The sequence below is a fragment of the Suncus etruscus genome, chromosome 9 (genome assembly GCF_024139225.1).
Source record: "Suncus etruscus isolate mSunEtr1 chromosome 9, mSunEtr1.pri.cur, whole genome shotgun sequence".
Taxonomy (NCBI): Eukaryota; Metazoa; Chordata; class Mammalia; order Eulipotyphla; family Soricidae; genus Suncus; species Suncus etruscus.
The window spans coordinates 103,953,467-104,097,645 of NC_064856.1; the positions used below are offsets into that span (position 1 = coordinate 103,953,467).

General features: G+C 39.3%; 3 protein-coding genes, 1 non-coding gene and 1 pseudogene across 4 annotated transcripts; 1 reads left to right on the plus strand and 4 right to left on the minus strand.

Moving 5' to 3' along the window:
* Nucleotides 1-2,601: 2,601 nt before the first annotated feature.
* MRPL16 (mitochondrial ribosomal protein L16) lies at nt 2,602-8,993 on the minus strand. Its single transcript, XM_049779897.1, has 4 exons — nt 8,851-8,993; nt 7,997-8,062; nt 5,469-5,617; nt 2,602-3,229 (listed from the first exon to the last, which is right to left on the minus strand). Exons 1-4 carry the CDS (start codon nt 8,903-8,905, stop codon nt 2,744-2,746), a joined length of 756 nt encoding a protein of 251 aa, XP_049635854.1. The 5' UTR covers nt 8,906-8,993; the 3' UTR covers nt 2,602-2,743.
* Nucleotides 8,994-14,574: 5,581 nt separating this feature from the next.
* On the minus strand, nt 14,575-30,282 carry CBLIF (cobalamin binding intrinsic factor). The gene is made up of 9 exons (XM_049779724.1): nt 30,204-30,282; nt 29,333-29,509; nt 27,191-27,304; nt 26,450-26,590; nt 24,648-24,829; nt 20,308-20,485; nt 18,112-18,313; nt 15,838-15,956; nt 14,575-14,636 (listed from the first exon to the last, which is right to left on the minus strand). The coding sequence occupies exons 1-9, from the start codon at nt 30,280-30,282 to the stop codon at nt 14,575-14,577; spliced, it is 1,254 nt and encodes a 417-aa protein (XP_049635681.1).
* A 3,940-nt stretch (nt 30,283-34,222) lies between these two features.
* Nucleotides 34,223-47,173, minus strand: TCN1 (transcobalamin 1). The gene is made up of 9 exons (XM_049779721.1): nt 47,095-47,173; nt 43,426-43,599; nt 42,496-42,636; nt 41,110-41,265; nt 39,602-39,783; nt 37,170-37,365; nt 35,992-36,175; nt 34,462-34,580; nt 34,223-34,284 (listed from the first exon to the last, which is right to left on the minus strand). Exons 1-9 carry the CDS (start codon nt 47,171-47,173, stop codon nt 34,223-34,225), a joined length of 1,293 nt encoding a protein of 430 aa, XP_049635678.1.
* Nucleotides 47,174-71,876: 24,703 nt separating this feature from the next.
* Nucleotides 71,877-71,983, plus strand: LOC126019648 (U6 spliceosomal RNA). Its single transcript, XR_007499279.1, has one exon. It is a non-coding gene; the product is annotated as a U6 spliceosomal RNA (small nuclear RNA).
* Nucleotides 71,984-125,473: 53,490 nt separating this feature from the next.
* LOC126017870 (40S ribosomal protein S12-like) lies at nt 125,474-125,869 on the minus strand (annotated as a pseudogene).
* Between the last annotated feature and the right edge of the window lie 18,310 nt (nt 125,870-144,179).

Consider the following 144,179-nt stretch of genomic DNA (forward strand, 5'->3'; position numbering starts at 1 on the left):
CTATCGCTCCAGCTCCATAGGTATCCTTTTGGAATGAGTTTACATCCACATCCTTCTTCAGGGTCTTACAGGACTATTAAAATGAAGCCTGATAAAAGGTACTATGCACGTTCTGCTCACTGTTGTATCCCAGAGCTTTGCACTGTGCCAAAGACAGGGACTTAATCACCATTCTTACATCGAAACTTTGATTTCTGTTTGTGGGTGAATCCTTTTGGATTTCATTACGCCATCAGGGTTTATTAGTATCAGAGCAAAGTAAAATATGCCTGAAAATAAGCTGCAAAAAACTCCACCAGTATCTTGGTATCTAAAAATATAAAAACACTTACATTCCAGCAGGTGTTGTTAATGTAGTCAGCAGTATCTCACTCTACAGAGGCTGGCTCCAAGTCTGCAGTTAGGAAACTAAAGTTTATGTTATTGGGGGAGCTCCCAGCACTCAACAGTATACTGCTTTATGCATAAGAGCAAAGATGATACGAAGAAATGAGGCCATTGCATCACTCACTTAATTGATGATAGCTGAAACTGATTTTGCTGGGCAGGAATGTGTGTACCAAACTGTCAACACATATTCAGTCTGGAGCCTTAGAGACAGGACAGCTGGTCTTGCACATGACCAACTGGGTTTGATCCCTGGCATTCCTTATGGTCTCCCGAGCCCTGTTAGGAATGATCCCTGAGCAAGAGCCAGGAGTAAACCTTAAGCACTGCTGGTGTAGTCATAAACAAACCAACAAATAAGCAAATCTCCAGTTCAAGGTTCTGCTGCCCTAATATAACTAACTCAGCAATTAGTCATAACTTGAGTACACTAAAATTACATCAAAATACCTGGCAATTCTTTTTTTTTTTGGTTTTTGGGCCACACCCGGTAATACTCAGGGGTTACTCCTGGCCATGCGCTCAGAAGTTGCTCCTGGCTTGGGGGACCATATGGGACGCCGGGGGATCTAACCATGGTCTGTCCTAGGCTAGTGCTGGCAAGGCAGACACCTTACCTCTAGCGCCACCATGCCATCCCACCTTGCAATTCTTTTATTTATTTATTTATTTATTTTGGTTTTTGGGCCACACCCGGCGGTGCTCAGGTTACTCCTGGCTGTCTGCTCAGAAATAGCTCCTGGCAGGCACAGGGACACCGGGATTCGAACCAACCACCTTTGGTCCTGGACCGGCTGCTTGCAAGGCAAACGCCGCTGTGCTATCTCTCTGGGCCCCCACCTGGCAATTCTTGATGACTACACCCAATAGTATCTGGGTTACTGCTCACTCTGCAGAAATCAATCCTGAGAGGCTAGAGCAATAGCTCAGTGGTAGGGTGTTTGCCTTGCATGCAGTTGACCCAGGATGGACCTGGGTTTGATCCCCAGTGTTCCATATGGTTCCCCAGTCAAGAGTGATTTCTGAGTACATACCCAGAAGTAACCTGAGTGTCACTAGGTGTGGCCCAACCCCCCAAAGCACTTCCAGGGGCCCAGTGATAGCATGGCAGGTAGGGTGTTTTACCTTGTACACAGCTGACCTGGGTTTGATCCCTGGTATCCCATATGGTCCCAAGCCTGTCAAGAGTGATTTCTGAGCTCAGAGCCAGGAGTAACCCATGGGTTACTCTGCTGGGTATGGACCCCTCCACACACATCGCTGGCAGGCTCAGGGACTATATGGTATACCTGGGATCAAATCTGAGTTGGCTGTGTGCAAGACAAATGGCCTACTGTTGTGCTATTGCTCTAGTCTCACAATTGATGAATTTATAGTTTTTTTATGTGAATTATTATAATTTGAAAATAAATTATTTTCTCTGCTGGCAATGTTTTAAGGGAGTGAAGTGACATTTTAGTCAGTGTGCTGTTTTCCATCTTTCAAAAGAAAATGGTTGAAATTTTTTTAACAATTTGTGTTTCCTTTAAATTGAACAGGGGGTGGAAAAGTATTGCTGACTAATTCTAAAAAAATATTTTATCTTGTTAAAGGGAATTGGGACCATGGGACCTTAAGTTGGATAGGCCCCTCATTTATCTGGCAAGGATTTTCTGTGTAGCACACTGCCACTGGAATCAGTGGGGATACAAGGACAGAGCCACTTTCCTTTAGAAAACTTCAGACATAGTAAAGGCCAGCTTCAGTGTCCATTTCTATCAGCTCTTCCTACTATAAGGCAGCTATGCTCCTTGCCATTTAGCCTAAAATCCCTCCCTTCCACAACTGAGAGCTGGTTAGCTTAGCATAATTATCGGTTTGAATCATAAATAAATATCTTCTGAATCAATTATAGTGTCATTTTTTTCCTTTTCTCCCCCAAGCCATTTTGAGTTACTATTTACCACTAGTAAAAAGTGTTTGCATGACTATTTACAACTAGACGAGTGAACATGAAGGTCATGATTATTCAGTCAGGATGGGAGATATAAACATGTAAATATGTGCCTTGGCCTGAAAGATAATCCTTTTGTCAGGAAGAACCAGAGCTCTTAGCTCTTAGAAACCGGTTGGTTAATACATTTATGCAATGAAAACTGACCATCGAGAAGTTGCATCTTGAGATACTCCAACTTTAAATGCCAAACGCTGTACAAAATAAACAAGCAATGCAGTCTTCCCAAGGTGATCTATTTGTATGCTGCTACTTGACTGTGCACACTCAGAGGTCCCCGACACTTGAAAATTAGACTGGGGGGGTGAGGGATAGAGTCCGGCTTTCTCAACAGTCTACTGCATACTTGTTTCCACATCCTCATTATACACGTTCAGGCAGGTAGAACTTGCCCCAGTATCGCCCCTTCTGGGTCAAGTCATATGGGCTCAGTACTTTGCGGATACCCAGCATGTTGGCAGTGGCTATGCGCTCAAAGGTCCAGGGGTTCTGGTTGTTCCGTTCTCGCTCTTCTTGCTGTTTTCGCATCTTCTCCAGGGTCTCCCGGCTCACGGCCTTTGCAGGGAAGGGCAACTTGTGTGCGACCTGGTTGAGTAGATTCTTCACCTCCTCGAATTCACAGCGCCCACCCATCTCGACTATGAGGCGACCAGCCTTCACGGGTGTCACGTAGTGATCAATGGCACCTTTCCCTCCTCCCATGCGCTGCCCCACCCCCTTGCGAGTGATGGGCTTGAAAGGTGCTGGCACTCGCCAGAGGGCAAACATGTTCTTGGCGTCCATACCACGGTTGATTGTCAGGCGCATCATTTCAAAATGGCCCCAATGGAGATAGCCACCGCCCAGTGCCTAAAAGTGAACAGAAAAATTTGAAAACATTCCCTATGCTTACAGACTGTAATCTCTCTCTCTCTCTCTCTCTCTCTCTCTCTCTCTCTCTCTCTCTCTCTCTCTCTCTCTCTCTCAATAGTAAAATGGCTTCAACAATGCATGTAAAGATAAAAACAGTATTTAGGGAAGAAAAAGAATGGGGGCTGGAGAGATAGCATTGAGGTAGGGCATTTGCCTTGCATTCAGAAGGATGGTGGTTTGAAATCCAGGCATCCCATATGGTCCCCTAAGCCTGCCGGAAGTGATTTCTGAGCATAGAGCCAGGAGTAACCCCTGAGCATTGCTGGGTGTGACCCAAAAGAATGGGCCCACCCACTTCAGTGGATAGATAGGCAATGACTCTTTGAGAAGGAGATACTTAAAGCTGAGGCCCAAATTGTTAAGAACTAGCTCAGGGAAAAGATGAATGTTCCAATTTAGGAGTGACATCAGAAAGACCTGGGAGAATTTAAGCAAAGCCAGGGGAACTAGAGTAAGAGGGACGGGAAATAAGTCCCACTCAACACCTGTTTGTCTAAGTACTGACATCAAGTCTTGAAGAAGCTACTCATGGAGTAAAGAAACACCTACATCCTATGTTGTTTACTTTTTAATGTAGATGTTTGTTCATTTTGAGCAGGGGTCTTCAAACTTTTTAAACGGGGTCAGTTCACTGTCCTGACTGTTGGAGGGCCAGATTATAGTCAAAACAAAAATTATGAACAAATTTCTATGCACACTGCATATATCTTATTTAGAAGTGAAGAAACAAAATGGGAATAAATACAATACATGGCCCGTGGGCCGTAGTTTGAAGACCCCTGATTTTGAGGAAAGGGAGGGGATGTTCTCCCAGCTGTACTAGGACTACCAGGGCTATCCTTAGCTATGTAGAGGAGGCCATATGGTGCCAGAGATTGAACTTTATCTCCTCAGTCCAAGGATATTTTTATGTTTAGGAGACTTGAGAGTATCTCCTGCTCCAATTATTGAATAAACTAGGCTGTATCTCTTCCTTCTGCTTTTATATTACATTCACATTGAACATCATCTAAAGACTATTAGAAAATAAAAAACACATCTCATGCCACAGAGATTGGCGCGCATCACAAAGAATGAGAACAAGCAGAAGTGGCGGGGATGTGAAGAGAAAGGAACTCTTAATCACTGCTGGTGGGAATGCCGTCTAGTCCAACCTTTATGGAAAGTGATATGGAGATTCCCCCAAAAACTGGAAATTGAGCTCCTATTCGACCCAGCTATACCACTCCTAGGGATATACCCTAGGAACACAAGAATATAATACAAAAATCCCTCCTTACACCTATATTCATTGTAGCACTATTTACAATAGCCAGACTCTGGAAACAACCAAGATGCCCTTCAACAGATGAGTGGCTAAAGAAACTGTGGTACATATACACAATGAAATATTATGCAGCTGTCAGGAGAGATGAAGTCTGAAATTTTCCTATACATGGATGTACATGGAATCTATTATGCTGAGTGAAATAAGTCAGAGGGAGAGAGATAGACACAGAATAGTCTCCCTTATCTATGGGTTTTAAGAAAAATAAAACGTTTTTGCAATAATCCTCAGAGGCAAAAAGAGGAGGGCTGGAAGGAGGGCTCATGACATGAAGCTCACCACAAAGAGTGGTGAGTGCAGTTAGAGAAATAACTACACTGAGAACTATCATAACAATGTGAATGAATGAGGGATTTGGAAAGCCTGTCTGTCTAGAGGTGCGGTGGGGAGGAGGGAGATTTGGGACATTGGTGGTGGGAATGTTGCACCGGTGAAGGGGGGGTTCTCTACATGACTGAAACCCAACTACGATTATATTTGTAATCAAGGTGTTTAAATAAAGATATTAATAATAAAAAAGAAAAGAAAAACTGGTGACAGTCCTAATAAGACCCAAGGGATAGTGAGAATTCTTAACACAGGTAATGAGATCTGGTTAATCCCTGTCTTCTACTAAGTGGTAGGTCAGATATTCCAAAATTTATCTGGTCTACCAACCCCTTTTCAGATAAAAAAAAAAAAAAAGACTTAAGCGTCCCCTGAAAATCTACGTTTTAAGTGAACAAATAGAAAGATCCCCATCATGCCCATTACACTGGAAGCTAGGACAGCACCACCTATAACCCAGTGCCTGCAGGTGGCAGTGCTGAGCACTTTGGGAAAAATGCTCCAGCTGTATGCTGAGCTTACCAAGATTGCAAATTTGCCTTCTGTGAACTCAGTAGCTTCAGTAGAAGGTCCCCGTATGTCTTTCAAGTTTTTAGGTTCTCTTCTCACTTTTGGTACAAGTGGTACTCTTTCGACAAATTTAAGTTTGGGTCTTTCAGGAATGGAAACATCTAGAAGGAACACAGACAACCAAGATCAAGTAATGTTATACAAAATCAAAGGATTAATTTTCTTCCTGGAAAGCCCCCCAATTTTTTTTTTTATAATTTAATCACTATGAGATACAAAGTTACAAAGCTGTTCATGACTGAGTTTCTCTCAATCAATGATCAACAGCCAAGCTTTCACCTGAAAGACTTTTAAGTATCAGATGATAATCTTAAAAAAGAAACAAATAAAAACTAAGTTGAGTAGAGATAGGATGCTTGCCTTGCAAGTGGCTGACCAGGGTTCAATCCACAACATTCTTTTGTCCCCCGCCCCCCCCCCCCCATGTCCCCCAGACCAAAAAGAAAAAGAAAACACACAAAACTAAGTCAAAGTATCACTGAACTTAATGAAAATGTTTCTGCACCCTTAAAACTAGCTAAGTTTTGGGCCTGGTGAGATAGCACAGCAGCGTTTGCCTTGCAAGCAGCTGATCCAGGACCAAAGGTGGTTGGTTCGAATCCCGGTGTCCCAAATGGTCCCCCGTGCCTGCCAGGAGCTATTTCTGAGCAGACAGCCAGGAGTAACCCCTGAGCAACGCAAGGTGTGCCCCCCCCCAAAAAAAAAAAACTAGCTAAGTTTTAACCTTGAAACCAAAATGCATTTATTATCAACTGTGTAAGGAAAAGATTAGAGATATAGGTGGTCAAAGAATACTAGTTAACTTATTTTTACAGATATGTACTTAGTGCTTAAGTTGGGAGAATTAACTTCACAGTCTTGATTTTTTCAAAACTTCCTCTTGAAAAACAATTTTAGACAATTTTAACATATACAGCAAAGGCACAGTGTACACACACACATACAACACACACACACAATTCCGCTTACTATGTAAGTACTGAGGAAGAGCATCAAAAATGATAACAGCATTCTACACAAAACTAGCTAAGTGGGGTCAGAGAGATAGCATGGAGGTAAGGCGTTTGCCTTGCATGCAGAAGGTCGGTGGTTCGAATCTCAGCATCCCATATGGTCCCCTAAGCCTGCCAGGAGCGATTTCTGAGCATAAAGCCAGGAGTAACCCCTGAGCACTGCAAGGTGTGACCCAAAAAACCAAAAACAAACTAGCTAAATTCTGCCACAGTCCTGTTGGGATACTAATGACTGAGGCTTCCTTTAATTAGTACTGTTTCTTTCTTTTTTTTGGGGGGGGGGATCACACCCGGCAGCGTTCAGGGGTTACTCCTGGCTCTAGGGCTCAGAAATCGCTACTGGCAGGCTCGGGGGACCAAATGGGATGCCGGGATTCGAACCAACGACCTTCTGCATGAAAGGCAAACACCTTACTTCCATGCTATCTCTCCGGCCCCAGTACTGTTTCTTTACACAATAGCTTTTCACACTGAGATCTGTACCTATCTTACACAGTGCTGTCGAGGGTGGATAAGCTGAGATGCAGGCCACTCATCTTTAGTACATACCATGATTGGACAATTGAGGAGGGAGGGAAGAAATTAACCTGTAAATCATTTAAAATGTTTGTATAGTAAAACAAACATGGCTTTATGGCAAACACAGGAGTCTTAAATATCAAATCATTGTTTTTTTATGTATGCCATACCCAACAGTGCTCAAGAAAAGAACCCAGGGCTCTTGCATGCCAGCATATTTTTGCTCAGCCCATTGAGCTCTTTCTTATCCCAAATATCAACTTATAAAAGGGTAGTAAGGGTTACAAAAACTCCCCTCTCCTGTTTTCAATCTCTTCCAGAGGCATTCAATAACTTTTGTCTAGCCTGGAGTCCACCTGTACTAACAAGGCCAGGAAAAGTTACATGTAGAATATAGTGGCCTATGCATGGCTCCACTTCACTTTTGAAATTTCCAATGATTTTTTAAATTTATATAATTTTTATCTGGGCCACACCCAGTATGCTCAGGGGTTACTACTGGCTCTGCACTCAAAAATCACTCCTGGCAGATTGGGGGAGGACCATGTGGGATGTTGTTTCCTGGGTCGGTAGTCTGCAAGGCCCAAACGTCCTGCCCCTGTACTATAGTTCCGGCCTCCAATGATTTTTTTTTAAATAGTAAATCAGGTTTATGGAATTGTGGCTTACCTTAAGTGTCTTATATTTAGAAATTAGTACTTATTACATGATAACAGCAAATGCCTGCACCTCTGTCACCCTTATCTAGAAAAATCTATTAGTTCAAGGATGGACAAGGGCCACACAAGGTGGCAGGTGGGTCTTTGGGGACCCCACTGCTAGCTTGCTTTATCAAAGTGGGGACCTCTTCTGGGCTCTTTCTTCTCTTTGCGAATGCATGCAGAAAATTAGGAAGCTTCTACACAGGAAGAGGAAAACAAGCGGGCAAAAGCCCTCTAAAGTTCTCACCCTCAAAAGTCGGCACGGGGAGTAGAGTCTTGAGACCTGCACAGGTGGGGGCGGTGGCCCAGGAATCTAGAAAGACAGAAATCAAGTTAGAGGGCAAAGATGACAGACAGGCTTGGGTCAAGGTGCTCGTCAGGGCTGTTGGTTCTCAATAGAGCCCTGGGGTGAGGAGGGTGCATGGGTGACAACAGCAAAAATGGGGAGCACTCAAAGAAGACAAAGGACAAGACTTGAGAACTGAAAAAGTAAAATGGAAAAACTGTCCCAAGGTAGACTGAAGTCGTTAAGATAGAAAATATGACAGCTGGATGGTCTTAATTCAGAAGATGGTTGAAGGCCCCAAAATGGAGATCCAAGATGACCTGAGATAGAAAGAAGCCTTGGCCTGAAGACTTAAAATTTTATCCACACAAACGGGCTCATATCTAGATGGGTGAAGACTAATAGAAATTAGGTGGGAAACTCAATACCAGCCAGTGACCTACAACCTGTGCCTAAAAGAAACCCTAAGACCAAAATAAATCCCCCAAAAAAGAGCCTTAAAAATAAAATAAATGGGGAGCACTAAGCGAGACTGGGGTGGTGGTGGTGTAGCCTGTAAGGCTGGTAAACCCAAGAAAGAAACAAGGTGTTTTTTGGGGTGAGGTTAGGGGGCCCATTCATGGGCATTTGTTCCCCTTCTTCCCCCCTGCATGGGATGAGACGGCTCTTGGGGCGCAGCCACCATCCCCATCTTTGGGTTCCCTCAATCCCTGGGATCTGCTACATGGACCCAGGGGGGCGACCTGCCAGGCCAGAAGCAGCTACAGGGCCTAGGAAGGGGAAGGCTTTAGGGAAGGACCAAAGGAATTGCGGACCTGAGAGGGGACCTCGCAGGAGCGGCGCGGCGGTGCGGGCCAGCAGACGCCACATGGCCACGAATATGCCACCTCGCCGGGCTGGCTTCCCACCGCCACGACCACAGCGGCCACGTCGGCCCGAAGAAACCAACCACGATGGTGTCCGCTTGTCCGCTCCCGATGGCGTTTGGCGGCGGCACCGGAAGTTCCGTTCCGGCGGTCCGCTCCTCCGACTTCCGCAGGAAGAAGAAGAAACCAGAACTCCTTCACTTGGGTTCCGGCTCCACTTTGGTTCCGGCCCTAGGGAGACCTTGTCATCTCCTGGTTTCTTTCTTCTTTTATTCCATGGATTTTTTTTTATCCCATTTTTTTCCTCTAAGCTTGAATGAAAGATTAGGCTTCTTTATATTTCTGATGCCCTGTTTCTAAGAGATCTCTCAGATACATGAAAAAAATGTTAATATTTATCATGACCTTCAACTTGACTCTGCTCTTGCAGTGTGTCATGTGTTTGAATAGGTTGGCAATGCCTTGAAGTCTTACTGCATAACCATGAGAGAATTCCACTTTACTGGTTCCATACCAGGAGTGAAAGAGTTCACTTTCTCAAGGTCATACATACATTAGGAAACAACTATCAGAATTTGAACAAATCTTTTTCATGCCACAGACCCCAGTGAACTGACACCATCAGAATTTGTTGTCACAGGTAAAAGGAAATAACATACAATATTATGTGGAGAATGTTGGTTAAATATTTCTATGACCCCCCTCCCCAAAGCATTTAGTATTTAAAATGACAGATTCCTTATCCCCACCAGTTTCTAGGACAAACGGACTTAACAAATTGTGAGTGGGGGTCAGAGTGATAGCACAGCAGAACAGGCCCCTGTTTGAAGTTCAGCATCTTGTATGGTCCCCCAAGAGCCTTTAGGAGTAATTGCAGAATGCAGAGGCACAAGTAACCCCTGAACACTACTGAATGTGGCTCAAAACAAAAGAAACATGATCTTCAACAAAACAAAACAAACTGTGACGGAAGCCTTATTCTTAAATCAAAGTAAATGTATGCCCCTCTCCACTAACTTCATAAATGACAAAAAATAAAACATGTAACTCTGGTGAAGCTAGTGGGAGACACTGAATCTACTTCACTAGAATTAGTGTTACTGTTTTTTTTTTTAATAGCCAATAATTTGCGTGGGGATTTTAGGATACAGCAAGAGGTGCTCAGGATTTACTACTGACTCTATGCTCAGGAATCACTCTTGCAGTGCCAGGAATAAAACAAGGAATTAGATCCTAATCTCTTTGATCTCTATCCCAGAATGATTTGCAGTTTACAAAGAGCTTTCCTATCTACATAGTTTATCTTATTAAAATCCAGTTTTGTAGACTATAGTGGTAGAAACAGGGCACTAAAAAGTATTCATTTAATAGATATCTATTATGAGAAGTGCCTTCCTCACTGGGGTGAAATTCGTTTACGTGTGTTCCAGAACTTTGAAGCTAAATTAGATTCAATTCAGTCCTGGGTATTTCCAGTTCTTATGGAAGAATGTTTGCCTTAGGTCATTCATACAGCTAACCAAAGGCAAGAACAATAGCATACAGTTTTCAAGTGGGAGGAAATTAGTTGGTAGCAATCTTCCTTCTTATCCATTCATCTGTGCAAATATAATTACCATAATTGAACACTCGCCTTAAGAAAATTTAGACTTTACCAGCTCCAGCCACAAGAGGGCACAAAAGCACTTTATTGTAATAGAAACGACCAAAAACAAAAAAACAAAAACAAAAAACCAAACCACACATGGTCAGTAGACCTCACTAGGGCACTCAAGACAACCATTTATTATTTATTAAAGTGCTAACACAAAGAATTGTAAACTTTTTATAGGACTTGCACTGTTGGTATTGCCAAAGCAGCTCCAGTGGATTCTGTGACAAGGTGTAAGCCATGCTTTCGGACCTGAGGCAAAAGCTTCACAGTAGTTAGTCTCCTGGAACAGTCACAGGTGGTACCGGAGCAAGAAAATATTCCTCACGTCATGTACTGCTTCTGGAAACAATGATGATTGTTTTTCTTACTCCATGCAACAGTAACCTGGAAACACTGTGTTCTATAGAAAACCCACAATATAACATTTGAGAGCACATTAATTATTTTATGAATCACACAGAACCTTTCGAGAATGATTTTTTTAGAAAAGAAGCCTTTGGCAGAAAAATCAAGGAATTTTGCTTAAAAGCTATCACTAATATCCTTAAGAATAATAAAAGCAAGAATCATTTAGCCACAACTTTGGATCAGTTACAAGTAGAAGAGTTTCTCATAGAAGAATCTAGGAAAAGCCCATTGCACAAAACCTGACAGCTGGAGACACTTGAATGACTGTGACAGATTCATATGAGTGTCCCTATAAAAAGGAAGAAATAGGCCAGGATAAGGAAACAGGATTTCTTATGTTCCTACGAAAAAAGCAAGGCACACAATAGTTATATCTATTACAGGGCAAATGATGGGAACCACCTATATATATATATAGGGCTAGACTATGGCCTACTTAGCATAGGATTAACTACACCTGATCTCTTACTTTATACAGGAGTGTATGATGAGGCTGGTAACAGATGAGTGGTGCATAAGGAAAAACAGTGTTTTATTATAAATTGCCCTTTTTAAAAATATTAATAAGAGCAATACTTCTTTCGTGTCATTTTACACAGGAACAAAAGGATTTACTAAAAAGGCAAATAAAGAAGGCTGTGGAAGGCTTGGACCAAAGCAGTACATGACTGGAGACTGAAACCTGGACCCCCAAACATAGATTTAAAATTGTGGATTTATAACATATTAAATATAACAAAAATCCTGCTCATAACTCAGGCTGGGCAGGCTTCTAAAATCAAGCAAAGATGAACCACATTAACCACTAGTCTTAGGTCATATAGTAAATGCAGACAATCACCAGAGTGCCATTGTTTAAAAATAGTAAGATTCGGGTCCGGAGAGATAGCATGGAGGTAGGGCATTTGCCTTGCATGCAGAAGGATGGTGGTTCAAATCCCAGCATCCCGTATGGACCCCCGAGCTTGCTAGAAGTGATTTCTGAGTGTAGAGCCAGAAGTAATTCCTGAGCGCTGCCAGATGTTACCCCCAAAAACCAAAAAATAAAATAGTAAAATTCTATCTGATTCTTGATAAGGTCAGCATGCCTAGAAAACTGCTAATATGTGTTAAATATATGTTGGAATAAGGAACCTGTAAATTGATGCATGTTGATTTTTTGCCAATATTCTGCTATTAGATGTATGAATAACCTAAAGAAATAAATGCAATTGCTCTGTAGTGGAGGCTCAAGCCAAAGCTCTTAGCCACTTTCCAGCGCCCAAGACTTTGAGTCTTTTGTTTCGCCGACCCCTTGCCCACCTGTCTTCTGAGAAGGGCCCTAGTGCTGTCCTCTGACGACTGAGTGGGTCTGTGGTATAGAATCCCCTTCCTGTCTCCATCCTTATCAATGCAGAGGGACACATCCTAATTCCATTTATAATAAGTGCACCTGGGTCTGTGCAATTCAGAACCTCCTTTTCTTATTAAGGTATATGTTACTTCCCATTTAAGGAAAGCATGCGCCAGATGTGGTTTTTTTCCTTCCCTGGTGCAGTGCCTTTCCTCTAAAAGAATTATTTGCCAAAAGGCCCGCTTATCGAAGTCAATCATTTGACCCTTTGCATGGATCATTGGCAGTAATTCCAACATGGCTGTAACATTACATTTTTTTCTCTATTTGGCCACTATAGAAATCCAGCCTCATCTCTCCTACAGACAAAGAAATGTCAGTACCAAAAGCCCACCAAAAGTTCCCTGCTGGCTAGTTCCTATAACCTGGCGCCAACAGCTTGTTTTTCTGAGTCTAGCTCTATGATGGTAAACAATTATTTATGTCCCCCCTAAAATCTATTTTGCAGCTACTACATAGACATCATAAATATCATCATAAATATCTCTCCTCCTGGTATCTTGAAAAACCTGCTTTTTGCTAACCATAAACATCCCCAGCTCTGATTTCACTGCCCTCCAGCAGAGTTCTTTCTCACCTGAAGAAGAGTCTTTTAATATGTAAATTTAAGGCTTGTTTCCCCCATTGTATTGCTCTCTTGCTCTTTGAGAACACCTTGCATATCAGAGTTTGTGCTTATAAATGTCATCAACTGAAAAGTAAATTTGTCTCTCATCCCTTGGGCGAGGGTCCCCATACAATGTATTTTTGTGGTCTTATTTATTTCATATTTCATATTCGTCCACTCATGCTCACGCTTCTCTCTCCGTGAAAGGTTCCCAAACCCCACGAAGGTTCTGCTTAGCGACACTAACCTGTCTGCAGCAGGTATAGGTTCTTGCTCTAATATGCCAGGAGGGGAGGCCTGGGACAAGGAAGTTAAACTAGCCAATACCTGGGGTTCATCAGCAGGAGGTATATAAAGTTGTCTGTCTAAAGTTTGTTCTCAAACTGCCCCAGCTGACACTGATTCTGGAGTATCTGTCTCCTCTTATGCTTCTCTCCTTTGCATAGCTTTCAAAATTGGGATGGGGTTGTGAGGGCCAAAGGTGAGTGTGCTTTAAATCTTTTATCTTTTTTTTTTAGAGTGTTTGACTTTGTTCAGAGGATTCAGCAGCAAATGGAAAGCCTCAATTTGTCTGTCAAAGAAATATAAATATTTAACTACATATGCATATAGTGCAAGGTTAGACATATTTAATGTTTTAAATAATAGGAAATGGAATTCTTGCAATATGTAAATATATATTAAAATCAACATTATTGGGGCCGGAGAGATAGTATGGAGGTAGGGCCTCTGCTTTGCTTGAAGAAGGATGGTGGTTAGAATCCCGGCATCCCATATGGTGCCCTGAGCCTGCCAGGAGTGATTTCTGAGTCAGGAGTAACTCCTGAGCACTGCCGGGTGTGACCCCAAAACCAAAATAAAATAAAATCGACATTATTCACTAAATAAAAATTGTCAGTATATACTTATGCATACATTAGGATCTTTGTAAAACTGTCCTTAGAACAAATTTTGGAAATGTCAGGGGACAGTTAGGACATACCCATCAACTTTTATTTTTATTTTTATTTTTTTTGGTTTTTGGGTCACACCTGGCAGTGCTCAGGGGTTATTCCTGGCTCCAGGCTCAGAAATTGCTCCTGGCAGGCACAGGGGACCATATGGGGCGCCGGGATTCGAACCGATGACCTCCTGCATGAAAGGCAAACGCCTTACCTCCATGCTATCTCTCCGGCCCCCACCCATCAACTTTTAAACCAGTTGCAAATTTCCTGTTGGACAACCATTTCATGTAGGTATGTGTGTTTACATGATTTGAAAAGGAGTTTTTGATTTTAATTATTTTCAAGAAGGTTTTGGGTAATTAATTAAGGAGTTCAAAATGGTTTCTGAAAATACCCTCTGGGTTTTTCTGTCTCTTCTGCCTTGTTTTGACAATGACTAGCTGTCATTACTTTGAAAAATGACTTGCCCCCTTCCCCACCCCCATAGAACACAGATATTTAGAACAGGGAAATTTTCATAGTTTATTCTGTGTGGTGGTTTCCACATTTTTAACCAAAGAATATGGAAGCATTGTTGCTATTCATGCGGTAATAGATTTGCAATAAAGTGAGAACTATTCCGACCATATTTTGTAGAGGTTTGATTGTAGCTCTACCCATCTCCTTCTTAGTATTGTGTGAAATTGGCTGTGATGTGCTCGTGATTGAAGGGGATGTAGTCAGCAACTCCTGGAGGTAAATAGGAACAGAAGGATGTGATCAAGGGTCATGCCATCACCCTATCCCTTGACCCATAATGGACATTGCACTCAGTTAATTCTTTTCCCACCCCTTCCCAAACACATTGGTAGCCCATTCAATCTTGACAATAATTCAGAAATGGTTATTACTATTTTCATCTTGTAGCTGTGAAAATTGTTCCTCAGAGAAGATTCATTACTTGCCCATTGCAGCTACAAATAACTTAGTTCTTCTTTTTGTTCTCCCTGTTCTTGTTCTTCTACATTTCTCCTTCCTTTGCCTCTTATTCCCCTTCCTCCTTCTGTTCCTCTTCCTCCTCCTCCTCTTCTTCCTCCTCTTTCTTTTCTTTCTCCTCCTCCTCTCCATCACCACCTCTTCTTCTTCCTCCTCCCTCTCCTCCTTTCCCTCCTTCTGCTCCATATTCTCGGGATCATTCCTGGTGGGAGAACATATGTTGTACTGGGGATTGAATCTGGATCTGTCCCATTTCAAAGCAAGTGCTCTACTGGCTGTACTATCTCTTGGGTCCCTTTATTAGATGCTTTGCAACAATTCCACAAATTACGAACTGACTAGATTTTGTTAAGTGCATTATAGACTCTTTGAAAAAGCAACAAAAATACTTAAGGTAACCCTTCCTTTATATTCTTGAATAGTAAAGCATCTTTACAAAGTCACAGTCTTGATTCTGTTGTGACTTTATTTGGCTTCAAATTTCTGGGGAGTGACAATTTAATCAGGCTAATATTATGCTCCAACATTGCTTCTGCTTTGTACATTCTTTTATCAGCCTTACTAACATTATCTGTCTTTTCCTATTAGCCCTTCTTGTTTTAACTAGGTAAATTCACTTCTCTTGCTCACTAGAAATTTTCCATTTGGCTCAGAGTGAAGTTAGGGTTCATCATTTGTTTTATTTTTTAGGATTCATTATTTTAAAAGTTACTATAAATAGCCACTTACCTGTTCTCTTTTTCTCTCAGATACATAATCATCCACTTATAATATAGCTATTTAACCACAATATGTAGTGGTAATATTTTCTTATGTGCACATATTTGTAATCACTGTGTATGCAATTACTGAATATATGCAATATTTCAGTTATATATTGATTAAAATAATAAATGAATTATATAAAGGAATAAAAGAATATAGCCTTCAAACTATGGAAATTTTTTTCTCTCACCTTCAATCAAAGGTGTTTGGCCACTTAGGAATTGCCAATACGTCTTATGATTAACATTTTCAGCAATATTATTGATAGAAGAGACAAACAGACCCCAAGATGTCATTGTCGTTTCAAATCTGTAGGACATGTATATGAAAAACATTTCACATTAGGTCAAGCAATAAAAAATTAAGCTGAAGGGATGAAAACATTATAAGTACTTTAAAGATCAGACAGAATTATGCTTAACAGTGAAAATGTAGTTATTAAGTTATTTGGTTAGGAATAAAATGAAATTTAAGTGAATACTTTCACTTTTTTTGGGTTTTGTTTTTTAGGTCACACCTGGCAGTGCTCAGGGATTGCTCCTGCCTCTTTGCTCAGAAATCACTCCTGGCAGGCACGCGGTACTATATGAGATGCTGGAATTAAATTGTGCATATTACCACATCTTCATGATCCACTTGTCTGTTGTTGGACATCTAGGATGATTTCAACTCTTAGTTATTATACTGAGTGCTATGATGAATAGTGATGTGCATTCATCCTTTTGGATGAATGTTTTTTTCTGGACATTAGCATTCTTTCATATGTGGGGTACAAGGAAGCAAAGCTAGGTGACTAAATTAAGCTAAAAAAATCTTGATTCTGACACAGGACTGAGGTTTGGTGATAAAGCGGAAGTGGGTAGAAAGTGGTGGGAGGGATGTACTTAGGGACTGTTGGAGAAAGGATCATGGTACTTTCATATCGCATAATGGTATTTTAATACTTTAAAGCGTGGCTTTTCAGAACTTTGCAGTGATTCTTTGAAGTATGAAATCCAATATTCTTTTTTTTTTTTGGGGGGGGGGGTTTGGACCACACCCGGTAACGCTCAGGGGTTACTCCTGGCTATGTGCTCAGAAGTTGCTCCTGGCTTGGGGGACCATATGGGACACCGGGGGATCGAACCGCGGTCCGTCCAAAGCTAGCACAGGCAAGGCAGGCACCTTACCTTCAGCGCCACCGCCCGACCCCGAAATCCAATATTCTTAAACCAGACTTTTCAGACTTTTAAAAAGAAAAATACAACATCATTCCTCTAGACATGATTCACTTAATTCAAATCTTGTATTCTCTGCTCAGTCATGCTGGTCTACTCACTGGTTTTGAATTCCTTGCTCATTCCTGTCTCAGGTGTTTTGCTCTATCCTGGAAGTGAATTCTCCCACACCCTGTGATACAGCAGTCTTTAGTTGTATTACAAAGCCACAAGTTTTCTGACTTTTCTTTTTTGGACTACACTTAATGGTTATTAATTCCTGGCTCTGTGCTCAAGAGTCATTCTTGGTGAAGCTTGGGAATCCAACCCAGGTTGGCTACATACAAGGCAAACATGCTACCTGTTGTCCTATGTTTCTGGCTTCCTCCTTCCTTGACATTCACAATGGACTCTCTTTGAATTATTTTTAAATTTTATTCTACTTATTTATTTATTTATTTATTTATATTTTTAGTTTGGGGCTATAACTGGTGGCATTCAGGGCTTACTCCTGGATCTGCACTTAGAAATTACTCATGGCAGGCTCAGGGGAACCATATGGAATGCTGGGAATTGAACCCAAGTTTGTCCCAGGTCAGCTGCATGCAAGGCAAATGCCCTACTGATGCTATCACTACAGCCCTCCATTTATTTATTTTTAAATTTATTTTTGAGGGCCTTCCAAGTGGTGCTCAGGAGGTCTAATCTTAGTCAGCTGGACTGGTGGATCAAAATGAGGGCCCCAAAAGGCAGTGAAACTCAGGCCTTGCATTGCTGAGGCACCCAGATGGTGCTTGCGGGGGATGAGGGCAGGTCTAAGGGTCCACATCCAGTGGTACTCTGCACGGGAAGAGGCCTGATGACATTCAGGACAATGTGAAGCTGGGAACCACACTAGGCATGTCTTAGACACTGTACTATCTTCAGGATCCCTTATCATTTATGTATATATGTATTGGGTCTCACTAGGAAGTGACCAGGATCTTGGGATCACACCCAGTGATACTCAGCTAATCAGGCTGGCAGTTCAGTGCTAGGCCCAAGTATGCAGTGCTTGGATATTGAATTTACTTAGGGCACATGCCCTAAATGCTGTACTATATCCTGGTCCCTTGAATTATCTTTCAAACTCTATTCATGTATGAGTTAAGTGTTTCATGAGAAATTTACCTAGTTAGTAGATTGTAGGCTCCTCGGTGAATTATTAAAATAAAAGGAAATTTCAGTTAGCCTGAGGGGAAACAGGAGGGTTCTCTCACAGGGCTCACCTGAACATGTGATTTTTGCGCTGTGCTTCCTCCAGGACAACAAGCAACACAGATCCACTTTTCACACTAACATCGATGGTCACATTGAAGAGAAGCTCCACCCCTCGCAGCTGGTTGTTGATGGTGTATCTGACAGTGATGTTAGATGCTGCGGTGGGCACAGGGCTGAGATGGCTGGGCAGAGTTGGTTGTGCCTCAGGATCTGAAATGGGCAAAGAATCCAAAGATGTTAAAGGTGATGGGATTTACACTGTGGGAGCAAAATCTCTGGCAACTCTTCCCAGTTACCATTTAGGAAATGTCAATGAGTCTGTGATCATTATTGTTTTCTCTAAGCAGCCTCCATGACAGGAAACTCTTTCCAAGCTATAGAATAGACCACTGCTGAAGAAAGTTTTCCAAGAAAAAACTTATCTATTGTGTCCCAGGAATTGAAAGTGTGAAGGGAAGTTTGAGAGTCCTAAATTGTATATTTGACATGATACTTTCTTCGAGTGTTTGACTTGTTTAACGGGAGAATCTGGAAGTAAAGGTAGTAAGTCCCAGACCATTTAACAAAATACCTAGACAACCAATTATAGAATTTATGAAGAAAGATTCCATGCATACATTATTAGAGTTGGGAAATCACTAGGAAGCAGCTAAGGAAGTTGGAGTCTGGTTGCAATTAGTATGATTGAAATTAGGTTGTTAGAACACTGTCTATATATTTTCTTTTTTGCTTTGTTTTTGGTTTTTGGGCCACACCCAGTGATGCTCAGGGGTACTCCTGGCTATACACTCAGAAATCACTCCTGGCTTGGGGAACCATACGGAACACCATGGGATCAAACAGCTGTCTGTCCTAGGCTAGCATGCACAAAGCAGATACCTTATACCTTGTGCCACTGCTCCGGCCCCATTGCCTATATGTTTTGCATTGAGGTAGTCAAAGAACTTATAACCTGTTTATTTTAGAATGAACATAATATTTGATTGGAAAGAACAGTTGGAGATATCCATACCAAACACCAATGATCTCTAGGTCGGTAACACTTTGCAGATCTCTGCTTTCCCAAATGTATACTTCTGTAATATTTGAATTTAGGTACCAATAGATCACATTTGTAATGATGAATTAGTTATATTTCACATAAAAAGACAACATGCGGGGCTGGAGAGATGGTGCAGCGGTAGTGTGTTTGCCTTGCAAGTGGCCGACCCAGGACCAACGGTAGTTTGAATCACGGCATTCCTTTATGCCAGGAGAGATTTCTGAGCAGAGAGCCAGGAGTAACCCCTGAGTGCTGCCAGGTGTGACCCCAAAACCAAAAAAAAAAAAAAAAGACAACATGTGAAGATTTCAACCCATTTCTTTTGTGTACTGCACATTTGATATTCAAGTCAACATATCAACTCAGCTCTTTTCCTAAACTTTTCAGCTAAAGTCAAGGCTTTGACTATGCTTTCTTTGCTTTTGTACTATCTATGGCTTCCATATCTAGGAATACATGTTTCACTCTTCCCAATATTGTAGATTCTATCCACGTATATGTCTCTTGGCTTTTTACAAAACAGATACAGATAAAACAGATTACTATATACTACATGATACGTTTTTTGTTTTTGGGTTTTTTTTATATGATATTTGACATATTTGTCAAATGAGTGAAGTAGCTATATACATTGCTTGTTAAGTATCACTAAACTTCTTTCCATCTACATACCACAAAATGTTTTACCCATTTCCTCAGTCACTTTTTGGAAAAAGTGGACATGGGTGCTGAAAAATTTTACCTCAATGCAAAACATATAGGCAATGGGGCAGGAGCGGTAGCACAAGGCATAAGGCATCTGCCTTGTGTGTGCTAGCCTAGGACGGACAGCTGTTTGATTCCCTGGTGTCCCATATGGTTCCCCAAGCCAGGAGTGATTTCTGAGTGCATAGCCAGGAGTAACCCTTGAGCATCACTGGGTGTGGCCCAACCCCCCCCCCCAAAAAAAACCCCAAAATATATAGACAGTGTTCTAACAACCTAATTTCAATCATACTAATTTCAAAGTTTGGAAATTGGTTTTGCCCGCATGGCAATAATAAGAGTAAGGAGTCTATATGTCACTTAGACATATATGTGACAAATATATCTCCATACTATTTCACTCATGACATAACTTGCCCTTTATTACCTAATGAGAGGCAGATATTAGAATTCTTACCAGAGTTGCAAGATACATGAGGCACATCTAGATAGGTCTTGCCTTTCAGAGAAGGGAGAATTTGGGCAATGGACATTGGGTTGTGAAAGTTCCCCATTTTAATCTCACTAAGTACTGCCTCCATTGTCTTCTTGCAGTTCCACACCTTGTTAGGTTGCTCAGGTGTCACAGAGAGAGCCTAGGACAGGGGACAGGGAGAAAGATGAGGTAAAGTGTCAAGTTAGACCTTTGATTTATTTTTATTTTATTTTATATATTTTTTGATTTTTGGGTCACACCCGGCAGTTTTCAGGGATTCCTCCTGGCTCTACGCTCAGAAATAGCTCCTGGCAGGGGACCATATGGGATGCTGGGATTTGAACCACCGTCCTTTTGCATGCAAGGCAAACACCCTACCTCCATGCTATCTCTCGGCCCAGACCATTTATTTTTTATTTTATTTTTATCTAAGTTTTATTATAACACTGTAACCTACTGAGTTGTTCTTAATGCAATGTTTTAGGCATTAAATGGTCAAATACTAGTCACACTACTAGTGTGACCTTCCCTTCACCAGTGTCCAGTGCTGATTGCATAATCAACATGGCTAACCCTCGTGAAGTTGAACGTGGATCTTTCTTTGGTTTGGTTTTGGGCCACATCTAGCAGCTCTCAGGGGTTACTCCTCGATCTATGTCAGGAATTGTTCCTGGATGGTTCAGGGGACCATAGGGGATGTGAAAATTCAACTTGGATTGATCGCATACAAGGCAAATGCCTTACCGACTATGCTATCACTCAGGCCCTGAATGTAGCTTTTGACAGAGGTCATAAGACAAGGCCACTTGATTTAAGGGAAATCAGGTCATTATTCCTCAACAACCACTAGTCAACAGCCAAATTCCCCCACATGGCAAGTATCCTACTGAGCTGAAGTCCACCCACCCACCCCAATACTCGAGGGACACATTAAGCTGTTAGAAGTTGCTCATAATTTTGAGAGAACAAGCTTATCAGATAACTTTGAGAGAACAAGCTTATCAGATAACTTTACAAGATCAGTTATTCTCAGAAGCTTTAAAGCAGAGTAATACATGGAAGGCAGAGAAGTTAGAGAACAAAGCAACTATTCTGAGTGTCTTTGGGAAGTGGTGAAGGTTGACAAGGTCACTTGAAGGACTTGGGTTTTCTGGAAGAGGGTGACTGTGTTACAAACAGAAGTTCAGTTCTACTGTTTTCTTTTTCTTTTGTGAGGGGAGGCACATCTGGCAGTTCTCAGGGCTTACTTCTGGCTCTATGCTTAGGGATCAGGGATCACTTTGGCAAAGCTTGGAGGGCCATAAGGTGTACTAGGGATTAAAACCTGGATTGGCCACATCCAAGATAAGTGTTCTACCTGCTGTATTACCACTCTATCCCCATTGTCACCCAATAACTGCTGGAAGTGCCCACAGATAGTGATGCAACACCCACAATGCCTGTGGTTTGTAAAATTACATTTGAAATCTTATTATGGGTTGGGTAATTTTGTTTGGAGGCAACCGGAATTGAATCCAGGGCTTTATACATACAAGGCTTTACTTTTACTATAGAATTACATCCCTGGCCCTGCAGACAAATGGTTAACCACTGTAATGTTTGTTCTCAAAATGCTGTCTCGAGGCTGACATGATAGTATATCAGGCAGGTATATTTGCCTAAATTTATTTATGCAGGCTAAATTTAGTGTGTTCCTGAAGTGGTGGCAGAGCTGGAAGTTTAACCCATGTCAGCACAGATCCTCCTTTGTATTTTATACTTCACTGAGTCATTTTAATTAGAAAAAGTGCCTGTATTAGATATTGGGTGATTTTAGATTTAAGGCTGTAGTCAGGTTCAAAGGAACTTCTTTGGCTGTATACTGTAAAGGTGGGGGTAGTGAGAAAGCAAAAGTGAGGAGGAGTTATGTATTCTTAAGAAAGCCACAAGACCAGTGATATTTGGTTCTGGCTAACATCGTGTGTGTGTGTGTGTGTGTGTGTGTGTGTGTGTGTGTGTGTGTGTGTTTGGTGTTTGGGTCACATCTGGTGATGCTCAGGAGTTACTTTTGGCTCTGTGCTCAGAAGTCGACCCTGGCAGGTTCAGAGGACCATATGGGATGCTGGGATTCGAACCTGGGTCCGTCCTGTGTTGGTCACGTGTAAGGTAAAGGACTTACCACTGTGCTATCGCTCCAGCCCCACATCTTGAGTTTTTTAAGGATAATTTTCAATCATAGGTACAGTTTATCATTATGTACCCTGCAGTGAGAAAATCTCAACTGGAATTCATAACCAAAGTAGCAAAAGCAAACACGTCTCAGTCTGGCACAAAGATGAAGCTAGTTTGCTCATGAGTCATAATGAAGCCCATGTTTTAATGCCTTTCAATTTACCTTTGTTTTAGTCTGGATCTGAGCCTGAGAATGGTCTTGTAGAGTTCAGCCATAGCAACAAGCTATGTGTTTATGTGAGAATCTACTTGACTCTGGCATACAAACAGACTGTTCTTATTGTGTGGTAGAATGGAGAGTTTGTCCCAGTACTTGCTTCACACACACTAATTTCTAGTTTATGCCCCTTTTCAACAATAGTTCAGAGTTATATTAGAGTTAGATTTGTAAAGTTTCTGATTCTGTTTCCTATGCTTTCTAAATTGAGAAAATCATGAAATAATTTCTTTATTAATTCCAGATGGCATTTTGATGCTCTTGCTGATGCTGTATTTTGGTTTTTGGGCTACACCCAGCTGTATTCATGGGTTAGGTCTGGCTCTGTGCTCCCTCCTGGAAAGCTAGGGGACCAGATGTAATGCCAACAATCAAACCTAGTTGGATCTGTGCAAGGCAAATATCATATCTATTGTACTATCTGTCCAGCCTCCAGACAGCATTTTGAGAACAAGCTTCTCAGTGGTTAACTTCTCATCTTCAGGGTCAGGGATGTGACTTTGTAGTAAAAGTGATGCCTTGCATATAGAAAGTCCTGGATTCAATTCTGGTCACCACCAAACAACTAAGAAACCCCCTAAAAAACAAAACAGAAAGAGCTGGGAGCAATAGTATATCAGGCATGGAGCTTGCCCTCAGACTGAGTGTTGCCACCACCACTACCACCACCACCACCACCACCACCACCAACAACAACAACAACAAAAACAACAACAACAACAAAACCAAAGCAAACATGTTCAACTGCTGGTCTGTACAACCATAAGTGTAAAAGGGTTAGAAACCATGGGACTAGAGAATTTGACTACATGATCTTTTACTTTTTAATTCTAATCTGTCCTTCCCTGGGAGAATGTGCCCTAATAATAGAGTAGGGTTGAAATGAAACCAAAATTGTATAGGGGCTTGATAAAGATTTGATGTTGGATTAGCATGGGAAATATTCATTACTAAAGAGTAATTCATTACTAAGAGATCTCAACTAGATCTCTTTATTATTTAATAAAATCTGATTCCCCCCAAAACCTTTATTTGGGGGAAGTGCCAAACCCAGGTTCTCATGTCAATGAGACAGATGCTTGACCACTGAGCTACATCTCCAGTTCATTAAGTCTCCCCCCTTTTGTTCTATTTTTTATTTTGTTTTATTTAATCAAGACAAGATACTTTAATATATGTGCTCCTGAAGTAAGCAGAAGATAAGATAGTTTTAAAAAGAACATTTGGATCAAAGTGGGATCATTTGAGCCTTATTAAAATTTTATTTAATTTATTCTTTTTTTTTTTTAGTCAAGGGACCATATGGGATGCTGGGAATCAAATCTGGGTTTGTCCGGGGTTGGCAGCATGCAAGGCAGATGCCTTACCGCTGTGCTATCACTCAGGTCCCTTAATTTATTTTTTGTTGGTGTTCAGCTCAGGGATTAATCCTGAATCTATGTTCAGGGATCACTTCTGGTGGGCTCGGGACCACATGCAGTGCTAGAAATTGAATCCAGGTCAGCAATGTGCAAGGTAAATGCCTTAACCTCTTTACTATCTCTCTGGTCCCTAGCACTTTTCTTTTTAAATGTCTGAGGTTTTCAATTGTTTATGATTATGAGAACAAAACTGAATTACTAATAATAAACCAATATTTTTGGAGATATATTTGTTTCTTTTTGTTTCTCAGGAAGAGTGTGGAATTTTTGTAGATTTAACATTTAACCTAAGTAATAGCTCCCTATTTATTTATTGCATTTTACCAGTAGAGAAAATGTAGTAATTATAAGGAAAATGCTTCTTATCCCACTAGCTGGTCTTTCTGCTGAGATATGGACAGAATCCTGAGCTCTTGGTTCTCCAGCAAAACCTTCATGAGAAGGACTCAGTGAAGAACTTGTGATGTGTTTACCTGCATGGCAAGACCAGTACTGTAGATATCCCCAATGATGCCATTGTCTTGGATCCTCATGCTGATATTCTCCACCAGATCCTTCAGTACTTGTCTAAACAAGGTCTTGTAACCTTCCTCTGAACCTACAGGGATCTTGTTGAACATGCACGTTAGAGCCAAGGTTGCCATTGCTCCTGTATCTGTGAACCACAGTGAAAGTACAACCACCATCACCACCACCACCACTACCACCATACAAATGCCACTATGACTGTACTTGTAGTGTTCAGATATATCCACATCATCAGGAAAAATTTGTGAAATGGGACCTGAAATGATCTCCCATTTAGGAATGAGGAAATGGAAGCTCAGAGAGAACAAGGAGATGCCCAAGACCACATAGGCAGTAATATTGCTACTATATCTGTGTGGCTCCACATGTTTGTAATTATTGACTGGGAATATATTCAACCTCCTTTCTTGGGTCTCCATGTTTATCTTTGCAAAAGGCCCAGCCAGAAGCTGCTGTAATAGTTCTGAACTCCTTCAGCATGTTTGGTTTGCATCTTTTTTTTTTTTTTTTTTTTTTGGTTTTTGGTTTTTGGGTCACACCCAGCTGCACTCAGGGGTTACTCCTGGCTCTACGCTCAGAAATCGATCCTGGCAGGCTCAGGGGACCATATGGAATGTGGGGATTCGAACCACCAACCTTCTGCAGGAAAGGCAAATACCTTACCTCCATGCTATCTCTCCAGCCCTGTGGTTTGCATCTTTTCTACCATCTCAGCACTCTGCTGTGTTTTGTTGTTCACTGCTCTGTGGCATATGGGAACTTTACACCCTTCCCCCCCCAAAGTGTACAGCACAGGGCCTTTCTCATTTGCACCCAACAAGCATGTATATTAGAGGGGCAAATTCTGGCATGACAAGATCAGAACATGGAAAAAGCTCCATAGATGGCAATTTTTCTTCCCTTGATATTCTCTTCTATTTCCTCGTGTCTTTCAGGAAAACAACAGAGTCTCATGAAGGGTTACAATAATGGGAATCAGTATTGGTCATAAAGTTGATATTTTATGAACAGGGATACTTCTGTATTGTATGAAGTCTCCTGTTTTTAACCCACAGAGAGGATTCTGAAAATCAATATCAACATGTTTCTCTAATAGAGCCTGGAAAGAGAGAGGCCACAGTGAAAGAGTATGAGATACAGATGACATTATTGCTTAAAGAGTGGCAGAGCAAGAAAGGTGACAAAAATGGGGCTGGGGACAATACAGTGGCTCACCTAGATGGCATTGCACAGAGAAAGATTTTTATGTACAGTAGAGTAGAAGGATTGGATATGGTGGTGTTCAAGACAAAGCTCCTATTCACAAATAGACATATGCTCACAAAACAAAGAGAGGAGATGGCTGAATTGTGTCCTGGGATAAGGTCACTTGGACAGGATAGTCTCATTTAGCCTTCAAATCCAGAAAGGAGCTCTTTTAGAAAGATACCATTTGGGGACTTGAAGCACTAAGAATGGAGAATAAAAACATCAGTAGTGATTCAAGAAAGGCTTCAGATTAAGTTAATCATTATTTTTCAGGGATACCCACTTCTGAATTAGGTGACACGTTTATTGTCCCCAGTTTAGTAACTGTAAGACAAATGTCTTCCTGGCTTTTAGGGTTTACTATCTCCCTTTGTTTATTCCTTCATTCACATGCCCAACAATGTGAGGTCAAGTATCTTATTTCTCCAGGCATTTTTATGCCCTGAATTTTCTCCACTCAGATTATTCCATTATAAATTGGGAATATTAACCTACTCACCCACACTGAAAGGAGCAATATTGACCAGCAGGGACTTGGCAAAACGAACTGCTATTGGTAAGATGGGTTCAGCATTCTTCTGGCACAGTGCCATGATGGCCAGACTGGGGCCATAGAAGGATGAAGCTGGTGCATTGAGGCCTTGAAGGGGACAGAGGATCTTCATCATACTCATATAAGTCATAGCAATAACTTGCAAAGGGGAAGGAGCCAAACTCTCTCAAGACACATGGCTAGGAAACTAGGAAACCCTATTCACTGACTGTGGACAACTGGTTGGAGAATAGAAACAAGAACAGAGAGTAGAACTTCCATGTCCAGGTAGGCAATGGCATGATTCATTTGTGTCTCTGGGACAGGGGTCTCTCTCTCTCTCTCTCTCTCTTTTTTTTTTATTTTGGGTCACAACCAGCAGTGCTCAGGGGTTATTTCTGGCTCTGTGCTCAGAAATCACTCCTGGCAGGCTCGGGGGACCATATGGGATGCCAGGATTCGAACCACTGTCCCTCTGCATGCAAGGCAAACACCTTACCTCCATGCTATCTCTCCAGCCCCCCAGGGTGTCTCTTTTAATGTGAACTGCATGTAAGTGTCTCCATTGGTGTATTATCCTCACTTGAGGGAACTTGATGGGGGGATATTTATGTCTCTTTAACTTTCAACTCCTCTCTGCTTCCTTCTGAGACTTCAAATCCTCAGGAAAGGCAACTTGTCTCACTCTTATCCTTCCTTCTACCTTACCTGAGGGGGCCCACTTCTCCAACTGACTCTGTAGAATCTCTGCTTTCTCCCGAGTGTCTCGACAGGAGGAGGTGAGGGCCATAACTGTGAGGGCAAGTTGGCCAATGGTTAGGTCTGTAGAGGAGAAAACAACATAGTTTAGTGGAGAAAAAGGAATCTAGACTAGAGTTGAGCTTTTCTGCTGCTTTTGCTTCTTCTGGTTTTGACAAGATTTTGGTATGCAGGGCATCCTCCAGGCTCTGCATTCAGGGATCATTTATGTCAGGGTTTGGACCACCATATACAATACCAGAAATAGAATCAGGGTGAGATACATGGAAGGCATGTTGATTTCTTAATCCTATCAAGATTGTGTGTGTGTGTGTGTGTGATTTTTTTTGTTATTTGATAGAGTGACTACACCTGATGAAACTCAAGGTTTATTCCTGGCTCCATGCTCAGGGATCACTCCTGGCAGTACTGTGGGGATGACATGCAATGCCACGAATTAAACCCAAGTCAGCTTCATGCAAGGCAAACACCATAGGCTCATACTACTCTTCAGTTCCAGTTTTATGCATCTTATTTGGATCATTTTTATTGTGGAATCTAATTAGACCATGTTTTGATCTTTTCTAGGGCTTGGGGAGGGCTCCCAAGCAGGACTTATCAGATCCTGGGGTTAGTTTTGATTATGTACTGCTTGGTTGTGTGGGCAGGAACGGTCAATGCTCAGATGACCTTATTTAGTGTTGTTCAACTCTAGTCATGTTGGGAGCCACCCTGGCCATTCTTGAAAGAACCTCATGGTGCTGTAGCTTGAACTAGGCCTTTGCAGACATGATGAACACTTCAGCCCTTTGATATATTTCCCTGGCTCTGAATGGCTAAGGGAAAGAAGTATGGTAAAATACTCAAGGAATATTCAGTCAAATGACCTCTGTGCCACTTGATAATCAAGTATCTCTGCTTAGAGAAAAATAAGAAGTGCCAGAGAGAAGGCACACGGATTAAGATTCTTGCCTTGCACACAACCTGTGTTGTGATCCCTGGCACTGTAACCTTTACAGAACAAATATCCAAGTCAACAATGAAACCATGAGACACAATTTAACAACCAAAATTAAAAATGGATCTGTTATGCTGGAAGTCTGGGGGACAGGGGTTGGTGGTAAGGGATGGACTCTGGGAACATTGGAGGAGGGGGATTGATGCTGGTGGTGGTATTTGTCCTGAAACATTGTATGTCTGAAATTCAACTATGAATAACTTTGTAAATCACAATGGTTTAAATGAAAATTTTTAAAAAGAGAAAAAATCTTTTAATGGTTGTCACCTAAGTCATCAGAGGTCAGGAGGTGATGAATCTTGTCTTAATTGGGCAGGATAGTTCAATGCAAGGCCCAAGGATATGGTGCCTTTCAGGCATGCCCTGTAGTGTAGGGAAACACTAGGGCAACTCCATAGTGTTCAGGAGTTTCCAAGGCTACACACTCAGTGATGCTCAGGGAGTCCAGAATGGTGGACATAAAAGTAGAGGGCTAAACATTGCAAAACACATGGCCCCATTTTTCTTTGCTAGTTTCCTAGACTTTATTATAAAGCAAATTTTCTTTTTCCTTTTTTTGTCCATTATAAAGCATTTTTAACTCCAAAGCTTAATTGGATATTCCACATGAGTCCTATGAATTAGCTTGGCAGAACAATTTATTTTCACCATTATTATTATTGTTGTCCTTTCAGGTTGCTGCTATTCTTTTGAGAGCCACTTTTGGTAGTGCTGGGGTGGGGGAGGAGGGTGCATTTCCAGATGCCATATGACATCAGGCATAAAACTCAGGGTCCTCTCAGTTGAGCCCCAGTCCCCTCCTGTCCTAGTGTTCTTGTTATTAGAAGCATCTGCCTTTTACAGAGGAGGAAATAAAGTAGATTTGCAAATCCACTCTTTCTACATTGGCCCTAAAACTTCAGTCTACATTCAGCTACCTTTGACATCACAGATCTTTCTGAGTATTTCCCAGATGTGTTGGGAAAGGTGTTGAAGGGATTTGGGTATAATCAGAGGCAGCCCAGGATTGGGGCGACATAAAGTTGGGATCTGGGGTTGGTGAACAGTGTATGAAATTCAAGAGATGGGATTGTGCAAGGGATGGGGCTGCTTACCAGAGCTGTCACTGGCCAAGAGCTTGTACACCAAGAGCTTCTGGGCTTCCAGGTCTTGGGCTCCTGCCAGGTTCATGGCAATCAGGACACTGGGGTTTGGAAAGGCCGAGTTGCTCACAGAAGATTCCATGAGCTCTTGGATCCCATTTACCAGGGACTGCTGTGCTGAGGGAACAGCTGGGAAGAGAAAAGCCATTTCCAGTCCTCCCAGTCCAACTTTTTCCCCACATCTCAGAAAGAGATCTATGCCTTTGGGGGAAAAGACAAGGTGGACACAAGTTTTCTTGGGGATGCCCTTTTGTGGGGGGGTGAGCATCCAAGACCCGGAGGAAACATAAAGAATTTTATTTTAAGACTGATTAGTCCGAATACCGGAAATAACCTTATCTTGAAGAAAGTGTGTCTCATCTAGTAACTTCTAACAGATGACTCAAAGACATTTCATAGATTTTTTTAGTACTCTCCTAGAAGGGTACTAGAAGGACTATTAAAGGTTAGAGTTTGGAATAAAATACCCCAAATTGTCACAGGTGTACACACATTAACAGTGTGTCCATATTCAATACCTTCAAAGGTATTTTAATTGTTCTTAATAAAGGGCATCAATTTGCCTTTCTAAGAACTTATTAGCATGCTGATGCAATGTGTGTTAGTTGAGCCCCATCCAAGTATGAGTCATGTATGCTCCGGCATCAGCATTTTAAGTGAGGAAAGAAAACGCAACATTTCTACCCTGTCTTGCCCCTTTGTGAACTACAACAAGAGCTGTTCTCAGCTGATTTTAACTACAGAATGATGTATGCCCGTGTCTGACATTTCTGTGGAGTTGAAGGCTCTCACTGCACTCTGGGGCTAAATAGATTCTACTCACAGCACAGGTTTCTGGTGTAGGAAGTGGTCCCAGCCATGGACCAGAGAAGAGTAAGGAGGTGAAGGATGAACCACGCCATCCCACTTCTTTCTTCTGTTGCCCTTGTTTGCTCACCACAAATCCCTGTGCCTCCAAGTAAATGTTCTCTGCTTTCTTTTATATATGATTCTCTTGGGAAAACAGTCTGCCCTCCTCCTGAGCCAGTCTCTCTGAGCCACCTCTATTGACCTCTCTCTTTCAGATAGAGCTAGTTCTTTCCTCTGCTTATCTAAGTTTACCTATTATAGACTCTCCAGGTAGTCTGAATGTGACTTCTAGAAAGCTCAATCATATGAGGAACTTGGGGCTGTGTGTTTAGTGACGTTAGGGATAACAAAATGCCCTTTACCCAAATTCTGGGTCATTACAGAGGGTTGGTTAAGGCAAGATGCATAGACACAAGACTTGGTCTTTCTCTTTCAGCTAACTGATTGCATTTCCATTTACCCTGTCAGACAAGCTCCTGGTTGATGATCAGAAACTGTTAAGATCCGGAGTCAAAGGATGAGACCAAGCAATTGAAACAAAGCAAAGCAAAGCAAAGTTTTATTTCCATTTACTAGCACACTCTAAGTTGACTGGCCAGGGTCTCCTCTCAGAGAGGCACTCCCCCTTTGGACTATAACCAAGTTTACATAGGGTGTATGCAAGAGCTGTTTCATCTTATTGTTTAAACTAATAGGCTGTTGCTGAGGGTGGGAAGGCTTTCCACAGTTCCAGCTGTCTGAGCCCTAACAAGGTTTCTGCTATGGCCAGTTGTCCCAGGGTGGTGTTTATGGTTTCTAATGGCCTTGAGAGCCATGCTGTGAGAGAGCTGTGAGATTTTGCAAATGGAAACAGCCTTGTTATTTTTAAATCAACAAAATGGAGTCCTCTCTAAGCTCCACAAAACCACTTCATTGAGGTCTGAGTGATTGCTAAGGCACCACTTCATTTTGTGACCTGAGACACTGGCTTTGCAGTTGGTCCTGCTAGGCTCTCAGATCCTGGTCTGCCAAGTCAGGTCTGGCTTTGTGCAGCGAAGTTGACTCAACCTGGCCTTCACTGTAGACTCTTTGAAGTTGGTTGACTTTAGATAAGCCATGGTTCTCCCAGTTTTCCATAAATTAGGATGTTTGGCTTTTATTCCCCTTATCTGGAACAAAAGCAGACTCAGATACCCAGGACCTTCAACTATTTCCTTTATAAAGTAATTTTAAAATGTGAAATATGAGCAATGAATATGTTCCTTTTAGGGGAACATTCTCCAGTGGCTTTTTTTTTTTTTTTAACCATAGAATGAAATTCAAAGTGCCTTTATTTTTCTCTGGCCCCTTCCTTCCAGTTCCTTCCCATTGTTGTGATGACCAGAGTTTGCTTTCCTTGTGGCATTTGTGTGCTTGGCACAAGCTTTACTTGTGCTCATACCCATTTGATTACAGGATAACACCCAGTTGTTTTGACTCAGAATCCCAAATGGCAGAGTTTCAGTTGGACTTTGTATAAGGAGTAGTACAAAAAATTGAGCACAGAATCTCTTACCTAGCAGGCTGGGGCTCTACCATTGAGCCATCCTTGGGCTTCGCCATGGCCTTTCAATGGTCAAAGTCCTGTAGGATATGGCTTCTGGTCTCACCTCCAGCTATTTTATCCTCTGTTCACTTGGTATAGCTGCTCTAAAACTTCAGGTTATTCTTTTTAGCCCCATTGCACTTGCTGTTCCCTTTGCCCAGGGCTCTTTTTCTATATATAGTTTTGGTTTGTTTTGGGGTCACAACCTAAAACAGAAACACTCAGATTTACTCCAGCACTGCACTCAGGAATAAGTCCTGACAGGTTTGGGGACCATATGGGATGACAGAAATCTAACTCAAGTCAGCTGCATGCAAGGTAAATATCCTACCTGCTGTGCTATTGCTCCAGCAAGGCTCTTTTTCTCAAAAAATCTGTGACTCTCACTTCCTTCACATCTTTGCTCAAATGTTAATGTTATTCTATTGATGTAGGTGATGAGAATGGTTTCCCATGAGATGAACAATTCCTAAGGTTATCCAACTGTTGGTGGGAGAAGTGGAGTATGAGGAAAGTAGCTGTCTTAATAGAGAGTAGTTGCTATCTTTTTGCTCAATCTGCCATCATCTCCCCAGTGCCTAGGGCTGGTTAGGACTGGAAAAAAGCTGCCACCAGCACTTGCTTGCCTTGGATGCTAGGTATTATCAGTCCTATTGGGCTATTAAGCTTCACCTAAGGTTCACTTGATTGATAGTGGGGAACCGGTCCCCACCACTTGAATTCTCAGGCAGCTCTGGTCTCAGGTTAGAAAGAGGGGTTTTTCGGGGCTGGAGAGATAGCACAGCGGCGTTTGCCTTGCAAGTAGCCAATCCAGAACCTAAAGTGGTTGGTTCAAATCCATGGTCCCCCATGCCTGCCAGGAGCTATTTCTGAGCAGACAGCCAGGAATAACCCCTGAAGGCCGCCGGGTGTGGCCCCAAAACAAACAAAACAAACAAACAAACAAACAAACAAAAAGAGGGATTTTTCCCTTCGAAGGAAAAGGAAAATTAGTCCATGCCTCCACTCTCCTAGGTCTGTCAACTACCCTTACAGAAAAGAATTTTAGGAAAAGATGCATCATAAAACAGAAAAGTTTTATTTAGAGATTATGAGGCGGGAAAGAGAGAAGCTCATTTTCCTGAGAGGAGATTGCTAAGTAGAGTTGTGCATGAATCCCAGAATGGGAACTGTACCCCATTTGCCTTTACAAAGTTGGTTTTATGAATAACCCCCCAAACTTTCCTTACTTGGGGCTTCCTATATAGATAAGAGTTGATTGCTAGACATTATCAAAGGGTAAATATTGGAAATATTGGTCTTCTTTCAAATTCTTTTGCTCCTGCTGAAGTTTCTTATCTCCTGGGGGGTGATTCAGCCTTCTTTGAGGGGCATCATTGGCACTAGCTACTGGACTCTAGCTATTTCCATGTCCCTAAAGAGGTTTGGCTATTGTGCTTTTAAATTTTTATAAGACTAATACAGAGTAACTTCTCAAAATTTTAGTAGTTCCTAAGAACTCATTGCCAGGTCCCACTCCCATCTTCCTGCCATGCTCCTACTTTCTAATCTTCTACTTTCCCTTTACTCTGTCATTGTTGCCATGACCTGGGCACATTGGCTTGCATAGTTGACTGTGGTCCTTACTGGGTGGGATGGGTCCATGAGGCATTGTTTTAGTTTGGTGCTCATGCACATTCTGGTTGTGTGTTATTGAGTATTGAAAGTGTCTTGTTCTATTTTGTTTGTTTTTTCATGAATACTTTATTTGTTTTGGGGCCATACCCAGGTGTATTTAGAGGCTACTACCAGCTCTTGGAGCTCTCCAGTGCTTGGAGATCACTCCTGGTTGTGTTCAGAAGATCTGCATGTGTATTTTAATAATATGGGATCAGGTAATTTTTGTGGGAATAGAAGAAAATAAAACAATGGAACTCAAGGAGCACAACTGGAGGTGGAGTTGATACTGTTTCTCAAGCTTTATGGACTAGGTTTTTTTTTTATTGTAATTTTTTTTTGCAACCAGTGGTGCTTAGGGGATACTTTTAACAAAGTTACTTTAGTCCTAGCATTGGAACTTCAGAGTTCAGTGTCTCTGAAGACTTTATATTTGATATCATTTACGGTATCATTAAACCTGAAACCTATATTTTCTCCTGTTGCCTATGCTGATTTAGTTAGTGAGGGGAAAACTTGTAAAAATCTTAGCTTATTAGGCATGAAGTTGACTCTCCAAATCATTGTTTCCTGGGGCAGATATCCCTCTAAGAAGAATTCACTTTAGTAATATTGGAACAGAGTTGAAGCTTCTATTTTTTCATACTGCTGTTGATCTTTTATTGAACACACAACCAGAAAATAGGTTATTGATTGAGAGAAGGCATGAGGTCATTTTCCACATGGGGTTCCCTATCAAAGGGTTAGATTCAGCTGAGAAAGGTTTGAGTTTATCAATATTTACTCCACCTAACCTCCAAATGTTCTCCATCATGAACAAGGTAACTGCCAACACCTGAGAAAAAAGAAGATGGAGATTGGGTCAAATGATTTGATCAAGTCGCCAAATAACGGTGACCACTTTCACATCTCATTGACACATTCCCCCCAAAGACTTCCCCTTTGACCCCTTCCCCCTTGATCTTTGGTAATTTTTACTTTGTGGCTGAACTGTTTGGGGCATTCCCCTTACCTTGGCTCAGTGGTTTGTCTTCACTCAGAAGTTGCCAGTAGCTTCTGTCATTATTGTTGGCTTCCAGACCCTGAACAGAGGTTACATAGGGTCCCCAGGAGCTCTCTGCTACTGTAAAACTGTGGGGACAATGACAAGAATTTATGCAACACTATATAGCAGTTACTCAAACTTCAATGTGCTTAAGAATTAACACTTGAAGCTATTGCCAAACAATGGGATTTTCATAGCCTCTATCCCAGATGCCATGATCTGAGCTGTACTAGAAATAAGCAGGTCTTACAAACATTCTAGGGGATAATGCAGGCCCTCTACAAGGCACTCAACTTAGGACCATGCTACTACATTAGAGAAGTTTGACTATGGCTTCTGCCTCTGCCTCCTGTCATAATGAGGCAAGTTGGTATCTTCATTTTATTATTTGACTTCCCAAAGCTGAAAATCTTAATCTAAGGTTTATAAATTTTCCTGAAAGGAGGAAATAGAGATATTCTATGGGTGTTTGTGAAATCTCTGATTTTAGTGACAGTTTTTGTGATATATACTCCTGATTTTCAACAAGATCAGAAATTCAGAAGTAGTTAAGAAACTAGAGCACTGTTTTGTTGTGTTTTGTTTCTTGTGTTTTGGACCACACACAGTGGTGTTCGGTGGTTACTCCTGGCTCTGCACTCAGGAATTACTTCAGGTGGATGCTGGGAGACGATGTGGGATGCCAGGATCCAACTTGTGTGAAGCAAAGGCCTTCTTGTTGTACTATAAATCTGGCTCCTAGACCAGTGCTTTTAAACCTTTCTGCTTGCATGCTAGTGAATAAGATAGATGTGTCAATTATTTCTAATTAAGACACAAAACCATTATTTATAGTAAAAATATTTACGTATAGTTTTTATAATAGTCCTGCAATATGATCCAGATAAACCATGTATTAAACAACATTATTATTATTATTATTATTATTTTTTTGGTTTTTGGTTTTTGGGCCACACCCAGCGGTGCTCAGGGGTTACTCCTGGCTGTCTGCTCAGAAATAGCTCCTGGCAGGCACGGAGAACCATATGGGACACCGGGATTTGAACCAACCACCTTTGGTCCTGGATCGGCTGCTTGCAAGGCAAACGCCACTGTGCTATCTCTCCGGGCCCAAAACAACATTATTTTTTAAGTGCCTAGTAGAAATGTATGTAAACCAACACTAATCCATAAACTAGTGGTTGAAAACCAATTTTTTGACACAAATGTCTGATGTAAGAAGTTCAATTTGTAAAGGAATTCTGCTGACAAAGAGATTACTGGGATTTATTCACTTATTAAGTAAACAATTGGAGATATACAATATGATAGAAAGTGGAATGTCAGATCTCTTTTTTTATGACCCCTGTAATGAGATGTAGATGAATACCATGTAGATAGATATATAGTAAAGGAACTACATAGTTTTGGAACTTTTTAGTCTGGTGTAAATAACCTTTTACCAAGTCTTTAAAAACCATATAAAATATTTTAACCTTAGGTTAGGGGCATACATACCCAAATAAGGTCTCATTTTGTTTCTGAGCTTCCTCCATTACATCTAGGAAGACAGAACCATTTTTCACAGTGACAGTAATGGAATATGTTTCATTGATTTTCACAGAGTAATGGACTGTGATATTTGAGGATCCATTAGTAGGCATCACAGATATAGGCTGATGAACAGAGATGTTGAATTTATCTACCAGGTATGGAAAAGCAAGGCAGTTAATTAACCATGAAACAATAAGAAAACTGATAAAAATAAATGAGTTCATTTAAGTATGTAATAAACAATGCAAACGAGAAACTATTTTAAAGCAAAATCAATCAATAAAGTAATAAAAGTGATGATAGATGTTTTATACTTATATATGGAATATTTCTTTTATGCACATGAGGATTTGCAATAAGACATAAACATCATAATGTAGGATCAGATTTTAAGCAGAAGTTAGGACTAAAGTAGAAATAAAGCAGCTGCTCACCAGATTGTGAATGATTATGTTTGGTTCAGTTGCAATGTCCTCAGGTATTCAGTTACCCCTACCTCCTATCTCTTGTCACATTTGATTTTTTTTGATACAAAATACAAAATTATTTTTCTCCCACTTTTTATTTTTTAATATTTTATTTATGTATAAAATTAATGGCATCAAACTGCCAAGTCAGTTGGTCCTTTATGAACTTATTTATCTCTTTATCTTCTTGTAAATTTACAAAAGATGACTGACATTTAGAGGTTAAATATTTTGCCCAAGACCCATAACCTTTTAAGTGACTGACTGAGAAACAAAACAAGACAGCAAGGAAACATCTTCTTCTATACCTCACTGCAAACACGTTTTTTAAACTAAGTAATTCGTGCTGCATTTTCCTCATTTTACCAAATTTTTTTTCTTAGAGATATCTTCTTTTTCAGAGGGATCACTAACCAGGAATCATGGGAAGTCAAAGATATTATTTACTTTGAATGGAATGAATTACTGAAACATATCTCTATGTGTAGAAATCAAAAAACAGCCTTTTGTATAGATTTTTTTCTGCAAATCTTTCTTTTTTCTTTTTTTTTAATCAGAATTTGAACCAAGAATGACATCTGCTATCCTATTAATAACAAATTCTCTGGGTATAATATCAATGAGGATATAAAATGATTGAGGAAAGGTAAAGTAGTTTGCTTTTCAGTGCTCTACCTGAATTGTAAATACAAGAAGAATCTTTGTTAACATCCAAGTAAGTCTTTCCCAGTAGAGCTGGTAAGACCTGAGCTGCAGCAATGGGCAAACTGAACGTTCCCTGAGAAACTTCTTTGAGTACTGTGTCCAGAGTCTGTGAGCAATTCCAAACATTCTCATGTTCATTGTCATCACTTGATGAGACAAAGAGAGCCTAATTAGAGAGAGGATGAATGAAAGAAAGTCAAATAAGAGTAAAGACGACACCTAACTACAACCATATTTGTAATCAAGGTGTTTAAATAAAGATATTAATAAAAAAGAGTAAAGATGACATCTTATTAATTCCATAAATATGGAATACATAGGAGGAAACTTAGATAACTAAGGGATTTATCTTGTCATCAGGAAGTGTATAAACTAGTTTGGGTGGGGAGGTGGAGAATGGCCCAATAACATGCACTATGATTCAGGACTTCCACTGAAAGCAAGTTTTCTCTACTGCAGTGATTCCTGTATAGATAATATGGAATGACACTTGTCCTAGAGGACGTATGTCTATATGTCAATACATATTGGAACACTGTATGACTGAAAGTCAACCATCCGCAACCATTTATCTTTAAAAATTGTATTTCTGTGAGAAACAGAATTCAAGAGATGTTGATGGATTTAACTCTATCTCACAATGATTCAGTAAAAACAATTGAGAGTGAGAATGAGAGAGAGAGAGAGAGAGAGAGAGAGAGAGAGAGAGAGAGAGAGAGAGAGAGAGAGAGAGAGAGAGAGAGAGAGAGAGAGAGAGAGAGAGAATGGGAAAACAGGAAAATGGCTGCCCCAGAGGCAGGCAGGGGGAGTGAGAGATGAAAACGGGTTACATTGGTGGTAGGAAATGTGCACTGGTGAAGGGTATTGCACAGTGTATGACTGAAACTCAATTATGAACAACTTTGTATCTGTGGAAAAAAATAAACCAATTGTATTATGAACACCGTTGTAACCACAGTGTTTAAATAAAGTCATTTAAAAATATTGCGAACAAATATTATGGAAGAGCCCTCATCTAAGTGATTACCTGGCACATGGCCTTTCCATAGAGGAAGAGCTTATAAATATTTAGTGGGATGAAGGAAAGACTTTATGGAAAAGGGTCAGATTGAGACAGGCCTTGGCAGGGCAAGGCCACTACAAGGACCAGAATGACTAACAATACTGAAGTAGAAATGGCATGTAGAAATGTAGTTTATGATCCTGCTGTGAATTTCTGTCCCTTTTCATGCTTTTAAACAGAACCAAGGTCATTTTCCGTCCCTAAATTTCTCTATTAACTAGTTGGTGTGCGCCTAGACATTTGTTTTCTAAAATTCCTTCAAGTGATTTAAATGTGCATCAGAAGGGGAAGCCAGTGTTTTCTATTCACTTTAAATATTGAAAAGTGAATCACACAGATAGTAAGAATAAAACAAAGAACTAAAGAACTTCCTTACTGGATCCCAATTTATCACTAGATTAATCTTGGGATTTTTCCCAAGGACTTTGTACAGACCATGTCCAATGCACTGATCTTCCTAGAATATGTAACATTTTTTCAAGCTTTTTTGTTTTATCCTTCTCCCCTCTCTTCCTTTAAAAATTCTTTCACTGAATTATTCACTTAAAGAGTTTTTCACTTATAAACCTGCCTGGTTTTGTCTCTTATCCTTCGAGTTATGTATCAGTGAGAGAACATATGAATAAAATCTTGGGCTTCAAGGAACATGTGCAGGAGGGTGTAGCTACTAAATGGGAGTTTTTGAACCAGTTGTTTGAGTTCCACCCATTCTCTCCTCTTTCTGGATTTGTAACAGTGGGAAATCCCTGGCTCTGTCTCATGCTCTAATTTCAGGGAATGGCAGTTCTAATTCTTTCCTCATTACTTTGTTGCTTACATTAGAGTTAATGGCAAAAAATATTTCTATTTAGTGCTTCCATAGTTCAGTTTTGGAGGAAAGGTGGACACATAAAATGATGATCTAAGGTAAAGGGTGAGACTGTATGACATAGCATGATATGTTGTAGCAGACTTTAGAGTGTCAAAAAACATTATAGGGGCTAGTATACTGGGGAGCAAGAGGCTGGCATGGCACTTAGGGAACATTGGTGGAGGAAAGTAGACACTGGTAGTGTCTGAAACCCAACTATGAAGAACTTTGTAAATCATTATAGTTTCAATAAAATGAAAATTAAAAATATTATATCCAGAAATGGCTTCACAGAAGTTTTAGATATGGAAAATATAGCTTGCAAGGGAGGAGAAAACATATGAGGCAGGGAGAAGGAATCTCATGAGTTATATATATATCAGCATAGGAAATGAAATAAATAATGCAACCTTAAGAGGCCAATAAGAAAGGATAAAGATATTTTTCTTCATGACACCCTCCTTTATCTTCTGTGTTACTTTGATTTACCTGCATAGCTTCTCCTGTGCTGAATATATTTCCAATGAGACCGTTTTCCTTTTTCTCAGCCAGAATTTTTTTTACCAGTTGCTGTATATTGTTAACAATAACTTCTACATCTGTTTGTATGTTCTGATTTACTATACTTTTCTTCATACAGCTCAGAGCCAGGACAGCCATCGCACCAGTATCTGTTTGGAAACAAAGCATCAGTGATAGGAAGACCAAACATCTTGCTTTCCTTGGATTAGGGGGGATTGAGAGGTTTCTGCAGTATGGAATTTTCAGTTCCCAGGTTATTTAATGAGAATAGAGAAGCATATAAAGCATTAACCTCTCAAATATTATAAGATTTTTTCACTTATTGAGCTTCAGGGTATTTAATACCTCACATGTTGGTTCTAGGTATGTATGGAGATCTGTAAGTGTATAGAAATATGACAATCTCTTATTTTTACATTTTACTCATATTTTTCATCTTTTAGTCATAATGGTACAAGGCGGAAAAAATCCAGAATTATATCTCAAAGTAATGTGCTTGTAAGGAATATATCTTGGAAATATCATAAGGGCTCTATTAGACTTATTAGAAGAAAAGAAATGTTTTGCAATGAAACTCCTTAAGGGAGAGAAGGAGGCAGGAGTTTGGAGGTAGGAAGGCTAAGGGTTCATTACTTGCTTTCTTCTAGTTAGGAATCTTCCCTACATTGTAAGAAAAGGCAGAGAAAATGTTTCATATTCCTCTTTTTTTTTTTTTTTTGTTTTTTTTTGGGCCACACCCATTTGACGCTCAAGGGTTACTCCTGGCTATGTGCTCAGAAATCGCCCCTGGCTTGGGGGGACCATATGGGATGCCGGGGGATTGAACCGCGGTCCTTCCTTGGCTAGCGCTTGCAAGGCAGACACCCTACCTCCAGCGCCACCTACCCGGCCCCTCATATTCCTCTTAATTATCCAGAGATATTGAATAGTGATTTACTTTGAAAGGTGAACTTAGATTTGGATCTATATGGGATGAGCATCAATATTAGTTTTTAGAAGGAATTTCCTTTTGGATATGTAAGTTTTTGGATACAGTGGAAATTTTCTTAGCTTTTTCTGCTGTGAATGTACATTTCATTGATAAAAAATATTGGTTGGTTGGGTCTTGTCATTGTAGAGGTGTTGTTAAAATATGTCCACCATCCAAATGGTTCCAATAAATTAGAAAATAGTATTAGAATAAATTAGTTTCCTTCTTTCATATTGTCTAAATACCTTATATAAATATTTAAAAAATCTAATGTAATTTTATAGAGAGGAAGATTAAGATCAAGAGTAGGGTAGAGACATCTACATAGAAATTTCAAATTCATCCACATCATTTATTTTTTTTAAAAAAACTTTATTTTCTGAGATTAGGGCAAAGAGGTCAGAAAAATTCAAATATTTACTTTGAGGTTAAAAAAGACCTTAAAAGGCAAACCTTACTGATTATTGTGTTCTGAATGTGAAGGGAATTAGGCATAATGACTCACCAACGGAGAATTGACCACCAAAATAATAGTTTTTATTATTAGGCATCAAGAGTTGTGAAACTTTGGTGATTGAATACTTTCCATTGAAAAGGCATAAGGTCAAGACAGTCGTGCTGAACTGGTAGTAGTTAGTCAGTGGACTGCCTTCATGTGCTTCTGGCAGAGAGAAAACAAATACCCATTTAGAGAATTGATACTGGAGTAAAACATTTTCAATTTTTGTTTGTTTGTTTTGAGACCACACCATATAACACTCAGGGATTACTCCTGGCTATATGCTCAGAAATTGCTCCTAGCTTTGGGGACTATATGGGACATCAAGGGATGGAACTGTGGTTCATCCTGTTAGCACATGCATGGCAAATGCCCTACCATTTGCACAACACTCTGGCCCCTTCAATGTATTCTTATTTAATGTCCCTTTCCTTTTAATTTTAGAAAATAAGAGAAATAATTGATGGAGATAACTCATAGAATCAGTATATCTGATAAATGTAAACTCTCAAGGACAAATTCAACTTATTTCTTTTATATTATCATTGAAAGAATAAAGCACTAAATAGGTTAAAGTACTACCCCTAGCATTCATAAAGTTATCAAGTTAGAAAAAGCACAGCTTTCTTTTTTTTTTTTTTTTGGTTTTTGGGCCACACCCGGTAAACGCTCAGGGGTTACTCCTGGCTATGTGCTCAGAAGTCGCTCCTGGCTTGGGGGACCATATGGGACACCGGGGGATCGAACTGCGGTCCGTCCAAGGCTAGCGCAGGCAAGGCAGGCACCTTACCTCTAGCGCCACCGCCCGGCCCGAAGCACAGCTTTCTTACCTCCAAATCTTGGGCAATTTCTTTCTTTCTTTTTTTTAAACCTTATTTATTTATTGCTTGGTTGGTTGGTTTTTGGGCCACACCCAGCAGCTCTCAGGGGTCACTCCTGTTTTCTGCACTCAGAAATCGCCCCTGGCAGGCTGGGGGTTCATATGGAATGCTGGGAATTTAACTGGGCTCCTCCTGGGTCAGCTGCATGCAAGGCAAATGCCCTACTGCTGTGCTATCTCTCTGGCCCCATCTTGGGCAATTTCTAGGGTAATGCATTGATTTGACAAACATGAATTGAAGACCATCTCAGAAAAAGATGGAAATGGAGACACTTAGAAAACCATTGGATAAGTATGAAGTGGAAATTAAAAATGAAAACACTTGTAACCACTATTATAAGTCTATTTTCTCTTCCAGTCATTAAGAAATTTGAGAAAAGAAGGAAAAATCGTCAGGAAAGATAAGTGGGATCCATGAAATAAAGAGCAGGAAAGAATGGTGGGAAACATCTTGCAACTCAAACAAGTGGAGAAACAAGACTTTTGAGGATTTATGAATTTTTGATTCTCACCCATGTTTTCAATTTCTGCTTGAAATTTCTTTTCCAGTTGATCTATTAGGTGAGGATCAAATCTATATGAAGTATTGGGGTTTTTACATGCTCCCAAAGCCAGTGTCATTAAGGCAAGTTGTCCTGAGGTTAAATATGATCCTGAAAAAAAATAATTTTAAGAAGGTATATGCTTGTGATTTTTTTGGCATCCAATCTTCCTTATGACTTATATTGTTTGCCACATTTTTTCTCTTCTATTTGTACTATTTAACTCTTGTTTATTTTCTCAGATCAGAATAATTTGTTTGTTCTGTTTTTGTTTTTGGGTCACATCCAGCAGCACTTAGGGTTCACTTCTGACTCTCTGCTCAGAAATTGCTCCTAGAAATGCTCAGGGGACCATATGGGATGCCAGGATTTGAACCAACATCCTTCTGCATGCAAGGCAAAGGCCTTACCTCCATGCTATTTCTCCAGCCCAGATCAGAATAATTTTTAATAGTATATATTATATATAATGTATATATATACTGTTTAAATAAAAACAATATCTTTACCTACAAAATATTTATCATGTACAAATATCATGTACAAAATACATGATTTTGAATCATGTAGTCCTTATAAGAATGATCAAAAGAGAAACAGGAGTTAAAACACTTTCCTTGCATAACAAGGCCTTGCTTTGATCCCCAATATTGCACTAACTTCCCTGTGCACCACCAGGAGTGATCCCTGACCACCAGGGATCATTGTCCCAAGCACCACTGGTTGTGCTTCCAAAATAAAAATTAAGATTAAAATTTCCACAGCTGTTGTCATGTAGGTAATGGCCCAGTTTCACAGCTTCACCACTTCAGTTGGAAGTGAACTCTGAACATAAGCCAGGATTCAGCCCTGAGCAATGCCAAGTGTGCCACACCCCTCCCCCCATCCAAATAGACTGACCTTTCCTTGCCACATTGATTTGTTGGATAAATTGTTGGTCTAGGCTTTGGTTATTGATGCCAGTCAGTCTGAGTGACAACAGGATATTAGCAGCTTGGATTCCACTGGTATATTTGAAGTCGATTATTGTGCTCACCAGAGGGTTTAGATGGAAGTACTTTTCTTTGCTTATCTCTGCAGTAAGAGAAAAAAGAGGAAATAAGAACTTAGAAAATAGTAAGAATGGGAACAGCAGTGACATAACGAAATTGAGTAGATGGAACAGACATCTCAACCTGTTATGTAGCTTTCTTGTACTTCAGTTTCTTCTATGAAATAATTACTAGAAGAAATATTTTAATAAATGGTAAAATCTGTATATATTGATACATTTAATTCTGTACAATATCCTATCACTGTAATTAGTGAAACCAGGGACAATAATTTTCATTGCTCACCTTCTTTTACTGGAAGAGAAAAAATTCAGGAATATCAGAATGCAGTAATTATAGAAAGGTCATGGCTTGTAGCAGGCACAATTTGACTATTATGAGTCATGACTGAGATATATGTGGGAACTTCCAGTTCAGTATGTTTTTTGGCACTGAAATAAACTTTTTAGTTCCTGGTCAACAACTCAGGTCAGCTTTCTTGGTCAAAAAAGACAAAGTGAATTATTAATCATGGTTTTTTTTTTTTTTTTATTAAAGTCTCTCTTAGAAACCTTTTATTTTTTGAATACAACAGAGAAAATGATGGGATAAGATCAAAAATTAGAGTGGTAGGATCCTGTGTTTTATTTTTATTTATTTATTTTATTTATTTATTTATTTTTTTGTGGTTTTTGGGTCACACCCGGCAGTGCTCAGGGGTTATTCCTGGATCCAGGCTCAGAAATTGCTCCTGGCAGGCACAGGAGGACCATATGGGACGCTGGGATTCGAACCGATGACCTCCTGCATGAAAGGCAAACACCTTACCTCCATGCTATCTCTCCGGCCCCTTATTTTTATTTTTTTAAGATTTAAATTTATTTTGATTTTTTATTTAAATAATTTATTTAAACACTGTGATTACAAACATAATTGTAGTTGAGTTTCAGTCATAACAAGAACACCCTTCACCTGTGCAACCTTCCCATCACCAATGTCCCCATCTCTTCCCTCCCCTATCCCCTGCCTGTAATCAAGACAGGCTTTCTACACCCCCCATTCACTGACATTGTTATAATAGTTCTCAGCATAGTTATTTCTCTAATTGAACTCACCACTCTTTGTGGTGACCTTCATATCTTGAGCTGGTCCTTCTGACCCTCAACTCTGGGAAATATTTCAATGTCTTTAATTCTTCTTAAAACCCATAGACGAGTGAGACTATTCTGTATCTCTCTCTCCTTCTGACTAGTTTCACTTTGCATAATAGATTCCATGTACATCCATGTATTGGAAAATTTTCTGACTTCATCTCTCCTGACAGCTGCATAATATTTCATTGTGTATATGTACCACTTTAGCCATTCATCTGTTGAAGGGCATCTTGGTTATTTCCAGAGTCTGGCTATTGTAAATAGTCTGCAATTAATATAGGTGTGAGGAAGGGATTTTTGTATTGTATTTTTGTGTTCCTAGGGTATATCCCTAGGAGTGGCATAGCTGGATCGTATGGTAGCTCAATTTCCAGTTTTTGGAGAAATCTCCACATTGTTTTCCATATGGGCTGGACTAAACAACATTCCCATCAGTAGTGAATGAGAGTTCCTGTTTCTCCACATCCCCACCAGCAATGATAGTTCCTGTTTTTTGTAATATGTGCCAGTCTCTGTGGCATGAGATGATACCTCGTAGTTGTTTTGATTTGCATCTCCCTGATGATTAGTGATGTGAAGCATTTTTTCATGTGTCTTTTGGCCATTTGCATTTCTTCTTTGAGAAATTGTCTGTTCATTTCTTGTCCCCATTTTTGATGAGGTTAGATATTTTTTTCTTGTTAAGTTCTGTCAGTACCGTGTATATCTTAGATATTAGTCCCTTATCTGATGGGTATTAGGTGCATAGATTCCCCCATTCTGTGGGTAGATTTTTGTATCCTAGGCATTATTTCCTTTAGCTCATCTGAGTGAGCTACACATCTTTCTCTTCAGATCTCTTCTTGTATCAAAGGTGAGCTTTTGTGTCAAAGGTTAGATTGTGAATACAACAGTTTCAAAACCATCAGCTTTTTCCATATCCTTGTCTTATAAGTACCACAATTTTTCACAGACTTTTATGAAAAGAATCATTAGTACCTTTCTGCAGATATACTTAATTTGAAAATTCTTAAACATTTACACTGAGCACTGTAATATGAGTCTTCAACATTTGAGTTTTTCCATAAACTTCTTTTTTTTTTTTTTTTTTTTTTTAATTTTTTTTTTTTTTTTGGTTTTTGGGCCACACCCGGTAACGCTCAGGGGTTACTCCTGGCTATGTGCTCAGAAGTTGCTCCTGGCTTGGGGGACCATATGGGACACCGGGGGATCGAACCGCGGTCCGTCCAAGGTTAGCGCAGGCAAGGCAGGCACTTTACCTTTAGCGCCACCGCCCGGCCCCCCATAAACTTCTTAAACAAAATCATAAAAACATTTCTGCAGATATATATAGAGCTTGGAAATAAATTTGCTAAAATATTCTTATAATGAGCACTGTTACAAGAATCTATAACTTTTCTCACGTTTTTATTTTATTTTGAACAGAAAGGGTGAACTTGTAAGATGACACCTAGCTATTAAACCAAAACAAAATAGTTCCCCCATCTTCCTCTTTCTTTTAAACCTATCCTTTTGATATGTAAAATTCCACCTGGATCTCATCCTCCCCTTCCCCACCTGGTGAATTTTGTACTGGGAGACTAAATAAAGGTCAGTCTGACTTTGGCATGCAGAGAGACCATGAGGCAAGAAACAATCTGACTGCATGACTCTTTCCTGACTGGATTGGTTTATTAATTCTTCACTGCTTTTCTGTTTCTTTAGATCCATCTGCCTGGAGCTAGAAATACAATGTGTGGGGTGTTCTCACAACTTTGGGGATTTATTTTTTTGTTTTTGTTTTTGTGTCACACCCAACAGCGCTCAGGGTTTACTCCTGGCTTTACACTCAGAAATTGCTCCTGGCAGGCTAGGGGGACCATATGGAATGCCAGGATTTGAACCACCATCTTTCTGCTTGCAATGCAAATGCCCTATCCCCATGCTATCTCTCTGGCCCCAATTTTGGGGATTTATTTTACAAAAAGAAAATATTGACTTTCTTTTTTCTATGAATTTTAAAGGTTAGCCTCAAACCCATAGGTTGAATTACAGAAAAAATAGTTCTTCAAAAATTAAAAAAAATTTTTCCACATTTCTGAGAAGTTCATGAGATCATGAATTTTTTGTGATTAAAAATTAGCAGCAATGGACAGCTATGTTTCAGAGATGCTCTCCTAGAAAGAATCTGAGTGTAAGGAAGAAGAGGCCAATGTGACACCAAATCCATGCTCCTTCTTCTAACAAGATACTATCTGGAACTAAGCTTATTATGCCCTGCCACCTTTTAAATGGAATCCAACCACATATAGAACTGAGATATGATATTTTCTTGGGTAACTCTACACATAGTACCCTTCAGGAGTCTATCACCTTAGAGCAGCTGTAGCTCAAAGTATACTCACCACAGATCTTGCACAGTTGACTTGAAATAAGAGAAAATAGTAGGAGCCCCCGGAAGGGGAGATGGTGGGATAGTTTCATCTCTCCAACAAGTGTACTGGAATAGTGAGGGCTGAGCCAAAGTTTATTGGGTGATGGGAAGAGGTAAAGAAAACTCCTCCTTCTGTTTGTCAAAACCTCTTTCACTGAAATATTGAGAAATATCAGGAGGTGTGGTCAAGTGTATTGTCCAAGTAATGTGATAACCAGGAAGTAGAACTGACAGGTATGATCAGGGAGAATAAGGAAATAATTTTTCTTTGTTACCTATTTCAAACCTCTTGGGTTTGTATTGAGTGCTGTCCTTCAGCTCAATAAGAATTAGGTAAAAAGCTCTTTTTAAATTATGTTTCTCTCTTTTCCTTCTGCTTTGGTTATCTCTATGTTTTTGAGAGATTAGAGTCAGAACACATAAAAATGGAAGTAGAAGTTGTAAGGCTAAAATGGAAACACAAGACTGGGAACCTTGACACATAGGTAGGTTTTTGGTATAGTGTCTTTGGATTTATTATTTTTCCCCTTAAGATGAATTTACCAGAAAATTGGTTATCCAAGGAGAAAAAAATGTAGAAATATGTCTCACATGTTAATTTTTGCCACATCAGGAAAAATTCTGCATGTTAATTGTGAGAAGTGCTGCATCTCATCATTTTCTCAAGAACGATGCCAGAGCATTAGCAATTTGGTTTTCAAATTTTTGCTCTGGGTTATGAAGATAGCAGAATGGGGGTTCCAAGATATAAGAATGGAGGTTCCCCCTTCGTATTCTTTCAGAACACCTGCAATTTAATCACCACCAATGAACAAGAGATCTTCTACAAGATAAAGCTCAAAATCTACCAACTCTAATTTTTTATTTCTTGATCTGTTTCTTACCCTGTCTTATCCAGAGAAGTTAGGCTCAATCACCAAGATCCCAGTGACAGACTCAGATCAAGTCCCATTTTATTTTATTTTTTTGGGGGGTGGGGAATGCCCTACCATGTAGTGCACAGGCATCTTAGGACAACTTCTGGAGACTCTTGTCCAATACAACTGACAATTTACCACTAACCAATGGATGCTATGTGAGGAAAGGGGGAGGGCTACCAAGTATATACGTTCTCTCTGTGTTGCAGAACATGCTTCATTTTTAGTTGTAGAATGGATTCTAGAGTTTCCCCTTTATTTTCCAAATTAATCATTTTTTTTCTTGTTTCTCCTAGTGTATCTGAATTTTCTAAAAGTTGTAATGTGCTAGAGTTAAATTTCTAAAACTTTATTCTCTCCTTGAATGATCGGATAAAATTTAGCATAAATACTAAAAACCAAAGTGTCTAAAAGGGGAAGAGAAAGGAAGTGAGAATGATAGAGAAAGAGAAGAAAAATGTCTGCCACATAGGAAAGCATGGGGGAGGGTGGGAGGGAAATGAGACATTGTGGGAAGAGTGTACTGGTGCTGTTCATTGAATGGCTGAAACTCAATCATGGTTAACTATCTGTGGATAAAAACAACTGTATCATAAACAATTAAAATTGAGGTGATGTGGTTTATAATAGTATTACTATATATGTGTTTGGAAGAATGGATGTTTTAAGAAAGAAGAATGGTGATTCCCCCTTTGTATTTTTCCAGGACACCTGTAACTTAATCACCACCAATGGACATATCCACCAACCAAGTGCCCTTATACTTCCACCACTATCCTGAAGCTTTTCTAGCTGACTCTCCCTCTCTATCTCTTCTCCAACTTTAGCCCTTCTTCCCTTGGTAAACTTCTCTCTGTTGGCAGAGTTTTAGGATTAGTACTCAATGCCCATTTTAAATGACAACAGCACACTACTAAAATGCATGCCATCTTCTTAAACTTAGCTTGATTTTGTATTGGTCCTGTTGGGCCAATAGGAAGTTAGCACATCGGATGTAAGTGAAAGTTTGAGAATATCTCTTGCAATGAATTGTATGGTTTGAAACGTGGGCCCCACAATATGTATGCACATGTGTGTGTGTGTGTGTGTGTGTGTGTGTGTGTGTGTAAGAACCACATGGAGAACTGAAATATTCTAGTTCTCAGCTTGCTCACTACCTAACATTCAGTGTTTTGGTGTTCCATTTGCCTTTTTCAATTCTTAAAAATACAATTTCTAGAGACTGGAAAAAATTCAGGGGATCTGTGTACATACAAGACACATGGTTCAGTCATTAGCACCACAATCATTGTAGAGTGTAGCCTTAGAGACCTCAAAACATTTCCAGGGTGGCCCTGATATCTCAACCCCATGGAGTCTGAGATGTACTTATGGCAGTAACCTTGGATTCAACCATTTATTCCAGATGGCCTAGTGTCAGAGGTAATGGCTCTAACCCATGAGCACTGCTTTGGAGGCCCCCACCCAAATTATAATGATACATTTTTTTGGGAGGGGGAGTTGAGCTATACCTAGAGGTGCTCAGGGATTTCTTCTGGAAGTGCTCAGGAGACCAGGTGTATTGCCAAAGCTAGACCCATGGACTACCAGTACAAGGCAAGCACCTTATCTCATGTGCTATATCTCTAGCCTAATAATAACCCTTGTAAATTGAAGCTATAGTGTATTAATGATATATTTCAAATATGTATTATAAATCAGCATCTGTGTTAAACTGCATTAAATTTATCATGGAAGACTCTGGTTCTGTCTTATAATTGACCCTTTTTGTATGATTTACCCTTCCCACTCTCCTCTTAGTCACCAATTTGGCTTTATGGTCTAAGAATTTATTTTTGTTGTATTGAGTGCATCAGTTTTTTAATAATATATAAAAAAGTATTATATACTATTTCTATATGTATGAAAGAGTAAAATTTTATGTGTTGATTTTTCTCCATCTGACTTAATTTACTAAATATGACATCCTTTAAGTCCATCCATGTCATTTCAAATGTCAAAAATTTGTTAATAGCTGAATAATATTCAGTTCCTTATATAAAGTTTCTATCCCCCTCTCCGCCTAAACTGATTTTCCCAGCCAGATCTACATACTGACTTGTAGTTAGGAGTAACCAGTTTTCACTGCACTTCAGAAAAAACTATGCTTTAAATATGGTTTCTAAGCTCTGATCCCTTCTAACCCTTGTCTATCTGACAGAATTATCTCACCCTATCTTGAACATTTCACTTTAGCTTCACTTTTTTTCAGTTCTTTTACTGTGCCAAGTTCCTTTTTGTTCCAGGACTTCTTTGCAAGTGTGGTTTTCCTCTCTTGAAAATTTGTTTTCACATGGTGCAGCTTCCTTCCTGTCCCCTCAAAGTCTGCTCATCCTTCAACTTGAATGGTATTTCTTTAGGGACACTCTCTGTATCCCCAGATCTGAATATATCACCCCTCACCCCTATTATTTATTTTTTCTAGACTTTCCTTTGTAACTCTTAGAGAGAGATGCAATTAGCTCTTAAGAGAATAATTTTCTTTTTATTATTTTATTTTTTTGGTTTTTGGGCCACACCTAGTGATGCTCAGAGGTCACTCCTGGCTATGCACTCAGAAATCGCTCCTGGCTTAGGGGACAATAAGGGATGCTGGGGATCGAACCCGGGTCCATCCTGGGTCAGCCGCATGCAGGGCAAATGCCCCACCGCTGTGCTATCGCTCTGGCTCTTATTTTTTATTTATTTACTGTGGTTTCTGCATCACATTTGGCAGGGGGGCTGCTCCCAAATTTGTGTGCAGGGGTCACTCCTGTCAGTTCTGGGGAATTCATGGGTGGGGCATAGGGTTCAAATCTGAGATCCCACCTGCTACAAAGCATTCACTCGAGACCTTTGAGCTAGCTATCCCCTTTGGCTCCTTTAAGTGTGTTTTCTGCCAGAATGTAAGTTCCTTCAAAGCAAGGGCAAGTTTTTCTTGTCCCTTCTTATCTATGAGCCCTCTATGTCCCCCTCTTATCTAAGACTGCACTGTACAAACATCTATTATATATGAGGTGGTCAAATATTTGATGGCCGGAACAACCTCAGATCCTTAAGTGAAATAATAAGCTAACACGTGTTACTAGATATTCTCATTGAAATAAAAGTGAGAAGTTTATATCAAAGAAAACTTGGAAATCAAAAGGAATAACTACAATGACGTTCATGAGCATGAAGAAAGAAGAAATCTGAATTTCAGGGTCTGGGTCTAGGATCAAGGTGTTCCTAGTATTGGGTCTCTTTTCATCACCATTTCAGCATTTCTTGGTCAAGCAGCTCATTCCCCCACAGAGTGAATGTGGTGGGGTTTGAATCATACCTGATGGTGGTAATTATGGGATACTCGCAGCAGTAGATTTGGGGATTGTCCCCATCTGACTGGGTGGAGTGGTACTGATGACTGAATCCAGGTATTCTTTTTTTTTTTAATTAAATAATTTTTATTTTGACCAAAGTGGATTACAAATCTTTCACATTAATAATTTAGGTACATAGTGACATTGAATCAGGGGCATTCCCACCACCAGTGTTGTCCTCCCTTCACCCCTGCTCCCTCTCCTTTGACCCCCGGGCTGCTAGTATAAGTGGTCCCCTCTGTGCCTAGCTTGTTGTAGATTGGGTTTCGATTGTGTTGTCATTGACTTTGGATTTGGTATTTAAATCTGATCATTTTTTATTTCTACTCAATGAATCCAGGTATTCTTCATGGACAATATATGCTACTGCCTTTGGAGCTGGCAAATTCAGTTTAAAATCATCTATGTACCTTCTCCTTTCTCTCCATGCAGATAAATGTTATTCTGATTTTTTTTTTTTTGGACTTACTGAAGGCAAATCTTGGCGAGTGAGGCAAGGTCCAGAATGCCTAGTAAAATCCAGGATCTTTAAGGATTTGTGATAGAGCAAGACAAAGTTCTCAGAATGCCTTGGGAGATTGGGAGAAGTAGCTCAGAATAAGCAACTCAAAAGCTGAGGAAAAAAAGCAGGTTGAGGTTTAATCGTTTGGAGAATGGGAGTTGGAAGAAGGCTACAGGAGAGGGCATAGTGCTATCTACCTCTCAGGAGTCATAAAGCACCTGAGGGGGTCTAGAGCAATAATGCATTAGGTAGGGCACTTGCCTTGCACGTAACTGATCCAGGTTCCATCCCTGGCAATTGTATCAACCTCCAAGCACTGCCAAGAGTGATCACTGAGTGAAGAGCCTTGAGCACTGCTGGATGTGGTCCCAAAATGATACAACAAACAAACAAAAGAAAACCCAAAGCAATGAAGGATGCTGCTGAACAAGACAGGTTCTTTTTTGTGTCAACAAATCTACTTTCATGGGAGATGGCAGGTTTCAATTTGGCAGACTTAAATTTAGTATCTCAGAGTACTCACAATTCCAGGACTTGATTACTGTGGTATAAGCCACTGAGCATGTTTACTCCTCTCTACACCTTCACTCCCTTCTTTCTCAATTTCCTTTTCCCTTTCTTTCTCAACCCACTATTCTCTGCATTGGTTCTGCATTGCATCTGTGTGGTACCTACACTATGTGGATACTACAGAGATGTCAAATCCACTTTGGACATTATTCACATTTGGATAATTTGGATTTGGACAAATCAGCTTTGGTCTATTGGATATCTGCAAATCCCTCTATACAATTGTTTAAGAACAAATACTCGAGCTCGCAGTTGGACCCAGCAGAGCGCACATGTCAGGAAAGCCGTTCCTCTTTTTTTCTGGTATGTCAGGGTCGCTGGTCAGACAGCGGGCCACAGATCTCCTGGGCTGAACACTTGGTCCAGGAGAATGGGACCCCCCACGCCAGGTGGGTCTTCATGGCCGGCCCTGGCAACTCGGGCCCTGGGGGGCGGGCGGAGGAGGGAAACCCCTCCACTATGTATATTGGACCCCCTGTTTTTTTTTGTTAGTAATACTATTCTTCAGAACGCATTGCCCGCGCGACAAATATACTTTTTAAGCATTATCCAAAAACGTTCCTGATCCTAGACTGTTCCTAGGAATAGAATCAGGATGCCCAAGATTTTGATAAAACACCAAAATTGACCATTATTGTCTAGTCTTATGTATTGCCTCTCCCCTCACCCCTGTGTCTCTCCTACCTCCTCATACCTAAACCCTGAACCATTATCTTCCCCTTATTCAACCCTCCTTATCCTCAGTTCCTAATTGGGTAGACATCAAGACTGACCTTTTGTCCCATTACCACCATCCAGCTCCTCATTGAAAGACACCCTCTCGGTCCCCAGCTCATGCCTCTACAAAAAACTACAACCAACACGCCTGTTGACCCATGCTTGGTGGCCCCTCATGCCCCCATCAAACTATGGACTGTTGCATGATACCGGAATCACCTTCAGCAAAACCCCTAGTTCAAGGACAATATAGGGTTCTGTAATGCCGCAAAACATGTCTCAAACTCAACTATCACCTGTTGTCTTCAAATACCCTTGTTTTCTTTCTTTTTTTTCTTTTTAAAACATAAAAGGGTCACATGTATCTGTTTTGTATATCTCAGATGTATTCCCTTAACATCCCTTAACTCTTTTCGAATATCCTCATATAGTGACAATTTTGCCCACGAGATTAGTTACTTGATTGTTTGATTTTCCTCCTGTGAGATCTGTTTTATAAGCAATACTGGTATAAGAGTAACTCTATAGATTTCACGTTTATACCAAGTTATGGGAAATGTTGGACTTTATTCGTCGGCCCCCAGATGCATCAACAATATCTTGTGGCATTACTTCTCTTTTGCATAGGCACATTAAAATGGGAAAATCATACATATGCAAACAAGTTCTTATCTAATAGAGATGGGAACACAAATTTGATAATGTAATTAGGCCTTTTACCCTGAACATTGGCATAATGATTTGGCTCAGGCCCCAGAAGAATGGGCATCGCCCACACACACCTGAACAATGGATACCATCTATGGAAACAACCACAATTGTCTTTCACATTACCAGGATCCAAGCCTCTACCAGAGAAGACCTACCACTGCTTTGGCATTGACTTACTCCAAAGAGTAAGTGCTCCCAACACCCAGGCGATTCAGCAACAGTCTGCATGCAGGGCAGATTGCTTCGCATTTAATGATATGCTGAAACTAGAGGATGCTCCACATCAGCCTGACATCGATGAAAGAAATGCACAGAATCCAGAGTCTTTATATATAAGAGTCTGATACCAACAATAGCTAAAGTGTGAAAAAGTTTCACTGGGACCTTGAGAATGACTAGAGTTGGATAGACTGGTATGCCTGGAACCCAGAGTCTGTCTTATGCCAATAAACTTCTGGGGTGAGGCCTTTCTGTAATCAGGTCAAGGATTTCTTTTTCCATTTTCTCCATTTTTCTGGACCTATGCAAACATTGGCGATTGCCGCTATCACACCTTTACTATATATTTTTTTACTCTTATCCTTTAAGGAAAAAAAAATACAACTTACTGAACTTAAAAACACATAACTGTAGTAGAATGCCTGTCTCGAATACAGTCAGGGGATGGGAAGGGGGGAGAGGGTAATTTTGCACTGGTGAAGGGGGGTGTTCTGGTTATGCCTGTAACCCAAATATGATCATGTTATTTAAATAAAAAATATATTTAATAAAAAAAACCCCACATACTCAAGGGATAGATTTAGATTCTAGGCGAGGGCTCATGCTCTGAGCTCAGGGCCATGCAGGCAGAGAATGACATGGGTTTGGTCTCTTTGTAGCTTGATCTCTTGATCTAATTCAATCTTTTCCCCCAAAGTCAAGTACACAATGGGAAAGCCAAATAAAGATCCTGAGGAGTCTGTGAATGGAAGGTCTTTCTTCCCAGATCTGAGAGAAATATAATATGGCATGATAGAAAACTGATTTCTAACCTCCCAGTCTCACCAAGTCCCCTCCCATAATTTTTCTGATTTTCTTTCTTACAGTATGTGGATATCAAGAAGGATCTAATTGGGACAAAGGCATGAGCAGCTAATTTGTCTGATAATTTTCTTTTGTCTGTCAGTGAAAGCCTTCATTCTGACTATAAGTTCTGAGATTTGGCCTAAAGTGTGTGGATTGGTCTGGTGTCTGTTTTTTTTTTTTTTTTTTTTTCAGGTCCTTCAAATAACACAATTACTAGCAAACATGACAAAAAACACTTGACAGGGGCTAGAACCAGAGTATAGCAGGGCAGGCATTTGCCTGGCAGGTGGCTCATCTGAGTTCTATCCCTGGCATCTCATGATTCTCTGAGCCCACCAGGAGCGATTCCTGAGCATAGAGGCAGGAAGCAAACCCTGAGAACTACAAAGTGTTCAAACAAACAGACAAACAAAAACACCCAAAAAACCCTTGACTCTGTTAATAGAACACGGATAATAGAACCCATCAGAAGAGCATAAGAAGAGAAGGAGGGGCCCAGAGAGATAGCAGCCGATCCAGGACCAAAGGTGGTTGGTTCGAGTCCCGGTGTCCCATATGGTCCCCCGTGCCTGCCAGGAGCAATTTCTGAGCAGACAGCCAGGAGTAACCCCTGAGCACCGCCGGGTGTGGCCCAAAAACCAAAAAAAAAAAAAAAAAAAAAAAAAAAAAAGGAAGAAGAGAAGAAGAAGTCATATATATATATATATATATATATATATATATATATATATATATATCACTTTAATTGAGCAGCTCTAGCTGCATATCTGGTTTCTTGTTAAAAACAAGGCCCTGGCACTTTAAGTCAAAGGACACAGAATGCACTAGGGGTTTAAGACAAATACAAAACTAGAGAGATAGTCTAGGAGGGGATATTGTAGCTAAGGTGCTTCCCTTGTGTGCAGTTGGCCTTATTTCAATCTGTAGCACCACATACGGTCCTCTAAGTACCTCCAGAAGTGGTTCCTGAGCACAGGCCCAGAAGTAAGGTGTAATCATTGTACCTCCCGCTACCAGCATCACCAATGGAAGGCTCTAAAACAGATGAAAGTGATGTGAAGCTGTTTAAGGAGAATTGGAAGCTCATGTCATCCAGTCTTTTGTTTCAATAATTTCTTTAATTGAAACACTGTGAAATATAGTTACAAAGTTGTTCATTATTTAGTTTCAGTCATACAATGTTCAACACACCTCACCAGTGCATATTTCTTGTTACCAATGTCCTCCCCCTTCCCTCTATCCCTCTCCCCTGCCAGCCTCTGTAACAGACATTTTTCTATTTCTTTCTTTCTTTCTTTCTTTCTTTCTTTCTTTCTTTCTTTCTTTCTTTCTTTCTTTCTTTCTTTCTTTCTTTCTTTCTTTCTTTCTTTCTTTCTTTCTTTCTTTCTTTCTTTCTTTCTTTCTTTCTTCTTTCTTTCTTTCTTTCTTTCTTCTTTCTTTCTTTCTTTCTTTCTCTCTCTCTCTCTCTCTTTCTTTCTTTCTTTCGTTCTTTCTTTCTTTCTTTTCTTTCTTTCTTTCTTTCTTTCTCTCTCTCTCTCTCTCTCTCTCTCTTTTCTTTCTTTCTTTCTTTCTTTCTTTCTTTCTTTCTTTCTTCTTTCTTTCTTCCTTCTTTCCTTCCTTCCTTCCTTCCTTCCTTCCTTCCTTCCTTCCTTCCTTCCTTCCTTCCTTCCTTCCTTCTTCCTTCCTTTCTTTCTTTCTTTCTTTCTTTCTTTCATTCTTTCTTTCTTTCTTTCTTTCTTTCTTTCTTTCTTTCTTTCTTTCTTTCTTTCTTTCTTTCCTTCCTTCCTTCCTTCCTCCATTCCCTTCCCTTCACTCCCTCCCTCCCTCCCTCCCTCCCTTCTTTCTTTCTTTCTTTCTTTCTTTCTTTCTTTCTTTCTTTCTTTCTTTCTTTCTTTCTTTCTTTCTTTCTTTCTTTCTTTCTTTCTTTCTTTCTTTCTTTCTTTCTTTCTTTCTTTCTTTCTTTCTTTCTTTCTTTCTTTCTTCACTCCCTCCCTCCCTTCTTCCTTCCTTCCTTTCCCTCCCTCCCTTCTTCCTTTCTTCCTTCCTTTCCCTCCCTCCCTCCCTCCCTTCTTCCTTTCTTCCTTCCTTTCCCTCCCTCCCTCCCTTCCTTCCTTCCTTCCTTCCTTTCCCTCCCTTCCTCCCTCCCTTCCTTCCTTTCCCTCCCTCCCACCCTCCCTCCCTCCCTCCCTCCCTCCCTTCCTTCCTTCCTTCCTTCCTTCCTTCCTTCCTTCCTTCCTTCCTTCCTTCCTTCCTTCCTTCCTTCCTTCCTTCCTTCCTCCATTCCCTTCCCTTCACTCCCTCCCTCCCTCCCTCCCTCCCTCCCTCCCTCCCTCCCTTCCTTCCTTCCTCCCTCCCTCCCTCCCTCCCTCCCTCCCTCCCTCCCTCCCTCCCTCCCTTCCTTCCTTCCTCCCTCCCTCCCTCCCTCCCTCCCTCCCTCCCTCCCTCCCTCCCTCCCTCCCTCCCTCCCTCCCTCCCTCCCTCCCTTCCTTCCTTCCTTCCTTCCTTCCTTCCTTCCTTCCTTCCTTCCTTCCTTCCTTCCTTCCTTCCTTCCTTCCTTCCTTCCTTCCTGTGTGATTTGCAATATTGTTCCTGAAGAGTTATCATGCAGATCACTTTACCTCCTTTCAGCACTCAGTTCTTGTCCAGAAGGATCATTTTAATTATCATTGTCACAGTAGTCCCTTCTCTGCCCTAACTGAACTCCGCTGCTTTTTGTAGTAAGTTTCCTATTGTGGATTGATCCTCCTGGCATCATTTTTTATTGTTTTTAGATATTAACACCAGACTATTATTTTTTGGTCATCTGTGTTAAAGATATATCAAACGTTTTTAGGGAACTTTCAGTAATTTTTTTAAAATTACTTTATTTAAACACCATGGTTAGAAGGCTGTTTATAATAACACAGTAGTTTATTTTTCCCTCAGAGATACAAAGTTGTTGATAAATGAGTTTCAGTAATACAATGTTCAACACCCTTCACAATTCCCAGTTCAAAATTTCCACCAACAATGTCCCTAGTTTCCCTCCTGTCTTCCCTGCTGCCTGCCTCTCCTCTATTTCTCTCTTTTCCTTTCTCCCCCTTTTAGACATGTGGTATGTAATATTGTTATTGAGAGATAACTTTTTAAAATATCCATAAATAAGTGCAATTATTTCAATCTATTCTTCTCTCTCTGACTCATTTAATTCAGTATACTACTCTCCATACACAACCATATATAATTTTATGACTTCATTTTTTGTAACAGATGAATAATATTACATTGTGTAGATTGACCAAATTTTTTTTTTAAATCCACCAATCTGTTCTTGGGCATTTGGATTGTTTCCAGATTCTGGCTATTGTGAACAGTGCTGCATTGAACATGGGAATGCAGAGGACTTTTCTGCATTGCATTTTTGAGTTCCTAGGGTATATCTCTAAGAGTGATATTGCTGGATCATATGGAAGCTAGCTCAGTTTATTGTTTGTTGAGTAATATCCATATTGTTTTCCAAAAAGCTGGACCAATTTACATTCACACCAGCAGTGAATGAGAGTCCCTTTCTCCCCACATCCAGGCCAGCATTGATTGTTGTTCTTTATAATGTGAGCTACTCTCTGTAGTGTGAGGTGATATCTTATTGCTCCATTCTCAGTCTTGCCCTCTGCTCTTGCCATCTCAGAGGGTGAGATTTCTGAATCACCTGGAGCAGTTCCCTGAAAGGCAGATGCCTGGGCCCTCCCCTCTGAGTTGGACTCTGGGAATTTCCCTTTCTCAGAAGAACCCAGGTGAGTCATAATACCCTAGAGCGCCCAGCTACAATCTACCTCATTGTATAGGAACAACACCCGAAATATGTCGTCTTAAATAAGTGTTTCAGATCATTCCCAGATGTAGCTTAACATTTTAGTTATTGTCCAAGGTGATTTGTAAATAATAAGATACTCTTCTCCAAAGCTTGGGTTTGGGATTAGAGGCATCAGTTATCTTGAAAGTTTCTCTTTTTTTGACTCCACATGCCAGGATTTCGTGTGCCTTTGACTGGTATGATGGGGGCTCTGGGCAGGACAGCTAGCCATAGGACCCCTGGGCTGACCACTTAGTCCAGGCGAGCAAGATATCCCCCACACCAGGCGGGTCTTCAGGGCCACGCCTGGTTAATCGGGCCCTGGGGGGAGGGGGTGAGAAATTCCTCCCTAGGCATCCAAAAACTACAGAACCGCGCGGGGGCTCATGCCCCCACGCGTAATTCATGTATTAAGAGTATTTCTTTTTCTTTTGTTATGTTTTGCATATACAGAATGTTCATTTTGCATTCTGCCCTTTCCCACACCCCTACGAAGCTCCTTTTTACTCCTTTACTCTCTAACCCCCTCCCAAACGTCACTAACCTACATTACTCTTTTTAACTATGTATGACAACCCAAAACTGTTTCAAGATACATATAATGGACACGTATTTCTTTAGAATATTTTGTGTTTTATCTCTGACAGCTATAATTCTTACTAAATGTTGTCTTATACAGTGACGATTCTAACCACTTTATATCTTCTTTTTTTGAGCTGTTTAACGAGGAATTTTGGTGAAAGAGTCCCCCAGTTTAATGCTTATGATTGAAACATATTATGGGAATAATTGGAATTGTTCTTATGGCCCCCATATGCGATAATAACACCACGTGGCATTGCTTCTTATTTGCATAGGCACATTAAAATGGGAAATTACTATACATACAAATAAGAGCCTATCTAATAGAGATTGGAACACACAAATCTTGTAGTGCAAAGGGACCTTACACCCTGAACATTGACATAACGACCTGGCACAGACTTCAGAAGAAAGAGCATTTTCCATTCTCCCCCGAACCAGGGAAGCCATCCACAAAACATCCAGGCTGGTTTATAACATCCCCTGGAAGCAGTCCTCTACCATGGAAGACCCTACACTGCTCAGACATTGACCTGCTCAAAAGAGACTTCCCTTAAAACTGAGAAGACTTAACAACAACAACGACCTGCTTACAGGACAGGGCTCCCTGCATTGCCCTTTGATTGTGAGTTGAAAGGAGAGGATGCTCCACATCCTGACTTCAATGTAGGATATGCAGATTCCAGGATCTTTAATACAGAAACATGATACCAACAACAGAGACTGTGTGAAAAATAAAAGTGTGTTGGCACTACAGACAATGTTTTGGATTGGACGATCTAGTGTGCCAGGAAACTTCAGGGGTCGGGTCTCTTTGTATTTTAGGCCAAGGTTATTTCTTTCCATGTCCCTCATATTTTGGTGGGCCTATGCAAACAACAATTGCCACTCTAACACCATTTTTACTGTGCTCCTTTGACTCTAGTCCTTAAAAAGAAATCACTTAAAATTTGAGGTTAACTTAAGCTAATATGCATGTATATGGAAATGTAAGAAAATACTATGCCTGTAATGTTTAAGGAGTTACGTAAGTTTTATGGCTTTGGATTGCCTTGTGTGCTGTTAAGAAATATTATAATGTGTTACAATCTGGGGACTTGAGGAACAAAGTAATTGTACATGGATTCTGTCTTAATGTTCTTTGGCTGAAATTTCAAAGTTAAGATATCAGCAAGGGGACTTCTGAGAATTATGTTATGGGTGATTGTCCTTCCACTGCAACTTTACCTTGTCCTCTTTCTTTGCATCCTTGTTCTCATAATTAAAAATAAAAATTAAAAAAAAAGAAAGTTTCTCTTTTTTAAAAAAATTTAAAAAAAAATTTTTTTTAAGTTTTTTGATTTTTTGGGCCACAGCTGGCAGTACTCAGGGATTACTTCTAGCTCTGTGCTCAGGAATCACTCCTGGTGGTACTCGGGGTTGAACTGGGGTGCCTTACACATGGGATTATAGCTCTAGCCTCCCTTCCAATTTTTGTTCTTTCCTTGCCTTCCAGTGGGTTCACAAGACTATAGAATTTCAGGGGGTTTGCTTCACACCTTCACATGTGAATAATTGTCAGCCTATCTCTGTGCTCATTCCTCCCAACTCCCTTCTCCTGACTCTTTGAAAATCACAAGTTTTCACTAGATCAAGCATTAATTTTGTTGTTTTTCTGTTGGTTCATTTGTTTTAGTAATTCATATCCCCAATTTGAGTGAAGTCCTTTGGGAATTGTTTTTTACTTTCATAGCTTAGCACAATAACTTCAAGTTTTATTGGTTTTTGTTCACCGTGGCATCCTTTCTTACCCGGAACATTTAGAATTTTGAGTTCTTAGACTCTATGTCACCAACCAGACCCAAAGCAGATCTTGCTTTGTAACAAACAAGCCCTGCAGGTTTTCTTTAATGCTGCAAGTTAGAAAACTATTGACTTAAAACATCTCCCTGAATGCCCTTTCCTGACACTAAAAAGTATTTGACTGTTTTTTAACACTATTTTTTCTCTCATGAACTTGAAAAGGGCTGGAGAAGTTGTAGTTGTCAAAGATTCAGTCCCATTTGTCTCCCTGTGTTCTGTGCTGGGATCATCAGGAGAATGTTATTTCAGGAGATAGAAAGGTTTCTGGGCTAAAGAGAAAGCTCAATGGTCCAGATTCAGTCTCTGGCACTACATGATTCCCAAGCCCTGCTGGGAATGAGCACTGAGCCAGAAGTAACCACACAGCACTGCTGTATAATCCCAATGTTATGATGAAAATTTATGATATGTATTTTTGATTTTATAATTGATGATAGCATGTACTCTAAAGAGATGACTTTGCTTTTGGGTAGAAAGTTTTAAAAGATATCTACTCTGTTCCAAGGGTGAAACTTCCTTCCCTGTTTCAAGCTGAGAAAATGTTGATTTTAGACAACTCCCTATAACCATACTGATATGTATATGTGCCTGTATTAGTTAATCCTGAAGCTAAGTAATGTTGTGTGCAGTAATGACCTATAAAAATTGGTTCTTGGACCCTGGAGCTTTGTCTATGGTTTTAGGTGCTTGTCTAGCCTAGAAGGTCTGAACAACCAGTATAAAGAAAGGTTGGTAGTTCAATGCTAGGATCCAAGGATGTGATAATTTTGGTGGGATTATCTGGGGGGCACATAAAATGGTATTTTTGATTCTCAGGGCTGTAGCTGGTTTGGGCCACCAGGCCTCAACCAGTGATTCTTCGGGAATTATGTGGTGCTGTGGTGCTGGAGATTGAACCAGGATTGGCCACATGCAAGGCATTAGTCATAAACCCTTTAGTCTCTGACCCCACTTCTCATTTGTTCTCTCTCCATAGACTGTCTTGTTATACTTGATAGGGCGAATACCCATTACAACACTAAATCAAACCCAAACCACTAACAAAAACTGTCCCTAAACATAAAAAATCTGAGTCTTGGCTCCCCTGCCCCCGGATAACCCCATGTTCTCTCTCTCTCTCTTTCACTTCCCTCACATCACTCTAAATTTATTTCATCAAAACTATTTTTCTTCACCAAAAATGTTATATTGTGTCTTTTATAAAGAGTTTTAATTTATACTCTCCATCTTTTCTAAATAGTAAAGCATTTGGATGAACAAAATTAACAATGCACATTCATGGAAAAGAAAAGTAATTATCCTAAATGGATTAAATGCAATCAGCTGAGAGGTATATATTGGCTATAAAGTTTGTGAAGGCAGGCCCAGAGCTTCCAATTTTCTGCATTTTCTCAGGGATCATTGGCTTGAGTGATGTGATGAGGAGAAGTGACTTGACTCTGGTTATCTCACTTCTGCAGTCATGTTACTTTTTATTTTATTTTTTTGGAGGGTGCCAAGGACCCAGATCTCTGCACAATAAGTTCTCTACAACTGAATTTCATCCTGGCCTCGCTTTACTTTCTGTCTTTCACTTCTCCTGCAAAGCAAATAATTTATCTAGTTTGTCTTTATGCTTGGGAAGGTTATTTTCCATTCCTTTTATAGGGAATAAAAGATGGGAAAGAGGCATTTCCCATTGGCTATGTAGCTCTTTATCCACCCTAGATTGGGGGTGGGGAGGGAGATTTCTCTGCTTAAAACTTCACCTTGTTCTTCTAGATTCCACCTCAATCTCCTCAGAGCCTAAAAACCCATTTCTGGACTCTGTTCAAGTGTCCTTATCAGTAAGCCTGTGGAAGTAAACTTTTCATTAATTCCTTCTAAATTTTCCCGAGTCCAAAGTCACCCTTTTAGGGGGCCGGAGAGATAGCATGGAGGTAGAGCCTTTGCCTTGCATGCAGAAGGATGGTGGTTCGAATCCCAGCATCCCATATCCCATATGGTCCCCTGAGCCTACCAGGAGCGATTTCTGAACATAGAGACCTTAGAACTGCCAGATATGATAAAAAAAAAGTCACCTTTTTAATATCTGTTGTTTGTCAATCACCATTATTATTGTTTAAATATTTTTTATTTTGACCAAAGTGGACTACAAATCTTTCACAGTAATATTTTAGGTACATAGTGACATTGAATCGGGGGCATTCCCACCACCAATGTTGTCCTCCCTCTACCCCTGTTCCCAGCATGCATCCCATATCCCTCTCCTTTGCTCCATGGGCTGCTAATATAAGTGGTCCCCTCTGTGTCTAGCTTGTTGTAGATTGGGTATTGAATCTGTTGTCACTGACTTTGAATTTGGTGTTTAAGTCTGATCATTTTTAAAACCAGATTTACACTACATGTGAGATCTTTGCTTCCCTTGGGTGGAACTGATGCTGAATTGGGGTGGCTAAAAGTGTGCTGTCTCTGCTTCTGAGCAACCGGGCTAGTGTAAGTAAGACACTAAAGCAACAGGTCTCTGTCATCCCTGTGTGTGTTAATGGACAAAGCAAATCATGTACTTGGGAAGCTGTTGTGCCTGCAATGACATGAGAGTCTATATCTGCCATTTCTCTTGTCTAGTATCTCTTTATAAAGCAAAATAAAGATAGTCTTGGAGGAAATCCTATTTGTTGGCCTCTATGTTGGCTTGCAGAGGTCTGATCTGATATAAAAAGTGCACAACTGCTAGGGCTTCATCTGAAAGATCATTTTACATCTCTTAAGAGGGACCCAGGGACTTTTATTTATTTTGTGTTGCCTCCTAAGTGGTGTTCTGGGGATTCATAAGTCTGTTTAGGTGATTTTTGATCATTCAAGTTGGCAGTTAAATACTAGAACCCAAAGATGTTGTACTTAGGGGGGGGGACTGATGGCATAGGAATTATCTGGGTCACATAAAATCGTACTTTGTGTCTACATGGCTATTGCTGCTGGTAAATGGAGGCATTGGGCCTGCACCCAGCGATTCTCCAGGAACTATGTGGTGGTGAGGTGCTGGGAGTTGAACCAGGATTGACCACATGCAAGGCATGAGTGTTAAACCCACTAGATTTCCGGCCTTACTTTTCATTTACTTTTTGCTCCAACCCTATGGTACTCAGGGCTTAATTCTGGCTCTGGCTCAATGGTTAATTCTGACAATGTTCAGGGGTTCATATTCAATGTTGGGTACCAAACCCTGGTAGGTACAGACAAGCACCCTGCCTGCACCTCCCTGTACTTTCTGGTCCTTCAATTCTTATTTTTCAAATAAAATACTGTGCCTAGTTTTTTTGCTGAGTATCCTCTAAGATTAAATCTTTTCTCTGAAATTCCTCCCTCTTCTCTGGATTCTTTTTTTTTTTTTTTTTTTTTTTTTGGTTTTTGGGCCACACCCGGCGATGCTCAGGGGTTACTCCTGGCTGTCTGCTCAGAAATAGATCCTGGAAGGCACGGGGGACCATATGGGACACCGGGATTCGAACCAACCACCTTTGGTCCTGGATCGGCTGCTTGCAAGGCAAACGCCGCTGTGCTATCTCTCCGGGCCCTTCTCTGGATTCTTTAATAGTGATTACAAGAGGTACTCCCTCAATATTCTGGGTAGTAGTTGAACGGACTCTCCTTGGTCAAGATCACTTTTTGCATTCTTTTTTTTTTGGGCCACACCCGGCAGTGCTCAGGGGTTACTCCTGGCTGTCTGCTCAGAAATAGCTCCTGGCAGGCACGGGGGACCATATGGGACACCGGGATTTGAACCAACCACCTTTGGTCCTGGATCGGCTGCTTGCAAGGCAAACACCGCTGTGCTATCTCTCCGGGCCCCACTTTTTGCATTCTGATGAAGTTTCTCTGGGAATTCGCTGTCCTGTAACCACCATAATGGAAGATGTATAAGAGTTTAATTACCCTGTCACTGAGTGTGAGATTATGTCAAAGATAAGAACAGCGACCATTTCAAATAAGGTACCACACACAGAACAGTGTGTACCTTGCATTAATTCTAGGTGAATCCACACCCAGAATCCATGCAAGATAGGTACGAAGAAGGCAAAGAATGGAGACTGCTTATTTTTGTGATCCTTAAACTTTATTGCTTGAGACTAGCTAAATGAGACCCAAGAACTGGTCTTTAAGAGCTCTCCGGCGGGGACATTACAGTGACATATATTATAATGGTTCCTCAAATATTTGTACATCTTTAGTCCTTCCAACTCCTAAATTCTAGAAGCAATGAAAAGGATGTATTCTTTCCAGTTTTTTTTTAATTCGTTTTTTGTTTTTGTTTTTGGGTCACACCCAGTGACACTCAGGGATTACTCCTGGCTATGCTCTCAGAAATTGCTCCTGGTTTGGGGAACCATATGGGATGCCGGGAGATTGAACCACAGTCTGTCCTAGACTAGCACGTTCAAGACAGACACCTTACTGCTTGCTCCACTGCTCCAGTCCCAAGTCCTTCCATTTTTATATTCAGCAACTGGGGCAATCTGGTCCAGAAACCTGGGATGGCTTAAAATTCTTCTATTATCCTCAATATGTATTAAGAAGTTCATGCCCATCCAAATATTATAATCTCTGCCTAAAAGTTTAGTCCTTTGGAGGTAATTTTGCAGGTGAGTCGTTGTTTCATATTGATGCTTATATGGGTAGTTGCATATTGGAAATACCTATGTCATCTTTATGCTATTCTCTTCCTAGTTTATTTTTAATTTTTGTTCTTGGCATAGACATAGGAAATTACTCCTGGCTCTGTGCTGAAGGATTATTCCTGGTGGTACTGAGGGGACTATATGTGATACTGGAAATAAAGTTAGAATTAGACACATACAAGTACTTTAGTGCCTGCACAATCTCTTCAGTTCTATTTTATTTTTTCTGATACTATGAATTTCACCCTCTAATTTTACTACCAGGTTGTTTCCTTTTTGTATATAGAAATATAATATTTTTGTTTATTTTATAGCCTGTGACATCTTTGCTTTTCAGTTCTAATAGATTTTGAATGCATTTTGTATGATTTACTATGTATAAGATCATGTCATCTATATATACATAGCTTTATATCTTCCTCTCTCTGGAAATTTATTTTACTTTTTTTTTTTTTTTTTTTTTGGTTTTGTGGGCTTTACCTGGTAGCACTCAGGAATTATTTCTGACTCTGAGCTCAGAAATCGCTCCTGGCAGGCTCGGGAAATCCTTTGGGATGTCGGGGATCAAACCCAGGCCTCTTCTGGGTTGGCCGCTCCCAAGACTTGTCCTGGGTTGGCTGATTACTGTGCTAACACTCCAACCCTTATTTTACTTTTTAATTTAATAGTCCCTTAATATAAGAAATGATGGGAGAAGGCTTTTTAAAAATTACTTTTGAATTTATGAGGGGGAAAGCTTTAAGTGTACACCACAAATGTTAAATTCTTATGATGACAGCCAAGAGCCTGAACTTGTGTATTTCTGATAGCTTTTTATAAAAACATCCCTTCAGTATCCAGCAGAGAGATCATGAATATAAAGACCCTATCTATATTTTCTATTCAAATGTCTTTAAAACTACTGTGTGAGGATTTGGAGCAATAGGGTAGCAGGTAGGGCATTTACCTTGCCTATCTGGGTTCAATCCTGGGCATCCTATGGGGTCCCTTAGACCCTACCAAGGAGTGATTCCTGAGCATAGAGCCAGATGTTAAGTCCTGAGCACCATCAGGTGTGGCACCCTCAAAACAAAACAAAAATATTTTTTCTTTTTTGTTTTTTTTTGGGGGGGGCACACCCAATTACTCAGGGGTTACTCCTGGCTATGCACTCAGAAATAGCTCCTGGCTTGGGGAACCATATGGGAAGCCAGGAGATATAAATGCAATCCATCCTAGAACAGGCATGTACAAGACAAACACCCTACTGCTTGTGCCACCGCTCTAGCCCCAAAACAAAAAATCTTGCTGCATGAGAAAGACAGAGAGAGTGAAAGAGCAATAGGTAAGGTACCTGCAATACTTTAAGAGAAAATGGATTAAAAAAAAGGATAAAGAGCCAGAGGTGCTTCACAAACAAAAGAATTACAACATCCAGAGTGCTTGTACAGTGGTTTTCCTTGCATATTGCTGACCTGGCTTCTATCCCTGGCACCTTATATGGTCTCCTAAGCATGGCCAAAAGTGATTCCTAGCTAGCTCAGAGCTAGCTGTAAACCTTGGGTACTGTCAAGTGTGAGCTAGAAACAAAAGAATAAAAGTAAATCGTGTGGGACTGTGTAATTTTATTTTAAGAAAGGTCTTTTTGTCCTCTTAGATTTTTCTCCCATTTGATAATATTTTATTCAGATCTTCACTATAACATAATGTATAAAGAAATTACTGGAAAAATCCCTTTGAGGTGCATTCTTTCCAGGTGAGTACTTTGTACCAGAGGATTTATGGGCATATTCTCCACTTATTAAGAGTCAAATGTTTAGGGGCTGGAGCAGTGGCACAAGTAGTAAGCCTTGCCCAAGCTAGCCTAGGATGGACTGCAATTCGATCCCCCAGCATCTCATATGGTCCCCCAAGCCAGGGGCAATTTCTGAGCGCATAGCCAGGAGTAATTCCTGAGCATCACCGGATGTGGTCCAAAACCAAACCAAAACCAAAAAAAAAAAAAAGAGTCAAATGTTTAGAAAGAGAAGCTTAACTTGCTTTGAGTTCTAAGATGGTGCTGATTTGCATTACTCCTGTCTGCAATAAAGCACTTACCCAAAACATTTGAATGTTTTTGCTGCTTTGCTTAGTTCCTTTTGACTCTTCCCTTCCCGTCCCTTGCCATTACTATGTGTCATTTCCCTGGCATTTGTGTTCAACTTTGACTGATTCCCAACTAGACCAGAGAGTTGACAAAACTAACTTCCTGTTGCCCCACCCAGTGACTGAGAGGTGGAGAGATGTGAAAGCTCAGCTCTGTTGCCTGAGTTTACCACAATTTGAGCAGGATTTAATTTTAGAGTGTTTGCAAGGCCCCTAGGCCAAGAACTAAACACCCAGGTTTTTTTTTGTTTGTTCGTTTTTATATTCATTTTCTTCATCTAAGTCTTCTAGTTCCTTACTGGGATCATCTCTGTGTTAACCACTTGTAGATGAAGATCCCACCCAGGTTCAACTTTGAGAAAACCCTATTGGGACCGAACAGGGAGATAATGGTTGAATGATTGAATTGAATTATTATTGATTAATGATTGAATAATGATTGAATTGAATTGCTCAATGATTGAAGTGCTGAGGACATTTCTTTGGTAGGGAATCCTTCTCCTTCTCCCCAGCTGCCCCTATGTAAACTAAGAGGTTTTTGAAAAATAGGAAAAGTTTGCATGTCAATTTTCAAAGTCAAATGTTAAAAAAACGTCCACTTCTTTTTTTTTGTTTGTTTGTTTTTGTTTTTGGGTCACACCTGGTAGCACTCAGGGGTTACTCCTGACTCTATGCTCAGAAATCACTCCTGGCAGGCTCAAGGGACCATATGGGATGCCGGTATTTGAACCACCGACCTTCTGGATGCAAGGCAAATGCCTTACCTCCATGTTATCTCTCTGGCCCCTAATTCTTTTTTTTTATTTTTAACTTTATTGATAAATTGGTTTTGGGGCCACACTTGGTGGTGCTCAGGGGTTACTCCTGGCTCTGCTCAGAAATCTCCTTCTGGCAGGCTGGGGGCCCATATGGGATATTGGGAATGGAACCTGGTCCCTTCCAGGTTGGTGGCAAGCAAGGCAAATGTTCTACCGTTGTGCTGTCTCTCTGGCCCCGCAAAAAAATGTCCAATTCTTAGTCATATATGTTTTTATTTTATAAAGGATCTAATGCTTTCTAATTTGGTAAGTTGTACAAATTATATGCACTCGACTTGGCATAATCCAATTGGAACCAAAAAAAGCTTCTAAAAGGGCAGTTAGATTTTTTATTTGACATAGATCCCTTGGGCTTCTCCCTGGAAAATATTCTGAATTTTTGTAGTTTTTGAGCCTGGCTTCATTCTTCTCAGTTGTCTTTAGGACTACTCTGGTCATAAGATTTGACAGTCTCCATGTTGGAAATAGCTCCCCCAAATGTTATCAAGGGAAACTGTATGTACCACATAGGTGGTAGAACTATTTGTAATGCTATTGTTAAAGCAGGGTAAATGGTGCTGATAGGTAGTACTAAAAGTAAGGTTTGTTGATTTATTTTCAAATAAGTAAAGCAAGGCTTGCTGGTTTATTGGAAAGTAGCTGCTTGATTTAAAATTTAAAATTTATTTTAAATAAAGTTTGTTGGTTTATTTTAGCTGGCAAAGTTCAGCTAACCTGCAATTTTCTATTCTTTTACATGCATAGATTCTCTTTTGGTGCCACCACTCAAAGCACTACCAATAACAATCTTAAAAAGTCCACACATGATCTTATCCTGGCTGGAAATTAATCAATACCTTCATATTTGGATTACCTTGGATTCCAAACTTCCAAGATCCCTGCTTGGTAAGGAGCCTCAGAACAAGTGAAACATGATGGCGTTACTATACAGAAGGAGGAAGCTTAAATATCTGTGAGCAGGTTTTAAAAATAGCTAGGTCAAAAAATAATCTTGGTCACTGGCTATTACATTAATTTCATGAAAAATAACCATATTTGGACTAAATATGCTGTGTCCATGTATCTTTCATGCCTAGTCTTGCTGACTAATGTCATAGCAAATTAAATATTGAATCTGGTTGAATCATCATTCTGGTGGATGATCAAGTTATTTTCTATAGTGTCTGACCACTGGAATAGATTATTTTCTGAGGAGATGGGTCCAATGGCTAGGGGGATTAGCTTTGCATGCAAGGGACCTAGGTTCAATCCCTAGCACTTCATATTTCCCCCAGTACCTTGCCAGGAGCAGTACCTGAGCACTGGCAGGTATATTCCCAACCTTCCATCCTGGAAAGTTCAACTTTCCATCTTGGAAAGTTCAATATCCATGGGTCAAAATGTTACTAACCAGGCTTTTTTGTTCCAATTTATTTAACAAGCAGCTACAATACAAGCTATTAACAATCTGCTTCTTATTTTCTCTTGCAGGCAAAGTCATCCCATCAGTCACTAATGTTTGCAACATCATGTTCTTTAGTCTAGGAGAGTACAAATATGTCTTTTCTAGGTTAGCCAGTGACAATCTTATTTTTATTTTAAAGACATGCTTTTATTACTAAGTTTCTAGGAGAATAAATACCGCACAGGAAATAGACATCATCATTTCAACTCTTTGAGCCTGACAGATAAAACCCAGCACCTTAGTGGACAGAGAACTGTTCGATGTGTACAGTGGTGCAGTGGGGAAGCAGGTATCAGTAGTTAAGCTGCTTCCACCACCTCCCCTTCTCCTGGAACTCAGGCTTCTTAACCACTGGCACCCTGGGGCTGGTGGTACTTGGACACTAGGTCATTGATGTTGCTTTCAGCCTCTGGGACCTCTCATCTCGTTCAGGTCCTTATCAGTGTACCAGTACAAGAAGCTCTTGAGACAGACCATGGCAAAGAATTGTTTAGAGACTCAACCGCACAGTTTCCAGGTAGTTATATTGTTTTCTTTGAAGGAGGCTGGTATGTCCAGGCCATGGGGCATCATGGCACACATGGAAGTTGTTACCTTGTGAGAAAGCCAGTACAAATTAGCTGCTGTTTTGATTTTTTTTCACAGGAAGCATTTGATCATCCACCTGCTTCCTTGACCTGTGGCCCCAGAAGATGATAACTGCCATGAAGTGAAGGCCAGTACCTGGGTCACATGTTACCTTCAGTTTCCATGTATCAAAAATCCGCTGGACCAGCTCATGCGTTCTGTGGATTTTTTAAAAAAAATCAATTACTGTGGGTTAAGTATGGAACTTCTCTGTGCCACCTCCTAAGATGTCATTTGAAGTTTGGGTGGGGCTAATACTTCATGTGTTTTTAAGAACACTTCATAGACATGAGGTGGCACCATGGAACCTGACTTCTTTAGATGATGGCTATATGTGCATTTTATGTAGAGTTGATTTTAGAAATAAAATAGTTCGTCTTTGTATCTACATCTCTTGATGTCTCAGTGACCTCAGAAGAGGGTATAAGGATTGAGGAGCTAGTTCTATGAGTGACTGACAGACATGTTTAAGCCCCAAGTATGGGTGTGGTTATGAAATCCTCCTCACCATGGGGCTTGAGCAGTGTGAAATCAGTAGAATCATTGGGCCTGCGCACTGGACACATGACTACTGTGTTAGGATGAGAATCATGGGGAGTGGCCCTGGCTTGCCTCCACCCCTCCACAAAAAGACCTAAATTAAAAGTATATGTGTGTGAATATATATATGTGTGTGATATTGTCATCCACCATGCTATGGGTAGCTATTAGTAAACCACTTAACAGAGACTCTGCCTATGTAGCCTGATTGTGTATGTTTCAGTTGAACTCATGCTAAGTGGGGGTGAGGGTGAGAAAAAATCCAATTAAGAACTTTCCAAAAGATGAATCACTCACAACTGCCATTTCATTAATCATAGTTGGCCTATAGGGAAGCCTCCTCAATATTAGCTATTGTGTTCATCTATTCTATTTTTTTTTGTGAGGCATTTAATCAGGAAAAAAGTCTTCCTTGAAAGTTATTGCTGTGCTTGCTTCGGCAGCACATATACTAAAATTGGAACGATACAGAGAAGATTAGCATGGCCCCTGCGCAAGGATGACACGCAAATTCGTGAAGCGTTCCATATTTAAAAAAAATAAAAGAAAGTTATTGCTATCATCTGTTGTACACCAATTTTCTTATTCATACCCAGTTATGTTTTGAATTTAGGAAAAATGTAATTTATTCCTATTTGTACTTTAAGGAAAATTTAGTAATCTCAGTGGAAATGATTATTATTGAATCAACAAAGAGAGAAACTAGAAAGTTTGACTATCCTTAACTCTGCAGGCCTTAGACTGTTGGGAAGAGACATGGAATACCTCTGTTCCCCTTTTCAAGATCGGCAGGATGAGGTTAATCTTCAGCTTTTCATTCTAGGAAATAAACTTTGTGATGCTTAAGGCAATCACCCTTTATGTATTTGCCTCTAGTTCTTCAGACCATAGTCTGCAGTATGCTATTAAAGATTTTGTTCCGAGCTCTCAAAAAAAGCTGTGTAGGGGCCTAGCTCCATCTATACAAGCCTGCCCTCCCATTTTATATTTGCAAACCTCAATGAATAGGGTGAGTACAGATTGTTTCATCTAAAATTGCCAGTAATTCTTGCTGTCAGAACTTAAAAGAGCAGGGTATAGCTTATTATGTATAAGGTCCAGCAAACAGGAAAGAAAAAGAAAGGCAGGTAGACAAGAGGCAATAACATGCTAGAACTTTCTGTACCCAAAGATCTAGTGCCAAATATTTTAGTAATGGGGAATGGCAATGGATTAATATTAACTGGAGCTAAATTTGGAAGTTTACTGTTTCTTCCAATATTCATTTAGAATGAATACCTGATATCTTTACAGAATGTATTTCTTTTGGCTATTTTCTTTATCCTTTATTATCAACAACACTTATTTTATTAAAAGATGATTATAGGTATAGATGGGTATTAAAAACTATTATACCTATTATAGATAGGTATTAAAAAACCAATTTTCTGTAAAATTATCCCATGTTGTAAAATCATCCTACACAACAGATTTCCAACCTCAAGTGAACAAGTATGAAGCAGGTAGCTGTGAAGAATTAATGACCCAAGCCAGTCAGGAGAGAGTCATGGAGTCAGTTTGCTTTTCACAGTCTCTGTACACCAAGTCAAATTGATCTTTCTTTCTTAAACTAGTACAAATTCACCAGGAGGGGTAAAGCCGAGTGAGATACAAAAGTCCAGTGGACTTTTATGAGTCAAAGGGTTTGGTGAAAAGAAAGAGAAAATCGGAGGAAAGCCTTTGTTTTCGGTACAGGTAAGGTCTGACCTAATAACTTCCAAACAGAAATCAAGGAGTGGGAATTTCAGGAAATGACGACACTGATCCATACTTGTTTCAACAATGGAGATATGCAAGAACTTTTGATTTATTATAGAAGGGGAAATATATGTGCTATTCTTTCATGAATTTCAGGATGAATCTTTAGTTTCATACAATCAAAAATCTCTTCTTCCTATTTGCACTAGCCCTTAAAACTCTAACTCCCACATATTCCAAAAGGAACCAGAAAGGATACACAGGTAGAATATTTTTTGGAAGAATCTAAATTGTACTGGATTAAAGGCTCCACCCTAAATTGTATGGCTTCATCTAAACTAATTATAATTTCAGTGACCCTATTTCCAAATAAGGTCTGATTCTGAAATATTGGGAATGGGTGTGAGTACATCAACATATCTTTTGGGGCCAGAGAATACCATTTAACCAAATAGCAAGATGATCATCTTCCTCTCTTTGATCTTCCTCCATGCACTCATGACTTACAGTAGAAAACATGTATTTATTATGGCCCATGAATCTGAATTTATATCTCTGGGAAAAAGTCTAGGAATACCAGCCCTCACCTTCTACTATGTTTCACTCTGCTTACTGAATCCTGGCCCTTCAAGAAATAGGGCAGACAGAAGCCTCCCTTAGGATCACTGCACTTGATGATCCTTCTGCCTGGAATTCTCATTGCTCTCTGCCCTCCTCTATGGCTCATCCACCTGACTATTTTAATTTTCTGTTTAAATGTTCCTTTGTCACCAAAGTCAGCCCTGACTGAGAAAGTTATTCAAAATTCTACATAACATATATGTCTATGTATAACACATAATAAAATTAAACCTTTCATAGTGCTTATCATCTTATATGAGAACATATTTTGCTTAATTTTTTTTTTTTTTTTTGGTTTTTGGGTCACACCTGGCAGTACTCCTGGCTCTGCACTCAGAAATCACTCCTTGCAGTCTCAAGAGACCATATGGGATGTCAGGGATTGAACACAGGCCAGCTTAGTGCAAGGTAAACACCCTACTTACTGTGTTTTTATTCTGGCCCAATTTTGCTTAATTTTATTTTATTTTATTTTTTTGGTTTTTGAGTCACACCTGGCAGTACTCAGAGGTTACTCCTGGCTCTGCACTCAGAAATCACTCTTTGCAGTCTCAAGAGACCATATGGGATGTCAGGGATTGAACCCAGGCCAACTTAGTGCAAGGTAAACACCTTACTTACTGTGTTTTCATTCTGGCCCAATTTTGCTTAATTTTTATTTATTTTATTTTTTTGGTTTTTGGATCACACTTGGCGGTGCTCAGGGGTTACTCCTGACTCTATGCTCAGAAATCACTCCTGGCAGGCTCAGGAGACCATATGGGATGGCGGGATTCAAACCACAGACCTTCTGCATGCAAGGCATGCAAGGCAAGCTCTTTACCTCCATGCTATCTCTCCGGCCCCTAATTTTAATTTTTATCTTTTTTCTTTGTTTTGGGGCCACGCCCACCGGTGCTTAGGATTTGGATCTGTACTCCTAGATATGCACTCGATAGGTATGAAAAAAATCTAACTTCCTGTAAAATCACCTCACATTGTAAAATTACCTCAGGCACCATATTTCCAATCCCAAGCTGTAGCAAGTCAGCCCCTGAAGAGGTTGACTGATGGTGGGATGGTCTGGGAGGGGTCTTGGGAACCGGATATTAGGTGTAACCTTACCTGCAAGACCCCTCCCAGAAATGGGTGGGTCTCAGGTAGCCACACCTTAAACCAGGGTCTCAGATAGGTACACCTACACCAAGCGAACAGGTCTGAACACTAAGAAATCACTCCTGGCAGCCTTAGGGAACCATATAGGATGTAGAGGACCAAACCCGAATCTGTCACGGGTTGGCTGCATGCAAAGCAAACATCCTACTGCTGTGCTATTACTTCGCTCCAATTTTTAATTTTTAATGTCTGTATCCCCTCATTGTAGCACTAGATTTGTGAGACTCCCTCCCTCAGGACCATCACCCCTATATCTGCATCTCCTGCCTAGAAAAGAACTTGGCCAGAGAACACATTTCATATGATCTAACCATTTACCTCCAAATTCCCCCCCACAAACACACAATCATCTAATGTTTAGAGGCTTTTTATTTATTTTTGTTTAAAGGCACACTCAGCAATGCTCAGTACCCCTGGCTTTGTGCTCAGTAATTACTCCTAGAGGTGCTTAGGGGACCATATGGAATGCCATGAATCGAGCCTGGGTCAGTTGCATGCAAGGCAAACATCCTACCTGATTATCTCTCTGGCCCAGTCTAGAAACTTTTGAATTGGCGACATTACAATTGCCCAGTAGAAAGAGATGCTGTTGTTGTGAAGGTGTTCATGAAGAAGTTAAATCTGGAACATTCTATTGTTTTATTCTCGTAAAATGATATGAGGTCAAGCATAAAAACTTGAATGTGATGATCCCTAGATAGGCAATTTAGGAGATGAGTGCATTGATATTTTTCAAGAATTTTTGTATCACTTAATAAATTATTAATCATGGCCTCTGTTGGCCCAGGGGATTAGCTCTGTGAGAAAATTGGGCCATTGATAACTGAGTCCAGAGAAGCAATTTCAATGTCTTTACAATTACTTTAGCCAGTTAATGTGATTTTCATCTGCTTTCTTATGCAGCAGGACAGTGATATGGCTGTCAGTGCTTGTAAGAGTTGTTTGTTTACACAAAATGGTTCTTCAAAGCTGTGAAGAATAAAGATTAAGCAATGGTTTCTTTCACTTTTATTAAAATACTAGTTTATGTAATATTGATGGTAACATCAAATTAGTGAAAAACTGAAAGCAGGTGCTATATATTTATTATCGTGGTGCAGTTGTAGGGCGTTTGCCTTGCATGCGGCTGACCTAGGACAGACCGAGGTTCGATCCCACGGAGTTTTATATGGTCCCCCAAGCCAGGAGCGATTTCTGAGCGAAAAGCCAGGAGTAAACCCTGAGAGTCACCAGGTGTGGCTCAAAACCAAAAAACAAACAAAAAAAGAATTAGTCCTTGATGGAGCATTCTAGGTTTACCAAACAGAGCCCCCTGCTGGGAAGTCAGCTAATGACAGCCGGTTTACAAAATGCCTATGCAACTATTCTGTTGTTGTTGTTGTTGTTGTTGTTGTTGTGTGTGCTAGCACCCCTGCATGCCAGGAGGGCAATTGAACTTACAGATGCTGATGAGAATGAAGAGCTAGAGCATGGAGAGAACCGGTCTGTTAAGGTGTCTTCTTTCCCTGCAGAGCTCCTCATCTCCAAATAAGCAATTCTTGTTATTAGTTGTCTTAAAAATAATGCCAGGTTGGCCATGTTCAAGGCAAACACCCTACCCACTGTGCTATCACTCCAGCCCCATCTCTTACACAAATGGTCATTTGCAGATCCTATCTTATTTATTCTTTACAACAACTCAATAAAGTAGTCACTATAGTTAAAAAAAATAATAATGCTATCTATCCGTTTATTCTTTAGGAACAAGAGGAGTTTTCTTGTCTTTATCAAACTCTTGCTTCTATCACATCCTAATGAATAGCATTTGAGTACAGACCCTACTTTAGGTCTTGCGAGATGAGTACTTGACAGGAATCATAAGGTCATGCTGTGCCTGGAGCTTTCTAGCCTACATGATAGATCACACACATAAAATTAATGGGTTAGGGCCCGGAGAGATAGCACAGCAGTGTTTGCCTTGCAAGCAGCCGATCCAGGACCAAAGGTGGTTGATTCGAATCCCGGTGTCCCATATGGTCCCCCGTGCCTGCCAGGAGCTATTTCTGAGCAGAGAGCCAGGAGTAACCTCTGAGCAACGCCGGGTGTGGCCCAAAAACAACAACAACAACAACAACAAAAATTAATGGGTTAGTTTATATTGTAGTAGAAATAGATGGATGGGATCGGGCCTGTGAGCAGGGAATATGCGGTTGGAGGTGACCACAGGGTTTGAAAGCAGGGCTGCTGAGATGCCCTTTCAGAGAGCTGTGTTCAATACTCCAGCAGTTCTTTCAGGAAAGAATATTCTAGACTTAAGGAACCACAAAACGCAAAGTCCTTGTTTGTTTTCATGTTTTGGGGCCACACCCAGCAAAGATCTGGGGTTACTTTTGGTGCTGCATTCAGAAATCATTCCTGGCAGGCAGAGGTGGGGTGGAGAACCATGTGGGATGAATGGGGATCAAGCCCCAGTTAGCTTTGTGCAAGGCAAATGCTCTATAGTTGTGCTGTCACTGCAGCCCCCACTGTAAAGTCTTTATGTTGTTAACTAAAATAAATCATTTCTGCATTTGGATAAAAGTAAGAACTAGATTTTAGAATTTCAGGGCCGCCCCGTGGAAGATTGTTTTGTAGCTGCTTATCACATTTCAACACAGACTTTTGACAAGCAAGAAACCTTTCATAGACGAGAAATTTACATCAGAAGTCATGAAAAAAAGGTTTTTTTAAATTTATCCTTTAGAGGGCGCCTGATCACGGCTCTTTTGTTTCCCTCCCTACCACAGATGAGGGAGATCAGTATTTGTCCTTCCCTTGCTGGCTTTTTTCTGTATACTATTCCCTAGGATCATTCAGGTTCAGTGAACTTAATGATTAATTTTTTTTTACTTGTGATAACATTATATTTCCTTAAGTGTTTGTATACAGGTGTGGATGATGCTGGTGATTTCTGATCCTAGCAATTTCCTGACCTCGCCCAGCTTAGGTTGGGGAGAAAAGTGGAGAATTGGGATTGAACCGAATAAAACCTCAGGGAGTGACTATAGTGAGCTGATTATTAATCAAAGGGAAGGAATATTTAAACAGTTATAAAGCTATTTGGAAAAGCAGGATTTATCTGTATGAGGAAGATTGAACAAAGGAAAGTGAAGGTCCTTACCAGTCAGTTGTATATGCAGCAATGTCATGTCTGCAGATATGACCTATGTAACGAGGGGAAATATGACCTGTGTGACTAGGGTGAATGTGACCTACATGACCAGAGAAAAGCACAGGAGATGGGCTCTGTTGAAACATGCCAGATGTTTGTTCTAACAGGCGCTCATCTTCCTCTGCCCAGCTAGAATAGGGCTACTTTGGCCTACAAGGTGCCTCCTTTTAGGGGCTCCATTTGTGGGCATGATAGTCTGCCCTATTAAAGTGGTTATCTCAATGGGGTCTAAGCTGTCTCTGAAGGGCCCTGGCTACATCCACACACATGAATATATATTAGACATACCCACAACTTCTTTATTCATTCTTGTAGCAAGTAGCATGCATGTTCTGGGTGCAAAATTCTACTCCCTAAGAACAGCTGGAAAAACTCCCAGATATGCCATTTATATACAGATGTAAACTGCAACAGTATGAGAAATAGAAGAGGATAGCAACTTAAATACCTTTTCCTGAGAATAAATAAATCATTCCTGGTAGTCATACAATAGATATCCAAGGCCATACTGAACAAAAATGTACAAAAATATCTAATATTTATGGATGCAGAAATATATAGTAAAGCTATAAATCTTATATAGGAATGATGCAGACAACACTTGCATTACTGGCTACCTCTGGCAGAATTTCTGCACACGATAAGTTTCTTTGTTATACCTTTCTGACTGGTACAGCTTATTCCCATCATGGAAACAAGGAGGAATGTTAATGGGGAAACGTTCATGTGGGCAAACCCTTAGTCATTCATAAAATAGGAAACTGTGAAGGATGGGCTGCCATTTTCAGAGACTGAAAAATGCCCCACATGTCATATTTCTAGTTCAGGGGAGTGGATCTGAGGCAGAGTCACCATATGAAATAATCAAAACCAAGCTGAGGGGGAAACACGTGTAGTCTGGCAATCTTCTCCTTCATATCCAGAGCCAGTTATTTGTCAGAGCTCTGGTTTTTATTGAGTAGAGACCACCACCAGGTAGAGAAGTAAGTACAGAATAAGGACTGATAGCTCAGGCTATCCTGAGCCAGTCTCGCTCAGGTTTACATGTAAGACAATTTCTGCTTGGGGTAAAACTAAATGGTAAAAAACAAACAAACCAACAAAAAACAGACACAAAGGAATCAGGGATGATCTTTGTTTAGGGTGAAACCAAGTTGTAAACAAACAAATAGGAGAAGCCAGGGATAATCTTCATTTTGGGTAAAACAAGGTGTGATCCTGTCAGCTCAACCTGGTAAGATTTGGTGATTTAGTGCTAAGATTGGTAAATAAGTATTCAACAAAGACAGCTAATTGAGTTATTTTCTGGATTGTGTTTTATCAGGCCCAATGGGATTGCCCTAGATAATTTTGTCATTTAGGACTTTATTCAGGCTTGCTGATTTGTGGAGGCTCATCTTTAATGGAGTTCTTGAGGATGACTGAGACCCCACTTGCTGTGGAATGTTAATATTCCATCTGTCATTTTTGATTTTTTATTCTTTTTCACAATTCAGATATGGGCTGGTAAAGAAAACACCTAGATGAGAAGTGGATGATTGCAGAATACCATCATCCTATGCACCTTGTAAGGCAAATCCTGAGGGAATTTGTAGTTTAGAAGACTAGTTTCACCTTCTCTCACATCATTTTCTTCAAACTCTATAGCAGTGGTTTTCCAAGTGAGGTCACTGGCCTTATAAAACCACCTTCTCAAAGTGAGATTGATCACCAGGCTAGATTGTAATATCAGTTGCAACTGGGAACTTGAAGAGAAATGCAAGTTCTTGGATCTCAGCACAAGGATGGAATTGAAACACGAGTGTATTTAGACAATCTGTAGTTTTGATATTTCCTAGTCTATGAAACTGTGGGATGAAGAAAAAGCGTTGTATTATTTTCACCTGTTCTAGCTTCTGACAGTCTTTGATGACTTGAAATCCTTTACAAATGCTCTTGGACATTTCTCCTATATTAGTTCACTTGCACTCTGATTTGACTACCCATAGACACTCTGCTTCTAGGCCATAGTACATTGAGTTAGAGATGGAGATGTAATAGAATTTCATACCTCCATTTGTAGAATGATCCAATGGTTGTAGATAGGCTCCCAGCTGTTCATGTTGACTTTAGAATTTGGAGCCTGGGAAATTTAAATAAAATGACTTGTGGGTCTTTAAGTTGATAAGAAATAGTGTTTGATTCACTAACCATTGGTTTGAGGCATGTCTTGTGTGTTTCGGCATTAGCCAATAACTGGTAAACAGACAGTTTCTCTGTTAGTGGTGTCATCAGAGTCTTGAGGGCATGAGATGGACCAACTCCAGCTAGAGAAGACTTATGAGAAGAAATGCAGGCAGCGTTCAGTAGATAAAAAATTTCTTGCTGGGAGTCAGCAAAGAAACAGGGACTACAGGCCTGTGCTGCTTAGAACTAAATTCCACTGGCAATCAAGTTCTTGAGCCTGAAGCTAAGGGTCCAGTGCTGTCACAGTAGTTCGGTAGGTCTGTCATACTTGCTTTGAATGCAACTGACCTGGGTTTGATCTTTGACATCCCATAAGGTTTCCAAATCCCTTTCAGGAGTGATCTCTGAGAGCAGAACCAGGAATAAGCCCCGAATACTGCCAGGCGTGGTCCCAAAACAAAAACATAACAAAACAAACAAACAAACAAGTCCAGACTGACCTGCATCCTGGATTTGACTTTAGAAACCTCTAAGAAAACACGGGTGACTCAGTTTGGTTATCTGACCTATAGCAGTAAAGTGATAAAAAAATTGCCTTAATTCATATTATATCTTTCATTTTGGGTGATTTGAGCTGCAGCAAATCACTATTTGAATCAAAAACACTAAGGCAAAGGAAGGTATTAGAATGCTAGAGAGAATCAAAAGATGCATCATTGCAACAGTATAGAGGAATAGACTGTGTTTTATTTAGAAATATAGATTTAGTTTAAATATAGAAAACTGAATTTAAAAAAAATCAGAATAATGAAGATTAGTGGCATTGTCTTTTTATAAATATAAATTGAATTATATTTTACCCATTTGAACACATATGTACAAGGAACACTTAGAAAGTAGAAGGATTTTTTGTTTTGTTTTGTTTTGTTTTTTGGGCCACACCCAGTGACGCTCAGGGGTTACTCCTGGCTATGCACTCAGATATTGTTCCTGACTTGGGGGATCATATAGGATGCTTAGGGGATTGAACCATGGTCTGACCTAGGCTAGCATGTGCAAGATAGATGCCTTACGGTCTGCACCACCGCTATGGCCCCAGAAAGTAGAAGATATTTTAAGAATGATCATTAGGGAGGAGAAAACAAGTTTGGAGGTATTGAATTAAAAATAAAGTAAAATATAAGGGTGTTTACAGAGATGAATGGTGCAAGTTAGTTATCCTGGGTTCTAGCTTCTGAGAGTCACAATGATAAAAATCTATCAGTAGAACAAAAAGTTGGCAAAAAATAAAATAAAATATCAATGATAAGATTACACTTGAAAAGAATTTGCTAGGTCCTACTTTTTAAAACATGCAGGCATATTCACACAGCGTTTCCTATAAGCCAATGGAATTGGTATTATTACTCTCATTTTACATGATTATTGAAAAGGCAGGGAGATGAGCTGGCGAACACCATCACACAGGAAGAATCATATAAATGAAGATCAGATTTTTCTCAGCTACTATTCTATTAGATTTGGGATTCCTCTTGCTATCACTGATTTTACCTAAGCATTTTGCACCATTTTTATTCCTGAGTACACAATATCTGGGGAGAGCACTTGCACTGAGAATTTTCAATATATTTTATTTCCTGATCTTCTATTTCCTTGTATATGCCTCTTCAAAAACTCATCTGCTAGAGAATATGTCTAAACTTCCAAAGTTTCTGAATTGTGCAAAAATATAGTCAAAATTATACAAAATGAACCTTTTACCTAGCTGAGTGACTCTGTTGATCCCATAGGTAAAAAACAAAACAAAACAAAACTAATGTAAAGGAAGTAACAAATGAAAATATTGGTGTACAGCCCTCTCTTAATCAAGTAGCATCAAAGGACCTCACACTTTTTATGAGAAAGGCTAGGTGATATATATTTTATACTTCATGGGTTTTTTTTGTTGTTGCTGATATTGCTGCAGTGAAGGTTAGGGGTTACACCTGTTAATGCTTGGGGGGGCCAAGACCACAGGCCATCTGCCTCCCAGTAGATAGAAAGCTCAGTTCTACCACTTGAGCCACATCCTCAGTCTTTATGTTTTGGGGTTGCTTTCACAGTTTCACAATTACAGAAATAACTACACTAACAACTATCATGACAGTGGTAATGAGTGAGAGAACCAGTTGCCAGTCTCAAATACAGGCAGTGGGTAGGGGAGGAAGGAGATGGGGGACACTGGTGTTGGGAATGCTGCACTGGTGAAGAGGATGTCCTTTTTATGACTGAAACCCAACTACAAACATGTTTGTAATCATGATGCTTAAATAAGGATATTATTAAATTTTTTGTTTGTTTTGGGTGACAACCAGTTGTGATCATGACTACAGGCTCTGTGCTCAGGGATCACTCCTGGTGGAGCTTTTGAAATAATTTGGGGTACCAGGGTTCTACTCAGGTCACTGTTATCTGCAAGGCATTGCTCCAGCTGCTGTGCTAGTTCTCCAGTCCAGTCCATCATTTAATTTTTTTTTTAGTATTTCAAACATAGGAGATATTACTTGTCTGGATTCACAGGTTTTTAGCTACGGAGAAATTTTGCCCTAAGATAACTCACACTTCACTTTGCACCCAGACGTAAATTAGATGGTATAGAGCTTAATTCCTGGATTTAGAGTTGATACTATAATGGATGGAGACTTGGAGAGCTATTAGAAAGAGGTAAACATATTTTTCACTGTGAGAAGGACATTAATCTGGGGCATTAAAGGCCGAATTTTAGCAGACTTAGAAAAGATTTAATCTCCAGATTTTCAAATGAAACTTTATTTGGAGGTTAAGTCTTTAATTGTGTCATTAAATTAAAGAAGTTGGGGACCGGAGAGATAGCACAGCAGCTTTTGCCTTGCAAGCAGCCGATCCAGGACCAAAGATGGTTGCCTTTGCTCACTGAACTTGGTGTTTTTTTTTTTTTTAATAAATTTTTTCCCTGTTTTTCACACTCACAGTTATACGTCACGTCACTGGATGATAATGGGAAGAAAAGGAAAAGATCAATGCCAGTTAATTTCTCAGAGCCTCCCAATGAGTCTACCAAGATTCAGCCTAAACACCAAAAAATCCAAAGAAGCCCATCACTGACATCTCTGGTCCTTTTCAGAATAGAGATAGATCCACTGGACCTTCACACTGGACTTCGATATTAATAAGCTCAGAGCCACAGCTCTTAAAATTAGACTTCCTCAAAGTCACACTGGGCTTACTCATTTCCATTTTCCACCCATCTTCATCTAGTGACAGGAAGTGTAACTGTGATCAGTGTGAAATTTGATAGCTACAGTTGTCTGTGCACAGTCATCTGTGCATCCATGCTCTTTGAGAGCTGTGGATCTGGGCTTATTATTTGACAGGGGTCCAGTGTGGGGGCTCTGGGACCTATAGTGGAAGTTGCCTCCACTCTGTAAAGGACCAATGATATTAGTGGGGAAATCAATCCCACCAGGAAGTGCCGGGAAGTGAACAGAGGCTCAGGAGATGTGGCTCTGACCCTTTCTGAGTGATTTTTTTTTTAAGCGGTGAAACTGCATGCTACTCTGCTAAGGTAAAATGAATTAGAAACTCTAGGAATGTCTTTTCTATTTTTCATTTTTTTTGTCTCAGGGGTCCTGGTGTTACTTATTTATAGGGAGGATAATGAGATATGTATAAGAACTAATATTTGGGATCATGTTTTAAACCATTAAATATAGAACTTCTGTATGCCTAAGAATAGAAATATTTTTGCTTTATATATATTTTAATAATTTAGTTTATTCACATCAATGTACAAAGTATCATTTCAACATATCAATATAAAAACCATTCATGAGATAATTTATACTCTTGTTTTTGTGCTAAGTTCTCAAGATCCAATGAGCAATTTATATGTGTAACACATCCAATCCAAGTGTGGCATTAATTAAGTGCTCAAAAACCATTTGTAGTTTAGTGGCTCTCACAGAATAAACTCACAGAAAAATATTTTTTTTCAAGAGCCTGGATTCCAGATTATAGTGGCATATATATACTATATATATACAATATATTACAATATATACCATCTTCTTTGAAATTAAAATAGATGTTCCTATGACTGATCCCACCATCAGTGTCAGAACCAAAAAGATGAATGTTAACTAGACTTTGTAAAATTCTAGCCCTAATCTCTTAAGAAGACCAGATAATTATTATTCTTTCTATGACATGGAATATTTTATTCTTTCAATGGGCATATTTTTTTGCTGCTGTACTGCCATCATTATTTCTTTTTTTTTCTTTTTTTTTTAATTTTTATTTTGACCATATTGGCTTACATATCTTTCACAGTAGTATTTTAGGTACAGATTAACATTGAATCAGAAGAATTCCCATCACCAAATTTGCCCTCCCTCCACCCCCGTTCTCTTCCTGCAACCCATATCCCCCATCAACACCCTCCGAGCTGCTAGAGTAAGTGGTGCCCCTTGTGTCTAGCTTTCTACTAGTGATCATATATCTGTTTGGTCCTGGTACCCTCCCTTGTTTCCCCCTCTATTTGAGAGGCGGAGCTAGATAGTTGAAGTTATGTGGTTTTGTTTGAGGGAAAAAAAAGCAATAGAATGGGGTAAAAAATCAAATAAACTGAAAATGGGTGGAGTCCTTCTAAACTAGAGGCTTTCAACCTCAGTTTGAGAGAGGACAGGAAAAAGGTAAATGAAACACCGCAACTTTACAGAAAGAAATACCAAATTAAATATCCAGTGAGCACTACAGCAATAAATAAAAGTACCACACAATAGTCTCGGTCCTGAAATCAAACCATGCTGGAGTGCAAAAAGAAAGAGAAAGATAAAATTGCCTTATATTTTTAATATAAATAAAGAGTATTTTCTTTAAAATTTGCAGGGCATTCAGAATTTTCCTTATAGTTCTCCGAAGAAGGAAAGTCCATGTCTTATAGAAAATGTATTACCTGATAGAAATACTTTATTTCAGGACAAAATCTGAGTTTGATATTTCTGAGGGCACATTTTCTTTCTTTTTTTTCTTTTTTTTTCTTTTTTTTTTTTTGTTTTTTTTTGGGGGGTCACAGCCAGCAGCTCTGAGGGGTTACCCCTGGCTCCATGCTCAGAAATAGCTCCTGGCAGGCACAGGGGACCATATAGGATGCCAGGATTCAAACCACTGTTCTTCTGCATGCAAGTCAAATGCCTTATCTCCATGCTATCTCTCCGGCCCCAGAGGGCACATTTTCATAAACTACCTACCTGTCCTCTTCACTGAATAACATTTCTGGACCCATGTCAGTAAGCTTTTGTGTGTACACAAGTTTGTGTGTGAATACCTGCTTGTAGACCACCACAATTCTGAGAACTGCCAGTCAGGCACTAGTAGGGATCTTGGAATCCAACTTAATTTTTTCACCCAATGGTGCTCAGGAATTACTCCTGGCTCTGCACTCAAAAAATGCTCCTGGCAGGCTGGAGACCATATGGGAGGCCTGGAACTGAACTGGGTCTCTCCTGGGTCAGCCACATGCAAGGCAAATACCCTACCGCTACACTCTCTCTCCGGCCCCCAACTTAATTCTGATACACTCTACCCAGAGATAAAATCAGATTCCATACATAAAGGACACAGTCACCCTTTTCTTTAAGTACTAGTTGCCAGCCTATTACCTGTATTTCTTACCACCTACCTACAGTTCAAAGGTTGCCACCACCTACTCTTAGACTTCAGATTCATGTAGAAACCGAGGCTGTTTAGCTGTGTTGCTGACTAGCTATAAATCAAAGATCTTATTTGATTCATTTACCAGAACTCAAAGAATCGATTTATTCACTGGGTGACTGAATTACTATCATAAGATATTAACAGCAGCAAAGTGGATTTATTAATTGGATAAGATATGGAGAGAAGATTAGTGACTTCCGTGACCTCTAAAATTCCACATTCTCCAATCAGAAAGCTCTTTAATATCCATTCTTTTGGGTTTGTATGGAAGCCTCATTACTTAGACATTGACTGAATCATTGATTGGCAGAATTCAATCTCATTATCTATCTTTAGAGATCTGAATTTTAGGACTAGAAGTTGGAAACCCTTAATCATGTTATCCTTTATTCTCCAGGCAGCCAGTCCTCATCTTTGGGTACTTGCGTCAGTTACCTCACTCACATATCAAAAATATAATTTGATCACTCTTAACATCTAGGAAATGTCAAGAGTTTGGGAATCTGTGATCCAGGAACTTCATATAAGAACCAAATCAAAAAGTATATATTTTATTTGTCTGAAAGACCAAAAAAATCTTTTAGAGGTATATTTTTTAGGGGACACACTTGATAGTGTTTTGCAGGGGTCTCAAACTCGCGGCCCGCGGGCCGTTTGCAGCCCTCCGTACAATTTGTGGCTCTGCCCTACCTAGAGGAATCTTTTTTTGTTTTGTTTTGTTTTGTTTTAGTTGTTTGGGTCACACCCCCCAATGTTCAAGGCTTACTACTGACTTTGCACTCAAGGATCACTTCGACTTTGCCTCCTGCGGCCCCCAGGTAAATTGAGTTTGAGACCCCTGGTTTAGAGGGATATATTTTTCATATAAATCATAAAGTCTACAATCTATGGTTTGGATATTGATTTTAAAATACTTCCAATTTAATATTTTGTTGTTGAGCTAATACAAATTTTACATAGTTTACATATTACAGTTTATACATTACCCTCATCTCTTCTTCCCAGGAATAATCTAAATTATGTGATTATTACCAGCTAATAAGACAATTTATGTGTGACAGTAGGTAAAGTTGCATTAATCAGTCTTTTCCAAACTGGAAATACAGATATTTGTGCATACAATTTTTGGAAAAATCTTACGCGTTTGATAGAAAAATCTTTCCTATTTGGTAAAGAACTCTTTGTTAGCACTAATTTATGCACTTTAAGTAACCTTAATGACTTTCCAATTAGTGTTATTTCAATATATATTTGCTATTCTTGAACTTTTTGAGGGGCCATTTTGCTTAATTGAGTGGTTTTCTATATTTTTTTAGTACCTGAATGATTGCTTAAGGGAGAAGATGAAAACCTATGTGAGAAGGTAAGAGGGAGGGAAGAAGACACACACAGAGAGAAAGAGAGAGCACTTGATACACTGAGTGCATATTTTGCATGTTTGAAATCAGAATCTGATCCATTAACCACTTGATCCCCTATTCACCACTGGGAGCAATCCTAAAACACTAAATTTTTTTTAAAGTCTAAAAATTTGTCTTATATAATTAATCTCTTTCCTTGATCTGCCCAGTGTAGGTTTATCCCATTCCCTTCACCTAAGTACAAGGTAATTCCTACTGTTTAAGCTTAGGAGTTACTTTAATTCCTAATATTAAGGTGTTCCAGGGAAGTCTTTCCTTTTTATTAACTATGCCTTTCTTTTTCTATTTTATTATTGATAAGGGTAACAAATAATGTTATGCTTTTGGTGCACAACTGTATTCTACATCCACTATCACCAAAATACCAAAGACCTTACTTACATCACTATATTTATATCACAGCTATTCGATCTTTTCCCCCAGCTCCCCAATTTTTCTCTCTTTACACTTGGTAATCTTAATTCCATTGTCAAAGTTTAAGGGTTGTTATCATTGGATATTGCTCAAGCCCTGCTGTATTTCTTTATAAATCCCATGTGATGGAGATTTGTCTGGCATTTGTCCTTTAACCTTTGACTTATTTTATTTAATATGATACCCTCTAGTTCTATCCAAAGTTGTAGTAAAAGCTAAGATTTCATCTTAAAGCTGAGAATTGTGTATATACACATTATGTTATTTTTTAAAGTTTATAATTTAGGTGGCATGTTTGCAGTATTGCTGATGTTAGTAATTTGGTGGTCAAATTGTTATACTCACCACTACGAAAGACTCTTAAACCCTCTACCATTGTCCCTATGTCAACTCTTTCATCCCCCATGCCCCTCTCTCCATTTCTTAGTAATTTGTTTTGCAATCCAAGGCCAAGGGTTTGTCATCATTTGATTCTGTCTTTAATACCATGACTGAAATTATCTGGTATTTGTTATTCTTCCTCTTGACATATTTCACTTAACATGATATCTTCCAATTCTATTCATGTTTCAACAACTATAAGATTTCATTGTTTCTTATGGTTGCCTAGTATCCATTGTGTTTATACTACGATTTCATTATCCACTCATCAGTTGTTGGACATTTGGATTGCTTCCGTATCCTACTATTGTACTAAGCACTGCAATGAACATATTTTCAAGTTAATGTTTTTGTGTTTTTGTACACCAGTTTTATATTGGTGACACCCAACGCATTTTTTTTTCTAAGAATGAAACCAGTCTATATCAGGAGCAGGATTGAACATTTGAAAACTATAAAATTCTTCTGGAGGGGCAGTTGAGAATGTAAAGATTTCTCTTTTTTTTTTGGTTTTTGGTTTTTGGGTCACACCCGGCAGCGCTCAGGGATTACTCCTGGCTCTATGCTCAGAAATCACTCCTGGGCTGCCGGGATTTGAACCACTGTCCTTCTGCATGCAAGACAAACTCACTACCTTTATGCTATCTTTCCAGCCCCATTTCTCTTTTCTTGATGTCTCCAAAAGCTCATTATCAGGAAGTTAATGAAGGCTGAACCTTTAAACAGAAATATGTGTGTAGATTTCTGGAGTATGTTTCAGAAGATCTTCATTAATAAATTCCCATGGCTATTTTTTTTTGGGCCACACCCATTTGATGCTCAGGGGTTACTCCTGGCTAAGTGCTCAGAAATTACCCCTGGTTTAGGGGGACCATATGGGATGCCGGGGGATCGAACCGCGGTCGTGGTCCTTCCTTGGCTAGCACTTGCAAGGCAGACACCTTACCTCTAGCGCCACCTCACCGGCCCCTCCATAGATATTTTTGACACTTCTATTCCCATCAGTTTGCAAACCTGTCTTTTCTAAGAATATTTTGTTTTTGTAATATAATATGCTATTTGCAAGCATGCAAGCAAGTTTTTTCTCTAGGAGCTAAGTGTGCTATATGTCTCATCCTGCTACCTTAATGTGAATGAAACTCTCTACTTGACACCTTGTTTGTTGACTGACTCAAGTGAGGAGCAGTGTGACTTTTGACAATAGCTGTGAGCATTTAGGCTCCTCCAAACAGGACAGAATATAGTATTTATTATAAGAACTTGGCGGGGCCAGAGAGATAGCACAGTGGCGTTTGCCTTGCAAGCAGCTAATTCAGGACCTAAGGTGGTTGGTTCGAATCCTGGCCTCCCATATGGTCCCCCGTGCCAGTCAGGAGCAATTTCTGAGCAGATATCCAGGAGCTACCCTTGAGCACCACAGGGTGTGGCCCAAAAACCAAAGAAAAAAAAAAAAAGAATTTGGCTTCTGAATAATTTTCTTTGGCCAAAACATTGATCACAGCTATAAAAAGACAGACAATTGTGATAAGAGGTGATAAGGACTAAGAAGAGTGTGCAAAAATATCTACTACCAAGCAACTAGGCAAGGCTACGTAGAAGGGGAGTTGGCTTTCTGTGAAAATGATACTGGGAAAATCTGGGGTGGGACTGGAGCTGTTATTCCTGAGAATGGGTTTCTCATTCTAGAATTCACTCAAATTAGACAAGCAAATTAGAAATATTTAATAATGCCGAATGGAAGATCTACAGAAATAATAAGAGTAGAGGCAAGGAGGGCAGCAAAGAACTCATTCAGGTCTAAGAAAGGTCTAAGGTCAATGGTTATTTTAGATTGTGGAAATTGTCCTTTAAAAATTTTTAATCTTTTCTACCAAATTCAACACAAGAAAGTGGACCTAATTGTTCCCACAAAACATTCAGTGGCCACAGGACATAGGAATTTTTTAAATGTGCCATGAAAGATGACAAGGGATTTCTTTATGACCAATTATAAGTTTTAGAGTTTTGTAGTTAGCTTTTATTTTTTTTCATTTTATTTATTTATTGTTTTTTTTTTGTAGTTAGTTTTTAAACACAGACTCTCTGGGACCAAGAATGAAAGTGTTGCTAATATTGCTTTTAATCAGAAAAAAATTCATAGGATGGTCATGTGGTTGATGAGGTAACAAGGATTAGAATCAAACAAAAATCCTTTGAATTTATATTGCAGACTAATTCAGATGATCTCAACAGATATACAGTCAGTACTCTTCTGAACTATCTATATTGGGTGATTTAAATTTTGTTTCTCCCAAGTAAGCTGTTAGTCAAAGACTTAATGGTGCTATAAAGATAACTCCAATTTTTGATAGCCAGTGTTAAATTGCTATTGAGAATAGATTGGTAGTAAATATATCCTTTTGAGCCCTCATTTTTGTGTAAACTTTATTCTAGAACTTAGAATGTGAAATTGGTGAATGGATGGGTACTGAGAGATAGTACCGCAAGTGCTTGCTCTGTGTACAGCAATCTGAGTTCAATCCCTGGTACCTTAGATTGTCCCTTGTGCTCTGTTAGGAGTAACCCCTGAGTACCACCCGGTGTGGCCACCAAACAAAACAAAATTGTGAAATTAAAATTAATAAAAACATAAGACGTGTCAAATTTATTTGTAGATTTGTCCATGTTCAAATAAAAAACTATAACCTTTATTTAAAAACATCATGGAGGGAAATACAATAGATTAAAAGCATGTAAATACATAAAACTAGAATACTGAAGACATCATCAAAATGAGCTTATTCTGTTCTTCTGCTGAATGTTTCAAGGGCACGAGACTTTAAAATTTATAGGTGAAAGGATGGATTACATTCTTGTGGAGGCATTGCATATTCTTTATAAAGATATTGACTGTAAAAACCAAAGTAAGTTATTAGTTGAGGTATTTTATGAGATTTACTATTCAGGCTTATATTTTCAAAATTATAAAAAGGAACAAGGTAAAATACAAAGGCTAACTTTAGAAAATATTTTGTCAATAACTCTTATATAAATTAGCTTCCAAAAAGAAATTTGAGATCAGCCAAATTTTTAGAATAGCGACATAGTAGGTAGCAACTTAGAACCGAGCAATTTAGAACTACTCTCTTTCAGAAAAAAAAAAAAAAAAAAGGAAAAACAAAATTCAAGAGAGTCAGATACATGTTTACAGTTTTTATTTGGAGAGATCCCAGGGTACCCTTTTGAACCAAATGAGGTTGATATCTCCAAAAAGGAGAGAGGAGAGGAGGAGGAGAGAGAGAGGGAGAAAGATATAGACAGAGAGTGAGAGAAAGAGAGAGAGAGAGAGAGAGAGAGAGAGAGAGAGAGAGAGAGTGAGTGAGTGTAGCAGTTGTCTTGGATATAACTGGCTTCAGGTTCAATCCCTAGCATCTCTTATGATTCCCTGAGTACTGCCATGTATAACCCAAAAGAGAAAGGAAGAGAGAAAGAGAGAGAAAAAGAAAAAGAGTGAGAAAGAGAAAAAGAGAGAGAAAAGGAAAGAGAAAAGGAAAGAAAAAGAAAGAAAAAGAGAGAAAGAGAAAAGTAAAGAAAGGGGCTGGTGAGGTGGCGCTAAAGGTAAGGTGTCTGCCTTGCAAGCGCTAGCCAAGGAAGGACCGCAGTTTGATTCCCTGGCGCCCCATATGGTCCCCCCAAGCCAGGGGCAATTTCTGAGCACTTAGCCAGGAGTAACCCCTGAGCATCAAACGGGTGTGGCCCGAAAAACAAAAAAAAAAGTAAAGAAAGAGAAAAAGAAAGGAAAAGAAAAAGAAAGAAAGGAAAGAAGAAAGAAGAAAGAAATAAAGAAGAAAGAGAAAGAAAGAAACAAGAAAACAAGAAAGAAAACAAGAAAGAAAGAAAACAAGAAAGAAAGAAACAAGAAAGAAAGAAAACAAGAAAGAAAGAAAACAAGAAAGAAAGAAACAAGAAAGAAAACAAGAAAGAAAGAAAGAAAACTATAGTGGGGAGAATTTTATAAGACTGGTCATTTTACTAATAGATTTTTCTTATTATTATCAAGTTTGTTGCAATACAAGCATTAGAGGGGAATTTAGTATATCCCTATTTGGATATCTGATTCACTCATATCCTGTTTACATTTTAGAGGGAATTTAGACCTTGCCTGTTGTAACTTGTCCTGAATATATTTTACTGCCATCAACCACCTAGTTGAGCACATCACATCTGATTTGCATGGTGTCCTTACCCAGTGTTTTGTGAAGAAGGACCGGCCACATCTCGTACAGTGTCTTTGTCTTTTTATGTACCATAACCGGAAACTTGGGAATATTAGGAGGGTCATTGTGTCACTGTTGAAAAGAAACTCGTCAGGTGAGACATAAGAGCTTTCAAAGGAAAAACATTGACATAAAAGGTCATGTAAATACTTAAGGTACCATTTCTGGAATGAAAATTTGGGCCCAGCTAAAACAGGGTCTTTCTTTGAAAAAGCTACTTTTAATTTTGTCTAATAAGGATTATTGTGCTGTTTCAGTCCAATACTCTCAACCTTCAGTCTATCTTAAAATGGACATAGAAACTTTCTTACTAAATTAAGGAAAAAACTTGTATCCAGAGAGAGAGAGAGCATAGCAGGTAGAACATTTGTCTTGCGAGCAATTGACCCTGTTTCCATCCTGGGCATCCTATAAAGGTGCCTAAACTCATCAAGAGTGATCTCTGAGTACAGAGTCAAGAGTAATCCTTGAGCATTGCTGGGTATGGCCCCCAAACAAACCCCAAAAATACCTATTTCAAAGTTTTTATTAATTTTTGCTTGGAGATAGAAATTGGTCCAAGGCAAGATTCTCTTAGAATCTCTTGACACTTATGCATCGACTAATATCAAATTGCTAATTAAATCCCAGTCCTCTGCTTGCAAGAACTACAGGAATCTGTTTAGAAGCTGAGAAACAAATCAGCACAAAGCAATAGAATTATAAATTGTTATAATTTTTTTGTTATAAAGTTTTCTTATGTTTGGATCTCTATCTTCTATAATCCATTATTTATTCATTGACTTTTAAATTCAGGTGTAAAATGGACTTAATGATGTGACTGCCCAAACCTCAACTCTTGTGTGTAGCTCAGCCTTTAGACTATGGGGGAGTTGTACACAACTGTACACCTACACAATTTTCTCAGTGCTGTGGGGTCTAGAAGGAAGAAGCACTTCTGACTTTTCAGTTTTCTGTTACATCTTTGAGGGTGGAGCTCTGAAGAACAAGCAGCTTCAGAGAGTGAGGAATATGGTCAGAAGTACTCTGGAAGACTGAGAAGCTAAATACATCATGTTTTCAAGATCTCTGGATAAACTATGACACTTTTCCAGCAAACAAGCTGCTGGTGTGTTAGGAAGAAGCCAATGGGTATTTGGGGCTGACCTGGGAACCTCACATTCCAAAGGAAGAGATGTAGAAATGGGGCGATTCATTGGTCTATAGGTAAGCCAGGACAGGAAGACAATTTTATTGAGGAAAATCTGGAAGAGAAAGAAAGAAATCCTTGAAATACAAATTTTAAAATATTCAATATATGTAGCATATTTTCATGTGTTCAAATAAAAAGTTACTAATTCAATGTCTGTAGAGATCAGGCTATGATCCCAATTTAGATCATTTAAGTTCTTGTGGACAAGGAAGAGAAACTCTATCAGCTAATAGAATGTAGCCATAGAGTCTAGAATCTCTAGAGACATGGTTTCATTTGTTCATTGAAATAAAACATCAAATTGCTTTCCATTTGACTTTTACAAAAAATTCTGGGGAAGATGGAGATGGAGAGTTAGCACAGCGTTAGGGCATTTACTTTACACGTGGCCAACCCAGGAGACGGTGTTTTGATTTCCTGGCATGCCATATAATCCCCTGAGTCTGCAGGGGTGCTTTCCGAATGCAGAGCCAGGAGTAACAAGAGTGCCGCCAGGTGTGATCCCCCAAAAAAGAAAATTCTGGGGAAGAAAAATCATTCAGAGCTACTTAAAATCCCCTAAGGAGATTTTTTTTATAAAAAAAGATAATTATTGTAAAGTTTAAAAATGTTTTTGTATAATCTCTGAATTGAAATATATTTTCTTCTTGACTGGTGACTTCAAATACTTTGAAAACACTAGATAAAAAGTTTGGGCAAGGGTCAGAGAGATAGCATGGAGGTAAGGCATTTGCCTTGCATGCAGAAGGACGGTGGTTTGAATCTGGGCATCCCATATGGTCCCCTGAGCCTGCCAGGAGTGATTTCTGAGCATAGAACCAGGAGTAACCCCTGGGTGTTGCTGGGTGTGACCCAAAAACCAAAAGAGAAAAAAAAAGTTTGGGCTGGAGGTACAATGGAGCTTGTCTTGAATGATGGCTTACCTGAGTTTGACCTCTAGCAGCCCATATAACTTCCTGAGCCCCCCCACGAGTGATTCCTGAGTACAGAGATAGGCGTAATCCCTTAAGAACTTCTGAGTGTGACCCAAAACCAAATAACAACCAGAAAACTATTAGATAAAATGTATAACAGTAAATTAAAAATATATATATTTTGTTTGCTTTGGTTTAGGGTCACACTCATAGGTGCCCAGGGGTTACTTAGCAGGATCAGGGGACTATATGGGATGCCAGAAATTGAACCCGGATCCTTCCTGATTTGGCAGCATGCAAGGCAAACACCCTACTACTGTGCTATCACTCTAGCCCCCTAAAAATTATATTTTTGTGTTAACCAATTGAAGGTGTATTAGGGAATTTAATCCAGGTCTCTGAGTAAAAAGCAAGTGCCTTACTTGTATTATCTCTTTGGTCCATGATAGAAAAAAAATTGGTGCTTGAGGGACTACAACTAGCAGTGCTCTGGACTAACTCCTGGCTCTATGCTCAGGGATTACTCAAGATGGGGCTAGGGGACTATATGGGATGCCAAGTATCAAACTGGGGCCTGGGACATGCCAGGCAAAATTCTTACTTGCTGTATTATCTCTCCAGCCCTTATGATATAACTTCTTATCAAAAACTTCTAAAAGCTTTCATGATTATGGAATCAAAATACAGGAATAGTATCAATATTTAGTATGCAGGAAAGAAGAAAGTCTTTCAAATTTAAAGGAGTTTCTAAGTTATTTTCTCCAAATTCTTATGATTATTTTTTCATCCACAATTGTTACATTTTTCTAAGTAGAATGGATTATTTCAGAGAGATGATTAAAATAAAACAAAACAAAGGACTTTTTAAAATAGGTATCAGCTTCCTACCATGGACTGGTTCTCTTGATCCTCATCTCTATCATCTCTGTATATTATAACCATACTATGTATTATTTTTCTTATACCCAAATGATTGAGATTATTCGATGTCTCTCCCTAACTCATTTTACTCAGCACAATAATCTCCATATCCATTCATGTATAAGCAAATTTCATGACTTTGTTTTTACTAACGGCTGTATAGTATCCCACTGTGTAGAAGTATCACAGTATCTTTAGCCACTCATCTGTGCTCGGGCACTTGGGTTGTTTCTAGATTATGGCTATTGTAAATAGTGCTGCAACAAACATAGGAATGCAGAGGGCTTTTCTGCATGGTGATTTTGGGTTCCTAAGGTATATATTTAGGACTGGTAATGCTGCATCATATGGAAGCTCATGGTGACAGTGATCATTCTGGACAAGAACTGGGTGATGAAAGGGGATAAAGTGATATGCATGGGACTCCTTAATTAGCAATAGTGCAAACTACAGTGTCAAAAAAGAAAAGAGAGAAATGAAATGCTTACCCCAGAGGCAGGCAGGGGAGAGTACGCAAGAGGGAAACTGGGGGCATTGGTGGTGGGAAATACGCTCTATACTGCAAACCAAAGTGTCTAAAGGGGGAAAAAAGGGGATAAAAATAGAAGAAAAATGTATGCCCCAGAGACTGGAAGGGAAGGGGACAAGAGGGAAGGAGAGAGAGAAATTGGGGACATTGGTGGTGGGGAATATGCACTGGTGAAGGTTGTTGTATATTGTATGACTGTAACTCAATCATGAACAATTTTATCCATGGATAAAAACAATTGTATTATGAACAGTCTTGTAACCATGGTGTTGAAATCAAATCAATTAAAATAAGTAAATAAATTTTGCAGCCTCCAGAAAAAAAATAAATAGGTGTTAAGCAAGCCTGGTTTCTGGCCATGGTTCTGTCTGTTTCTCTCTCTTTTCTTTCTTTGTTTCATTTGGGGGCCACAGCTGGCACTGCTCAGGGATTATTTCTGGCTCTTCACTCAAAGATCAACTCCTGGTGGATTCAGGGGCCATATGAAGTGCCAGTGATGGAACCTGGGTTGACCACAAGTAAGGAAAATGCTCTCCCCACTATACTCTCACCACAGCCTAATATAGTTATTTCTTGAGTTGGCTTTCCTGGTCTTTGTACCTTGGTTCTTTTTTTCTACATCAGTGGGGACGACATCAACATCATGGGATTTTGAGAATTCTCCGAAAGTTTTTGAAGATGCTCTATGCCACACAAAGGTTGTATGTTCTATGCTAGCAAATTTCTCTTAGCAAGCTTGCTAAGAGAAATATTTTCACATTTTCTTATTCATTTTCAATGCCCCAGATGTAGTGGGTCTTTGATGACAGAAAATAATGTTCTTGATGTTGATATTTTGAGACTTCTGCTTTAGCAATTAGTAATATCAACCAAACATAAAGCAACACTTTTAAAGATTGTACTGAGATAAAAATATCAATGTCTTTTACCTGAGTTATAATTCCACAGTGATTAACAGGATAAATAAATTGAAGATAATTTGCATGTACATGAATTGCAGAACAGCCAGTCCCCAGCAATAATTCTTCAGGTCCTACCAACTCATTACTATGAAATAATGTTCTTTGAGCCGTAACAGTAAAATAAAAACGGGTGCATTGTACTGACACTGTTAAAAGAGGGAAAAAAAAATAGTCACCAAATCTATTCCAGTGAATGGTTCAGAGAAGTCTGATATTAACACATAGGAAGGGAAGCTATCCTTAGTTGGTTTCTTTTGGGAGATGGGACACACCTGGCAGTGCTCAGGAATCCGTCCTGGTAGTGCTTGGAGGGCCATATGGGGTGCTGGGGATTTGAAGTGGGGTCATCTGTATTCTCTACCACTGAATCTTTCCACTCTACCTGCAAAGATTGCTCCTCCATGATCAGAACCCTGGTTCAAGACGCCAGAATGTCTCCCCTACACTGCCTCAATCTTCCTGTCAAGGATCACCCATTTTTGTTCTGAGAGCAGCTAACACAAATGCAGATAAGAGTATGCCACATACCACTATGCAATTGCTACACATCTCCATTGATGCATATATATCTTGAATTTCTAATGCCGTCATTAAGAAATTTATGCCCCACACTTGAAATCACTGCCCTCCAATTAAAATCCTTTGATTCACTAATCTGGAGCCCACTGGGTCTCAACCTATGAAATTCAGTTCTCTAATTAGAAAATAAGTGATTTTAGTGATTTTTAAATACCCCAAAGTCAATTTATAGGCCAACCCCTACATTATAAATCAACCTATAAAACATGTATGTATTTTTAAAAATCACAACCACTTATTCTTTATGGTAAAGGATACATAATAAAGTTCTCAGTGTTATCAATATGTAGATACTGAGGTAATCGACAGAATTTCTATATGACTCTTATAAAGAACTATCATGCACGAGATTAATGCAAATAGACACAAAGATTTCAGGCAACAGAGTTTTACATTCAATGGTGATATTTTCCCCAGAATAATGGATAGTTCTATAGAGTCCCAAGCAAAACTATGTACAGTTTTCTCTTGTTTTATATGTATGATGATAACTTTGCTTATATAAGAGGGAAAGTAAGTTCCTTTCCTGAAGGAAAGGTTTAGATAATGGTAAACAGGTTTGAGCCTACATGAAAAGGATGGGGAAAATATTTGAAATTCCCATAGGATGCTTCTTTTCTGTAAGAAACTGTGTCTTGAATTGCTGGCTCTTTGGCAGATCATTTTTATCTCCAGTATTTTTCAGAATAGAGTGGCATGGATTTAAAAAATGGCTCAAGTTCTGCAGGGAAGTTCTGGAATTTTTAATTTTTTAAGGAGGTGTTTGATGAGCATAATATCTTAAACTTTTGCACAAATCTAGATAATAGACAAGCATTAATGAAAACAAACCGAAATACTGTCAATAGGACTGAGGCTGCTAGTGAGAAAAAGAAGGGCTCAAGTAGGGATAGTGGAGGAAGAATAGTGAATCTCTGTTTATAGTTTTATAGTAGCACTGTAAGTCTAAAGCATTACTATTCATGCTACTGTAAATTATGATATCCTCATTTTTAAAATATTATTTTTAATTAAACACAGTGATTACAAATATGATTGTAGTTGTACGATTTCAGTCATGTAAAGAACACCTCCCTTCACCAGTGCAACATTTCCACCACCAATGTCCCAGATCTCCCTCCTCCCCACCCCACCCACACACTCGAGACAGGCTTTCTACTTCCCTCATTCATTCACATTGTTAGGATAGTTCTCAATGTAGTTATTTCTCTAACTGCACTCATCACTCTTTGTGATGAGCTTCATGTCATGAGCTGCACCTTCCAGCCCTCATCTCTTTTGTCTCTGAGAATTATTGCGATATCTTCATTTTTAATAAGATAGTTGATGCACTAATGTTCTCATGGGGAAGAGAGTTACAGGGAAGGGAGTTAATTGAAAGGAGAGAGCTGTTAAGAATTCTGGATTAAGTAATTCAGGTGTGGAGATGTGAAAGAACGGAGGAGGGGCCAGAGATGCAAGGAAAAAACCATGTGAGAAAAAAAAACAAGTGCTGAATACTTTGTGGGATATTTTGCTCACTGCAAAGGAAGAAGTGGGGAGGAGGAGAGACTAACTCCAAGAATCTCAGAATGTAAGAGACATACAGCAATATTAGTTGGGTACCAAGAGGAGATCAAGTACAGAGGCCCTGAGAGCTGTTGGGTCCTGAATAGTCAGGGCAAGGAAATCATATCCAAGCAACCAAATGCTTGAGGATTATGGAGAAACTACCTCTTCCCTCTAAATCCACTTTTGTACCTGTTCCTTGCCCAGAACTCATCCAATTCAAGGACACTAGTGAAAGCAGTAATGCTTCAAAGGCCTTCATGATGCAAGATCTCTGGTTAAAAGCTTCACAGGCAATGAGAAGTGAGAGGCAATAGGAAGCCAGTCAGATCTTTATACTTCAAGGCCTTCTTCAGGTGTAGTCAATGAAGAGAGAGTCTTCTCCAAACTGCTATCCCTGACCTTTCCTGACCTTCTCTACCCTGTCCTGACATGCTACTCTCTTCCTTGCCCTTCCTTGTCCTATCCTCTCTTTGAATTTCCTTCCCTGTTCTGCCCTTCTCATTCTTCTAAGTAAAAAAATGTTAATGGGATCTATATATTTTAATGTTACCACTTAAATGAGAGCAATATGAATCGATTAGGATTCTGGCATTCACACTGGAAGCAAATAGAAGCATTTCAAATGACAAAGAATAGTGATTTTCTTGGTTTTATTCTGGTTCATAAAAAAGTCCTGCTTATATGAGTTATAAATTATTTTATTAACTCTGTGTGGATGAACTGCTCTAATCATGACCAAATATTCTGGAAACCATAAATAAAATACAGACCAAATAAAGTTTGGAAAAGAAAAAAAGAACAAACCTTGATGACAGAAAAAATAGTAAAAGTAAAAGATTTGTGCTCAGGAGAAAACAATCCACATTTTACGTCAGAGATAAAAACATAATTTCTCTTAAAGACATGTGTAATCTTATAACATTAAATAGGTAATAGTATATAATGGCATATAAATAGGTAATAGAGAAGACAAACTTGTAAGAGCTTTAACTTTACCATTGGGCATATTACCTATGATTTATTATTTTCATAAGTATCATTTAGCTCTATATAAAAGGGTTATATATGCTTTTAATGTAGTTTTATTTAAAATAACCTTAATTTATAGCGTGAATGCTTATCAGCTTCAAAGATTTGACAAACAGTGAGACAGTCATACAATGAAATGTTTCTATGTAATGAGAATAATTTCTGGACTAGGAGAGAGATCAGAGGCTAAGGCACTTGTTTGGGGCTCTTGCCAGGATTATAGATCAAATCCCAACATTGCATATGGTCCTTCAGCACTGGGCACAGCTGCCTTTGAGCAGAGTCAGGTGTGGCCATGAGCACTGCCAGGTGTTTCCCATCCCCACCTCCTGAAATGGAGAACAATTGCCAGCATCTCTACAAGCTCGAAGGACTCTCAGAAGCATGACAGGAAGCGAGGAGTCCCTGATACAAAAGGTCGGTGATTAGCGATTGTATGAGTTCCTGCGAGGGACATTTTGGTGAGAAGGAAATTTTAGGAACAGGAAGTAGAGAAGTAGTTGTCCAGGGCTGTAGAGGTGATAATTCTCTCATTTATACATGTGAATTATTTGGGGGTGATGAGGATATTCTCTATCTTGCTTGTAAGCTGTAGACATTCCTCAACCAACGCAGCAGAAGAATAGGTGTATATTGTATGATTGAAACCCAACAATGAACAATTTTGTAACCAAGGTGCTTAAATGGAGCAATTAAAAAAATAATGCATTACTCTTAGATTCTAGAAAACAAAACAAACAAAAATAAATAAAGAGATAATTGTGTTTTCTGTAAATTTTGCCTTAGTTTTTTTTAAAAAGTAGAACAATTTGAACTGAACAAAGAAAGTTGAGGACTGGGCCTGAATTTTATCTCTTTAATGGGAGATAAAAAGGAAAGACTAATCCCCAAATGCGCAAGCTTTATTAGATTTAGAATAGTATTAATAGCTATAAAAAGACATCCTCAGAAGGGAATTGGTAAATCTTAAATTGGGCTTTTCTGTTAGAAAATTACTCTTGGGCCCAGAGAGATAGCACAGTGGTGCTTGCCTTACAAGCAGCCGATCCAGGACTAAAGGTGGTTGGTTCGAATCCCAGTGTTCCATATGGTCCCCTGTGCCTACCAGGAGCTATTTCTGAGCAGACAGCCAGGAATAACCCCTGAGCACCGCCGGGTGTGGCCCAAAAACAAAAACAAACAAAAAAAAAATGAAAATTACTCTCAGGACATTTGGAGATTTCCAAAACTCTGAGATAAGAAGGGAAAGGTTTTATTTTTACACTCGGGTTATATTTTAGGCTGTCTCTTGGCAAAATATTTCACTCCAAAATGGAAAATAAATTCTAAAACACTAGTATGCTTAATTGTTAATGTTCTCTTTTTCTCTACTTCCCTCCTTCCTTCTTTCTCCCTTACCTACTTCCTTCCATTTCTTCCTTTCCTACCTTCCCTTCCTTCCTTTCTTCCTTCGAAACCAAACAGTGGTGCTTTGCTAGATATGGGCATTTAGGTGGGGTTACTAGTAGTAGGGGTTTCTGAGAGCTCTATTGTGCTGGCCAGCATTTGGACTCAGCATTGTCCATCAAGGTGCCAAGAACCCTAAAAAGCACATTTTCAGTTTGTGCTCAAGTAGACATACATATTCGATAAATTCAAAACTATTAGTTGCATTTTAGTGTTGAGGAATTATATTCACATATAACATTGTGTTTCAGGTGTGCAATGTAAAAATTCTACATTTGTATTTATTATGAAGTGATATTTGCAAATCTAATTAATACCTCTCACCATACATAGTTACAGAGAAAAGTGTAATTCTTTTTTCAGTTACCCTTCTTCCATTCTGTTATTAGGTACTAGGTTTGCCAAGTACTGGAGACATAAAAGGACATAGAAATGGTCTTTGTCCTGGAAGATTTGATCTCCCAGAGGTCTTTTATTTATTTATTTATTTATTTATTTATTTATTTATTTATTTATTTATTTATAGTTATGATGTTATATTAGGTGGTGCCCAGGGTTTCCTCCTGACTCTGGGCTCAGAGATTATTCCTGGCAACAGTTGGGATCATATTCAGTGCTGGGGTCAACCCTGTCAAACCATGGTCTGACAATGCAAGGCAAACACTTAACCCATTTTATATCACTCTAGCTAGAGTACTTTACCTTTAGACTGTGAGTTAGTGATAAAATACCCATTATTGGATCCAGAGTGATAATACAGTGACTCGGACACTTTCCTTGCATGTGTCCCACCTGAGTTCTATCCCTGGTGTCCAATATGGTCCCTGGGGCCCTCCAAGAGTTACTCCTAAAGTATTCCTAAACCAGGAATAACCCCTGAGTACCTCTAGGTGTGACCCCAAACAAAACATTAAAAAGATTAAAAATACTCATAATTCTAGGGTTAGTTAAATTTACTTACCGTATTTTCTGGCATATAAGACGACTTTTGAAACACAAAAAAAAGTCAACCGAAAATCGGGGGGGCGTCTTATACGCCGAGTATATCCCGAAAAATGTTTCAATATGCCGCTAAACGAAAAATTATCTGAATATTGCCACAAAAAGAATTTTCCAACTCGATCCTGCACCAATCACTGCAAGGCTGCTTGGACCATTTCTCTAACTCAGCCAATCCAAGCAGGCTTTTGATGCGTGCCAATTAGACAGTGTTCTGGACCCGAATCTACACTGTCAAAAGCCTGCTCAGATTGGCCAGAGTCAGAGAGGAAGTCTATTACAGTAGAACCTTTGAGCCTTTGCTTGTTGTGATTGGCTCACTGTGGCACATACGGTTGCAGCACAGGAACGTTCTGTCTGATACAGCGAATATAGGCCTAAACCTATGTTTTAACTGCAAAATTAGAGGGTCGTCTTATACACCCGATCATCTTATACGCTGGCAAATACGATAGGTAATCCTTCAAATTTCTGGAAGTTTCTACTTCCCATGTTTGATTAGGACAGTACAAAAAAGCACTGACCTCCAGTAACTGGCCAGCAGAAAAATGGATAGCAGAATCCTTTTCTTATTAACATTTGAAATTATTCATTTTCAGTGGCATCTTCTATTTTGTAAAAAAGAATCTAAATCTTTAGTAAATATTTTCAGGCCTTGTAAAAACCTGTTTACAGACCAACATCATTGATTACAATGATGTTTATGGAGAATTTTAGCCTCCCAGTGCAGATCTCTGCTCTGCAACAAAATCTCCAGTTGGTAACATATATGTTTGGTCCTTAAAACTTCAGAGTTTTGCTAATAAGCATCAACTTGGCCTGTACTCTGTCAGCAAACTCTTGAAGCAGTAATTTGCAGTGCCATCCCTGCACACTTAATCTCAACTGAGAAAGCTTGAATCTTACCCTGAACCAGTAAGATGATGTTGAACTTCAAAAATATCTCTAGGTGTGATTCTGAAATCTATTAAGGCACAGTATTTGTTGTTAGAATAAGATGAATAGGTGAAACCAATCTTTTTTTTTTTTTTTTTTGGTCACACCCGGCAGAGCTCAGGGGTTATTCCTGACTCTATGCTCAGAATAGCTACTGGCAGGCACAGGGGACCAAATGCGATGCCAGGATTCGAACCACCATCCTTCTGCATGCAAGGCAAACGTCTTACCTCCATGCTATCTCTCTGGCCCGAAACCAATCTTTTAATCCCCCAGCACTTGTCTTAGTGCATAGAAAAACACAATTTCCTTGTGTGTGTGTGTGTGTGTGTGTGTGTGTGTGTGTGTGTGTGATGTGTATTTAGACATGGAGACAGATATTATAAAGTAATGAAGTATTTGCATTACATCAACTTTAGTTAGTGTATAACAACTCTGTACTGAATAATTATGACTCTAAAATGAATGAAATAGAGTCTTCTATTTGAACCATATTCAGATGACATTTCTTTTATACATGATATCACTCTTAGTTTCTTTGTGCTCACAAAATTCACTGTTCATGGAAAGACTCAAATACTGCATTCTTTCTTTTTACCTCACCTCTTAAGTTCTGATTTGTTTGAAGAAAAAGTGTCAAGTTGCAATCAATGATCCATAGATACAGGTAGGTCTGTGTGGGCTTCTAAGTTAGTTGCTAATATATACTATATATATAGTCATATATATATTTGTATAGATTGTGAAATGATTTTTACAAGTTTAAAAATTATCTCCCACCATATATGAGTGTGGCTTCTGTTTAGCAGATAAATTTTCTGAGTGGCATTTGGTTTCTACTCTGAGCCAATGAAGTCTTCCTGTTGTGTCTTGCTTGTACTAGGGATTGGTCATATATACTGTGACTTGCAGAATAGGAGATTTTGAAAGATGGAACTTCGAATGTGACTTTGGATAACTCATAATACATTTCACTTTGCTAACTTCAAGAAATAGCTGAGGATCTCTAAATTGGGGTTTTATTTCAGATGCTTAACAGGTGAGGTGTTTGTCTTGGTTCTCCTGTTCAACAAGAATACTGAGATGAATAATGTGTTCAAACTTGAGATTTTCTTTCTGCTCCCATCCCAAGTGTCTCTTTTATCCTCTTTCCCCATACTTTCCTTCAATCCCCCCCCCACCCACCTTAGCTTATTTATCCTCCCTTCTCGTCCTTCACCTCCACTTCCTCCTCCTTCCTTCTTTTCTCTTCTTCCATGATGAGGATAGAATTCAGAAAGGTCAGGAATTCAGGGCTGCTGTCACTAAGTCACAATTCTTGCTTCCTTTTCATCTCCTCTCAGACTAGCTGGGGATGAAGATTAGGTTGGTGGGTGTCCTGAAATTTAAGGAGACCTTCATGGGTGGTGGCAGGACCTCAAGGCTCTGAAAGGTGATATACAAGGTCTTGTTGAGGTCTAAGTAGTCTGTTACCTTTTTCTTCGTAAACCCACTGTGTTTGAGACAGGAATACAGTTCTTCCAAAGTGGGGTGACCAGCCCTCTGAGATTTACCTGATGCTTTCTGTATTTTCACTGAAAGATTCCTTCTCTGAGCAAACTTCACTTAATCCCACTTAATATAACTCTAGTGTCAGTTTTGATATTGTAACGTCAAAGTTGCAATGAAAGCCTCACTCATAACAAGATATCTATGAGACAAGACCACTCAGATATGCTGTATGAGCACCCAGATATTAATTAGATTAAAAATGTGGATTTTTGAGCCAATAGAACAATAATATAGCAGGTAGGGCATTTGTCTTGCCTGTTGCCCACTGAAGTCTGATCTTCAGAATCCCATATGGTCTTCCAGCACTCCTCGGAATGATCTGTGAGCACAGTCAGGAGAAAGCCCTAAGTACCACTGGTGTGACCGAAAAACAAACAAACAAAAAATTCTTTTTAAAGGAAATATTTAAAACAGAATAATATATGGAACTATATATCAATTGATTAACAGTCAGTCTGCCCTTATTAAATTATTTTGTTTTAATTAAACATTTTTTTGTGGTAGGTCTGTGCCAGCTCAGTTTCCAATAAGGGCTTCAGAAGTCTTACAGCAGCATGAAAGAGATGGAAGGATATGGGGGAAAGAAGAGAGGAAGGAGAGAAAGAGACTGAGAGGTTATGGGAAAGGGAGAGCTAGAGAGGGAAACAGAGATAAAGGGAGAGGAGGAGAAAGAGTGGGTCAGGGAAAGAGAGGAGGGGAGAGAGAGAGAAAGAGAAAGAAAGAAGAGCGAGAGAGAGCTTTATTCAATTCTTAATAATTTGCTTTATTTAAAAAAATTTCTTTTATTACAGCATGATTATTTACCAAGTTGTTCATATTATTTTCATTTCAGGAATTAAATATTCAAACGCCAATCACATCACCATTGTGACCTTCCCTTCACCAGTGTCCCCCAATTTCTCATCCCCCATCTTCTTGCAGGCAAAAACAAATTACCTTTATATTGTTTGTTAGAATACAAAGGCAAATGGAACTATCAAAAGTTAAATCAACAAGAGTAAATTGGAAATAACTGCTTACCTCTTCATGGTTTTATTTAAAGTCAGTGTTTACCAGACTGGTTGGTGCTAGTTGAGCCTTCTATGTGACTGTTTAGGCTCAGTGAACTTGGTAGATCTCTATGTAACTTTTTCCTGATACAGACTTCTGCAATACTGTTGGGCTGATGCTACTACATTACAGTGATATTACTGGGCTGATATTACTCTAAAATTTTGGGGTAGTGCTGGGCTCCTGTGGGTCAAGCAGAAAGGGAAATCTTCCCCCACCCATTTTGAGAATCCTACAAAGGTATCAGCCCAAACCAGAAGAACCTGGGACCATTATTTTTCTTTTGGTGTCTAATAGAGTGACTGGGCAGTTATTTTCTGTTGGAAAATATCAGGTTCATTTGATTATATTTTATTTTCTGATCAATGTAGGGGCTCTGGGAGAGTTGAGGTCCCTATGGCTATCATTGCTGCTGGTATTCTTTTTCACCTTTATAGAAATTTGGTCTCTGTTAGCTCCGAGTGATACACATTTTAACATTTGATGGCAATTTTTTGCATCCCAAATATATTGCCCAAATATATCAAAACCTTTATATTATAATAGCTTGGGTTTGATTTGATGACTCTGCTGTTCTAGTGAATGACTATGATAACATGTTTGGAATTGACATGTTTGTACATGAGTGCTCTTTGCATACCTCATCAGGGCTTAGGAAACATTGGGAGAGCAGATCAAAAAGCTGATAAGTAAAGCCAGAATGAAAGCACAACAGGGAGGGAATTTTCTTTTCTTTTCATTTCTGATCCCTCCACAGACACACAGACACAGACACACACACACAGACATGCAAACACACACACAGACACACACACATACAGATCTATAACCAAAAATCTAAACAGCTTTCACCAATTTCCTCCATCTTCTTTTTTTTATATTAATACCTTTATTTAAACACTTTGAGGGAGGGAATTTTCTTTGCATGCAGTCAACATGTGTTCGATCCCTGGCATCCCATATGGTTCCCCAAGCATTACCAAGAATGACTCCTGAGAGCAGAGCCAGGAGTAATCCTTGAGCACTTCTCTGTGTGGCCAAAATAAACAAATAGATAAATAATAAAAAGCTGATAATCATCACTCAATTCTCTAACCCAGTTTACTCTCTTCCTAAAAGTAGCAAAACAATGTTTTCTTCTCATTTTTAACCATCTTTTGGTGTTTATATATGTCTTTTTGACAGCTCAAGTGTGACTTTGTGTTTATAAATGACTAACGTTGCTTGACATCTGCTCATGGGTTTATGCAACTTATTCTTTTGACTAAAAATTTGCATATTTATATAAACTCCTCGTGGCCAGTAAGTTCCTGGTGTTCTCTGAGGGCTGGTTTCTTTGGTATTCCAAGTACAATGGAGAAGACTTAACTTTCATGAGAATTAGTTAAGTTCTCTTTTACTTGACTTGAATTCTACTTATCCTCAATTAGGATACTAAAGAATCCAGCCCTCAGCAGATACTGAAAACTCAGGACAATCTATCAGAGGTCCTCGAACTATGGCCCGCGGGCCACATATTGTATTTTTATCTGTTTTGTTTCTTCATTGCAAAATAAGATATATGCAGTGTGCATAAGAATTCGTTCATAAGTTTTATTTTTACTATAGTCAGACCCTCCAATGGTCTGAGGGACAGTGAACTGGCCCCCTGTTTAAAAAGTTTGAGGACCCCTGGCAGATACATGTCTTTAAGCCCCAACATGTTGTAATGTTGACCATAAAATTGTCATTGTGTATTTTTAAAAAATCCAACAACATTCTCTCACAGATCAAAATGTAAAAATTAGTCACTAAGGTGACACAGTACTAACATATAACCTACATACCTGGCCAATGTCTCTATTTTTGCAGTTATGACTCTAGTGGCAAAAGAATAAGCTAGATAAGGATTGAATCCAGGATCACATATTGTATTAACTTTTCATATACCTTTAGAATCTTTAAGTTTAGGTAACTCTTAATATATTGGAAGAAGAAGGGCCCTTTAGCTGGTTTGGGATTTCTTTATTTAGGCTACTTTGAGGTGGTTCCCATAAATGGAATCAGGTTATGTATCTTTGTATGGAACACTCAGATTTGCCCCCTTCTTCTCAATGCATTATGTCCAGAAGGAAGTGCAATGGCATTTATTGTCCTACTATGGTGATCACTAGGTCCAAAGGGTACCTGCCTGTTTGTAAAGTCAATATTCAATGTACCATTCTTCAGAGAGAACAAATGGTATTTTGTTGATGGGATGCTTAAAATCATATTCTTTTTTTGTTTTGTTTTGTTTTTGGGCCACACCCAGTGGTGCTCAGGGGTTACTCCTGGCTGTCTACTCAGAAATAGCTCCTGGCCGGCACGGGGGACCATATGGGACACCGGGATTTGGTCCTGGATCGGCTGCTTGCAAGGCAAATGCCACTGTGCTATCTCTCCGGGCCCCTAAAATCATATTTCTTATCAAAATGGACACATACTAGTTTTATATCCATTGATGTTATTGCCTTCCATAATAAAGTAGTGATTTCAAATGTCAATTTTTTTAAATATTTATATATATTTTTTGTTTTTATTTTTTTGGGGGGTCACACTTGGCAGTGCTCAGGAGTACTCCTGACTCTGCATTCAGAAATTGCTCCTGGCAGGCTCAGGGAACCATATGGGGTGCCGGGATTCGAACCACCGACCTTCTGCAGGCAAGGCAAACGCCTTACCTCCATGCTATCTCTCCAGCCCCTCAAAATTGATAATTTATTAAAAAATGATCAAACCTAAATACCCAGAACAAAGACAATGACAATAGAATCAAGAGACCCAAAGTACAAGCTATACACAAAAGGGACCTGTTATACTAGCAGTCCAAGGGGCTATGGGTGGAGTTATGGGATGTATGGAGGGAACAAGGGCAGCGGAAGGTCAACACTGGTGGTGAGAATGGCCCTAATTCACTGTCACTATGTACCTGAAATACAGTTGTGAAAAGCTTATAATTCACATTGGTCTCAATAAAAACTATTAAAAAATTATATATCATTTCTTCTGTCATTTTTCAGTCATGTAGAAATAATTTTTCTCTTGATTGGGATGTGGGTCACCATTTTTTAGGGATTTATTTTTTTTGATCTCTTTGTCTTTGTATTTTAAGTGTGACTGTAGTTGCTTCTGCTTCTGCTCATACTTAGGGAATCTCTTGCTTAAATACAACTTCTGTCTCTCAGTGGTTTTGACTTAGGACAGGTCCCAGACAGAGTCCCCACCTGTTGCTGAGTTTTCATATTCACCCCGGATTTCTGCTAGGGTGGCAACTTCTCCTTGCTGGCTCCCTCCTTAATTTCCTGTAGCCCAGATTCTGACTTCCCTTGACCCCATGGTTTTGCTTCTGATTCTTGCTAAAGTTTCTCTTCCATCTAAAAATCCCCACCCCTAACTAATTCGTCAACCCTGCCCTACAAAATTCTCAGCCATTTACCAGGACATCAGAACATATATAGAATAATTAGTTCTCTTTTGTAAACAATTACTTTTTTATTTAAACACCATTGTTACAAGGTTGTACATATATTCCCCCCCCCCCACACACACAGATAAAGTTGTTCGTGGTTAAATTACAAACAATGTACCTTCACCAGTGTGCATTTCCCACCACCAATGTCAGACCCCCAATTTCCCTTTTAGCCTCCCTGATGACCACTTCCCTCTCATCAGCCCTCCCTTGGTTGCTTCAGAGGCAGGGATTTTTTGTTTTGTTTTGTTTTGTTTTTGGGTCACACCCAGCAGCGCTCAGGGGTTACTCCTGGCTCTATGCTCAGAAATTGCTCCTAGTAGGCTCAGGTGACCATATGGGATGCCGGAATTCAAACTACTGTCCTTCTGCATGCAAGGCAAATGCTCTACCTCCATGCTATCTCTCCAGCCCTGGAGGAGGGCATTTCATTTCACTCATTCTCTCTCTTTCAGTACTCAGTTCTTGTCTGACTAATAAATTCCAACTATCACTTCCATAATAGACCCTTCTCTACTCTAACCATACTTCCTGCTCTTTGTGGCAAGCTTCCTACTATGGACTGATCCTCCTAATCTTCATCTCTACTGTCTCTGTATATCATCTTCACTCTGTCTTTTAAATTCCTTATATCCCACAGATGAGTGAGATTGTTCTATGTTCATCCTTCTCCCTCCGATTCATTTCACTTGGCATAATAATCTCCATCTCCATCTATGTATAAGCAAATTTCATGACTTCATTTATTTCTAACGGCTGCATAGTATTCCATTGTGTAGATGTACCACCAATTCCTTTTGTTTTTTAAACTTTATTTAAGCACCATAGTTACAAAAGTTTTATTGTTAGGCTTCAGTCATACAATGTACACCACCCATTACCAGTGAACCCTTGCTGTCACCAATGTCTCCCATTTCCTTCCCACCCTCAACCCCATCCCTGCCTTGCTTTGGGATGGGCAAATTACTTCTCTCTCTCTCTTTCCTTTTTGACACTGTAGTTTGCACTATTGTTAATGGAGGGGTGTGTTGGCTGTTAGTTTCTCCACTTTCAGCACCAAATTCTTGTCCAGAGCGATAAGTTCCTGCTATCATTTTCCTAGTAGACCCTTCTCAACTCTAGCTACACTCACTGCTCTTTGTGGTGATCTTTCTACTCCTGACCCTCTATTGTTCCTAGGTATTATTACCATACTATCTCTTGTTTTTCTTATATTCCATACATCTCTTGTTTTTCTTATATTCCATAAATGAGTGAGATCTGTTCTCTTTTACTCTTGCAGGTCCTTGTGTTCAATGTGCTCTTACTTGGTTTGAAGTGGTGGTTAAAGTTCAGAATGTTGGTATCAGTTTCATGATGAAGTGTTTCTAAAAAATGGGGAAGTTTTGAAACCCTGTGACCCATGTATCACTGTATTGTAAGATATGTATGTGTTTTTATGCCCTACATGTTGCTGTGGCATCAGCCACAACAGCTTTTTTTCAAAATAAGCCAAAAAACTTTATATTATTATTCAGGGATGTTTCTCCAAGCTCAGAAACCAGCCCTATCTCTAAAGTGGTCCTTTGTATCAATTCTAGTCTGATTTTTAAAAATCAAAAACAAAAGGTCTGTGTTTATTATCATAAGGAATACTCATATATAAGATGCTTGTCAGCCAATGAATTATACCTTTTGGGGGAGTAGTTGGGGGTACCTTTTAAAATTTTATGATTGGCCAGCCAGTGTTGGGAACAGAACTTGGAACCTTGTGCGTGAAATATGTGTTACAATCCTCTCTGGTATATCCCCAGCTCAATAAGTAAGGCAGGGTGTGGCAATTTTTTTTCCTAAGCAATTCTACAGCATCTTAGACTTTGCTAAACCTATGTCAATTGTTTCAACTACTCAGATCTGGCCATGTAGTTATATTGCAGGCATATATGTAAAATATATACTAAAAATACAACATGATAGGATTCATATATTCCAATAAAATTAGCTTATTAAAGCAGATACTGGGCTGAATTTGAATGACAAACTGCAGTTTTCTAAACCACGATATTGGGGCACAGGAGGGTGTCAAGTTAAATTGAATATAAATTTGATCTGAGTGTGTGAGTAGTTTTGTGAGAACATGTATATTTATTTTATTATTTTTTATGGTAAAACAAGTTTTTATATAGTGGAGATAGTATCAGGTAGGGCACTTGCTTTGCATATGGCCAACCTGGGTTCAATCATTGGCATCACATATAGTCCCCAAATAGCCATCAACAGTGATCCCTGCTCACAGGGCTAAAAATAAATCCTAAGCATTTCTTGGAGTGGCCAAGTCACAGCCTCCCCCAAACCAATACTACTGATTTTTAATTCAAAATATATAGATTTATACCTTTATTGACTTTTCAGCCATTTACTTTCCAGATAAACTTTTGAATATAAGAGTTGAAGAACATGGATTTAGTTACCTAAGCATGCTTAGGGAAGAGAGACACAGTTTGATTGGCTATAGTACATCTGTACATTTCCTCCTGAATTTCTGAACCATTATGCTAATAATTGATAAGATTTTTAGACTTGAGTTAGAAAAGATTTTTTTGTTAGTAGTTTCAGAATGATATATCATCATTGTAGTAGAGAAAAGGGTTTGATAAATACCTCTGGGGACAGACTTCACTTAATTTCTTTTGTTTATGTTTCTGTTCATTTTTTTTCTGATATATTGGATTTACATCGGAAGTTTTTAATAGTTTGACTTCTATGAAGACAAATGTTGGGGATACATCTTCTAAGAGCTCTCATTTTTATTCTTTCATATATAGCACATTACAGCACATCAACAGACAACCACTTAGAAATAAAATGAGTCAGAGGGGGATGGGTAGAAATAGAATAATCCACTCATTTATTGGGATATATATATGTAAAAGATAGTATGGTAATAATATCCAGAGACAATAGAGATGAGGGCCAGGAGGACCAGTCCATGGTAGAAAACTTGCCATAAAGAGTCGGGGAATGCAATTAGGTTAGAGAAAGGACCACTATAAAAATGAGAGTTAAAAATGATCACTTTGGACAAGAACTCTCTGAAAGAAGCTAAAGGATATGCATGGTATCCCTTTATTAACAGTAGTGCAAGCCACAGTGTTTAAAAGGGAAAAAAGGAAAAGAGAGAGAGACAGAGAGAGAGAGAGAGAGAGAGAGAGAGAGAGAGAGAGAGAGAGAGAGAGAAAGGAGGGGGAGTAAAATGCCAGCTCCAGAGGCAGTCAGTGGGAGGGGACATTCTGTAGAAACTTCATGTATCATGTGAAATAAAAAATATCATTTTGGGGAGGCACTAGCAGCACTTAGGGGTTACTCCTGGCAGGCTCACGGGACCATATGGGATTCTGAGGATCAAACCTGGGCCAGCACATGAGAATAAATGCTCTACTTGCTGTGCTATCACTCCAGCCCCACAAATCCCCCCCCCTTTTTTTATCTAAGCTAATTTATTTGGTGTTCGATCACTCAGCTCCTCTCAGTGCTTAGGGGTTCCTAGGATTAAACCCAGCAGTGCTAGGGTTGTATGGTGCTAGGAATTGAATTATGCATACTTTACAATTTGAGCCAAAGTCCTGGCCAAGAACTGTTGAACTAAGGGAATGGCTCAGAAGGCTAGAGTACATGCTTTGTTGCTAGAATCACAAGTTTTATCCCTAGGCCAAATGGTCCTTGACCAACCCTCATTCCAAACTACAAGTGGCCTCCCTACACCATCGGTATGACCCCCAGAATAAAAAAAAACTAGGAAAAATGACTATTTAGTTTCACATAAAATTCTAGGATATAAATTTTTTATTTAAAGCATTGTGATATAAAATTACTTGTAGTTGACTTATAGACATACAATGTTTCAACACCAATCCCACCACCAGAGTCAGCCTCCTTTCACCAGTGTTCCCAGGGTCCACCCCATGTTCATCCCCCCAAACCCCCACCAGTGTGACATCATAACAGGCCCATTTTTAAGTTTGGTTGTTAAAGTTTGGGTCTCATTATTTCATTATTATTGACTTCATGGCTTGGATATTTAATTCTGTTCTTTCTTAATACCACCATTTTACTTGAATTCCCTTTGCCCCCATTTCCCATTATTTTACATCTGACCATCTCCTCCACTCAATTTCTTTCCTTATTTCTCCTCACTATACTCTGGGCCATAATTCAAGGATATTTAAAAAAAATTTCCTTCTATTCAGAAAATTTCCAGCAACTTTGGTGATAAAAAGGAAAGGGAATATTAATTGTTTTTATCTTAAAAATTCAGTTTTTTCTCAATTGTTCTTTTGTACTATGAATATGCACAGTCCTAGAAAATCTTTCATGTCTGTAACCAAGATAGAATGGAGGTCTGGATGTCTGTGAAGGTGGTAGTTGGTAAATATATGTTAATTTTAATTTCAAATTTTGTTCAGAAAGAACTAAATGCCTACTAGTAAAACCTAGCGGAGCTCTGGATCAACCAGATCCAAATGTAGGAGTGCTCAGGGTGTGATGTGGTACTGGGAATTGAACTAAAGTCTTCACTCATATATATGTATATGTATTCTACTCTTTCTTTCAACTCCCTAAATCAAGATAAATTTTTTTTTTTTGCAGGGGAGGTATACCTCATGACACTCAGGCATTACTTTTGGCTCTGCACTCAGAAATCACTCTTGTCTGGCTCAGGGGACAATATGGGATGCTAAGGATTAAATCAGTTTGGCTATGTGCAAGGCAAACACCCTACTTACTAGGGTGTTAGATGTAGAGCTCACTAGGCTATTAGATATAGAGCTTACTAGGCTAATTCTCTGGTTCTGCGAAATATTCTTTTTTTTTTTTTTTTTTTTTTGGTTTTTGGGCCACACCCGGTGATGCTCAGGGGTTACTCCTGGCTATGCGCTCAGAAGTCGCTCCTGGCTTGGGGGACCATATGGGACACCGGGGGATAGAACCAGGGTCCGTCCTAGGCTAGCGCAGGCAAGGCAGGCACCTTACCTCTAGCGCCACCACCCGGCCCCCGCAAAATATTCTTAAGGAGCCATCGGAATTAGTCAAATAGAGTAAAAATTTTGGAATTTAATATGCTAGAAGGCAGGAACATTATTTTCCCTATGTTCAATTTGATTTACTAACTCAAGTTTGTGATAATATATTTTGTAAAATTTATAAACATTTGCTCTAAACATTTTCTAATAATAGCTGTATACATATGAATAATTTTCCATCAGTATTAATATGTAACTTCTTCCTGCTTCCTTATATTACTAGAAATTATGTGTAGTTCATGACTAGATATTACTAGACTAGAAAAAACACTACTAGACACTTCATATTTCTACTTCTTGTAACCTCTCACACTCCTTGGCTTTTGCCTTATCTGTTTTTTTTTTCTTTTGTTTTTGTTTTTGGGCCACACCCATTGATGCTCAGGGGTTACTCCTGGCTATGAGCTCAGAAATCGTTCCTGGCTTGGGGGACCATATGGGACACTGGGGGGATGGAACCGCAGTCCGTCCTAGGTTAGTTCTTGCAAAGCAGATGCCTTACCTCTAGGGTCACCACTCTCCCCCCCCCTTTTTTTTTTTGCCTTATCTGTTACTTAGTACAGTGTACTGTTTTTATGTATTGGATGTTTAATGTTCAACCAGGGATAAGTCATGGATGAATGGGAACAGTCATCAGGTCTTCTGGAGAGAGGTCTCTGAAAGTTGTCACACCAGCTCTTGGAGAAAGAGATGGGAATTCCAGATTTTTTTCTTTCTTCTTTTTTATATAATATTTTCATTTAAGTACCATGCTTACAAACATGATTGTAGTTAGGTTTCGGTCATAAAAAGAGCACCCCCCTTCACTAGAGTAACACCAGTGTAATACCAACAATGCCCCATCTCCCTCCTCTCCCATCCCCTGCCTGTATTCAAGACAGGCATTCTACTTCTCTCACTTATTAACATTGTCATGGCAGTTGTTAGTGTAGTTATTTCTCTAACTGCAGTCACCATTCTGTGATGAGCTCTATATCATGAGCTGGTCCTTCTGGCACTCATTTCTATTGTCTCTGGGCATAATTACAACAATATCTTTTATTTTTCTTAAAACCCATAGATGAGTGAGACTATTCTGTATCTCTCTCCAGAGCTTTTCTGAGGACCAAATCACTATCCTAAAGCACTTCAATTGGACAGTCACATGACTAAACTATATCTTGCTATCCATTTTTCTCTCCTATATAAATCCCAATTCCCACTCTAAGAGCAATATTGTATGTGGGGGAACTAAAAGCTTGATATCTTCTCAGGTTTCTAACTTCTTTTTTTTTTATAATTTTTTATTATGAATTATGAGAACAAAAGATGCAAAGAAAGAGGATAAGGTAAAGTTACAGTGGAAGGACAATCACCCATAACATAATTATCAGAAGAAGTCCCCTTGCTGATATCTTAACTTTGAATTTTCACCAAAGAAAGTTAAGATAAATAAAACAGAATCCATGTGCAATTACTTTTTCCCTCAAGTCCCCAGATTGTAGCACATTATAATATTTCTTAACAGCACACAAGGCAATCTAAAGCCATCAAACTTACGTAACTCCTTAAACATTAGAGGCATAGTGTTTTTTACATTTCCATGTACATGCATATTAGCTTAAGTTAACCTCAAATTTTAAGTGGGTGTGTTTTAAGGATTAGAGTCAAAGGAGCACAGTAAAAACGGTGTTAGAGTGGCAATTGTTGTTTGCATAGGCCCACCAAAATATGAGAGGCATGGAAAGGAATAGCCTTGGCCTAAATACAAAGAGATCCTACCCCTGAAGTTTCCTGGCATAAGACCAGCTCTAGGCCTCAGGAAAGTTATCGTTCGCTCCAAGACATTGTCCGTAGCGCCAACACACTTATCACACAGTCTCTGTTGTTGGTCTCATGTTTCTGTATTAAAGATTCTGGAATCTGCATGTCCTACATTGAAGTCATGATGAGGAGTGCCTTCTCGTTTCACCTCACCATGAAAGGGGAATGCAGGAAGCCCTGTCCTATAAGCAGGTTGTTGTTGTTGTTAAGTCTTCTCAGTGTTAAAGGAAGTCTCTTTTGAGCAGGACGATGTCTGAGCAGTGGTAGGGTCTTCCGTGGTAGAGGATTGCTTCCAGGTGATGTTATAGACAAACCTCACCATAAAGGGGCAATACAGCAAGCCCTGTCCAGTAAACAGGTCATTGTTCTTGTTGTCTTCTCAGTGTTAAGGGATGTCTCTTTTGAGTAGATCGATGTCAGAGCAGCTGTAGGGTCGTCCCTGGTACAGGAATGCCTCCGGGTGATGTTATATACAACCTTGGATGTTTTGTAAATGTCTTCTGTAGATCAAGGGGTAAATGGAGAATGCCCATTCTTCTGAGGCCTGTGCCAGGTCTTTATGTCAATGTTCAGGGTGTAAGGTCTCATGGTACAACAAGATTTGTGTGTTCCCATTTCTATTAGATAAGAACTTATTGGTATGTATAGTATTTTCCCATGTCAGTGTGCCTACGCAAACAAGATATAAAGCCACGTGGTGCTATCAGATATATGGGGGCATAAGAGCATTTCCAACAAGACCCATGACTTGGTTCAAACATAAGTATTAAACTGAGGGATTCTTTCACACCAAATTCCATATTGAGCAGTTCACAAAGAGAAGATAAAAAAAAAATGGGGGGGGATCATCACTGTATAAGAAAGTATTTAGCAAAAGTTATAGCCGTCAAAGAAAACACCCATAAAATGTTGAAAAGATATGTGTCCTTTTTATGCCTTTTAAAATAGTTGTGTGGGTGTTAACTCTAGGGCACCACTTTGGTCTGTGAATTAGGACTCAAGAGTACTTAAGTTAGAAAGGGTAAAAAAGGAGTAATGATGATAGGAGTTAAAGAAGTTAAAGAGAAATATGAACTTATGAAGGGGTATGCAAAAGGGCAGAGTACAAAATGGACATTCTGCATACATAAAAACATAATTCAATGATAAGGAGTACTATTAATGTTTCTTGTGAGAGTACTATTAATGTTTCTTGTGCGCGCGGGAGCGATAGCCCCCGCGCGATTTTGAAAATGTAGACTGGACAGAGATTACCAGTGCCAGCCAAACCTCCTCCTGCTAGACTCCCGGCTCCCAGGAAGGAGAGATCCTTCAAGAAGCTGGGAGAACAGAAGTTCAGAGCCCCACCCAGACCCTCCCTAAGGAGCCGCATGGATAGTGGGGGAAGGCCTAGGGTCCTTCAAGCTCCACCAAGGGACCCAACTCACCGGCTTGCCCAGGGGTGTGGCCCGGGGAAGCCCTGGAGATCTGGAGCAAGGCGGCAGAGGGGTGCTGGGGTTACCCAAATCCCGCACCCCCCTAGGCCTGGCCAAGCAGGCCTCCGGCATGGCGTGGGCCTGCCAAACCTCCTCCTGCCTGACTCCCCTCTAACTTCTGAACAAAACTATTTCCAGCTCACACCTACTATCATCTTTTTAAATGGTTCATCCAACTATACTGTGGATTTGGTTTTTCTAAGCCAGCTAGAACACTATTTACTCTGAATTTTTAAGCCTGTCTGTTTTATATTGGTTGAAGCAGTTGACTAAGACAGTTAATTCCAACAGTGCGACCTTCTCTTCACCAGTGTCCTTAATTTCCTATCCATACCAGTATCCTTAATTCCTATCCACCACCATAGCCTGCCTCCTTGCAGGCGCAAATTTATTTTAAATTATATGTTATAACACAAAGGCAAATAGAATGATCAAAACTTAGCTCAAAAAGGGTCAATTTGAAATTGTTGTTATGTATCTCTCCATCTCCATGATGTTACAAAAGTCAGTGTGTGAAGGGATTTATGGGCTGTGGTTGGTGCTCGCTGAGCTTTCTGAGTTATTGTTTAAGCTCACTGAGTTTGGTAGTTCACTATGGAACTTAGCCATCAGATTTTCTGTAATACTACTTGACTATACTACTATAAAAATCTGAAGAGTTTTATGGTTGCTAGCAGCCACATGATTCAGGATTTAGAGATCTGAAACGAATTTGGTGGTTTGGCAATTTGATAAGGTTAAGTCAACAGCCATTATTTTCCTTTGGAGCTTAATAGAGAAGCAGAGAATTTTTCTACCAGGAAGATGATGGGTGTAGATGGAGGCTGTGGGTTTTCTGGTGGTGGGATAGGTGTCTGTGTATGTAGGTGAGGCTCTTGGCCCAAATTCCATGCCAAAATTAGTCCCAGAATTTTCAACCCTATATTTCAGTCCAACTTGAGAGGATTCAGCTGCTCATATTATTGGAGTTCAATCTGGAAGCTGAGTCATTCATGTCAGAGGGTGTAGGGTATAGGGTATAGGGTGTGGTGCTGGGCTACTGTGGTTCATTCATGCAGAAAGGCGAATCTGGCCTAGACCATTCTGAGAATTCCACGGAGGTATCAACCAGGACTAGATTACCTGGGAAGCATAGAGTGGCCATTATTTCCTTTTTGTAGATTGGGTTTTGTTCGAAAAGAAATCTCAAAAAAAAAAAAAAAGGTGTCTAAAGACTGATAGCAAGTTCTTCAGTGCTTTCCAACTTGGCCAAACCCCTTAACCAATGTTCCATGCTTGATTGAAAGAAGAGTCATGTATGAGGCGCCTTAGGAGGAGCAATTTTTTTGGTCAGTTGTTCCATATTTCAATGGTTTACTTCATCAATAAGGAAATCAGAAGGTTTGAATTCCTTGACCTTGAGGAATCCTCAACCTTGAATTAGTCATTTTCATTTCCCTGGATCTAAATTAAATCATTTGCTGCTGCTGCTGCTGCTTCTGCCGCCATAGAGCGGGACTGGGTTGAGGGGAGATGTAGGGGACAAAGAGGTCCCACGGCCTGCCTACCTGCACTTGTGTGTGTGTCTGCATACATCCTGCTGACCTTGTCAAACTACTCTCTCCTTCCTCCAGGTAAATTCAAAAGAAAAATAGGCTAGCTGTGGAATATCTATTCTGAGTTAAGAGAATGGGGCCACCAGGAAGAGGTGTAAAGTATTTCACATGGTGGAATACTACTTTATAGTTCCTTGGAGAATAAAACAAAACAAAACAAAACAAAACTGAGTTTCTCAGATTGAGAGGTCAGGTGAAAAATTTACACCGGAATGATACTTTTCAAACTACCTACATTCTTCTAGGTCCAAAGGATATCAGTGATTGTTCCTGTGATCAGAACAAGGGCAAAGGTTTAAGATGACACAAGACCTTTTTTTCAGTCTGAAGGGACTTCATTGGTCTTAAGTAAAATTATCTATCTATTTTTTTTTCTATCTGCATTTTTTCAATAATGGAAACAGCTTCTCTCCAGGCCCAGGGCTGTAGGCAGCACTGGTAATCTGAAATCTCTCTTTAGATAGAGAGATACATTGGAATACACCTCAGAGGGCTAGTACACAATGGAATTTCCTTCCTCAGAGAGTCCACACCACTTTGCAACCTGGCCTCTCTGAAAGGCAACTTCCCTGTTCTTTTCCTATTTAAACTACTTCCTGGGACTTGGCAGGCAAAATGGTTCTCTAGGACTTGAGGCCATCAACTTCTGATGGCTTGAGACTCAATATATCATTTTCATCTCTCCATCTCAGTATGTCCTCAGTGAAGGACCCTTATAGTAATGCGGTAACTGGACCTTCACAGTTGTAAGTAGGTGATCCAATTGGGAGTGGAATTCTGTTGGAGTAAGCGGATCTCAGCTCAGGCACTTGATGGTAAGTCCATTGAGTCTTCCAGAACTCTCTTCATCCTGATCTCTGTTGCCTCCTTTTTTCACCTAGAAAAAATGGCTTCTCGTATCATTATTGACAGATCAGAGAAACTACTGGATAGATTGATGGAATGTGTCATTTCTGCATTCCCCTTTTTCTGGGGTACGTGGAGGCAATCTCAGTTTTCTCTTAGTGTGGGAAATATTTCCGAATATTTACTTGGAGTTTAGGAACTTGGAGTTTAGTTCCTTATCTTTGTGTGTAGACACTTCTGTCTCTGTTATCCTGTTGATTTAGAGAAATGTACCACCAGTTATGGAAAGGGTGCTAAAAAGGGATATTTTGATATTAAAAAGTCTTTTGTCACCTTCTCAGAACTTTTAACAGCACCTAGTTAGGGTCTGATTGTGAACCTTTTGATATTCAAGTGTTCTTATTTACTTGGTTAGCAGGATAGCCTGGGTCGTCAATGGAGATCTGGGTCAGAGGGATCTGGATCTAGTAATCTGAGGAACCCAATTTTCTTTCCAAGAGAAGATCCTGGGAGATCTTTTCTGAATCTGAATTAGTGGTATCCAGGAGGACTCCACATTTGTGTGAATGGATGATGGGGGAAAATTAATTGTAAACTTTTCCTTTTTAGTTTCTTGTTTTATTTATTTGACTCTAGGGTCCCATATGGTCACATATGGTGGTACTTAGGGGGCTACTCTGGACTCTCCTTGAGGATTGCTTCTGGTGATACTTGGTGGACTGGGCAGTGCTGGGTCTTAAACCTGGTCTTCCCATGTGCAGAGCATGCACATAACCTGCTCAACTATTTCTCTAGGCCTGGTATGATTAAAATCTTATAAAGAAAAACTTAGAGAATTCTGTTGTCTCATGCATCTGGATTATTTTGTATGTCTCTCTGATTAGTGTTTAACCTCTGGATAGAGTTTTTGGAATAACTTAACCTAATGTTTTGGGAAGGGGATTATTTTTAGAAAATGAGAAACTAATTCAAAATGTAAGAGTTTGTATTCTTTAAAATAATAATATTTGGTATAATACTTTTGTTCTGCCCAGGTTAACTGGCAAAGAATTAACTCAAGAAGATTTAATGCATGTCTTCCAACAAAGAGTAAAGTTTAATATTAGAGGTCCAGGGGTTAGAGAGATAGTGCAGTGGGTAGGGTTCTTGCCTTGCATGCGGATGATCAGGTTGGATCCCCAGATAGTTCTCCAACCCTCACCAGGTGTGATCCCTGAATACAGAGCTAGGAATAATCCCTGAGCATCTAGTAAAATGGTAATTACTGACCTGGACTTTACTTGTAAAACAAAGATTTTAAATCTATAGATCACATTTTCACATGCCTCCTTGAAATTGTACAATAAGAAAACACCTGTATGGACTGGAGAGATAGGTCAGTGGATTGAACATTTGCTTTACATAGTCAAGGCCTGGATTCAACTCCCAGTACCACATGGTTCTCTTAGCATTGCCTCCTGGCTACTCCCAAGGACAGAAGCAAGAGTAGCCTGCACACACTGTTGTTGGGTGTAGCTCCCAAACAAAGAAAAACACATGCTCAGAGAATGATGTGGAAGCCTACTGATCTAAAAGATGTCTATATATTGTTGCTTTTGCAATTGCTTTTTATTTTGAAACCAGTTAAGGTTTTCTTTCTTTCTTTCTTTCTTTCTTTCTTTCTTTCTTTCTTTCTTTCTTTCTTTCTTTCTTTCTTTCTTTCTTTCTTTCTTTCTTTCTTTCTTTCTTTCTTTCTTTCTTTCTTTCTTTCTTTCTTTCTTTCTTTCTTTCTTTCTTTTCTTTCTTTCTTTCTTTCTTTTTTTTTGGTTTTTCGGCCACACTGTTTGATGCTCAGGGGTTACTCCTGACTAAGCGCTCAGAAATTGCCCCTGGCTTGGGGGGACCATATGGGACGTCGGGGGATCAAACCGCGGTCCTGATCCTTGGCTAGCACTTGCAAGGCAGAAACCTTACCTCTAGCGCCACCTCGCCGGCCCCTAGTTAAGGTTTTCTTTTTTTTTTTTTTTTGTTTTTCGGGCCACACCCGTTTGATGCTCAGGGGTTATTCCTGGCTAAGCACTCAGAAATTGCCCCTGGCTTGGGGGGCCCATATGGGACGCCGGGGGATCGAACCGTGGTCCTTTCCTTGGCTAGAGCTTGCAAGGCAGACACCTTGCCTCTAGCACCACCTCGCCGGCCCTAAGGTTTTCTTAAGAACTAAATATTCTAAATGTTCTATAAAATAAAAAAGTGCTTAGAAATGAGGAGGGCAACAATAGAAAACATGTGTTCAAAAAAGGAAAAGCATAAAAAAGTAAACATGCATTTTCAGAAAATCCTGTCTCAGTTAAAATTATTTTTCTGAATAATAAAGTTATGCCAGAAAGGTATTGGGAAAGGCAAGGCAAGGAACAATTGATCTTCAAACTAATTCCAAACGTTAGAAGAAGATCTTTTCATTCTTTCTCTTTTTATAAATTATCATCTTAAAAGTCAATTAAAATGCAAACTTAGGGGCTTGAGCAGTGGCACAAGCAGAAGGGCATTTGCCTTGCTATCTGCTAGTCTAGAATGGACCGCAGTTTGATCCCCTGGCGTCCCAATGGTCCCCCAAGCCAGGAGCGATTTCTGAGTGCATAGTCAGGAGTAACCCCTGAGTGTCACCGGGTGTGGCCCAAAAAACCAAAAAAGCTAACTTAGGGGGCCAGAGGGATAGTACAGTTGGTAAGGTAATATCTTGCACACATTCAGGTTTGGTCCCCAGCACCTAAATGGTCTCCATATCCCTAGGAATGATCACTGAAAAGACAGAGCTAGAAGATCCTGAGTACTGCTGAGTATGAACCAAAAGGAAAATAAAAGCACACTTAGGGTGAAGGAGAAAACTTAAAGGGATACACAATATGCAAGACTCTTGTTTGTATTGTGCTCTCCAAAAAGCAACGTTGGGTAGAACCTTCATGGCTCTCACAACTACCATAATGCCTGAGCACCTTTAACTTCAGACCATGTGACTCACACCATTAGTCCAAGTATCACTGGGCCTGACCCCTGACCTCTGAGATAAGGACATAAAACAAGGACACACATGGAAAAAGCATATTAAAGGTATATATATATATATATTTCTTATATATATTTCTTAGTTCTCACTAGACTGTATATATGATTATGTATATATGTGGTATCACCCCTCAAAACCCTTTCAATTTTGGTAGAAAATAATATCAAAACTGCTCATTTTATGGCTGTACAAAATTAAAATCTCATAAGTAAATCTCTCCTGACTTGCTCTTAAACCTAAGGAAGGTAATTTGATTGATAAGCAAGGCCAAATTCGAGACCAAATTTTAAGTTAAAAAGAAAGTAACTTTAAAAGCAAAACATTAATAAAAATAACTTAAAATTGAGAGTTTTAAGGTAAGGTTGATTGCACTCAAAGTAATAAACATTTGGATGCAGGGCTCAATTTAAGAAGCAACTGTCTTTATCTCAGTCAAAAAAAAATAGCAAAATGTGTTTTGAAACTTCTAGGGAAGTAAAACATGAACAATATCTTTGTTCCTTCAAGTCTTACCTAGAAATAGCCCAGAAATAAAATCATTATTTTGCTCTAACAAGGAAAATGAGAACAAAGTCTCTAAAAGGTACAGACTGCTCTAAAATCTTTCTTGACTTTCATTGAGCACATATTGAGGGTTTTTAAAATGCGAAAGAAAGCAATGTATATGGAAGATAACTGATAAATTGAAGGAAAATATATTTTCTGGATAAGGAATTTTAGGTAAAATTGGTTTAATGGGTGGGGGCTAAAATCCCTTTTTTATATAACATCTTTATTTAAGCACCATGATTACAAGCATGATTGTAGTTGGGTTTCGGTCACAAACAGAACAGCCCCCTTCACCAGTGCAATGTCACCCCCTCCTTCCCAACCCCTGCCTGTATTTGAGACAGGCATTTTACTTCTCTCACTCATTAAGATTGTATGATAGTTGTTAGTGTAGTTATTTTCCCTAATGTACTCAGCACTCTTTGTAGTTAGCTTCATATTTTGAGCTGGTCCTTCTAGTCCTCATCTCTATTGTCTCTGGGCATTATTACAATAATGTCCTTAATTTTTCTTAAAATCCATAGATGAATGAGATTATTCTCTGTCTCCTTCTGACTTATTTCACTCAGTATAATAGATTCCATGTACATGTATGTATAGGAAAATTTCATGACTTCATTTCACCTGACAGTTGCATAATATTCCATTGTGTATATGTAACAGTTTCTTTAGCTATTTATCTGTTGAAGGGCATCTTGATTGTTTCCAGATTCTGACTATTGTAAATAGCACTGCAATGGATATAGGTGTGAGGAAAGTATTTTTTGTATTGCATTTTTGTGTTTCTAGGAGTGGTACAACTGGATCTTATGGGAGTTCGATTTCCAGTTTTTTGAGGAATCTCCATATTGTTTTCCATAAATGCTGGACTAGACAGTCTGGCATTTCTACCAGCAGTGAATGAGAGTTCCAGTTTCCCCACATCCCCACCAGCACTGATTGTTCTCGTCCTTTGTGATATGTGCCAGTCTCTGTGATGTGAGATGGTACCTCATTATTGTTTTGATTTGCATCTCCCTGATGATTAGTGATGTGGAGCATTTTCATGTGCCTTTTGGCTATTCATATTTTTTTCTTTGAGGAAGTGTGTGCTTATTTCTTCTCCCCATTTTTTGATGGCACTATCTGTTTTTTTCTTGTTAAGTTCTGTCAGTACCTTGTATATTTTCGATATTAGCCCCTTATCTGATGAGTAATGGGTAAATAGTTTCTCCCATTCTGTGGGTGGTTTTTGTATCATAGGCACTATTTCCTTTGAGGTGTAGAAGCATCTCAGCTTAATATATTCCTGTCTGTTTGTTTCTGCTTCCACTTGTTTGGAGAGTGCTGTTTCCTCCTTGAAGATGCCTTTAGTCTCAATGTCATAGAGTATTTTACCTATGTGTTGTTCTATATACCTTATGGTTTCAGGCCTGCCAAAAATCTTAATTTATTCATTTCTTGCACTTGAAGTATTCCTCGATGACATCTTTGGCTTGTGATTCTTTGCCATAGTCCTTATACCACAACACAACTACAGCCAAGCACTTTATGGGGTTTTCCCTCTCTGTCAATTCTACAGAGGCCAACCTATTCTCCTAATTTTTTTTGTTGTCATCAACCTTAATCAGGTTGATCTGGGTGTTCAGCACAAATTTCCTCCACCAACTTGACATACATGGGTTCATCACAGTTGGATAAAAGCACACAAAGATGGACTTGTCTAAGGCTTTGGCAGCTTCACAGAGTCCACATGCAACATCATTGTGATTGAGGGCAGCCTTCAGCACCTCTTGTAAATCAAATTTCAGGTCCATGACATCTTCAGCAGCACTGCCTTCCTCGGCCATGGCGATGGATTTTGGGTGAAGCCTAATCTTGAATGCACCAGAGCCTCTGCCTCCGTTCAAACCCATGGAGGCAGGGAAAGAGCACATGGGTTTAATTTTTAAATAAAAGGCAAATAAAATACTAGATGAATGAAGTTATTAAAGAAAATCTGTGAGTTTACAAGAAAGAAATCTTTTTTATGGTGGTGGGGTTGGGTCATACAAGCGGCGCTCAAGGTCATTCCTGGTGGTGCTCTAGGAACCACATACAGTGTTGAAGACAGAACCCAGGCCAGCCACATGCAATTCAAACACCTTTAATTCTTGAATTATCTCTCTGGCCCCTGAGAAAGGAATCTTGAGTAAGGAAGTTTAGGTGGTTAAGCTAAATCACTCAGAATAAATTCTCAAGTCATAAAAATTTATGTTGAAATTTTATTTCAGTAATATATAAAGCCAAGATCAGTTTCTCTCATTTATAAAAAAAAAGGAAAAAAAAAAGGAGAGATAGTTACTAAATTTAAAAAAGCTCATTTGTGAGTATACTCAAAGGGCAGAACATATTTCAAGATTTTAGAAACTGAATTATTTAGTCTGCCTAGAAAAAGAATGATATATCATCAAAATAACTTCAGATATAGTGTATAAGGTCAGATTTGTCATTCAGATGTTTAGTTAGATTAAATAAACCTAGTGATTTTGGAGATAGGTAGTTGGGGCCATATCTGGCTTTGCTTAGGTCTTACTCCTTTCTTTGTGCTCAGTGATCATTCCTGGAAGCCCTTTGGAGGCTCTGTATGGTGCCAGGGATCAAACTTGGCTTGACTTTGAGAAATCAATTACCTTACCTATGATACTATCTCACTGGTCCCATAAATCTAGTTTAAAAGAGCCATTTTAGGGGCCAGAGAGGTGGCTCTAGAGATAAAGCGTCTGCCTTGCAAGTGCTAGCCAAGGACTGACCACGGTTCGATCCCCCAGCGTCCCCTATGGTCCACCCAAGCCAGAAGTGACTTCTGAGCGCATAGCCAGGAATAACTCCTGAGTATCAATGGGTGTGCCCCTCTCAAAAGATCTACAAAAAAGAGCCATTTTACTTGTAGTGGTAGAATTTTTAATATGACTTTTTGTCACTTTTTAAAATGGATTATTAAATGTTGTTTCATAATGATTTATGTAAATGTTTTAGGCTTATATATATCTATATGTATATATATATATATAGATAGATAGATAGATAGATAGATAGATAGATAGATAGATATGTCTGGTTATTTTGTTTTTGTTTGTTGGCTTGTTTGGACATACCAAATGGTGTTCTGGGTTTACTCCTGGCTAGGCTAAAAGATCAGTACTTTGGAGAAACATGTGTGGTCCCAGGAATTGAATCTCTGTTTCTGCTATGTTTTGTATGTATTCTGGCATGTTGCGCTAGCTCTACAGCTATGTTGTAGGAGTTTTTAAACACAAATATCCAAACTTTTTAGACATCAGAATTCTATACAAAGAAAATCTTTAATTTAAAAATAATGAAAGTCTTAGAAGAACTCTAAGGCACTCTATAATAGTTATTTTCTATTTTAGGGAAGGATAAATTTATATGAAGCCAATATAGCTGGTATGTGTGGGAGTAAATTTTCTGATTGGTTTCCCAGGGGTTAATGCCTGCTGCCTGCAGCATGCTTTCAGCCACTTGAAGCTTACCATATTCTCCATATTCATGTTTGAGCTGACTCTGGAATGGATGGGTCAGCAGCAAGGAGTGACACACAAGAAACCAGACAGGGTCATGGGAAAAAGTGCATTTCTGCCAGATTGTCTAGCAGCCTCTTGGATCTTACTGAACCAGTCAAGCTTCTAGCTCTCTATTTTTTCTAGCTCTGTTATTAGCCAGAGTTTACTATAAACCATCTGAGGATCAGGGTTAATGTAATTAAGGGTACTTAATTAAGTTAGAAAAAGTGAAAGTAAAAATATTTTACAGGTGTATGACAACAGTATGTTAAAACTCTACGGGCAGTGTGGTTCAAAGAAATTAGGGATTTTAAAATTGAAAGAAAACAAATAATGTATACGGGAAATATTTGAGGTCAATCAAAGGAAAATGTATTTTCTGGATAAAGAATAGTAAAAAAAAAACAGGTTTTGTTTTAATTTTAAATAAAATAATTTTCCAGAAGATAGAACAAGCTAAATAAACTTAATAAGTAAAAAATTATTTGTAAGGATAAATTTTAAACTTAATATAATAATGTATCTTATAAAATATTGTAGGTATTCTAAAAAAATACATAAAATTTCTAAAGGTCAACTACATCCTGGTAATCCTAGATATTATTTAAAATAGTATATGCCATTAGGACCAGAGAGCTAGCACAGCGGCGTTTGCCTTGCAAGCAGCCCATCCAGGACCTAAGGTGGTTGGTTCGAATTTGGTGTCCCATATGGTCCTCTGTGCCTGCCAGGAGCTATTTCTGAGCAGATAGTCAGGAGTAACCCCTGAGCACCGCAGAGTGTGGCCCAAAAACCAAGAAAAAAAAATAGCATATGCCACAAAAATTAGGCAAACCTCTTGTCAATTGCATGATAGGATTTTACAGATATTAAGGAAGAAGTCTTTTGCCATTTACAGAAAGCATAATATCATGACCTAATGTTTTGAGAAATGCAGAGAAAAAACTTTTATACATACTCTAGAAATACAGGTTTATCATGAAACTGTGAATAAATTAATTGCCAAACTTAAAAATATAATGAGATTATGCTTTCCTATGTGGTAGTGAAATAAATGATTGAAAATAAATATATTGTTTAATGAGCCTTAGTTTGAAACAACTTTTTTTCTCATTCCAGATTTAAAAACTTCTCCCTTGTTTTGGAACTGCAGCAACCTAGTAGACTATCTTCTTGTGAGTAGATGTGAATGTTTCTTTTCTTTTACCTTATGACATCATCTGCAAATATTTTAGCAACTATTCTTATTTCTCATGGAAATGCATTAATTTGCATAAATATAAATCTTTTAGGGGGGGCACACCCAGTGACACTCAGCGGTTACTCTTGGCTATGCACTCAGAAATCGCTCCTGGCTTGGAGGACCAGATGGGATTCTGGGGGACTGAACTGCAGTCCTTCCTGGGTCAGCCACGTGCAAAGCAAATGCTCTACTGCTCTGTCATCCCTCCAACCCAAATATTTTGTTTTGTTTTGTTTTTGTTTTTGTGTCACACCCGGCAGCACTCAGGGGTTACTCATGGTTCTATGCTCAGAAATCGCCCCAGGCAGGCTTGGGGAGGCCAAATGGGATGCTGGCATTCTAACCACCATCCTTATGCATGCAAGGCAAATGCCCTACCTCCATGCTATCTCTCTGCCCCACCCCCTCCAATATTTTTTATTTTCGTTTTTGTTTTTTGGGAAACACCAGGCAGTGCTCAGGAATTATTTCTGGTTCTGCATTCCTGATTCAGGCTCCTGGGGATGCTCAGAAGCCAATCTAGGGTGTCTGGAATTTGAATCAGGGTTATGGCCACTACAGCCATTTGCAGGACACATGCCCTGAACGGCATGTGCCTTATCTCCTCTAGTCTGAGAAATAACTATCTCAAATAATTTGGAAATAGATCATATTACTGAGGTTTTGACTAAAAGTCCAGAATGCACTGCTTCAGAAATGAAGATTGACCTTGTAAAATCTACAAGGAGAAAAACAGCTTGATGCTTTGCAGATAGGGTTGTCGTTTATCAAGAGTGTAATTAAGAGTTTATTGGCAGGATCTAAACACTAGTATATTTTTGAAACAAAAAATAAGAAATTTGAGCTGGAGAGAGAATGCAGCAGGCAGGATGCTTGCCTCGCATACAGTTAGTTCAGGTTTGAAACTGAGCATTGCCTATTGTCCTCTGAGTCTTTGATGTTTGTTTGTTTGTTTGTTTGTTTGTTTTTGGGCCACACTTGGTGGTGTTCAGGGGTTACTTCTGGCTCTGTGCGATTTTTCCATATGGGATGCCAGGGATGGAATTTGAGTCCATCCTGGACTGGCCACATATGAGGCAAATGCTCTACAGCTAGACTATCATTCTGGCCCTTGTCTTCTGAATCTTTTATTTTATTTTTATTTTTTTATTAATATCTTTATTTAAACACCTTAATTACAAATATGATTGTAGTTGGGTTTCAGTCATGTAAAGAACACCCCCCTTCACCGGTGCATTATGACATCATCTACAATTCCCACCACCAATGTCCCAAATCTCCCTCTTCCCCATCCCACCCCCACCTGTACTCTAGACAGGCTTTCCACTTCCCTCATTCATTCACATTGTTATGATTGTTCTCAGTGTAGCTATTTCTCCAACTGCACTTACCAGTCTTTATGGTGAGCTTAATGAATGTAAAGATATGAGTATAAAGACATGAGTAAGCCTGAGTATGCCCCTCCCCAAAGTTAAGCAATAAAAGGGGAATTAACTCCTAAATAGGCAGGGTTCTTTTGAAAGAAAGGAATATGAACTTAGAGACCAGTTAGTGCTCATTAGAAAATTTCTTAGTGATGTAACTGAAGAAATAATACAGATGATAGGGCACTTGCCCTTGCACATGGCCAAAACCCAAGTTCATCCCTGGCACCCCAGATAGTCCATGAGTCTCTTCTAGTGTGATCCTCAAGTGTAGAGCTAGGAATAAACCCTGAACACAACTGGACGTTGGTGTTTGCTACCACTACCACCTCCCAAACATAAAATAATAATTAAAATAATTAAATTCCTTAGTGAAAAAATTTCTGCAAGGCAAATTTAATATGTGTGGTCTCTATTATTGTGCCAAAATTTGCTAGCAGGTTAATTTTACTGTTGTTATTTGGTAACATGGGGTTAAAGGCAAAAGAAAAATGCATCATAATAATATAGACATCAAGTTCAGGGGGCAAAGGAGGGAGATACGGGATGCATGCTGGGAACAGGGGTAGAGGAAGGACAATAATGGTGATGGAAATGGCCCTCATTCATATGTACCTTAAACATTACTCTGAAAGATTTGTAATTCACTTTGGTCACAATTAAAATTCAAAAATAATAATTTGGGCATCAGATGTTAGTCCTGTTAATTAATTCTGAAGGGTTTTTTTTGTCTTCTTTTTGTTTTTCTAACATTGTTTTCATTCTCATCTGTGAAATGGAATAGATACTGATTTTTTAAAACAATCAGCTACAGCTTTCCAAACTAACATGTCTAGGTTTTTGTTTTTGTTGTTGTTGTTGGCCTGTATTAATTAGAAACAAAAGCATCTTTTTTTCTAAACGAATCATGCAAGCTGGAGAAGAATGGTATATATTGCAGAGATCACCACGATGTTTGTGCACAAACAAACCTTACACTAGTTCCCCAAATATCTAAAGGTATCAAAAAAACCACAGCTGAGGACGATCTTCCAACTGAAAATGCTTTGACCACTTTTACAAATGTAATTGTAGGTCTAGTTCAACTGATAAGGATAGTTAAAAGAGAGAAAAGAGCTTTATTAGAAATTGTAAAATAAAAATATAAAATAAAGTTCACAAATTGGGTGAGACCTCCCAGGCACAGTGTTTCTAACTCCACAGGTGGATGGATCTGATGAAGCAGGGTAATGGTGGAGAAATAATACACCAGCAATCAGAAAAGATATTCATTGGAATCAGTGAACTTTATTCCTCATGGCCATTCTCTGCCATGTGCCTTTTCTGTCTGCCATGTGATTGTCTATGCCCTGTGCTCTTCTCTCTCTAGCCCAAAGCAAGACTGCCTTTCCTAATTCAAACCAACTGCCAATCCCAGGTGGTTGAAGGTCAGTTTAAATACAAAAGCAAATATCCAGTGTCTTTTTACATCTCAAAGGAAGAGGTTAGGGAAAAAGGAAGTTAGGGAAAAACATTTTTGTGTAGGTTTTTACCTAGATTCACCTACAAGAAATAAGCCGTAAGTTTGTAAGATGGCTGACTTATTTGTTTGGTTTTGGTTGGGTTTTGCAGTTTTGGTTTTGCAGTGTGCTTAGGGGTTACTCCTGACAGCACTCAGAAATCGCTCCTGGCAGGCTTGGGGGACTATATGGGATGCCCGGAATAGAAACCATGTCCGTTTTTTTTTTTTTTTTTTCATTTTTTTTTTACACCACCCATCACCAGTGCAACATTCCCATCACCAATGTCCCAAGTCTCCCTCCTCCCCACCCGACCCCCGCCTGTACTCTAAACAGGTTCTCAATTTCCCTCATACATTCTTATTATTAGGACAGTTCAAAATGTAGTTATTTATCCAACTAAACTCATCACTCTTTGTGATGAGCTTCCTGAGGTGAGCTGGAACTTCCAGCTCTTTTCTCTTTTGTGTCTGAAAGTTATTATTGCAAGAATGTCTTTCATTTTTCTTAAAACCCATAAATGTGTGAGACCATTCTGCGTTTTTCTCTCTCTCTCTGACTTATTTCACTCAGCATAATAGATTCCGTGTACATCCATGTATAGGAAAATTTCATGACTTCATCTCTCCTGACAGCTGCATAATATTCCATTGTGTATATGTACCACAGTTTCTTTAGCCATTCGTCTGTTGAAGGGCATCTTGGTTGTTTCCAGAGTCTTGCTATGGTAAATAGTGCTGCAATGAATATAGGTGTAAGGAAGGGGTTTTTGTATTGTATTTTTGTGTTCCTAGGGTATATTCCTAGGAGTGGTATAGCTGGATCATATGGGAGCTCGATTTCCAGTTTTTGGAGGAATCTCCATATCGCTTTCCATAAAGGTTGAACTAGACGGCATTCCCACCAGCAGTGGATAAGAGTTCCTTTCTCCCCACATCCCCGCCAACACTGTTTATTCTCATTCTTTGTGATGTGTGCCATTCTCTGTGGTGTGAAGTGGTATCTCATCGTTGTTTTGATTTGCATCTCCCTGATGATTAGTGATGTGGAGCACTTTTTCATGTGTCTTTTGCCCATCTGTATTTCTTCTTTGTCAAAGTGTCTGTTCATTTCTTCTCCCCATTTTTTGATGGGATTAGATGTTTTTTTCTTGTAAAGTTCTGTCAGTGCCTTGTATATTTTGGAGATTAGCCCCTTATCTGATGGGTATTGGGTGAATAGTTTCTCCCACTCAGTGGGTGGCTCTTGTATCTTGGGCACTATTTCCTTTGAGGTGCAGAAGCTTCTCAGCTTAATATATTCCCATCTGTTAATTTCTGCTTTCACTTGCTTGGAGAGTGCAGTTTCTTCCTTGAAGATGCCTTTAGCCTCAATGTCGTGGAGTGTTTTACCTACATGTTGTTCTATATATCTTATGGTTTTGGGGCTGATATCGAGGTCTTTAATCCATTTGGATTTTACCTTCGTACATGATGTTAGCTGGGGGTCTAAGTTCAATTTTTTGCAAGTGGCTACCCAGTTTTGCCAACACCACTTGTTGAAGAGGCTTTCTTTGTTCCATTTAGGATTTTTTGCTCCTTTATCAAAAATTAGATGATTGTATGTCTGGGGAACATTCTCTGAGTATTCAAGCTTATTCCACTGATCTGAGGGCCTGTCTTTATTCCAATACCATGCTGTTTTGATAACTATTGCTTTGTAGTAAAGTTTAAAGTTGGGGAAAGTAATTCCTCCCATATTCTTTTTCCCAATGATTGCTTTAGCTATTCGAGGGTGTTTATTGTTCCAAATAAATTTCAAAAGTGCCTGGTCCACTTCTTTGAAGAATGTCATGGGTATCTTTAGGGGGATCGCATTAAATCTGTACAGTGCTTTGGGGAGTATTGCCATTTTAATGATGTTAATCCTGCCAATCCATGAGCAGGGTATATGCTTCCATTTCCACGTGTCCTCTCTTATTTCTTGGAGCAGAGTTTTATAGTTTTCCTTGTATAGGTCCTTCACATTTTTAGTCAAGTTGATTCCAAGATATTTGAGTTTGTGTGACACTATAGTGAATGGAGTTGTTTTCTTAATGTCCATTTCTTCCTTTTAATATTGGTGTATAGGAAGGCCATTGATTTTTGTGTGTTAATTTTGTAGCCTGCCACCTTGCTATATGAGTCTATTGTTTCTAGAAGCTTTTTGATAGAGTCTTTGGGGTTTTCTAAGTAGAGTATCATGTCATCTGCAAACAGTGAGAGCTTGACTTCTTCCTTTCCTATCTGGATTCCCTTGATATCCTTTTCTTGCCTAATCGCTATAGCAAGTACTTCAAGTGCTATGTTGAATAGAAGTGGTGAGAGAGGACAGCCTAGTCTTGTGCCAGAATTTAGAGGAAAGGCTTTCAGTTTTTCTCCATTGAGGACAATATTTGCCTCTGGCTTGTGGTAGATGGCCTTAACTATATTGAGAAGGTTCCCTCCATTCCCATCTTGCTGAGAGTTTTGATCAAGAATGGGTGTTGGACCTTGTCAAATGCTTTCTCTGCGTCGATTGATATGATCATGTGATTTTTATTTTTCTTGCTGTTGATGTTGTGTATTATGTTGATAGATTTACGGATGTTAAACCAGCCTTGCATTCCTGGAATGAAACCTACTTGATCGTAGTGGATGATCTTCTTAATGAGGCATTGAATCCTATTTGCCAGGATTTTGTGGAAGATCTTTGCATCTGCATTCATCAGCGATATTGGTCTGTAATTTTCTTTTTTTGTAGCATCTCTGCTGGTTTAGATATCAAGTAATGTTGGCTTCATAAAAGCTATTTGGAAGTTTTCCTGTTTTTTCAATTTCATGAAAGAGTCTTGCCAGGATTGGTAGTAGTTCCTCTTGAAAGGTTTGAAAGAATTCATTAGTAAATCCATCTGGGCCTGGGCTTTTGTTTTTGGGCAGACATTTGATTACTTTCTTAATTTCCTCAATAGTAATGGGTGTGTTTAGATATGCTACATCCTCTTCATTCAATTGTGGAAGATTATAAGATTCCAAAAATTTATCCATTTCTTCCAGGTTTTCATTTTTAGTGGCATAGAGTTTCTCAAAGTAGTTTCTGATTACCCTTTGAATCTCTACCATATCAGTAGTGATCTCTCCTTTTTCATTCCTAATACGAGTTATCAAGTTTCTCTCTCTTTCTTTCTTTGTTAGTATTGCCAGTGGTCTATCAATCTTGTTTATTTTTTCAAAGAACCAACTTCTGCTTTCGTTGATCTTTTGGATGGTTTTTCTGGTTTCCACTTCATTGATTTCTGCTCTCAGCTTTGTTATTTCCTTCTGCCTCCCTATTTTGGATCCTTTTGTTGAGCACTTTCTAATTCTATGAGCTGCGTCATTAAGCTATTCAGGTATGCCCCTTCTTCTTTCCTGATGTGTGCTTGCAAAGCTATAAATTTTCCTCTCAGTACTGCTTTTGCTGTGTCCCATAGGTTCTGATAAATTGTGTCTCCATTATCATTTGTTTTCAGGAAGGTTTTGATTTCCTCTTTGATTTCATCTCGGACCCACTGATTATTCAGTATGAGGCTATTTAACTTCCAGGTGTTAAAATTTTTCTTCTGTGTCCCTTTGTAGTTTATATATAATTTCAGGGCTTTGTGGTCAGCAAAGGCAGCCTGCAAAATTTCTATCCTCTTGATATTATGGAGATATGTTTTGTGTGCTAACATGTAGTCTATCCTAGAGAATGTCCCATGTACATTAGAGAAAAATGTGTATCCAGGCTTCTGGGGGTGGAGTGTCCTGTATATATCTACTAGGCCTCTTACTTCCATTTCTCTCCTCAGGTCTAGTATATTCTTGTTGGGTTTCAGTCTGGTTGACCTGTCAAGTGTTGACAATGCCGTGTTGAGGTCTCCCACAATTATTGTGTTGTTATTGATATTATTTTTCAGATCTGTCAACAGTTGTATTAAATATTTTGCTGGCCCCTCATTCGGTGCATATATGTTTAGGAGGGTGATTTCTTCCTGCTGTACATATCCCTTGATTAATACAAAATTTCCATCTTTGTCCCTTACTACTTTTCCTAAGTATAAAGTTTGCATCATCTGATATTAATATGGCCACTCCTGCTTTTTTTTGGGTGTTGTTTGCTTGGATGATTTTCCTCCAGCCTTTTATTTTGAGTCTATGTTTGTTCTGACTATTCAGGTGCGTTTCTTGTAGGCAGCAGAAGGTTGGATTGAGTTTTTTGATCCATTTAGCCACTCTGTGTCTCTTAACTGGTGCATTTAGTCCATTGACATTGAGAGAAAGAATTGTCCTGGGAGTTAGTGCCATCTTTATATTAAAGTTTGGTGTGTTTGTTGGTAAGCCTTGTCTTAAAGTATGCCGTTCAGTTTTTCTTTTAAGAATGGTTTTGAGTCTGTGAAGTTTTTGAGCTGTTGTTTGTCTGTGAAACTATGTATTGTTCCTTCAAACCTAAAAGTGAGTTTTGCTGGGTACAGTATTCTAGGCGAAGCATTTATTTCATTGAGTTTTGTCACTATGTCCCACCACTGCCTTCTGGCCTTGAGTGTTTCTGGTGACAGGTCTGCAGTAAATCTCAAGGATGTTCCCTTAAATGTAATTTCTCTTTTCGATCTTGCTGCTTTCAGAATTCTGTCTCTATCTATGGGATTCGTCATTGTGACTAGAATGTGTCTTGGGGTGTTTTTTCTGGGGTCTCTTTTAGTTGGCACTCTTCGGGCATGCAGGATTTGATCACATGTATTCATTATCTCTGGTAGTTTCTCTTTAATGATGTTCTTGACTGTTGATTCTTCCCGGAGATTTTCTTCCTGAGTCTCTGGGACTCCAATGATTCTTAAGTTGTTTCTGTTGAGCTTATCATAGACTTCTATTTTCATCTGTTCCCATTCTTTGAGTAATTTTTTCCATTGTTTGATCATTTGCTTTGAGGCTTTTTCCCAATTTCTTCTGCTGTATGTAATTGTTATGTATCTCATCTTCCAGTGTACTGATTCTATCCTCAGCTGCTGTTAACCTGTGGGAAATCTCAAACATGTTTTTCTTCAATTCATCTACTGAGTTTCTCAGACCTGTTATTTGATCTGAAATTTCCGTTTGGAGTTTTCTCATTTCTATCTTCATATTCTCCTGATTCTTTTTAGTTTTCTCTTCTATACTTTGTTTGAGTTCTTTGAACATGTTCCATATTGCAACTCTAAACTCCTTATCTGAGAGACTGACTAGGTGGTTGATCATGTTCAAGTCATCAGAGTTGCCATCTTCATTCTCTATGTCTGGCACTGGCCCATGTTGTTTCCCCATTGTCACACTAGTACTGCGTGTTTTTCTACGTGTTGTGATTGTATTCATTGGCTAAATGCTGTGCACCGTCGCGAAGGGGAGCGGAGCAACCGTGCTCCTCTGGCTTCTCCCTTTCTGGGCGTGTCGACTCACCTCCACGGAAGGCTCACAGGAAGGCAGGCTGGCAGATGGGCTGCACCCAGGATGAAATCAGGCCAAAAATGCAGGACAGCAGAGTAGAGAGGCAGCAGGGTGCTGGCATCTGAGATCCAGCGAAGTTTAGTGGCTCCTCCCTTTCTGGGCGTGTCGACTCACCTCCACGGAAGGCTCACGGGAAGGCAGACTCCCCGGAAAGTTCACAGGAAGGCAGGCTGGCTGATGAGCCGCACCAAGGGTGAAATCAGGCCGAAAATGCAGGACAGCAGAGTAGAGAGGCAGAAGGGTGCTGGCATCTGAGATCCAGCGAAGTTCAGTGGCTCCTCCCTTTCTGGGCGTGTCGACTCACCTCCACGGAAGGCTCACGGGAAGGCAGACTCCCCAGAAAGCTCACAGGAAAGCAGGCTGGCTGATGAGCCGCACCAAGGGTGAAATCAGGCCGAAAATGCAGGACAGCAGAGTAGAGAGGCAGAAGGGTGCTGGCATCTGAGATCCAGCAGAGTTCGGTGGCTCCTCCCTTTCTGGGCGTGTCGGCTCACCTCCAAGGAAGGCTCACGGGAAGGCAGACTCCCCGGAAAGCTCACAGGAAAGCAGGCTGGCTGATGAGCCGCACCAAGGGTGAAATCAGACCGAAAATGCAGGACAGCAGAGTAGAGAGGCAGAAGGGTGCTGGCATCTGAGATCCAGCGAAGTTCAGTCGTCCGTTTTGTTTTTGTCACAAACAAGGCAAATACCTCTGTGCTATTGCTCAGGACCAATATGGCAGACCTATGTCCTAGAGACCTTGCTAGAAAAAGAACAAGGAAGGCTATGTGTTTTGGATGTGCATGTTGCTGACTGGTGAGTAATATGTGGTCAATAAATTTCCTTCTAATAGTTCTCTGAGGCAAAAGGGTTCAAGTTACAAGTTGTTTTCTCCTGTAGGTTTTGGAGAAGAAAAACAAAATAATGGAAACATTTTTTTACATTATCAACTGCCCAAACCAAGAATGTTTGCTAATTTTATTTTTCCAAGTCTTGTCTTTATTGGCAGTCTTTAGGGATTCCAAATTTATTTTTAATTTTTTAATTTTTAAAGTTTTAAATATTTTAAAATTATTTCTTTTATTTAAACTTTTATTTTTTAATAATATCTTTATTTAAAAACCGTGATTACTAACATGATTGTTGTTGAATTTTAGTCATAAAAAGAACACCCTCCTTTACCAGTGCAACATTCCTACCACCAATGCTCCCTATCTACCTTGTCCCTCATACCCTGGCCATATTCAAGATAGGCATTCTACTTCTCTCACTCATTAACATTGTCATGATAATTGTTAGTGTAGTCATTTCTCTAACTGCACTCACCACTCTTTGTGGTAAGCTTTATATCATGAGCCAGTCCTTCTGGCCCTCATCTCTGGGCATTATTATAGTAATGTCTTATTTTTCTTAAAATCCATAGATGAATGAGACTATTCTGACTATTCTCTGTGTTGTTCTATATACTTTATGGTTTTGGTTCTGATATCAAGGTTTTTAATCCATTTGGATTTGACCTTTGTCATGGTGTTAGATGAAAGTCTGAGTTAGCTTTTTTGTAAGTGGCTGACTAGTTGTGCCAACACCACTTGTGTTTCTCTCTGTCTGACTTATTTTACGCAGCATAATAGTTTTCATGTCCATCCATATATAGAAAAATTTCATGATTTCATCTCTCTTGATGGCTGTATAATATTTCATATATATATATATATATATATATATATATATATATATATATATATATATATACTACAGTTTCTTTAGCCATTCATCTGTTGAAGGGCATCTTGGTTGTTTCCAGATTCTGGCTATTGTAAATAGCACTGCAATGAATATAGGTGTGAGGAAGATATTTTTGTATTATGTTTTTGTGTTCCTTCCTAGGATATATTCCTAGGAATGGTATAGCTGGAGCATATGGGAGCACATTTTCCAGTTTTTTGAGGAATCTCTATATTGTTTTTCATAAAGGCTGGACTAGAGGGCATTTCCACCAGCAGTGAATGAGTTTCATTCTCCCCATGTCCCTGCCAGCACTGATTGCTCTTGTTCTTTGTGATGTGTGACAGTCTCTGTGGTGTGAGAAGGTACCTCATTGTTGTTTTGATTTGCATATCTCTGATGATTAGTGATGTGGAGCATTTTTTTATGTGCCTTTTGGCCATTTGTATTTCTCCTTTATCAAAGTGTCTGTTCATTTCTTCTCCCCATTTTTTTATGGCATTAGATGTTTAACTTGTTAAGTTCTGTCAGTACCTTGTATATTTTGGATATTAGCCCCTTATCTGATGGGTATTGGGTGAATAGTTTCTCCCACTCCGTGGGTGGCTTTTGTATTCTAGGCACTATTTTCCTTTGAGAAGCAGAAGCTTCTCAGCTTAATATAGTCCCATCTGTTTATCTCTGCTTCCACTTGTCTGGAGAGTGCTGTTTCCTTCTTAAAGATGACTTTAGTCTCAATGTCATAGAGTGTTTTACCTACATGTTGTTCTATATACCTTATAGTTTCAGGTATGATATCAAGGTCTTTAATCCATTTGGATTTTACCTCCGTACATGGTGATAGCTAGGGGTCTGAGTTCGCTTTTTTGCAAGTGGCTGAGTAGTTGTGCCAACATCACTTGTTGAAGAGGCTTTTCTTACCCCATTTAGGATTTCTTGCCCCTTTATCAAAGATTATTTGATTGTATTTCTGGGGAACAATCTCTGAATACTCAAGTCTATTCCACTGTTCTGAGAATCTGTCTTTATTTCAATACCAGGATGTTTGAATAACCTTTGCTTTATAACACAATTTAAAATGGGGGAAAGTAATGCCTCCCTTATTCTTTTCCCCTAGGATTGATTTAGTTATTTGTGGGTATTTATTGTTCCAAATGAATTCCAGGAGTGTTTGATCCACTTCTTTGCAGAACATCATGGTTAGTTTTAGAGGGATTGTACTAAATCGGTACAATGCTTTGGGGAGTATTGCCATTTCCTTGTATTCTCTTTTATTTCCTGAAGCATGCTTTTGTACTTTTCTTTGTATAGGCCCTTCACCTCTTTAGTTAAGTTGACTCCAAGATATTTGAGTTTATGTGGCACAAATGTAATGGGATTTTTTTTTAATGTCAATTTCTTTTCTATCATTATTGGTGTATAAGGCCATTGATTTTTGTGTGTTAATTTTGTAGCCTGCCACTTTGCTATATAAATAATTGTTTTGGAAGCTTTTTGGTAGGGTCTTTAGGTTTTCTAAATATAGTATTATGTCATCTGTGACAGTCAGAGCTTGACCTCTTCTTTTCCTAACTGGATGACCGTGATATCTTTTTCTTGCCTGATTGTGATGGCAAGAACTTCCAGCACTATGTTGAATAGGAGTGGTGAGAGAGGGCAGCTTTTTCTTGTACCAGATTTTACAGGAAAGGCTTCTAGTTTATCTCCATTGAGAATAATATCTGCCATTGGCTTGTGGTAGATGGCCTTGACTATATTGAGAAAAGTTCCTTTTATTCCTGTCTTGATGAGAGGTGTTTTTTTTGTTGTTTTTTTTTTTTTATTATCAAAAATGGGTGTTGGACCTTACTAAATTCTTTCTCTGCATCTGTTGATATGATTATGTGGTTTTTACTTTTCTTTTTGTTGGTATGGTGCAGTAGTCGGCAACCTGCGGCTCGCGAGCCACATGTGGCTCTTTACACTTTTAATTTGGCTCTTCTGTGTGCCGGGCAGCTGCTCCAGGAGTCAGGACTCTGCTCCTAGCCTCTGTTAGTGCACGCCCTGTATGGCTCTCAAAATAAATTTCAATTGTGGTTTTGGGGAGATTTGGCTCAGTTGAAAAAAAAGGTTGCCAACTGCTGGTATGGTGTATTATGTTGATTGTTTTATGTATGTTCAACCATCCTTGCATTCCTGGAATGAAACCTACCTGGTCGTGATGTATGACCTTCTTGAAGAGGCGTTAGATCCTATTTGCCAGGATTATTTTGAGGATCTTTGCATCTGTGTTCATCAGGAATATTGTTCTATAATTTTCTTTTCTTGCAGCATCTCTGTCTGGTTTTGGTATTAGGATAATGTTAGCTTCATAAAAATTATTTGGGAGTATTCCTGTTTTTTCAATTTCATGAAAGAGCCTGAAAAAGATTGGCAGTAGTTCCTCTTGAAAGGTTTGAAAAATTTGTTAGTGAATCCGCCTGGCCCTGGGCTTTTGTTTTTGTGAAGACTTTTGATTACCATTTTAATTTCCTCAATAATGATGGGTCCTTTAGATATGCTAGGTCATCCTGGTTTAACTGTGGAAGATTATAAGAGTCCAAGAATTTATCCATTTCTTCTAGGTTCTCATGTTTTATGGCATAGCATTTTTCAAAGTAGTCTCGGATTACTCTTTGAATCTCTGCAGTATTTGTAATAATCTCCCTCTTTTCATTTCTAATTAATTTTTCTAAGCTTCTCTTTCTCCCTTTCTTTGTACATTTTGCTAGTAATTTATCAATCTTGTTTATTTTTTCAAAGAACCAACTTTTGCTTTTGTTGATCTTTTGGATTGTTTTTGTAAATTCCACTTCATTGATTTCTGCTCTAAGCTTTGTTATTTTCTTCTGCCTACCATTTTTGATTCCATTTGTTGATCATTTTCTACTTTTATAAACTGTGCCATTATGCTATTCATGTAAGCCCCTTCTTCCTTCCTGATCTGTGCTTGTAAAGCATTTTCTTCTTAGTACCACTTTTGCTGTGTCCCATAAATTCTGATAATTTGTGTCTTCATTGTCATTTGTTTCTAGGAATGTTTTGATTTGCTCTTCAATTTTATCTCACTGGTTGTTGAGTAGTGCATTAAAATTATTTTAAATCTTTAAAAATTTTTTTGAAATTCTTTTAATTCCTATAGAATGATCCTATTCTACATAAGGATTTAAATAGTTTTTAATTGAATAAGTCTATTGGTAGGATTGAAAGAGGATTTTTATAAAATAGATTCTCTAGATATTTCAAAGGTGGGTTCACAAAGCATAAAAATCTGCTATGCCCCCCTGTGGGTAAGGGTTAATTCATGGAGGGGCCTTGCTTGAAAGGAAACATGGAGATTATCTTTATAGAAATATTTATCCTATTGAGAACTACTGAGAATGTACACAATGTTTTCTGTGTTCTTCTCTTTTTCTTTAGCCTATACAAGAAAGAGAACATATAGGCGGACCCCTTAATTAGAAATATTGCTTTAGATTTTTCAGATTGATTGGATTATGCCTTAGAAGTCTGATCTAAAAAATTTCTCTGCCACTCTTCTATCACTGATCTGCAATCTTCCCCTTCTAGAAATTGCCTTTCGTGCTTTCCTTTATAAACTTTTCCTAATGTCTGGACAGGCAAGATGGAAGTTAACCAGTATCTTGTTGCTATAAAGCTCTTTGTCACCTTGTTTATTATTTTTTTAATCTTTTTGTGTTTTTGTTTTTGGGTCACACCCAGCAGTGTTTAAGGTTTATTCTGTGCTCAGGAATCACTTCTGTCAGGTTCAGGGGACTATATGGGATGCAGGGGATTGAACCAGGGTCAATTGAATTAAAAGAAAATACTGGCTATGCTATTGCTTTGGCCCAAATAATTTTATCTCTTTTATTTCTTAATTGATTGACCCTGTTGAGTGCCAGACCTTTATGACTATATGTGACACACTATATATATATATATGTGTGTGTGTGTGTGTGTGTGTGTGTCAAAAAGTCATGTATTTTTCCTATTATAAACAATATGGATAACTTTGGTTAGTTAAGTAGCAAATGTCAAATCCAATTACATAGGGAGAAGGGACAAAGACATAAGACTATTGGGAGCAAATAATTGAGAGATTTTATATCACCAGCATCTTATCTTTTCACAAATCTTCTTAGGTTTTTGGCTTTCTTTATGGTCAATAATATTTTCCCATAAATTCTGGGAAATTCTCTTCACAAATTAGGATTTGTTTGTGAAAAACTATTTTTCAATTTTAGGGGCTAAACCCACACCCAACAGTGCTCAGGGATTACTCCTGGCTCTGTACTCAGGGATGGGAAGGCCACATGAAGTACCAGAGATTAAACTCTGGGCAACCATATATAGGGCAAGCGTCCTACCTTGCTCTGTCTCCCCATCTAAAAAAATTATTTATTACTAATATTACATTATATTTAAGATATGATTATGCACTTAATATATTATAATATATTATATATCACCATTGAGTATACATTAACTTATTATAAATATTATGTTATATTTAATATTATGTTAATATTAAGGTTATCTTTAATTTTTACCTACTATGTATATATTTGGTAATGTATATATTTAGGAGTCCCTTAAGAAATAACTTTCCAATTTTTTCCCTGAAAGCACTAATTTTTGTGATATTTTTTATGATAATTCTGTTTTATCATATATTCCATAATGCTTCGATTTTGGAATGTGACTAAGAAGAACAAAATCAATGACAAAATGATATGAAGATAAAATACTTAAAAACTTTATAGTTAGGCACTTGCAATCTACTATAAAACAATTATTTCATAGCTCAAAACTAAGATTTGGATCTTGACACCTTTTAATCAGTATGTAAACACACAGAGAAAATGTGTGTGACTAATGCTGAATTAGACCTCTAATATAGCTTATTTCTTCTCTTTACCTTCACTTGTGTAATCCTATGAAGATGTGATTTTAGTGGACACAGATGCATTATCCAGACTCCAGCTAAAAAATTGACTTGAGTCATGGGGTAGGATAGAGGCAAGTAACCAGAGTTACTTTTCCATCCTATCGGACAAAGAAGTCTTTCTTAGTCTAACATTTAATATGTGAGAAATGAAGGGAATGCCTACATTACATATGCCAATCTGTCTTTAAATTCATCTAAAAAATGATATGCATATTGTTTCATGTTTGAGGTAGAGTCATTATCAATTTCCTCGAAGAGGGTAG

Coding starts and splice junctions, on each gene's coding strand:
- CBLIF (XM_049779724.1), bottom strand. CDS start 30,282: ATGGCGTGGTTCATCCTTCACCTCCTTACTCTTCTCTGGTCCATGGCT. Junction 29,510..30,203: donor CTACACCAGAAACCTGTGCT/GTGAGTAGAATC, acceptor TTCTCTTCCCAG/CTGTTCCCTCAGCACAGCAG. Junction 24,830..26,449: donor TATTGCTCCTTTCAGTGTGG/GTGAGTAGGTTA, acceptor TGTGGTTCACAG/ATACAGGAGCAATGGCAACC.
- TCN1 (XM_049779721.1), bottom strand. CDS start 47,173: ATGAAACTATCCCACCATCTCCCCTTCCGGGGGCTCCTACTATTTTCT. Junction 42,637..43,425: donor AATCAATGTGGCAAGGAAAG/GTCAGTCTATTT, acceptor ATTTTTTTTCAG/GATCATATTTAACCTCAGGA. Junction 39,784..41,109: donor TGGTGGTCAATTCTCCGTTG/GTGAGTCATTAT, acceptor GTTTCCAAACAG/ATACTGGTGCGATGGCTGTC.
- MRPL16 (XM_049779897.1), bottom strand. CDS start 8,905: ATGTGGCGTCTGCTGGCCCGCACCGCCGCGCCGCTCCTGCGAGGTCCC. Junction 8,063..8,850: donor CCTGCGAGGTCCCCTCTCAG/GTCCGCAATTCC, acceptor CTGTCTTTCTAG/ATTCCTGGGCCACCGCCCCC. Junction 5,618..7,996: donor CCCCGTGCCGACTTTTGAGG/GTGAGAACTTTA, acceptor TGTTCCTTCTAG/ATGTTTCCATTCCTGAAAGA.